This window comes from Lontra canadensis, unplaced genomic scaffold, assembly GCF_010015895.1.
Source record: "Lontra canadensis isolate GAN:19392208 unplaced genomic scaffold, GSC_riverotter_1.0 scaffold109, whole genome shotgun sequence".
NCBI lineage: Eukaryota > Metazoa > Chordata > Mammalia > Carnivora > Mustelidae > Lontra > Lontra canadensis.
This window is the reverse complement of record NW_022631103.1, coordinates 3404451-3548629: the sequence shown is the minus strand read 5'-3', so window position 1 is coordinate 3548629 and position 144179 is coordinate 3404451. Positions and strand designations below refer to the sequence as shown.

Sequence of the window (144179 nt, the reverse complement as noted above, 5' to 3'; positions counted from 1 at the left end):
CTCTCCCCACCCTCCCCTGCTCTCCAGGGCTGGACACAGACTTGCACATGGACTCACACTACAGTGTCACACACGTGTTGCAGCCGCAGCAGACCAACTGTGTCATTGCCCAGGGGACCAGGCCCAGAGAACACCTGCCTTCTCACAGAGGGAAGGCAAAACTGTGGGGGCTGATGGGAAAAACCTTTTCCAAACGGCATCAATAAAACACACACACACACATGCACATGCACGCACGCGCGCGCACACACACACACACACACATGCACACACACAGAAGACAATTGTTCATTAAAATTTTGTCCCTTACATATTTTTAGATCCTGTGTAGTATATACGCAGATGTATGCGTAGTGAGGGCTTACTTCACATCCTGGCTGCACAAGAGAGTTTGTAGAACGCTGTAATGGTCTGATTTTTTGTGCTCCTCTCCAAATTCATGTTGCAGCCCTAACCCATAGTGGGATGGTCTACGGAGGTCATGTCTTTGGAAGGTAACCGGGTTTAGATGAAGTCAAGAGGGTGGGATCCCCGTGATGGGATTAGTGCCCTTTAAGAGGAGGAAAACAGGTCTCTCTCCCTCCAGGCACGTGCAACAGAGCAAAGGCTGCATCTGCAAGCCAGGAAGCTGGCCATCTCCAGGAACAGGATCTGCCAGCCCCTTGCTCCTGGATTCCCCAGCCTCCAGAACTATAAGAAATAAGTGTCCTTTGTTTAAGCTACCCACTCAATGGTGTTTTGTTATAGTGGCTCAATCTGACTCAAACAGGTGTTAGATAAATAGACTGTTTCAGGGGCTTCCAAAATCTGTTGATCCAGAACATTTTCAGGGTAGAGATGAGAAACCACTACTTTTAATAAACTCCACAAGAGATTCGTATGGAGACAGCCTTGTTCTGATGTTTGGAACCCACTGCCCTAGAGAAAAGTGCCTGGGATTAAAAATCAGAAGACGTGGGCTTGAATTCTGCTCTGTAAATTATTGGGTATGGCATTTGGGGAAGCCATTTCATATCTCTGAGTTTCAGGATCTTGCTCTGTGAAATTGAGGATTTAAAACGTGCTTCAGAGCACAGCTGTGGGGCTCCCGTGCCCCGTGGATTTTATTTACATCGCTTTGCGATCTGTGAAAGGTCAAACTTTTCATTTGTTGAAGAGCTCTTCCTCATCATCTCTGACCATCTTCCTGGCGCAGCCCACACTTCTCCAGTGAGATCACATCCCTTTCCTCCGACTTCTGAGGAAGGACTAATAACAGTAATTCACTGAGCCTTTTGCTTTTCCAAAGTCCCGGGCTATCATTATTTAGATACACATCGTAACACACCCACAGCCTCCCTAGCCCATTTGCTGCTGGGGAAGAAACTGAGCTCAGGTAACAGCAGCAAAGCCAGAACAAGAAAGCTTGGTCTGACTTCCACAGGGATGACAAGGGCAGAGTCTCTGGAAAGTAACAGAGAAAAGCCATAACCAGACATTTGGGTAATTTCTAGGCAATTTCTTAACTGGCATTCACATGCTGGGTCTTTGAAAAACTTAACTATTGGGAGCAATGGCAAAATCCAGAAAATTGTGTTCCCTATCAGAGGTATAATGGAAAAAATAAAAAAGAACTCTCAAATCTAAGCAACATTTTTCTTTTTTTTTCTTTTTTTAAATAAAGATTTTATTTATTTATTTGACAGAGATCACAAGTAGGCAGGGAAGCAACAGAGAGAGAGGGGGAAGCAGGCTCCCTGCTGAGCAGAGAGCCCAATGTGGGGCTCGATCCCAGGACCCTGAGATCATGACCTGAGCCAAAGGCAGAGGCTTAACCCACTGAGCCACCCAGGCGCCCCTCTAAGCAACTTACTGTATGAATCCAGGAAAATCCTTTCATCCCCTTGTCTCTCAGGTACCTTATATGTAGAATAGGTGGTTGGACCAGATGAAAGTATAAATGAATGAATGAATGAATGAATGAACCCAGCTGTCTGTAAGACACCTGGGGAGTATATCTGTTTTTTTGTCTTAGGATGTGGCACCAACAAACCCCCAGTCACTCAAGCCAGATAGCTTGATTTGTTGATTCCTCTCAGTCTACTTTAATTTCCCCTACCCCATTATACTGACCTGATGCAACCCCTCATTATTTCTCACCTGGACCATTTCTCTAGCTCCATAACAGGTCTGTCTCCTTGCATTCACTAATCCACCCATCCAACCATCCAGCCAAGCATACATCCATCCAGACATATATCCATCCGTTGGTCTAAAAACATTGACTTTAGTATCTTCTATGTGCCAGGCATTGTTCTAGTGACTGGTGAAAAGAAAAAGTCCCAGCCTTCATTAGGCTGACACTGTAGTCAAGGCAAATAGTCAAAAGACGAGTTAACAAATACATATAAAATACCACTGACATAAAGGAAAGTGTTATCAAGAGAAATAAAATAGAGTGAGGGAACAGAGTATGGGAGGAGAGCTGTATTTTAATGAAGGGAGTCAGACAAGAACCCTCTGGGGCATAATTATATTGGTAGGAACTTAACGAATTGAGGGGGTAGGTTATATGAAGATCAGGCAGAAGGGAAAATGCATGCAAAGGTCCTGAGGTATAGACACACTTGGTGTGTCCTAGGAATTGCGAAAGACCAATGTGACTGGAATCGGGTAAAAAGGGGAGAGATGGTAGAAAATGGGCTTTAGGCATAAGCATGGGCCAGGATCATATGAAAATAAGAAAGAGCTTGAGAACGCCTGCATGACTTTTGGCCTAAACTACTGAGAAAACAGGGGTGTCATTTCCTGAGTGGGCAAGTGCTAGGAAGAATGGGGATGGGTAAAACTTCCAGAGTACGGTTTCCTGTACAGTTTCAGGATGCATATTTGATAACCAGGTACGCCTTTCAAGGATGGATGTTGGGTAAATAAGTCTAAACTCAGAGGAGAGGCGTGGGCTGGAAGGTGAATCTGGAGATAACGATGTTATTCAAGGCCAAGGGGCTAGAGAGCAGGCAGGGGAGACAGAAGAGATGGGATGATTGGCCATGGGAGGACCATAATAATTCAAGAACTGCAGGAGAGGAAACACCCAGAAAAGGAGACTGAGAAACAGCAGTCAGTGAGGTGGGAGGAACACCAGGAGAGGGTGGGGTGTGAGCTCCAAGAACAGAAAGAATTTTAAGAAAGTGTAAATGGTCACCGTGTCGAGTTCCACTCCTTTCAATAGAGGATTTAAATCAATTCACATTTTTTGGAATACTCAAGTATTTGCACGTCTTTCTTATGCCTTATTTTGTATTTCTATTTACTATGCTATTGTCTTTGCTTATTTATTTCTCTTCTGACAAAAGTTCAATTTGTAACTGGTTTGTAGGGGAGTCTCCAATTGCTGAGTATAAACATGAAATTGTTTTGATTTTTCCCCACTGTTGCTTCCAAGCTACACTATGTTGACTTCCCTCTCCCACCAGGCAGTGGCTCCCTTAATGCTATTTTGGCCAGATTACTTAATTTTCAACAACTTTTGACTAAAAGCACAGTCTAATTCTGTTTTTAAAAACTCAACTCTGCTTATTTAAAAACAAAGTTGTTCCAAAAGGCATGTCCTTCTGTTTTTAAATTTTTAAATGGAAATTATCAAACACATACAAAGCCAGAGAGATCCTATTCATTTTAAATCTCAGTCTGCTATCCGAGTCAATGCTCTCTGTCTCTAGAGGCTGGGTGGGGGGGACCCATGGTGGCCCGCTGTCCCTAGGCTCATTCCCAGACTCTCTTGTCAAGGCCTCTGGAGATGGGATCATGTAATCTGTCTCCTCCCCATGCTGCTGATGTCATGAATTCTGACTCTCTTCTTCCTCCAGTCTTTCCTGACCTCAAAAATCCCACAGTCCTTCCCTGCTACTGTTATCCCTGAGTTCATCCTCCGTAACTCCCAGAGACTTGGAACGGGGTGAGCACATCACACCAGCACCCACACTTACCTCCGGTTCTCTCTCCCACAGCCCTGCACCTAGGGGGGCTGTCTCCGTGGACATGCCTGTCCTCCTTACAGGAAACAGTGGGCTTTTGAGGGGCACGTATTGTCTCATTTCCTGAGCTCTAGCTCAATTCCTGGTACGTTGTAGATTCTAATAAAAGCTAAGTAAAAGGCCAATAGAATAAACATTGACTTGGGTCCTTCTCAAGAGAGGGTCAATAAATAACACTTCTGAACAATTTGAGAAATAAATCAAAAATAAAGACACAGATGAAATATCACCTTTAGTAGTGAGAGATCCTCTGTTGGACAACGTAGCTTCGCTTGAGTGCCAAATGAGTCAGCAAGGGACCTATGGCTTTAGGCAGATGCCCACCCAGATGAGGGGGCTCTAGGGGCAGCAGGGGGTGGGGAAGGAGAGTCACAGCAGTGTGTGCTCTCTGTGGGCAAACTTGCTCCAAGAAGGAGACTGGCAGAGCTGAACTCAGTATGCCTAGATATTCTCCCAAATTTACCAGGAGAGAAATCACCTGTCTCCCCCGAGGCAGAGAGTGAAAAAAAGGAGAGAGATCCAAAACATAGGGGGTACACACTCATTTGGTTCCTTGGCAGGAAGGAAGCAGCAGACAAGGAAGGTTCCCCGTGATCAACTACACGCATCAAACATGGCAGGGGACCCCGTCGCCCAGGTTAAAGTTTCCAATTCTCACAAAAGCAGTCGAGGTAGGTATCATGATCCCATTTTATAGGAGAGGAAGCCAAGGTTCATAAGGGCTTAGTCACTTATCCCAGATTACAAACCAAGGAAGTGGTAGAGCGAGAGTGGATTCAATTGTATGACTAATAATGGCTGAGATTTGTTTAGGTGCTTTGTTTAGGTGCTGGGCTGTGGGATATGGACATGGATACATTTAATCCTCACAACAATTCTATGAGGCAGATATTGGTTTTTGTTCTGTTTTGTAGATGAGGTAATTTAGACCAAGGTCACAGCTCAGGACGGAGATTCAAAGAACAGCCTGTCCTCCAAAGCCTCGGTTTGTCTCCAGACTGTCCTATTATCCCAGTCTCGGGCAAAACATGTAAGTAAATCAGGAACTTGCCCCAAATCACAGGACATAATGCCACTAAGACAAAAAGTTCATTTCTAAAACAGATGAGCTCTCCAGGGTCTGGGTTTAAATCTCACCGTTTGTTAGTCTCTTCCTCGTCTGCCACGGGGTAGTGATGCTACCCCATTGCAGAGGCAGGCAGACCCCAGACAGGCAAGTGTGCTCTGCCCAGGCACAGGGATAAGGATCGAGCACGTGAGCCCTCACTTCTCAGGCAGGAAGCAGGTTTATGGTTTATCTTCTCCTGCAGAGGGCTGGCTCCTCTCCGGGTGTCTGTTTTGACCCAGTGAGGCTGCTCTCCAGTGTATGCCCAAGGTCTCTCTCTTTGGGGGCAGCTCTGGGGTCCTGTGATAGAGAGCAAGGGACAAATCCTAGGCTGGGAGAAGGGCAGGGCAGGGCAATGGGGTAGCTGGACGTGGGGTCTAACTGCTTCCAGGAAGATGGGATAGCTCACTAAATCTTCTCAACAAAACTGAGAGGCAAGTGTGATCTCCGTTTCTCAGAAAAGTAAACTGAGGAAGTTAACATGGAACAAATGGGCGGGAGGAGGAACTGAGTGGCGGGGCAGGTGGAGAAAGAGCAGAGAGAGAAGCGGGGGAGATCACTTCCCCTCTCGCAGGTGGCGCGTTCCACACCAGCATGCCCAGTCTCCTGCCCCACTTGGGGAGAAGAGGTGAACTCTGGATGGGGGAGGTGTGGGCGCAAAGGTGGTATTATGATGCCCACTTATAAGGTAAGAAGCCGGAGGCCCTGCCTGAGGGCCACAGATGGTAGATGGTGGAGGAGAGCCTGGAATTCAGGCTGGCCTGACTCTCGCACTGATGGGGTCTCTCGTCCCCATCCATACCTTGCTTAAAGTGTTGTCAGGACCAGCAGCTTCAGTCTCACCTGGATTTTTTTTTTTTTTTTTTTTTTAAAGAAGGAATCTCAGGGCCAGCCCCAAGGCTCCTGGCCAAAATTTGCCTCTTAGCTAGATCCCCAAGTGATTCCAACATCCATTCACACTTGAGAAGTCCTGTCCTACACCACACACAGGTTTTCCTGAGGTTCCTTCTAAACCCCAGGTTCTCACTCTTCCATCGCAGGTGGGCACGTCCCCGTCACCTCTCTCTGTCTCTCTCTCTCACAGCCTTGGCTCCCAGACCCCCTGCAGCACACACAGCGTGCTCTGCTCTCTGCCAGGCACCTGGGATTCTTGGTTCCCATTCTCATCCGTCTCCGTGAGCTGGTGAGTGCTTCGGGGGACAGGAGTGCGGCATAGCATGTTGTCCACACAGCAAAAGCAGCTCCTTACCTCCTTACTCGTCTCCACTGCTATCTACAGACCTCATCTCATCCTGATCTTTGCAGCAACTGTCCAGAGTAGATATTATTATCAAAGTAAATTAAAGACTTGCCCAGGTTATCAGAGCTAGTTTAGTTCAGATGAAGGGCTCTTCAGTGCTCCTTTCTCTCTCTCCATGAAAAGAAAATCTTACTGCCAGTTTGGAGATACTGAAACACTGGCATAGTACGTATTGTTTATTTGTTTTTAAGATTTTATTTGCTTATTTGAGAGAGAGCAAGTGAGCGCACACGAGAGAACATGAGCACAGGGAGAGGCAGAGAGAGAAGGAGACGCAGGCTTCCCTATGTGGGGCTTAATCCCAGGATCCTGGGATCATGACCTGAGCCAAAGGCAGACACTTAACAGACTGAGCCACCCAGGCACCCCTAGTACGTATTGTTTTAAATGAGGATACTGGTTACTGCAAGAATCAGTCTTCTGGAATGCCTTCTGACCTGCACAAGTCACCCGTGCCACTGGGACAGTAGCCAGTCCTGAGGCGTGCTTTCCTCTGCTGGCCAATCACATCATTCCAGAAACCAGTAGCCTTAGCCTCCAGCCTCCGCTGTCACTCACTTGCAGTGAGACTTTGTGAAAACTGGCTCCGGTGTGAGAAGCACTTAGTTCAGTGCCACAAGCAAAGGAGACAGGAAGAGGCACTTCCAGTTGGTCCCTGGGTCTCAGTTTCCCCATCCAGGGAATGAAGGTGTTCTGCTAGAATCAGTTTTCAAACTGTGGTCCACAGAGCTTTGGGAATCAGGCTGGATCTATACCTGGTATGGGCTGAGACAGGAAATAGAAAGCAAAGGGATCCCTGGCTGCCCCTGGTTTCAGTCAGGACAGCTGACATTTATCTGTTTTACACACAAACTTTTTCAGGAGACATTCTATCAACATATATATTTTCTGGTCTAAAATAATTTTGAAAACCATTGTGCTGAAAACTGTCTGAGATTCCTTCTAGCTAGGACCAACTGTGATTCCAGGCCTGACTAGGATTTATTAAGGAGCACTAAGCAAATATTTATTGAGTACCATCCTGTCATTTGCTGAGTGACATGCCTGGATGGCTGCTTTACGATGTTCCTTTTGGTGGCTGTAGGGAAAGCGGACCATAAGGATAGGTGACAGACATGCCAAGATCCACTCAACCTTCTTTCTGTAGCAGCAGAGCTCGATTTTTAGCTGGACCCCTGGTTGCGCAGAACACACTCTGTTCCCAGCCGCTCGGGTAGCTGGGACAGTCAGCCGCTTGACTATATTCTGAACAATTCCATAAATGGAAGTGGGTATGATTTGTGTGCTATGCCGTTAAAAAAGAGGGGGTGTATGTGCCTTCCCCTTCTCCATTGCTTCCTCCCAACTGGACAGTATGCAGACAGGGTGGTGAGCAATGCTGGGTTACATGAGCCAGAAAATACCAGAACTTCTACTTACATTTATTGTAGCCTATCCTCGTAACTTATTTTTTGTATAAATATATATAATGAAAATGTATATAATATACATTCCACATTAGTATGACAATACTGGTAATAATAGCCACCTCGTAATGAGACCTACTGGAAACTGGACCCTGTTCTAAGTACTATGCATTAAACAGCTCATACAATTGTCCCAATGAGCGGGTGAGGTTGCTATTACTATCATAAAACTGATTTTGCAAAGGGGAAAACTGAAGCACAGAAATTATAAATACCATGTGCCTTGGCAGACACAGAGATGGCTGTATTTATGCCCCTCAAAAGGACAGCATGAGGGGCACCTGGGTGGCCTAGTGGTTTAAGCATAGGAATCTGGATTTCGGCTCAGGTCATGATCTTGGGGTGGTGAGATCCAGCTCCCAGCTCAGTGGGGTGTCTGCTTGAGATTCTCTTCCTCTGCCCCTTCCCCACTCACGTGTATTTTCATGAAAGAAAGAAAGAAAGAAAGAAAGAAAGAAAGAAAGAAAGAGAAAGAAAGGAAGGAAGGAAGGAAGGAAGGAAGGAAGGAAGGAAGGAAGGAAGGAAGGGAGGGAGGGAGGGAGGGAAGGAAGGAGAAAAAAAGTCCTCGGGGAGCGGACAGCCTCCGGTAGTTCATTCTTCCTCGCAGGCTTGTCCCTTCCCAATGCAGCCCCAGCCAGTGCCTGAGGAAGGCAATGACAGAACTGGCTCTGCCTCTCCACCCAAAGTGGGATTCATCTAAAGGACTCCCTCCTCCAGCACTCTCCTCTGGGCAAGCAGAGACTTTATCAAAGGGTAGTTCCAGCAGCTTCCTCTGTAGTTCTAGCAGCTTCCTCTGCCTAGTCATGCTCACTCCCTGCCCAAGGCTACTCCTTGGGAAGTTACTTACTCCTCCCTAAACCTCTTGGTCCTATCTGTGGCTCAGCCTCTGCTCCCCAGTATGCCCAACGGACACGGTGGCAGAGCTAGGACTGGATGCCCGGGCAATACAGATGACTCTTTGTGCACCCCCCATTATCCTATCCCTCCTTCTGTCTTTGCACTTACCATATGCAGTGACATTTTTGGTTTCTGAGTCTGGGAAGTGTGTGCATGTGTGTGTGCACATGCCAAAACATACATAACATAAAATTTGACATCTTAACCATTTTTGCAGCATACAATTCAATGGCTTTAATTATATTCACACCGCTGTGCAACTGTCCCCATGCTGTTTCCAGTACTTGTTCATCAGCCAAAACAGAAGCTCTGCGCCCCTTAAACAATAACCTGAGTCTGCTTTTTAGGCCCAAATATAAGCTGAGCTTCATCAAGACAGCGATTCTGTCTTACTCATCTCTATCCGCAACTCCTAATGGGGCCTGACATTTACTAGGCATCCAAGACATTGCTTCCTGAACTGAAGAATTAAAAGAGAAAATTTCTTCTGACATACCTGGAAAAATTTGGGAGAAGTGACATTTCACTGGATTCTTACAAGATGAATGAGATTTCAATAGTTGGGCAGGAGAGAAGGGCATCCCAGGCTGTGGGAACAGAAGGACAGGGTGACTACTGCTGGCGGCCACCCCAAAGTCAAAGTTCCCCTCTCAGAACTGCAGTTTTATTTAGGATAGCAAGGTGCACAGTTAAGAAATAATCATGCATTTCCTATCCTCTCTTTCAGATCCAGATGGCCATGTAACAGTTGTAGCCAATGAGATGTAAGCAAAAAAACAAATGGTGATTTTGGGGGAAGGTTCACATTCCTGAAATGGGTATTGCCACTTCCTCCTTGTTTTCTTCCTTCTACTTCTCGTCTGGAATGTGGGTGTAATGGCTGGAGCAATAGTAGCCGTCTTGCAACCTTGCAAAATTATGGAGTCCTTGGTCTTACCATTTTTGTGCCACTGAATTAACAACTCTAGATGTTTGTGTTTAATTCCTAACTGTAAAACTTGCTTGAGATTTTTTTTTTCTAAATGGCATTTAATATAAGTCTTTTAAAAAAAAATTATTTATTTATTTGACAGAGAGAGAGATCACAAGTAGGCAGAGAGGCAGGCAGAGAGAGAGGGGGAAGCAGGCTCCCCGCCGAGCAGAGAGCCCAATGCGGGGGCCCAACCCCAGGAACCTGAGATCATGACCTGAGCTGAAGGCAGAGGCCCAACCCACTGAGCCACCCAGGCGCCCCTAATATAAGTCTTAACTGATATGTTAGTCAGCAGTTTCAGAAGCACTGGTAAGCTTGGAAAATGAAACTAAGTACAACCCCAAGAGCCATGGATGGCTCTGACCAGCAGAAGGAATTCTGCCTTCTCTGCCTCATGGAACCGGCAGCCAAATGGGGAAGTGGCCTCTTCAGCGGCTCTCTGGCAGGATCAGGAAACCACACAAGTCAGCAAAAGCCACAGTCTAGAAGTGAAAATGACCAAGAAGCAGCCATAGTCAAGCAGTGTCTCAGATCTCCTGTGCACTTGCCAACAGAGCCCCAGAAGCAGGCAGGTGAGGCCACCTTGCCACTCTATCTTCTAAACCCTGCTTGAGAATACATGATTGATTGGACTAATTCATATTTAGAACTCGTACCACAAAGGAACCCTGGAAATGTGTTTTTTTGTTTTTGTTTTTGTTTTTGTTTTTAGCTTTCCAGTCTACACTTGCCAGGAGGTTGGAGTAGAGACTGAATGCCATGGATGACATGTACCATAGCCTGGAACAGATACGTTCTCCATCTTCCCCTGACCAAGTACTGCTCATCCTCCGGTTTTTGGGTTAGACTCCAACTGCTTGAGAAGGCATTACCCGACCCCCCAGTCTATTTAGATGGCCCACCTCATGTCCTTGCTGAAAATCCCCATATCATCCTGCAATTTTCCGTTACAAACCTCATATTCAATATACTCCCGCTCTTAGAGCGTGTCTTCCTTGCTAAGCTCCATGATAGCAGAGATGGGTCTCTCTTCCTCACCCCATGTCCTGGGTAGTTTGCCCAGTGGGTGCAACATTACAGTCTCTGTGTGAAATGAGTGAGCATGTTGCACAAGTAAATAAATGGATGCACAAATGTGAGCATAGAGGTAAGCATTTTGGAAGAGCATGTCATGAGGCAAATACTGACACTGGTCTGGTCCTCTGACACGGGAGGGGGTTTCCATCTCTGATTTGTTTTGCAGCAGTGGATGCACTGATAAGTGTAAAGGCTGGCAGACCTGAATATCGTCTGGAAAAACCTGTCACACTGTAAATAATTTTCATCAGCAGCCTTGAATGGAATGAGACTCGCCTAAGAGAAGGGGATTTCCTATTCACGTGTGTCTATCTCCAACACCAAACCCTGGTCCCCAGACAACTTGACGTTGAGGAGTCTGGAGAGGCATGAGATGCTCAGGAGCCTAAAAGATGCAAGAATGGGGTTTGTTAAGAGGTTGCCCACAGCCTGGTCCCCAGAACAGACTATCTCAGAGAAGGAACATTTTCCATATAGTTCTGGGACAGGAATGTTTTGAATAAAGGCTTTCTTCTTCAAGGATTTGACCTGACAACTTGTTCTCCTGTGTGGAAGCCTGGCCATAATATTGAAAAGTTCACTTCTCTTAAGAAAGAGCCTGAATGGTAGCTATGTGTTAGCACAGTAATGCTTAGGCTCTGGCACAAAATCAGTCTATCAGAAGCTCCTTCCCTCTAAATACAGGGACCAGTTACACAGGCTGGACAAAGGTCTTGAGTCAAATGAATGCAGGGCCCATTTTGGGATTCCCAGACCTGCTGTCTCTTGCTCCAAAAAGCTGATTACGATTGAAATTAGTAACAGCCCAGAGGCAGCAAAGCCTAGGGGAGAAACTGGGGCTGATCAAGGGAGAGCCACACTTTGGGGCTTGGTTTTGACATGTGTTATATGGAGTCACACTTCTCCCAAGATATACTAATATGGTAACAAAACTAAAGTTTGCAAGGTCAAGGTCACATAGAAAAGAGGTATTAATTAGAAACTTATAATATGTGTATATGCATATGTATACATATGTACATAAATATGGAATACAGGTATTTACAAAACATCAGTAGACCGTTGTCAGCATCATGTAAGATGTTCAGGACCCATTTGTGCCTCATTCTCACCTGGTCTCATTATTGATCCATTCATCCCCAATCCATCCCACCCACGAATCCTCCTGCCTTGCTTACAAATCTAGGAAACATTTAATTTTTTTTTTTCTTTCAGTGGTCCTCTTTGACTGGGATCACTGATTGATATCAACTGGTAACTAGGCTGGTCTGAGGGTCCTAGGATGTCATCACTTGCACCCTAGGGACAGCTGGGGGCTGAGCTCAGCTGGATGCCTCCCCCTTACTGGGTGGTCTCTCTACCGAGGAGCTGGACTTCTTCCAGCTCAGTCTGCTACCCTGCTAAAAGGGACCGAGAAATTGTGAAATAGAAGATGATTCCAAATGATTTGAAATGTTGTCTTCAGTACACATAAAGAGCATAAAGAAATAAGCATGCAACTTCTACTAATAGACACTTTGTTTCCCTTCATGCCCACTAAATGGAGGTGTCCATTTTTAAAATATCGGTTTGAAGATGTGCTGCTTTGTCATACAGCCCAGGGTGCCAGTGTCACTGGCTAGCCCGGTCCTGGGTGAGCTGTGGGGCCATCTTTCCTTCTCATCAGCCTTGCTTGGTCTAGGGCGCCATCACACACATCTCCAGGGTATCCCAGGAGCCTCCATTCTGAACTTCCTGCCACCAGTCTCGTCCTTGAGCAGTCTACTCATCCTCTGTATTGTTTTCCAGTGTGGTTTCTCTGAAACACAAATCTGCTCAGACCACTCTCTTGCCTAAAGTCAATATTGGGTTTTCATTTAACACATGGATCAAATCCAAAGTCTTCAGTATGGCTCACAAGCTTTTCCTCTCTTCCTGGGTCAAATCCCCCAGCTACCAGTGGAATGTAACCTCCAAGAGGGCAGGGATCTTGTCTTTCTTATTCATTGCTTTATCTAGGAGGCAATTCATAAATGTCTGTGAAAGGAAGGGAAGAAGGGAGGATGAGAAAGACAGCGGACGAAAGGAAGGAAAACCGGAAGTAAGTCCCTATAACACCCTGTGCTTCACCTATGGTAAAACCCACTTTTAGTTTCATGTCTGGCTTCCTCATGGATGGTCAAGTCCATGGGGGAAATAGATCTTATGCACTACTCCTAGCACAGCACCTGGAACAATGTAGGTGCTCAAAAACATTCCTAAAATAGGTGAATTAATTAATAATGTGGTAAGTGCTTAAGGCACGTACACAGAGGGCTGAAAGCCTGAAAGGAAGGCCAGTTGATTCTCTGGAGTTTGGGAGTGGAAATGGGAAGGGGACAGGGCAGGAACGAGTCCTTGGAGAGTGATGCCAATGGCTTCTGCTTGGGGGTCCGGGCTCACAGGAGTTCAAAGGACTGGTCCCCTTTAGGTCTATGGTCCTGGAAATTTAAATCCTTTGCTAGGTCCTGATATCCCTTTTGTGCATCCAGTTTTCTTATTTGGCACGGGTATCCAACCCTGCTAGTTTTTTTCCAAGAGAACAAGTCTTTTGAAGTGATGCGTGGACTGCCTTGTCTCAGCCTCCTGGAATGTGACCTCATTCCTTCCCCAGGTCAGTCCCCTCATTAAGCGGCCTGCCTGGTCCTGCTCCATCAGGCAGCCTGCCAGCCATGCACTTGGCAAAGGAGTGCCAATTCAGGGGCCAAGGCAACCTTGACTCTTTAAGAGCATGGGTTTGAGATTCAAAGAGATCAGATTTTGGATCCTGAATCCACCACTTACTAGCTGTGTGGTCTTGAGTGAGTTGCTGCCTTGACTTCCTCACCTGTAAAGTGGAGCTAATAATAGTGCCTAATTCAGAGCCTATTTGTGAGGATTAAATTAGATACTCCATAAGCCTACACCACAGAGAGCTCAATAAATGTTGCTTATTATTTTCCTGCTCAAGGATGACTCAAGACAATTTCTCTGGGATGGAGCAGGGGTGAAGGGAGAGAAGGGGAAGGGGAGGTAGCATGCATTGAATGCTTACGAGGTGCCAGGCACCAGTCTGGCGTGTCTGCAAGAGATATCTCCCCCACACCACAGGACAACCCTGTTGCTGTGTCTAACGTTCGTCCCATTTTCCAGTGGAAGGCATGCAGACTGTGGAGGAGACAAGCGGTTGGGACGCAGGTGCTAAGTGTGCACTTGCCACGTGAGTCTGGGTAAGGCCCTCCCCCTCTCCAGGCCTCGGTTCTCCACCAGTAGTGGTAGTTTCTATCTGATAGGCTTGCTGCGTATGTGCCTTAAGCACTTACCACATTATTAATTCATTCACTTATTTTAGGAATGATTTCGAGCAAAAGCACTGAGCAGGAAGGCAGGAGGGCAGGAGCCCGGGCGTCTGGTGTCCGGGCAGCTCTGTCTGCCATCTGATCTCTGGCAAGTCACTTCCCCAGCCTGGGCCTTTGTTTGTCCGTCGGTAAAATGCAGTGGCGGCAAACAGATGGTGGGGCCCCTCTATCTCAGACATGTGGCTGCGCTTGTGTCTGGAGTTTCCACCGTCAGAGATCCTCTAAAGTAGGGTAGGGACGGGCGGAAAGTGGCTGAGCTGGCAGAACCGGCCTCCTCTAGGGACAAGAGTCAGGGCTTTCCCAAGACCCGGGAGCCCAGAACACGGGGAGCTCTGGGATCGGCCCTGTCTCCGCCCTGTGCCTCTGTCCCGACCCAGAAACCAAGGCCTGTGGTCCCCATCCCAGCCCCTCCCAGCGGTCTCTGACCTGTGATGCTTGCTGCTTCAGACCTGAAGCTTCCCCGAACATAATTAGAGCTTTTGCCACTTCGCCCACTCAAGCCGGACGTGATGGGAAGGCCTCCGCAAGAGGGAGGCTCCAAGCACCTTGGCAACGTCGGCTTATTTGTAACAAACAGGGTGGCTGAGTTGGGCAGCCGTCACCTTGTTTCCTGTTGTGATTTAAGCCACCTGGGGTAAACCTGGCATTTGAAAAAGTCCTGGTTCGGGAAAGTCGAAAGTAGCACTTACTGAAAATGTACAGCGGGCCACAGGCTGCTCTAGTCTAAGGGTCTGCAAACTACGAGCCATGGGCCAAATCCCATTTTTGTGTGACTGCCTGTTTTTATGCGGTCGTGCGCTAAGAATGTATTTTACATTTTTAAATAATTCTCTTAGGATGCCACGATAGCTGTGAATTTTGCTCCTTACCCAACAAAGCTTAAATTACTGACTATCTCGCGACCTACAAAAAGCTTGCCGACCTCTGCTCAAAGTTCTTCACATAGATGAACTCCCAATCCTCACAATAACCTCACAAGTACGTTACTATTACCTCCGTTTTACAGATGAGAAAACAAGAGGCCTAGAGAAGTTAAGTGGTTTCCTGAAAATCAGTAGCTGATAAATGGCAGGATCAGGATTTGAACCCAAGTAACCGGCTCCTGAGCTCCTTAAAACCAAGCAGATGTTTTCATGAACTGACTTTGTGACCTCGAAGAAGTCATCGCTGTCTCCGCTGAGCGAGAAGTCACTGAACTGCATCAGAGATGCCAACTTGGGGGTGGGAGGGCTCTTGAGATAAATAGACTCCAGAGGCTCCCAGATGCCTCCCTTTGAAACCCGGTCAAGGTTCATGAGTTCCATGTAAATGTTCGTGAGTCCGCACAGTCGCATTTACTCGAGAGAATCCTAGTCACCCTCCCCCCACCCCTCAGCAATGGATTCCATGACTTGAACACCACAGAACTCCTGGGATAGCTTTCTTGGAAAGTCGTTTCTAGCTGTAACGTGCTTTGCTGTTTCCCATTTGGGCTGTCGGTCTTGTCCCTCAAGTGGTATCTTCTTCTTCCTTTTTTTTTTTTTTTAAATTTCTTTTCAGCGTAACAGAATTGTTTATGCACCACACCCAGTGCTCCATGCAATCCGTGCCCTCCATAATAGCCACCACCAGGCTCCCCCAACATCCCACCCCCACCCCTTCAAAACCCTCAGATTGTTTTTCAGAGTCCATAGTCTCTCATGGCTCATCTCCCCTTCCAATTTCCCCTAACTCCCTTTGCCTCTCCATCTCCCAATGTCCTCTGTGTTATTTCTTATGCTCCACAAATAAGTGAAACCATATGATAATTGACTCTCTCTGCTTGACTTATTTCACTCAGCATAATCTCTTCCAACAAGTGGTATCTTCTTAGGCTGTCTTTTCCTACCCAAATGGTCTTTATTTCAGTCATATTTTCTGTATATGTTACCTATTGGGTTGTGTTTTCCCCCAACCCTCACCCCCAAAGCTCTTCGTACTCATCACTGAGAAAAATGAGAAAAAACAAAACAAACAAACAAAAAAACAGACACACTTAAGAGCCAGTGAGGTTTTTCTGCTGATGTATTGTGTAAAGAGGTGAATAACCCACATGAGTGGGGAGGGCAGGAACTGTACTTTTTAACCCTTCATTGTAATTATCTGTTCAACAAATATGTACTGAGCCCTGACTAGATGGTTGTCGTTGCATGGGCTGTGAGCTGCTCAGGGCCAGGGGTCAGGTGCTATTGGCCCTGTAGCCCTGTGGCCAGGTCCAGGCCTGGCACAAGGCAGACCCTCTCTAAGCTTTTAAAATGAACAAGTCATGCCTGGTAGCTGGACAAATGGAGGGTGAAGTCAGGCCGGTGGGGAGAGGAGGCACACGGTGGCGAGCGGATTAGTTCTGCTGGCTCTCCCTTTCTTTCCAATCGACAACCTCCTGTGTTCATGGAGAAGTTTCAGAAGGCAGTCATCATTTTCCCATCGCCATGGTTTGAAAGGTTATAGCTGACGTTTCGCTGACAGAGCCAGGACTTCCCACGTGAATCCAAAGAAATGAGTCCCATCTCTTGCATCCCACAGAGGCCAGAGGAACAACGGGGGCTTCCTGGCCCTCTGTCTTGGACCCAGACATCCCCACATTGGAGAACAATGAAGCCTTCTTTCTCCCTCTTTCCCATTCTCCCCAGACTTCTGAACTTTCCTTCTCTCCCACTCCTTCTCGCCTCTACTTCCATCTAGTGACTCACAGCTACTGAGGGTAGGAGTCCAAGCCCCTCTGTATGGTTGGCTCCTTGGGCTGATGGGTCTGTAAACATCTAGAAATGAATAGCCTCAGAGGCTGGGAAGAGCAGAGGGCAAACCACAGCCCAGGAGAGGGTTGGGATGCTCGTGCCCCTGGAAGGGCAACACAGGAGCTGAGGAAAGCATCTGCTGCTGGGAAGTCTGGAAGGTTCTGACCTGCGCTGGAGCTGGATGAGCCATTACCCTGCACTTAACTGGGTTTTCTTTTTTTCCATCCACATGGTGTATATCATGCCTTGTCTGCTTCCCCGAAAGGGTGAGTTCAACCAAGATGTCAGGGAGCAAAACTGTAAGTTGTCCTACAAAATCAAAGCCGTACCTTTACTTGGCTTCAGTTGAGAGACTACTTTGATGTTCTGATTCAGCATCCGCAGAAGAAAAAGAAGTTGCGGCGTAGTTTGAACTTGTAGAGGAGTGAACTTGTAGGAAGGTGTGGTGGAGGTTAAAGCATTTGGGCTGGGGAGACGAACATGGTCTGTAGCAGCATGGTGTCAGAAAGAACAGAATCTCAGAGCCAGACAGAAATGAGTGTGAATTCCAGCTCTGCCATTTACTGGCCATACATTCCTGGGCAAGGGTCCTTCTGCATGGGTTTCTTTTTTGTAGGGTAAGAATAACAGAACCTACCTCGTTTGGATGATGTAAGGTAAAAGATAAGCCATGTTGAGCAGCGGGGCCATAACAGGCTCTCAGTAAATTGTAGATATTACAGATATTGCTCAGACAGGAACAGAGGGAACGAGTAGACAGGTAAGGGATGGTTTGGGTTACACCTACACTCCCAGGCAGAGAAGAGAAGCAGGACACCAGGAACAAACTCTCCTTCAGAGCTTCCAGGAGGATCCTCAGCTGGGATCTCCCCACACTGCCTCGTTCCATAACATCATGTGTTGAATGGGGTCACTGGTAGAAACAACACCACAGCCCAGAGTGTGAGATTGGCAGAGGAGGAAGGATGAGGACAAAGGGAGGTTTCACTAGAGAAAGGCAAGAAAAGAGGCAGGAAGGACTGAGGAGAGCCGGGGGACCAGAGATCTGGCTTCAGATCGATCCCTGAGGAGCCACTGAGGGGAAGGTGAACATCGCTTCCTTGGTGTTGCTCTAAGGATGGAAATTCAGAGAGTGTGAGAAGATTACAGAGGCCCAGAGTTTCCCTGAATATTATGAGGAGCGTTACAGAGCTGGTTGGGACTGGGCCAGACTGTCTGGTGGGGAGGACGGTTGTTTCAGCACCACAGCAGTGTGTAAGCCCCTGTTATGGGACTTGGAGACAGAACCCACTCTTTGTGGGAGACAGAGATCAATGACCTGTGATATCCTTTGGACCAGGACTGCCCGAAACAGGTAGGCTGGTCTAGAAGGGGTAACAGCACATTTGAGACCTGTCATCACTGTCCTCACCTTGAAAGGACTGGAAGCCCTCAGAAACAGCAGCACCTCCACACGCCCTCATGGGAGCCTCACACCTTGGCTGGCTCACTCTGGGAAAGGAAGCACCATGACTCACAAACATGGGGTTGGAGAAACGTGGCTGCCTCCGGAATGTTGTGACAAGGTTTCCCAATCTCTCCTCATTTGCTGCCAAATCTCTCCGGAAACAATGCGCCCAAGAGCCAGTGAGATTAACTACAAAGTAACTACACAGCTATTGAGTGTTTTATCGGCTTTTACCCTGAGTGTAAAACCCTTGGAAAAGAAGCCAGTTACCTCAGGGCAAAGAGCCCAGATGTGAGGGGAGGGAGCCAGTTAAGGTTTGCAACTCCTGAGGAGGAGACCGTGACAAGATCACAAAGGGAAGCTCATAGGTAGGAGATACTGAAATGAAACAATGACACACACTTTTCCGGTGACGCCCGCAGTCACTTTTCAAATCCTGATGGACTACAAAAGTCAAGCAGCGTCACAGATGTCACAGCACACCTCCCAAATAAACACAGTAAGGCCGCACCCAAATGGCCACACAACAGAGAAACTATTGTCTTTCCAGAAAAGTGAAAAGATCAGACATTCCATTCCTGAGGCCTCCCAGACCCAAACCACACCCAGTTTACCATTCTTACGTCTTCCTTCTACTCTTACTCATTCAAGACTCTTCATCAAGACACTAAACTGTGTCATAGAAAAGTGTAGATGCCCCTGTCACCAGAGCTGGCTTCAAGGCCCTCCTCCATTGAGTCCTAGGAGTGCGACCTTAAGCCTCAGCTTCCCCATCTGGCAAATGGGGACAAGAATAATTATTTTTGTAGAGATGCTGGAAGGATTTTAGGGAATTTATTTATAAAGTGCCTGGCACAAGGTTGGTGATCAAGAAATGGCAGTTCATATTAATAACAGACACTATGGAAATGGGAAAATAAGATAATTCGAAGCAAAACCAGAAATTTTACCTCAAATATTTTCCTAAAACTTAATTTGAGGGATTGACTTATTTAAAAAAAATTAATCAACATTTCAATAACAATAAACAAGAAAATATAGAGGGTGTACCTTATTTCCTGGCTCTTTTGAATTCTACTTGGCAATGCTTTTTTTTTTTTTAACATTTTTAAAGAAATGAAACATTAAAGCTAGAATCATGTACGCTTTATCTATTCTGTGGTCTACACCCCTGCTCCCCAAGCCCTGCGCTGACTTCCCATTCTTCCTATGGTTTCTTGGGGCCTCCTTCCTCCATCCTGAGCTAACAATCACCACAGCCCACTTCTCTGTCTGCATTTTCTGCATTCTGACTGAAGCATCACCTGCTTCCTCCAGTGCTCCAAGTTGTCTCTCAGAAGGAGGGGAAACCCTGACTGGCCTTCTGGAATTGCCCCTTGCCTCAGTGGCCGCTCCTGACAGAGAACAGAGCTGACTGTGGTCAGGCTAAAAAGAGGACTGAGCGGTCTTCCCAACCTGGCCCAGGCAGCTTTACAGACATTACACTGCAGAATCCCCACTATGTCACTCACAGGCAACATCATCTCTGTTCTATAAGAGTAAACCAAGCAGAAGGTGCTGCCCGTGGCCTGGCAGGGCAGAATGCAAATGCGGGCTGCTTCATCCCAGCAAGGCAGACAGCAAGGAACAGGTCCACTCCAATGTGGGAGGAACTGGTGGGTAATGGCATGAGTCATAGGGTTTCAGGTGTGGGATCACTGTTGTGCCCTATGCAAGCAGCTAGGTTTTTTGCTTTTCACAAAACCTGAACTTTCTAAAAAAAAATTGTATAACTAAGAGAAAGAAAGAAAAAGAAAATCTGAGGAACCTCAGATGAGACTCTACCTCTTGACCCCTTTGATTCTCTTCCACCTTTTTAATTTGTATGTACAGGTGGTGTCAGGAGACCCAAATTCTAGGCCTGACCTCACCACTTATAAGCTTGTGACCATGAGCCATTCCTTCTCTTGTCCTCCCAAGGCCTCTGTTTCCACATCTGTGAAATAGGGATAATGTCTTCCCTGCCCACTCCCCAAGGGTGCTGTAGGGCTTTCCGCAGATGATGAGCATAGAAATGCTAAAGCCTGATCTGCAACTAGATAATCTCCTTGTTCCTGCATCCTGGGGGTCAGAATGACAAGGGCTCAGGGGCAGCTCCCCTCCCTTACACACAGCCTCTGGGGCAGGTCTTCAGCAATCCCCACAATCACCAGCTTTCTGCGGGAACCTATAATGATCTCCAGGCATCCTCACGCCCCTGAGACAGTTGATAATAATAACTGAGATGAATTCTCCCTAGTGTATGCCATACACTGTGTTTTATATTTTATATTTTTTATCTTGAATCATTAAAAATAATTATAGATGGTAAGTATTTTTTTTATTAATCAAATACAGTTTTGTTTTTGTGTTTTGTTTTTATAAATCACACCCCAAAATAGAAAACTGATGAGCTGGTATTGGTCTTGCACAGAGGAAAGTCAGATCGTCAACACCAGCTTAGAAAACAGGGTGCAAGGGGCACGTGGGTGGCTCAGCAGGTTAAAGCCTCTGCCTTTGGCCCCGGTCATGATCCCAGGGTCCTGGGATCGAGCCCCACACCTCATGGGCTCTCTGCTCAGCAGGGAGCCTGCTTCCTCCTCTCTCTCTGCCCGCCTCTCTGCCTACTTGTGATCTCTGTCAAGTAAATAAATAAAATCTTTTTAAAAAAATGAAAAAGAAAACAGGGCACAAGAAGACATGAAGTTGAAGTTCAGTTAGGGAAGAACATGTTCATAATAACAAGGCGGGAAGTCATCCTTTTCACAGGTTTTGGGGAAATGTAGATATTATTACCCCCCCATTTTATAATTAAAAAAATTGAGGGGTGAAGTAACTTATTCAAAATCACACAGCCAGTGAATGACGTGAAGCCAGGATGGGAGCCTAAGTCTCACTAGAACCCGTTTGCCTTTAGCTGCACTGGACTGTGTTTCTCAGAATCCCTGTCAGCTCACAGACCAATCAGCCTGTATCCCAACCCCCTATGGCTACAGGCCGGTAAAATTTCGGGATCATGCATAAAAGCAAAAGTAACAGTTCAGCATTACTCAGTCCTCCTTGAAACTGGGTGTTTGGAGGTTGGGTTAGGGTAAGGATAGAGGTTCGTGGCAGGGGTCGGTGATGAGAATTGGACTTGCAGAGAACTGAAACGGCCACCATGAACACTCCTGGGAATGTGTATTGATCCTCTGACTTTTGCGGCACATCTCACTGTTAATTAACCCAATAAGCATCACTGATCCCCTAATAAATGCTGGTGCTGGGGCTCAGTAGTGCTCAGATATGGTTCCTGCCCCCCATAGACATTTCACAAACCTGAGCTCACGGAATGCCTTTGTTAAATACTTGAAAGTTAAAATTTAAAAAAAATAAATAAATACAAAGAGCTAAAGCTAACGCGTGATATTTTGCAGACCTTGTCAGGAAAGGGATGAAGCGAGAAGGGAGAATCAGAGCTGAGGCTGTGCTTAGTTAATAAACTCATAAGGGCACCCAGCTGGCTCAGTCAGTAGAGCATGTGACTCTTGATCTTGGGGTTAGGAGTTCAAGTCCCATACTGGGCATAGAGCCTACTTAGAAAAAATAATTAAGTATTTCCCAACGAACTCCCCAAAGAATCTATAAAAAAGAAAAACCAAAACAAAAAACTCATCATCATGTTTGTGTGTCTGTTGGGGAAAGCCTGGCTCACCACAGAAATTAAGAAAGAGAAGGGGGGGGTCACTCCGTCTTCCACAGAGGACATTGAGAATAGGCTCCCTTTATCACCATCCCCCAAACACTTACCATGGCTGAAAAAGGCCAAGGCTTGGAGACCTCATAACACTAGCCTAAATAGCTAAGCAGTCAAAGACACCTTTGTACATATTCCCCAGCCCTGAGAACCCTTCCCCATTAGTTTTCCTCCTGCCAGCCTGCGATGCATTGGAATATCAAACAGGTAGCTCTGCCATTTACAGAGGATTAGGGCTTCTTAGTCAGTAGCTGGAAAATTCAAAAGACAGGATATGTTTTTAACAAATAAAAATGCAACCTGACATTTTTACGGTGTCTTCCAGTTTATAAAACTTTGGTATCTACTGTCTCATCTATTTTAGATTTGATTGTCAGAATGCCTTATGAAATAGAGATATGCTATCATGTCCATTTTACAGATGAGCAGACAGAAGCCCAGAAAAGTTAGTTTTGCTGTTATGTTACAGGATTTAGGAAAGCACAGAGAAGGAGCACAGCCTTCAGTGCAATAGACAGGGCCTATCAGGGAAGGCTTCCTGGGGGCGATCCAAGAGCTCAGTAGAAAAAGCACAATAATGCACTAAATAAATGAGGGGGAGAATCCCAGTACATGATTTCACGAAGGCTTGAAAATGTGGAGAAGACAGGAGATACTGGCAGGAGCAAGATGAAGATGGTCATGGTGGTGGTGGGGACCAGGACAGCCGCTAACACCTGTCCATGTTTACTAAGCGCAGCTACTGTTAGAACAGACACTCTTCTAAGCTGTTTATCTACATTAATTCTCACACCTACCTAGTTAGTAGGTACTTTTATTATCCCCATTTAACAGATGAGGAAATTAAGGCACAGAGAAGCACCTTGCTCAAGGCCATACACCATCTTGTTTGCTAACTTAAAAAGTGTGAATTCTATTCCAAGAGCCACAAGCACCTCCCACTCGGCTCTCAGCAGAGATCAACACAGATTTGTGATTTAGAAAGCCTTCTCTGGGGGTGCCTGGGTGGTTCAGCGGGTTAAAGCCTCTACCTTCAGCTCAGGTCATGATCCCCAGGTCCTGGGATCCAGCCCTATGTCGGTCTCTCTGCTCAGCGGGGAGCCTGCTTCCTCCTCTCTCTGCCTGCCTCTCTGCCTACTTGTGATCTCTGACTGTCAAATAGATAAATAAATAAGCTTAAAAAGAAAGAAAGAAAGAAAGAGAGAAAGAAAGAAAGAGAGAGAGAAAGAAAGGAAGGAAGGAAGGAAGGAAGGAAGGAAGGAAGCCTTCTCTGACACAGGATGGACTGGGTGTTGGAGAGGGGGAAAGAAACTGGAATCTGACTAGGCTTTTGGTTCAAGGAGCTGAACAGAGACAGCTGGAGTAGAGAGCAGAGGAGCATTCCCAGAATGCCTGGTGCTTGTGGGGAAGAAATTGCCCTCACATGACTCTGCTTTCTCTACCTATAAAGGGAGAATGATATATTTCCACCTACCCGCCTCAGGAATTGCTCGAAAATTAATGGGATAGAGGCTAGGTGGCTTTCATGTGTTAAACAACACCCTTGTATTACTGCTGGTGTTCATTAAATGCTGAACATATAAAATGTGCTTTGAACGAAGGAGCCGGGAATAATTATAACTTGCTAATTATTGTTAATTTTACCACAGCTTTGAAACCCAGGACTTTCTCAATGATTCAAAAAAGAGATTGCACCCCGCCATCCCATTAAAGTAGCCACGAAGGGGCCGACCAGCCATTTCCCACAGGCCCAACCTTTTCTTCTTTGCAGTGGTTCAGCTACTTATCTGGGCACAGAAAAAGAAAAGCAACGACTTACTCTTTCAGAATCAACGTATACAAAGAATCCCTTGTAATCTTGCTTATTCTTTTGAAGAACTAGTTCCTTTTTGTTTCCCTACACTGAGTACATGTATGAATATTATGTTTCTGTGTATGTGTGTGGGGTGTGTGTGTGTGTGTGTGTGTGTGTAGAGGAAAACTGGGTTTAACAGAACTTCTGACACACTGGATCCCGGGACACCTGGGTTTTACTTATGATATGGTAACACTGCTCCCTTTCTTCCGACTCAGCACCACTCTGTTTCCATAAACACTGATTTAAGGTTTCACAATCACCAGGCAGAATACCAAAGACTCCTCCAAAGAATTTGAGGATATTGATGGCTGGGTGACTTTAAGTCTCAGCCTCAACTGCATCGCCTATAAAATGGGTCTGAAAGATTGTACATACCTGTCAGGACTGAGGCGAGGCTGAGATAATGCCTGTGAATTCTAAACTAACTGACGGCTACTGGGAGAAGTGGGCGGTAGGTTAGGGATAGAGGTTGGCAAAGGGAGGGGGTAGGGGACAAAAGGCTGGCGATCTCCCGCGCCTTACTTTTTAAAGAAATTCTTAAGAATTCTGTTCAGGAAAGCAGCCAGGCCACCCGCGGTCCTCCGGCTGGGGGCGGCTGGGATGGCTGCTCCTCCCCAGGTGAGCCCAGGGCGGGCCGGGGCGGGGCGGGGTTCCGCAGCCCGCAGGTGAGTATCGGTTTTCCTCTCCCGGGCTTTCGGTCTGGAGGAGGCGGGAGCAGCCTCCGCTCCTCCGATCCTATCGCGGGCGGCGCAGGGCGGGCTGTGCCTACCGTGGGACGGTGACGGGGCGGGGGGGGGGGGTTGGGGGCCGCGGGATGTGTCACCCAGATACCAGAGGGTGAGTCCGCCCAACCAGCCCGGCAGGTCCGGCGGAGTATAAGAGCGGAAGGGAGCGGCCAGCGGCAGAAGCCCGAGACTGTCCCAACGCGGAGCTGGAGCCCCACAGAGTCCCCAGCGCCTGGTCCGCCCGCGTCCCGTCTGCGCTCCGCGGCCCCACCATGGCCCGGGGTTCGGGCCTCGCGCTGCCGTCGCCCCCGCTGCCGCTGTTGCTGCTGCTCCTGGTGGCGGCGATCGGCCCCGCGGCCGCAAAGGACAACTGCACGTGCGCCACCAATAAGATGACCCTGTGCCGCGCGGACGGCCCCGGCGGCCGCTGCCAGTGCCGCGTGCTCGGTTTGGACTTCCCGGTGGACTGCTCCACGCTGACCTCCAAGTGCCTGCTGCTCAAGGCGCGCATGAGGGCCCCCAAGAGCGGCCGCGCACTCGTGCGGCCCAGCGAGCACGCGCTCTTGGACAACGACGGCCTGTACGACCCCGACTGCGACCACGAGGGCCGCTTCAAGGCCCGCCAGTGCAACCAGACGTCGGTGTGCTGGTGCGTGAACTCGGTGGGCGTGCGCCGCACCGACAAGGGCGACCTGAGCCTGCGCTGCGACGAGCTGGTGCGCACCCACCACATCCTCATCGACCTGCGCCACCGCCCGGCCGCCCGCGCCTTCAACCACTCGGACTTGGACGCCGAGCTGCGGCGGCTCTTCCGCGAGCGCTACCGGCTGCACCCCCGGTTCGTGGCGGCCGTGCACTACGAGCGGCCCACCATCCAGATCGAGCTGCGGCAGAACGCCACCGAGAAGGGCCCCGGCGACGTGGACATCGCGGACGCCGCCTACTACTTCGAGAGGGACGTCAAGGGCGAGTCGCTGTTCCCCGGCCCCGGCGGCCTCGACGTGCGTGTGCGCGGCGAGCCGCTGCTGGTGGAGCGCACGCTCATCTACTACCTGGACGAGAAGCCCCCCCAGTTCTCCATGAAGCGCCTCACGGCCGGCCTCATCGCCGTCATCGTGGTGGTCGTGGTGGCCCTCGTCGCCGGCGTGGCCGTCCTGGTGATCACCAACCGGAGGAAGTCGGGGAAGTACAGGAAGGTGGAGGTCAAGGAGCTGGGGGAGATGAGAAAGGAGCCGAGCTTGTAGGTCCGGGCAGGGGCAGGGGGTGGGGTGGGCCACCGGATTGCAGCCCGGCCCCATCCCGAAGAGAGCCGCTCGCCTTGACTCTTGGCCCAGAGGAGACCTTGCTCTTTCCAAATTCCTGCCTCTCCCCACCCCCATCGGGCTTAATCAGGGTCACCTCTCCTTCTGACTTCTGGCTTCAGAGGAGGCATTTCTAAAATTCCTTCCCTTTCGCTCCGACGAGAAACCTGACTCAAGAGTTCAGCGAAGTTCGGCGCAGGGTTACCCGTGAGAATCACCTGTTGGTATGACACTGCGGCCGGGTTTGCCATGGACGCGGAAGGTGTTGAAGGCTTGCAAGCGCTTCGATGCGGGGAGGGAGGACAGCGCTTTTTACTGTCTTGGGTTAAGTTATGTGGTTAGCTCCACCAGGATCCTGGCCTTGCCGGTGAGGAGAGGAGTTCGCCCACCGAGCCCGCCTAGCACCCGCTGTTGCCGTGGTTTGTACGACCAACCACATCTGCTTGTCACCGGGAAAGAAGCCTGTTTCAGCCGCCCGAACACATTTGAGATTCTTTGAGGGCGGACTGTGCCCTCGAAACCCAGAGTTTGTTCCTCAGCCTGCCCTTGGTATAGCTGGTATTAGTAATGTTTCTTTTGTAAAATGTTTGTACATATTTTGACTTTGATAATGCTGCTGTGATTTTTTTTAAAAAAACACGAATTTAATAAAATATGGAAAAGGCACAGACCAAAAGATGAAGTTTGTGAAAACTCGCTCCAGATTTCTATCATTTGGGTTTCCTCAGTTCCCAAGACTCAGATTTCTTATTTCAAATTCTAACACTTTTTTTTTTTTTTTTTTTTCTTGTAGGAGTAGGCATTTCATTTTGCCACTCTGGTGTTTTCTGAGATGCCTTAAACAGCTGGTATAAATACTGGTCTTTATAAGTAGGATTGTTTGGAAGCTTCCTCCAGAATGGGGGAGGGAGGGCGGGGGAGGCTAGAACTAGATGCTATTGTAGGGAAAGGGGACCAGCTTTTGGTTCTAAAGGCTCTCCAGTGGAGAAAAAAAGCATTACCTTTGTTTCAGGAACTGTATCTCCTTTGACTCCTAGCCCTACTTGGAAGTAGGGGTATTATTCCCATATAGCCCCTGGCGATTTACTTCATGTCAAAGTATCCTGGCTTGCCAGACAGGTTAAAGGACTTTCCCATTAGTTACAGCTAGTCTGTAGTGGGCCCTATGCCATGGCGTGTGTGTGTGGGGGGGGGGGGGAGCAAGCACCCAAGTTGTTTTCCTAAAATTTCACTAGTAATATGCTTTAAAAATTTTTACTTCCTATTAGCTGTAAAAATTGGCTGGCTGTCGTTCCCCGCCTCCTGGCTAAGATCAAGTGTAAAACCAGCAACCTATCTCCTTCATGCTCCTTTCCTCATTTTTACTCCTTCCCGTTCATGGATGTGGAGTGTGTTAGAAGGTCACTGTTGGGTAGTCTACAGGTAAACAAGTTTCAGCAATTACTGGGAAATTGGTGCAACAGTGGGTGTGCACAAAGGAGGGAGTGGTTGGTACACCTGAGGGCTAATGCAGGACTACTGTTTCCTCCTCTGGAACCCACCTCTTTCTCCTCCTCCTACTCCTACTCTGTGGTTTATGCCTACCCCTCAAAGACTGAAACACCAGGTAAGAACTGGGGAGGTGGCTTTCAGCTGTGGCCTTCCCAGCCTGGGGTGGATCCCTAAGTATATAAACACACACTCCCTTCAGCTGCCCCCACCCATCCCCCAAAGTCCCCTCTAGTTCAAATGGGGTTTAAGGAGGGGAGAGGGGAGATGTAGTCTGGCTTTCCCAAAGTGCATTCTGCCCCAGGCCAGAATGGGAGCTGTTAAGAGTATCAGACTTCACTCTCCTTCAGCTCCCCTGTGTTCCTGAAAGTGCCTTAGCTACATGGACCTTGGCCATCACCTCTAGCGCAGTCACTTATTTTACAGAAGGCACAGGCAAGTGATTGTTCCCATGGCACAGCTGGAACCAGACAGTCTCACATTCCCTAGTCCAGGATTCTTTTTCATGACCCCAGGCTGCTATTGTTTCAGGAGTCACTTCAAAAAACCAGCACTTGACTGCCTACAAAATAAACAGATTAAGGACCGAGTAGGCAGCTGAGCAGTGGGAAAAACCCTGAAAAAGCCTGTTTCTTCATAGAGCATCACTTCTGGTAATTTCTAAATTCCTGTGTTAATTCGGGACTGAGAGTCTTTGCACTTTATTACCCTTGATATTTCACAAAAGCACTTTTTACACTTACCTTCTTCGAGACATGGGCTTGCTGGAAATAACCCAAGTGATGACAACCCTGAGTCCAAATCCTGCTCCACTAGACAAATAAGTCACTTCCCTTTGTGCAGTTTCCCCATCCGTTGACTGACACCTACAGATCTCTCTCATCAGTGCAAAGTTTAAATGCAGTAACTGATAAGAGTGCATGGAATGATCTGGGCACTTAGAGGTCAGGGTAAGTTAAATTTCCTCCTCTCTTATAGATTGGATCCATTTCACATGTCAGAAAACTGAGGTCCAAAGAGATGGGGTAACCCAGGATCACACAACCTCCAGGTGCCAAAGCCAGGGTTTAGAACCTTGGTCTTTGGCTTCCTAGCCCAGGACACTATTCCATGCACCCATCAGGTCAAAACACCTTCCTTAGTCACTTCCTCCAAGGAAGAACCCTTCATACTCAGACCTCGCTCTATCCAGGGGTTTAGCCCACCTCTAGGGTTTCCCCTAGAATACCCATTCACTGCCTTGGGCACAGGCCTGGGACCTGCCTTGGGAGGAATGTGAGGAGCAGGTGTGGCTTTACCAAGCAGGTCACAGCTTGTCTTCTGAGCCTCATGGGAGGCCCATCTGATTTCCTTGTTTCGGTCACTGGGGCTTTCTTACTCTTGCTATTTCCTTAAATGGAGCAATTAAAAAAAAAAATCACATGATTTCTCCCTGCTCCCATATCTTTGGCTTCACTGTTTTCCAAATGGAATCACAGAATGTCACGGGTAGAAAAAAGATCATCGAGTCCATGACTCCACTTTGCCCATGAAGAAATGGAGGCCCAGAGGAGAGAATGGATTTACCTGAGTCAGGCAGAGAGTGGCAGCCTTACTCCAAACCGCCGATACCCTGATTTCTATCTTGTCTAATGTTTGTTCCGCTTGTCTCTCTAATTAGTCTTTTGCTTGTTTTTTTTTTTTCCCTTCATCACTTCTACTCTTAAATTGTGTTGTTTTTCTTTAGCTTTTTAATATCACTTAAATTCAAGGGAGAGATACTTTGTTTAAACGTAAAATATATGGGCTTTGAAGTTGCCTGGTCTTTCAGACTCTGGTTTTCTTACCTGTAAAATAGGTAGAGTCTTACCTACTATGCTTGATTTTAAAGATTACATTAGAAGAGAGGCGCTTGGCTGGCTCAGTCGATGGAACATGCAGGCCTTGATCATGGGGTCGTGAGTTCAAGCCCCGTGTTGGGAGTCGGGTCGACTTTACTTAAAATAAACAAATAAATAAAAATAAAAATAAGAAAAGATTACTATGGAAGATAGGAAAAAACTGAGTATTTTTAAAAAGATTTTATTTATTTATTTGACAGAGAGAGATCACAAGTAGGCAGAGAGGCAGGCAGAGAGAGGAGGAAGAAGGCTCCCTGCTGAGCAGAGAGCCCAGATGTGGGGCTCGATCCCAGGACCCTGGGATCATGACCTGAGCCGAAGGCAGAGGCTTTAACCCACTGAGCCACCCAGGCGCCCCAAAACTGAGTATTTTGTAAATGATCATTCTTGTTAGAATGACAGCAAAGCCATCAAGAATTTGGGGAAATAAATAAATAGTAATGGTTAGGTTCTCTCCAGCATTTTGTGAATAGCACTTTCACTACACTTTCTTTCTTTCTTTCTTTCTTTCTTTCTCTTTCTTTTCTGAGATTTATTTATTTATGTATTTGACAGACAGAGATCACAAGTAGGCAGAGAGGCAGGCACAGAGAGAGAGGGAAGCAGTCTCCCCGCCAAGCAGAGAGCCTGATGCAGGGCTCAATCCCAGGACTCTGGGAGTCATGACCTGAGCCGAAGGCAGAGGCTTTAACCTAATGAGCCACCCAGCCCACTGCATTTTCTTAAGGGAACATCTGTGTCCCTAGACTTCTGTTATTAGGGGGACTAGAGCAACCTGGGAAGGCACCTGTTTCAAAAGCAGAGGCATGGCCCACCTGGTTTGTATAAGATAGTTGTCCACACCAAGTGGGACACCTTCATTATGGTGTGAGAAATAGATGTCTTTGTTTTGAAATTATATTATTATTAGGTCTGTAATAGTCTTTTATTTTATGTTAGCATACTATTTTACTCTAACTAGTTTAAGTGTCTATATTATTATTCCTAAAACTGATGAAAAAATTAAGATGCTAAAGGTTAGCTTACTTGCCTCTGGCCACAGATCTAATAAGTCGTGCATCTGGGATTAGAACCCAGGCAAATTGACCCTCAAATCCATGTTCATAACCACTGCAGTACTGCCTCCTATAATTTGTAAATTTGCAAGCCAGACTATATTCGTTTTTACTCATTTATTATATTGGTCTGCATTCATTATTTTTCAATTCTCTAGGTCAGAAGTCCAATACAAATCTCACTAGGCCTAAAATCAAGAAGCCTGCAGGGCTGCGTTCCTTTCTGGGGGTGCCAAGGGAAATTTTATTTCCTGTTTTTATTCAGGTTGCTGGCAGAATTCACTTCCTTTTCTGTTGGGAATCCAAGATGTCTGCTTTCTTACTGGATGGATGCTAAGAGCTGTCCCGGGTTTGTAGCGCTTTCCTTAGCTCATAGTCCCATCCTTCATCTTTGAGGCCAGTGATAGGCAGCTGAGCCTTCGCAAGGCATCTTTCTGACCATGCTTCCCCTGTCTCTTCTCTTTCTGGCCACAGCTGGGCAAGGTTTCCCACTCACGAGGACTCGTGATCAGGCTGAGTCTACCCACAATGTGCAGAGCAAGGTTATCCCATCTCTAGGTCTCTCACCTTAATCAGATCTGCAAAGCCTTTCTGGCCATGTAATGTAACATAGTCACAAATTCTGGAGATTAGGAGTGGGCATCTTTGGTGATGGGGGGATTCTCTCTAGAAAATCCATGCTCTTAACCAACATACCATCCTGCCTCTGGAAAACTGTAAGGCAGGGGGTGATTTTTGTGTCTAGTTACAGAAGAGCTCCTTCTCCCATGGCCCTCTCCTCTGTCCCTTTTTGAACAAAGACTTTCCAAGGGGGAAAATGGATTCTTGGGGAAATTAATCCTGTAACCCACACTGGGTCATCCAACTAATAAGCTCTCAGGAAAGTGTGTTGACTTGAACAGATACCAGTTGATGGGGTGTTGGAACATAGGTGAGGTTCGGTGGAGTGGAGTCTGGAGACGATGACCAAGAAAGAATTCTTGACACATCTTTTGGTGCAAAATGGTGGTTTTATTAAAGCATGGGGACAGGACCTGTGGGAAGAAAGAGCTGCTGCGCTGGGGTTGTGAGGGGTGGCCGACTGTATACTATGGGGTTGGGGAGGTAAGGAAGAAGGAGGTTTTTGAAAGGATTTTCACAAGTTAAAGAGCACCTTTCACATGTTACAGAGGACCTACAAGATACCAGAGGCCTTGCTGTTGTCAGGTTAAGGTGATTTTTCCCTCTGGGAAGGCATCAACATTAAGACAGTTGGGAGCTTCCTGGGAGAATGTCACACATGTCCCACCCAGGAGTGGGGGGTGGGGGTAGGTTGTAGGGTGTCAGTGTGTGCTTTGTCCTCATCTAGCCTTCTGCTCCCTCATCGCCAATGGCTACTGTTTTTTAAGCACATAGGACATGCCAAACACTGCCTTACAAGCTTTATCCTCATTATCTCATTTATTTCACAACAACCTCATAACATGAAGTATGTTTTGCTGTTCTAGTTTTACTAATGAGGAAACTAAAGCAAAAATAAATGACTGGCCAGAAATCACATGGCTGGTAAGGAGGACAGCTGGAATGAAATCATCCAGGGCCACCCGCCTCGGAGTCTGTGCTTTTACCCCTACACTCTGTGACACTGCAGGGTAAAGATCCATGTCCCATGCTAAGTGGTGAAGACGCAAATGGGGAGGCCTATTCTCCGGGACCTAGACTGAATCCCTCAAAGGACTGCCCGGGAATTTAATGGATTTCTTTTACAACCGACAGAGAACCCTGGTGGGCATCTTTCCACCATCATTTCCCTCCTGAAAACATTCTCTTTCACAGCTAAATACCACCAGAAGGGGCGCCTGGGTGGCTCAGTGGGTTAAGCCGCTGCCTTCGGCTCGGGTCATGATCTCAGGGTCCTGGGATCGAGCCCCGCATCGGGCTCTCTGCTCAGCAGTGAGCCTGCTTCCTCCTCTCTCTCTGCCTGCCTCTCTGCCTGCTTGTGATCTCTCTCTGTCAAATAAATAAATAAATAAAAAATCTTAAAAAAAAAATTTTAAATACCACCAGAAGTTTCTTGATTGCATTTTTTTTTTTTAAATGACAACCTTCACGAAGGAATTGTTGGGAGGGTGGGAGTGGGTAAGGAGCTAGGGTACACTGAATGCAGGAGAGCTGTACCCCCAGGTACCACAGCCATAAGTCCTCAGTTTCAGGGGAAATTCTCAAGCCCACACTGTACAACAGGCCAAACCAAGATGGGTGAGAAGGGAAAGGAAAATGATCTAGAGTGGTCTGAACACGTTAACCAGGGTTTCAGAGCAGGCAGTTCGGCTTACCTCTGTATCATGTTATGTCTCCTTGGAAGGACAGGGACACGAATCCCTTGGCTAGTTCATTCTAACCCTCAGAAGACTTATGCACTCAGGGCTCCCACCCTGGATGTGATTCAGTTTCCTTAGTAGTGCCACGACCCTCAACTCCCTTGTTTGCCCCAAACAAGCCTATGTAGAATTCTGACCTAGTCTTAGCAGGAGTCACATCCATAAGGAACTGACACTAAATCTGAGAGGCAAGGTACAAGTAGATGTTATTTATGCACGAAGAGGAACATTTTGGTAAGGGAGAATGGCATGTGCAAAGGTCCTAAAGCTCAGGGATTGTGGTCTCTCCGAGGACCTGAGAGTAGACCAGCAAGACTAGAATAGAGATGATAAGGGGAAGGTGGTACTACATGAGGCTGGATAAGTGGACTGAGGACAGACCTTTCAAGCTTATTACATGTTTTGACCTTTTGTGGAAATTCATAAAAGGCATGCCTTTTTATGCAGACAAGCATAAAAAGGTATCCTTTCTAGTTGGACTTAATCCTGCCATGCAGGGTTTGGCATGGGGGCTCGTGAGGACCTTTATGTGAAGAAAAAGGGGCCCCTTCCTCCATAATGACACAGCCTCACACCCACACCAGACAAGAGAATAGAGAAATCATTGAAAAAGCATCCTATTTTTCAGGGGATGATGTAATTATATTGTGTTCCAAAACAATCACTGGCTGGAGTATGGAGAACAGACTAAAAAAGAGCAAGAAGAGGGGAAAGGAAACAGTAGAAGACCAGAAGAAGGATTTCAGGTAAGAGACAAAGGTAGTTTGGACTGAGAACAGGTGTATAGGATAGTGGTAGCAATGGAGATAAGTGGGTGTATGGGAGGGATACTTAGGATATAAAATCAATAAGACTTGGGGATAGATTCAGTATGGGGGTGGTAAGGAGGAAAGAGGTATCAAGAATGGCTCTTAGTGGGGCGCCTGTGTGGCTCAGTCGGTTAAGCCACTGCCTTCGGCTCGGGTCATGATCCCAGGGTCCTGGGATTGAGCCTCATATCAGGCGCTCTGCTCAGCAGGGGGCCTGCTTCCTTCTCTCTCTCTCTGCCTGCCTCTGCCTACTGGTGATTTCTGTCAAATAAATAAATAAATAATCTAAAAAAAAAAAAAAAGAATGGCTCTTAGGTTTCTGGCTTTCATGACTGGTTGGTGGTACCTTTCACTCCCTTTGGCAGAGAACATAGGAGTAAGAACATTTTGGTAAGATTGAAATGATCAGTATGGTTTTCAGACATGTTGGATTCATCCAGGAGTTGGAGATAGATATCTAGTGTTTTATGGGCTGGAGCTGGGAATTCGGGAGGCACTGGCATCTGGGTACTTCAAAAGTACATCTAGTACTTCAAAACCACGAACAGGGATATGATTGCCTAAGGAAAGGTAAAGGACTGACAAGGGAAGAGAACCTACACCGTGTTTCAAAAGGCTCCGGCACTCCAGGGGCAGAAAGAGGAGAAGAAATTGTAGAAGGAAACCAGAAAGGGTCGAACCTAGGGACAGAGACAGAAGGACAAGCCCAGATTGGTACCAGGAGACAAGACCAAGTCAGAAGTTGGGGGTCACCGACCAGATCGGGAGGAGAGCGTTGGCAGGAGCAAAGCCCCAGACTAAAAGAGACTGGATTGTCTGCCATTTATGATTGCTGTCTGCCCACTGCCTGCTATTTGGGGGCAAGCATCTGGGAACAAGGAGAGGGTTGGCATAGGTAGCTCAAGTGACCAATCTGTGATTGATGTGGGAAGGCAAGTGTCTGAGAGTGTCTGGTTGCAACCTCTGGCAAAGCTACTTGTCAGTGTGTGATCCTGGGTCCAATTACTTAAACTTTTCATGCCTCAGTTTCCTTACTTATCTAATGAGGACAATAGTATACCCACCTCCTCAAAGGGTTGGTGAGATAAGTAAATATGTTGGTATACATGTGTGCGTAGACCAGGGCCTGGCGCTCCTAAATGTCAGCTATTGCCAATAGCTACTTTACTATGTTACTACATTAAACTGAATACATAGTGTCCAGTGCAAGCCAATGAAGGAAGGGGCTGTTTCTTTTCTATTCACCTCTGCATTTTCAAACCAATCACAGTTCCTGGAACATAGCAGAGGCTCGATAATTAATGCTGATTAAATGGCTGGATAGATGAGGTGGATACAGGTGTCTCCGCAGATGGCTAGCTCTGGCCTGGGAGTTTAAACAGAGCCGAATGTGTCCCTGAGGTTAACCATTTAAGGAGGTAAATTTCATATGCTTCTACTCATAGCCCTTCACTCAAAATAATATTCAGAAGCAAAAGGAAGAGAAAGAAAGCCACTTAGAACTCCATGAAGGTTTTGTTAATGAAAAGCAATGTAGAACGCATTTAAGTAATTTATGAGTGGAACAAACACAAACCAATAAGCAAGGAAGATACAGCAGGAAATGATATGCAGAAAGTTAATAGCTTTATTCTATACAGAACCCAGACAAATTGATTAGAAAAACAATGCTCTAATTAAGGCCTTAGCTAGGTACCTTGGTGCAAATTAGAAAGGGCGCCCCCCTCTGGGCAGATAAATTAGAAAAAGGCACCCCATGTAGTTGGACCCAGTGCTGCAGTGCCGGCTTGCCACGTTCACAGGTGGCAGGTAGCTTTGTAAGAAGACAAATGTGCCCCATCCTCAGCTGAGGACAAGCTTCTGAGGTGGTCCTGATGTCAGTAGAAAATGGACAAAGGTCACAAATAGACAACTCCAGAAGAGGAGCTAGAAATGATAGTAAATACCTTTTTTTTTTTTTAAAGATTTATTTATTTATTTGACAGAGAGCTAGAGAGAGAGCACAAGTAGGCAGAGCAGCAGGCAGATAGAGAGGGAGAGGGAGAGAGAGAAGCAGGCTCTCCACTGAGCAGGGAGCCCGATATAGGGCTCGATCCCAGGACCCTGGGATCATGACCTGAACTGAAGGCAACCGCTTAACTGACTGAGCCAGCCAGGCACCATGTAAATATCTTTTTTTAAAGTTTTATTTATTTAAGTTATCTCTACACCCTACGTGGGGCTTGAACTCATGATCCCGAGATCATGCGTGGCATGCTCCTCCAACTGGGGCATCCAGATGCCCTGATAATAAACATTTTTTAAAAATGTGTCTGACGTCTCCAGTAATTATAGCCATTCAAAGCAAAGTGGGACAAAAATTCTCCTTGTGAAATTAGTACAACTGGTATTATTCAGTGCTGTTGGGGGCGTGGTGGTGTTCATTGGTATAAACTTTCTGGTAAACAAGTTGACAAACATCTACCAAGCACCTTAGAAGTGTTTATTGTCTTTGCTTTCCTAATTCCATGTCAAAGAACTCATGTTAAGGAAATAAAACAGTGATGCACACAAAGGTTCACATAGAACACGTGTTCCCTGCAGCAATTTTGTAATAGCAAAACCCTAAAAGGAACCTAAATATGCAACAACAGGGAGATGGTCCTACATGTCCACAGCTTCTTGAGGGCATGTTTCTGAATTCAGAATTTTTGGAATTTTATTTTATTTTATTTTTAAAGATTTTATTTATTTATTTGACAGGCAGAGAGGCAAGCAGAGAGAGGGGGATGCAGGCTCCCCGCTGAGCAGAGAGCCGGACCTGGGATCCCGATCCCAGGACCTCGGGATCATGACCTGAGCCAAAGACAGAGGCTTTAACCCACCGAGCCACCCAGGTGCCCCATTTTTGGAATTTTAGAAGGATAGTTTGGGGCATGTTACTTAGCTCCCTCAGGAGGGTCTGTGGCAGCATGTTCCACACGTCCAGGTGTCTGCCATGAAACTTATTTATAGTCACACTAATTGGTATAAATAAACCAGAAATAGTCCTAAGCCACTTCAGGTCAGTACCTGAACTTTCAAAACAGCTTTTGGTTTTCAGAGAAATTTGAACTTGTCGATAAGGGATCGTGGATCTGTGTAAGTTACAGTATAATTTTTGAAGACTTTCTAATATGGGGCCGGGGAAGAGTAACAAAATTATAGAATGATCCTACTCCATTTCATAAAAGAGAAACGGGAACACAGTTGTTACTTTGAATGCACCATTTGCTGTTTTCCATCTAAGCTGACCGTATCTGCTTTCTTTCCCCTCTTTTTCTCTTCTCCCTTTTCCTAAAATCTCCAAGTGGAAAGGTTTAATTTTTATCAGGGTAGGAATCAGTCTTTGCCCCACTCAGCTTTCTCTGAACTGCCTGCTGAGGGAGGCTGCAGAAAGGAAGCCCTCCTTGGCCACCTCCCTCCCATTTGGTGATGCTGAGAATGAGCCTTTGCATGGGCAGAGGGAGGGCCCTTGCTTGCAGGAGGAGCAAAAGAACCTAAATTGCTTTGTGTGAAGAAATGGGAGGGAATTTGGGGGGCAGAAGCTGGGGGATGGGGGAAAGGAAGGATCACTTAGCAGGGTGTTGGAGTCTCTGTTAGTTTCCTGGAGCTTCCAGGATCCAGCTCCCCAAATTTGGTGGCTTGAAATAACAGAAAACAATTTCTCACAGTCTGGAAGTTAGATGTTCAGAATCAAGGTGTCAGCAGAACCATGTACTCCCAGAAGGCTCTGGCGAAGCATCCTTTGCATTCTATAGTTTATGGAGCTTGGGAAGCAGTCCTCGGTCTTCCCTGGCCTATGGCAGCGTAATTTCGATCTCTGCCTTCTTCCAAAGGTGGTCCTTCCTCAGTGTGTGTCTGTGTCTAAATTTCTGTCTCCTTATAGGACAAGAGTCATTGGATTAAGACCCACGTTAATCTAGTAAAACCTCGTCTTAACATGACTGCAAAGACCCTATTTCCAAATAAGGTCACATTTACAAGTTTCAGGTGGATATGGATTTGTTGGGGCCGGTGGGTAGGGGGCTTATTGTTCAATTCAGTACAGACTGCTAGTGTGGGACTTGATGGAGATAGGAATTCTAATATTCCTTATTTATTTATTTATTTATTTATTTATTTATTTTTTGCAGAGAAGGAGGTTGGGGGAGGGGCAGAGTGAGAGGGAGAGAGAGAATGTTAGGCAGGTTCCACACCCAGCATGGAGCCCTATGCCAGCTGGATCTTATAACCCTGAGATCATGCATGACCTGAGTCAAAATCAAGATTGGATGCTTAACTGACTGAGCCACCCAGGCTCCCCCAGTACTCCATTTTTTTTTAAAAGGCTCTTTCTGCTGAATGAATGAATGATGTATATGGACCTGTAATGTGAATTTCCTCCTTGCCTTAACCCCCAAAATTTCAGTATAAGTTGGCCATGCAAGTGTGCCCTATGGGCAGTGTCATTTGTGTGGGAATCAAGGAAAAAGCATTTCTTTGTTTCTGTGAGATAAAAAGGGAACAACCATGAGAAGTGAAATCAGGAACCTCAAAGAGGCATAAGGTAAGAGTAGGAGAATTGCTGTGAGTGAGAGTTGGGATCTGAGCTGGTATCTGGTTATGGATGCACACAGAAATAAAATGAAGGATTCATTGATGGGGGAGAATAGGGCTTTCTGTTGTTTTGGACTATGCTTTTACATATTTCCCAAATTTTCCATAATGATTTTAATTTATTTTAATAATCAGGAAGGAAAATCCCAAAAATTATTTAAAAGAAGAGCAGTACATGGTGATGTATTATTTAGACTTTAATCCAGATCTCCAGAAAATGCTTAAAGACCTGGCAAGCTGGCTTCTTCCTTTATTTAGTCTAATCAGACCCCTAAATACTATTAAAGCAATAATTTTCATCCTTCATGAGTATAATTATTCAAATTATTCTCTTTGATCAGCGTGGGGAGTTTACAAAAATTATTATTATTATTTCATTAAGAAATTCTAAGTAAAAGCAATTACTAGCTTTTATACTATAAATTAATCAGCACATGTTTCAACTGTCTAGTAGCCACACAAAAACACTTGGTCGTCATTTATTTTACTATACTTCTGAAAAACAAATGAAGATTCAAAATTGTGAATGAGTAGACATTAGCCACTTACTATGTTGCATCACTATGCTAGAAACAGGAATAGAGCAATAAGCAATTTCTGCCCTCAAAGATCTTATATGTCAAAGCAGCAGTGGTGTTGGGATTGGAGGATCCATTAAACAGGTCATTGCAATAGTGTGGGGCAAGCGTTACTGATGTGGGAGACAGGGGCAAAATAAAAAATTACATTTCCTTCCTGCCTACAGCCTATTGACAAGACTCTGAAATAGGTAGAGTGAACTTCCTCCCACAGCTCAGCTGCCTTGATGTTCACACTTTGCTAAGGGCAAAAGGTAATCTTGGCTTAACATTATCCTGATCCTCCTCCCCACCCCAGGACCCTGTGAGTCTAGTTTCACATATAAAAATCCCTTTGGAAAGTTTCTTTATCTCTACCTTCCCCAAGATATATGTTAGCAATCATCCCCCAAGCATATGGCCCACTGATAAACATCTGAAGAGTCTCACGACTAAAGTTTTATTAGACAGTAAGAAATGACCTTTTCCCAACAATAGCTAGCTTTCTCAAGGTCCCTGGAAACCTTGCTTCCAAAATACCTTAGAAACTTAATCTATCTTTAATCCCCTCCCATCTTGAAAGGATATAATCGGCCATTCCTCATGACCCCAGTGCAGGTCTTTCTGCTCACAGGTCCTGTCCCTGTGCTTTAATAAAACCACCTTTTTGCTCCAAAGATGTCTCAAGAATTCTTTCTTGGCATCAGCTCCAAACCCTATTTCCTCATCATTACAATGAGGGAGTCCTGGGCTCTGACAACATCGGTCGGGGAGAACTGATGAAATCTGATAAGGAGGTGGGTATCAGCTTAGGGAAGATATGCTTCCGGAAGTTGAGAAGAAGAGGAAGAGGAAATGGACTGAGGATGAAACCAAGTGTGCAATACTTGAGTCTGTCAGTGAGGACTGTTTCCATTTCAGGTGTTAACAATTAAACTCAAACTAGTTTAGGCAGAAGAAATTTGTTAACTGGTAAGTGGAAAGTGAAAGGGAGATGTTGGCTTCAGGCATGGCTGGATCCAAGGGTTCAAACAATGTCAGTTTCTATTCCTCTCTTCATATCCTTTTTCTGTTTTCGGTTTGGTGTCGTCCTTTAGTCCAACTTTCTCCTCATCAGGGGCAAGATGGACACCAGCAGTTCCAGGCCCACATTCTCCTAATTTAAGGGCCACTGAAGAATGTTATCTCCTTTAACTTTCCTTTGGAAATAGAGTCATTGTAGATGTTAATTAAGCTAAGGATCTTGAGAGGAGATCATCCTGGACTTAGGGTAGGCCCCCCCCAACACAATGGCCAGTGTCCTTATTAAAAAGAGAGAACACCCAGAAAAACAGAGCTGATTGTGATATGAAGGCAGAGGCAGAGATTGGAGGGATACCTTTACCAGCCAAGGAGCTCACTTGTCCAGAAGCATGTTGGTGATTTTGTCCTGGCATTTGGAGTGAGTCCAACCTGGGCCTCAGAGCCAACACTTACAATCTCTTAGTAAGAGTGACATGAGCACAGAGTGCTCCTGGTGCACAGAAAAGTGGGGCAATTCACCAGGCTTGGTGCAGATGCAAGACTTCCCCACGTGGGTGATTTCTGCCCCACATTTTGAAGAATAAATCAGCCAGATGACAGTAGAAAGGGCATTCATAGCAGATGCCACTGGTGCCCACCCCTATTTCCTGGCATGTTGGTGCCTGGCCCATATTTGCACATGAGCGTCCAACTGGCAACTGCCAGCATCTGAATTCCTTTGCTTGAGGCTTTTTCTGGCCTCCCAGGAGCACATGAAGGAGGCTGGATGTGCTAGAGAATTAATCATCCCCAAGATAGCCCTCAACCAATGACTAGCTATAATTAGTGGATAAATAAACCAGTAACTTCGGCCTTCAGTTTGGGAACTCTGAGGTGTGTGTTACGTGGTCTTCCCACATTCATCAGAGGGATTCCCCTCCATCTGCCCCCATTGTAACTCGTTTGTTACTGCATCATTTACTGGCTTCCTTTCCTTGCCTGTCTCACTTCCCTACACCCCATGTGGTACTTCCTGGAATCACTTCCCATTGAATGACTTGCATTTGAATCCTTGTCTCAGGGTATCACTCTGAAAGAACACCAAATTAGACAGTATCTCATACAGAGAAAGTGGCTTGTTCAAGAGCCTGGGGACATAAGCGTGGAGATCTCATGACACCTTTAAAGTGATTGTCCAAATTATTTGAGAATCTGCTATCCTGGTCTCTTGGTCAACTGTCTGGACTCATATGAGGCTTAGAAATCAGTGTGTACCACGTTGTAATGACTCCTGTTTTATTTTGGGAATTGTTGGAGTTTAGAACCCCAGGGGATTGTTAATTTTCCCTGGATTCCTCAGACCTATGCCGTGTTGGGCACGTAGTGTGCATTCCATGAGTGATTTTGAATTAGTGAACTTGTTTATTTTATTTAAATTAGTGTATAAAAAAATTCCAGTGCCTAGTATGTAATGCATGTTCAATAAATGTTTATTGAACAGAATTAAAGGGCACTGCAAAGTCGGACTTTTTTTGAATAGGCATTGTGCCACCTAGTGGTGATTTTGAGAAGGGGCTTTGCAGGCACTAGTCTTGTGCTCCAGAATTTTGGGGACTTTGATTTTACTTACCGTTCAAGGAGTTATTTGTAACAACAAAATGACAGAAATAGCTTAAATGTTCACGGACAGGGGCATGATAAGTTAAATGATGCGATATTATCTTCATAGAACACCATGCCGTTATCAAAATGGATTAAGTTGATTTATATGCACGGACACCAAATTTTTCCAGGACCCGCTGTTCATGTGATAATCTGGAAAATAAACTGGAAATCACAGAAAATACATATAGTATAATGTCATCATGTTAAAACAAAAGGAAAATACTCTCTATATCTTTGGTTGTTTGAGAGGTGGGCTCAGCAACAGACTGGGTGGGGTGACAAGAAGGTTTTTCAGTCCCTTCCAGTTCTGAGATTCTATAATCCCATGAAGTCAAAGTTTATAGTTCCTTTAAAAAATATATTGCTTTGACCCATATAAAAAAAACTGTAAAACTTTATGGAGGGACATAAAAGAAGACCTGGCTAAATGAAGACACGTGTCAAGTGTCCTGGATTGATAAGAGTCAACCTTGCAGAAATAGAACATTCCTCAAAATTAATCCAAGTTTAAAAACAGCAATAACAAAATTAATATCCCAGGGCATTTTTGGTTGGGGAGGACTTGAAAAAGTCTTATAAAATTCATCCTGAAGTTCAAATGTATTAAGAAGAGTCAGAAAGTATTTGAAAATGAAATCTGTATTGTAAGGTTAGAACAGCATCATACACTAGAGCTAGAACAGAAAAAAAGGAAACAAAAGAGAAAACCCCAGAAGCAGAGAATTTAGTATATAACAAAGTGATGCTTCAGGTCAGTCAGGAAAAGATGGATTATTCAATAAACTGCTGGGACAGCAGTTGCCTTGGTGGTCCTTCCCACGGGCAAGACACCTGTACGTATCTTTTCTAGAAAAGTTTCACTAGCCTGATCATTCAGAAAATAGTTTAGATTGTATTTTTCTGTCTGACCTTGTAATGAAATAAATTCCTGCTAAATTAATGAAAGAAAAAAGAACAAAGTCATTAAATACGAGAAGAAAATATGGGCTTGAGATAGACTATAAATATAATCTTAAAGACAGAAACCATGATGAAAAGACAGATTTGTTTCTATCAGAATTTTTTAAAGTTTGCGTATCTGCGGATATAAATTAACAAAGCCGAAATACAAATACCAAGCAGGGGAAATGTTTATTACATAAAATACAGAAAATTCTTAAGTATATAAAGCGCTTTCACAAGACAATAAGATTAAAAGGAATGTTTGATAGACAAATGGGTAAGGATATTTGGTAAGGATACAAATGGATTAAAAAGGATATAAGAAGGATACAAAGAGATACATGCTTACAAATGGTAAGGATATTTGCCAAAGAAGAAATCCAAACAGCATATAAGCAGGAAAATGTTTACATCGTTGAAAAATCAAGGGAATGCACATTAAAAGGACAGTGAGGAACCTTTCATTCTATCAAAGTTTCAAATATCTAAAGTAATTTTAATCTTGCATTTCAAGAGAGTTGCATATCAGAGTGTTGACAGTGATTAATTATCTGTGGGTAGTGGGTTAAGGGCACTTTTCACTTGTTTGATTTTTCTTGGTATTAATAGTTTACTTTTATAATAAAGGAATAATAGTTTGTGCTGACTCTTAAAAGAGTGCTCCACTGAAATCTCTGGAGAACTCATTCCTGGGGAAGGAGCAAAGGACATGTCGAAGCAATGGGCTTCTTCTAGGACCTGGCTTGCAGTTGCTGACCCACATTGCATCATCTTGGCCCCAACTTCAGGACCTGAGGCCAGATGGCTGCTATTTGGACAAGTGGCATGAGACCAAGTCACGGAGACCACTCAGCAAGTGGGAGCCTAACAATCCAGGTAACAATTTATGAAAACAACACACTAGAACTTGGTGTGACTACTCTCTTCAAACCAAAAAAAAAAAAAAAAAAAAAGGAAAAAAATTAAAGGTATGCCTGATTCTTGATTGTGTTCTGTGGGAAGAAAGGCTGAGTTACCAGAAGAAAAAGTGAAATCATTCAAGCCTGTGGATGAAGAAAATGCTGAGCGAGTGTTTGTTGAAGTGGAACAGGCAAATGGAGATGCCGTAGTTGTCTTCACTGGGGTCATTTCAGAATCAGAACCGGTCTGTTCCAACATTTAGAACAGTCCTGCCTGGCCCATGTTCAAGAAAAATGAAAGTTCCCTTCAGTCAACGTATCACCGGGTCACTGCAGCCTATCAAGTGTGTGACCCTTATCAAATCCCATGGCCACCTTGCTTGGCTCTCAAAATGAATCGAGATCAGCAGAGAGTTACGTAGTCTATTGAGCTACTGTCTACAGCTGGTTTTAAACCAAGCTGAGCTTCACAATTCTTCAGTTACTCTCTCTTTAACTGAGGATTCAGCTTCTGGTACTTCCTCTGGGAAGTGTAGAAGAAAGTCTCTCTGTATCCAGGCAGCTTCTACCTCTGGAAAAAACTGAGTTACCCTGGGTTGGGTTCCCTGGAAACAGCCTCTGAGATAAGTCTGTGTGTGCAGAGTTGTTGGGGGTGCGATGGAGGGGTCCTCAGGGACAACACCCACAAGTGAGGGGCAGAGGACTGGGCAGAGGGAGAAATGGTGCTTCTCAGACAATCCTATGGAGAGTTCTGGAAGTGCGGTGACCTTGTAGTGTTGTCCTCAACTGAGGCACAGGGGCTAGGCCTTTGTATCCCCTAAATTAACCAGTCACTGGATGCATGCTGTTCCTGGGGAAAAAGCATATTTTGGATGAGGCAGATTATATCAGTCTTTGCCAAGGGAAGTCTCTAGGGAGGAAGGCCGCTGAATTGTCCTAGCAGACTGTTGAGGAAGAAAAGAAGGTCCCGAGAGAAGTGGGCCTGCTGGAAGGATTTCTTGTGGAGCCAGAAGACCAGACAGATGGGTATGCTCCATGGGAGATCTAAAGGAAAGACCATCCACAATGGCGATGGGAAATGCACTAGTGAGAGAAGTACCAGCATCACTAAGAAGTTCAGATGGGGTTCTTTTCTGCAGGCCAGGGATGATGGGAAGAGAAGCAGTCATAGGGCTGGGGTTGGTAATATCTTGGTCGGTAATGACAGCATCCTGGGGCCACAGAAGCCAGGTGGTGGCCTTCACCACCAGAAGCCTGGAGGCTGTAATTACCAGAAAAGCTGCCAAGTTAAGAGAGGCTTCGCAGGGAATCAGATCCTCAGGGGCTCTGAAGGTATTTAATAGTATAAGGTGGGCAGGGGAAAACTAGATGGGCAGCTAGCAGGGTGCTGCTTAATATCTATAACCAGAAGAAGGCAAGAATGGGGGAGCAGGAGTCTGAAGGTGGTTGCCCTAATAAAAAAGTCATGCTTCTTGCTCAGTTCTCAGATCTCAGTCAATCTTCAGACCAAAACCACAGAACCCATCAACTGAAGAGGTGGCTGGGTCTTTAGGAAGGACGCCGCAACACAGAAACAAATATCTACTATAATGATTACTCTATGGACTGTGACCATTTTCACGGCTAGCTGTATGTTGGGGAAAGAGAAACACCCAGAAATTTTGCAGGGTCTGAAAGGATCTCATTAGCCAGAAACCCAAAGTGTTATCATGGTCCCTCTGTAATTACGGGGGTCACGTGGTAAGCAGAGTCCTGGATGATATCCAGCTTTTGACGAGTCCATGGGAGCACAGACCCATCCACTGGTCTTTCCTCAGTCCCTGAGTGTATTATTGGGATGATATATTGAGAGCAAGCTCCACATTAGGTCCTTGGCCTTGAGTACTCATGTTGGGGAAGACCAAGGAAAGCCACTAAAACTGTCCCTTCCCTACCAAAGATGAGCTAATAAAGCAAAACCAATATTTTACCCAAGGGGATAGGAGGAGAATGGTAGAGATTAATGCCACCATTAAAGATCTAAAGGAGGGGTGCCTGGGTGGCTCAGTGGGTTAAAGCCTCTGCCTTCAGTGATCCCAGGGTCCTGGGATTGGGCCCTGCATTGGGCTCTCTGCTTGGCAGGGGCCCTGCTTCCCCCACCCCCCCGCCTGCCTCTCCGCCTACTTGTGATCTCTGTCTGTCAAATAAATAAATAAAATCTTAGAAAAAAAAATACCTAAAGTATACAGAGTAGTTGTCCTGTCATTTAATTTAATTTAATTTAATTTGTCATTTAATCTCCATTTAATTTGCCAGTCTGGCCGCTTCAGAAACCAGGAGAACAGTTTATTGACTGTGGACTTAAGCATGTAGTTGACCTGATGATAGTCACTGCGCCATCTTGGTGATCTGTCATAACACAGTCCAAAAGGATCTGAACCACCTGGACATCGCAGAGAGCCCCACCCCATCTGTTACACTGATAGCAGCGTGCTCCTCAGGCATGCTGAGCAGGAGATAGCTAGCACATTGCAACCCTTGGTCAGACACATGCCTTTCAGAAAAGCCCATGAAGATTCAGGGACCTGCCACTTCCGTTTTCAGGGAATCAGTGATCAGGGATCTGCCAGGATAGTTCCTTCAAAGTAAAAGCAAATTAGAAAACACAAATAAGCAAGGCTAAAGAAAATAGTGCCTATAATCTTTAAAACCTTATAATCCTCTAAAGGTGTCCTCAGTGTTTTAGGATGTTTTTCATCGTGCGCAGAATATCAATCTAACAAATACAGAATCATACCACTATCTGATACCGTGTTTATTTCCTTGTTCGTTTGCTCACTGCCTAGATCTCCTCACTGTGTATACAAGCTCCATGAAAGTCACGTCCTTCTCTTGTTCACTGCTGCACCCCTGGCACCTAGAACACACTTGGTGCTGGGTAAGTATTTTTTGGTGGCATAAACCAGACATACTAGACGCATTGTTTTGTAGCTAGTTATTTTCAACGAACTTCCAGCTGCTTCAGGTTGTACTTCATTTTTCTTAAAATGTGTCGTTCCGGAAGTCATGTGAAGTCACGTGAAGCAGAGAGCTCTCACTCCAGAGACTACTTTCATCATTGCAACTTCAAAACCAAGAAACCTTAGTCTTTCGGCAGCCCTCGAGTCTCTTTCCCTTTGGCCGGCCCTGCCGTAGACTCTTGAGCCGTCACAGCCTTGCCTGGATCATTCTTTAGAGGTCCCAAACCAGGTTCCAAGGACACGAGGGAAGACCTGACCGGCAAACAGCCTAGCCCGCAACCACGTCCCTCCTCCGGCCACGCGGGGGCGTCAGAGCGCCTCCCGGGGCTCCCGGTCAGTGGCCCGCTAGGGGGACTACTCTGCGGGTGTGGGCGGAGCAAAAGGCGCCCCGGCCCGGACAGGGGGCAGGAAGTGAGGAGGCGGGGCTTCTGCGATGGGGTAGGCGCTTGCGCAAAGGTCCGGTCGGCGGAGTCTTCGTTTTTCGCCACTGCTAGGGTCTGTCCTGGTGGGGACGCGTTTGCCCTTCTTTTACGAGTTGGGCCGGGCCCAGGGGGCGGGGGCAGAGTGGTCGAGCTGGGGTGGAAGGACTTCGAGGTGGAAGGACTTCGGAGCGGGGGCGGGATGAGGGGCGGGGCTCGTGAGCACCGAAGGGAAGGTTGGGGTGGCGGAGCCTGGGGGGCAGGGAAGAAGGGGCGTCTGGGCGGGAGTGGGGAGGGCCGGCGTCTGCGGTCGGGGGAGAGGGGCGAGTGGAAGAGAGGTACGGGAGAGTCCCTCCTCGGCCGTCTCTCCCCTCCCGGCGTGAAGTGCAGGGACCCCAGGATGCCCAGCCAGCCGGGGAAGTGCAAGTCGGCAGGTGGATGTGGTTTCCGGAAAGAGAACCCGGCCTCTCCCCTCAGCCTTTCCTTCTCTTCAGCGGCTGTCTGTCTGTCTGTCTGTTTAAAGTAGTATAATTAACGCAGCCCGGCGTGCCTCACACGGACGCCTTCCCCTGTGGAAAACCGCTTCTAGCCGCCTGAAGCAGCCCGGGAGGCAATCCCTCTCTTACCTCCTCCTTCTGAAAGCCGAGAGCATAAAAGTTTTCCTGCCTAAGCCCCGCCACGAAGAACGGAACATTTCCTGTCGAAACAGTGCCCCGGAGTTGTGATAATTCCTTCATGAAGTCGTCTACGGATGCTGCTCTTTACACTCTTTAAAGAATGTCACTTGCCTGCGTAAAGAGGAGCAACGGTGTTGTTGCGCTCTGCGGTCCTCAGTGAGAAACTTGAGTCCGGGGCGATGAGAATAGCTCATGGGGAACTCAGGGACTGACGGGCTCTAGTGACTGCAGCCAGTGCTGTGTAACCCTCGAGAAAGTGATGTGGGTCTCTCTCCATCCTCTCAGGCGTGGGGGCGAAGGGGTGCAGCCTGGCATTTGGAAGCTTAAGAACCAAGTCTGTTGCCTTCCAATTTATTGATTTTTTAAAAAGTCTTCCATCATGGGTGTACTTTGCTTGAATGATTATTTTAAAGTACACGTCCTATTTTTGCCAATCTGACAGCTGTTTCCATAGAAACCAGAGAAGAAATAGTCATTTTCAGCAGAGTTGTTAAAACTGTCTTCCAGGCTTCGGCTGCGAGTGCCAGTGAGTGCTGTCCTTGCTCGTTCGGAGATGGTACTTGAAGAATTAAGGATCTGAAATGTTCTTAGAGGCTAACAATCCAACTTGTGTGATTTTTCTCACATCATTAATTTAGTAATCTTAGAAGTTTGCCAGCTATGTTAGTTGACCAGCTACGGTTCTTTGAAGAGGAAGTGTCAACCCTGATTCTTTCTAAGGCTCTGTGTAGTCTAGTGTTGGCTCTTTGAAAACATATAAATAGATTTCTTCCCCAGTCCTTTACCCTTTCTTAAGGATAAACGAGGGATTGCAAAATATCAGGCACTATTTCTGTTCTAAATGACACTTGACTGTCAGTGAAACAGATGATAATGTTTCTAGTTATGTTCATGTAATGTTTGGGGCTTTTGCTTATACCTTCTGTGTCAAAATTTTTTAAAGATTTCACACAAGACATGAGAGATGAGAGGGAGTTTGCTTGCAGTAGTCACAGAGCTAAGCAGTGTCATAGATGTGCATAGAAATAGAGACGCGAGCTTTTCTGAAGGGTATAAGTAAATCAGTGGGTCTAGAGCTTAGGAATGGGGGAGGGAGAGCTGGGGTAAGATGCCTGGAGAAACAGTGGGAGGTGGTGTTATGAGCGGCTTGGTCTTCTATATAGAGGAGTTTATGGAAGCCCATGGAAACCACTGGAAATTACAAAAGTAGTTGCCTTTATTGGTTTTGGGGCTTATAAGAGTAACAGTACATCCTGTAAAAATTTAAACAGCACAGAAATACATGAGATGAAAATACTAAATCCTTTACATCCACCATTCTGCCACTCAAAATAACCATAATGAATAGTTTGCTGTGTTTTGCTTTAGATTTATTTATATCTATATATACTAGCATATTTCAGCATTGCTATTTTTGTAAGTTGGGCAGAGATTTTTGTTTGCTTTATTTTCTGTGGTATCTCAAAAATCCAGAATGGCATGTGGTATGGCATGTAGGAGGCACTCATTAAATATTTAATGAATGAATAACATCATTCAGAGATCAAAACCTGAATGGGGTCTAGTGTAGGTTTGTTGGGCCGAGGTGGTTAAAAACGTTTTTGTTTGTTTGTTTTTTAAGTTCTTTGCCAGCATTTTAAAACTGATAACTTTTTCACATTAAGCTTGAATTTCTGACTTTTCTTGAAAATACTGAACTGTGGTAACACTAAGCTCAAGTTCCTTTACACTTGTTGCATCTTCTTTAGATGGACATGAACCTGCATTTACTTAAGTATGACTTTGCCTGGACCCTACAGACTTGCGCTATTGAGTGCAGTAGCCACTCGTCACCTATGGCCATTTTGTTTCAAATGAACTAAAGTTGAGTTCATTAAGAATTCTGTTCCTCAGTCACACCAGCCACATTTTGAGTGCTCAGTAGCAATAGGTAGGAGCTACCATATTGAACAACGCAGATACATTTCTATCATTGCAGAAATTTCTGTCGTCCTGCGCTGGTTTACACATCTGAATTTGCCATTCCTGATCTACAGAATTTTTGCAAGTAGCATTTGTTGTTATTTTTAAGAATTTTTAAGATTTGTGTCTCTTTTTGCCATTACACAGATCTCCAATTTTTAAAAAATGGCTGGATAGTACTTAACAGTGTAGGACTTTATGTGAGTTGTGGGAGTAGGATTCTGTTGTCTGATTCGCATTTTAGAAAGATTGCTTAGCTCTAGTTTGGGGGGTGTGATGAGCTGGAGGGGTAGGAGTTGGTGGTTTAATAGGCAGAGAGAGTGGAGGGTATATAGTAATCCACAATTTAAGGCCACAGAGCCCAGGAAAGTGTAGATTGAGAGATTAAGGAGGAAGAATTGACATGACTGATTTCATGTGGATCTTTTGTATGGTAAAGTCACTGCAGAGATTACCCAGAACTGATTATCTGGAACTGATTCAGTGTTGAAAATTGGGAGTTTGGCTTTACAAAGTCTAGAAGGAACCCTTAGCTAATTCTAATAAGCAGCATGTATAATGTCAAAATGTTATCAGCTTGTATATGAAAGGTGTAACTTATACCGTGTAACTTCTTAAATCAGAGATCACTTATTTACAAGATACAGAAACTCTTTGAAGAGAGGGAATTGTTTTTGGAAGAAAATAAAAGCTCATGAAGCTCAGTTAAATTTAGAAGTACAGTGGGCTCTTGGGAGCAGGATGGTTTGAATCTTGCCCCACCCCCCCACCTTTTTTTCTTCCTGAGACTTCACGATCTTTTCCTTTCCTCACATTGATTCCATTATCCTTTCTGTTGATCTCTTTCTTTTGTAAAGGCTTTTGTTTGCAGTTCTTGCTTGCAAATTGCTTTGTGTTGCCATAGCACCAACTATAACTCAGTTTATACATGCCTTTACTCCTTTGCCTGATACTGCCTCACCAAAAGTCTTTTCTGTGTCACATATCCACTCCTGGTTCTGTGGCCAGTGGCAGGGGCCACTGGGAAAGGTTGAAAGTCCGGCCCTGTCCCTTAAGTTGAGGCTGTAGGATGCCATTATAAAGGGAGTGTGGTCGGGCAAGTGTCTGAAGCTTATTTCCTATAGTAAAGGATCTAAGAATGTGGGTTTGTGTTGTTTTTGCAGTTTGACTTCTAGCAGATTTTTAAACCTTAAGTATATTTTCCCATTTGAAACAATTTTTTTCTCCATCTTTCCATATGGCATAAAAAAGAAGAGTTGCCTTGAACTCTTCTGCTACTCATGGATTTCCGTTCTTTTTTAAAAATTCATTTAATGCGTGACACTTAATGAGGAACTATATCTTAATATCCCTTAATAGTCTTGTTTAGATACATTTTCCCCATCAACTCCATAACATCCATGAAGGCAGGGACTGGATTTTATGCTGCATCTGTAACTCACAAACTACCTAGCTGATGAAGAACCTTACTAGCTACTCAAATACTAATTTTGAAATGATTTTTAAGCCTCAGTTATTTTACTACATTCAGCCTCGTTCCAAAAAAAAAAAAAAAAAAACAAACCTGGAAAGTGTCTTGTTAATAACATCAGATTATTATGTATCAAGTCTGGACTCTGATTTAAAATGGATAGTGATACCAAAAGGTTTACTTGGAATTGATGTTTACTTAGCATGCCCTTTATTCAAATGATATGTTAATAATTCAAGGTTGGAATATATAAAGTATATACAAATTTTGAGTGACTTTCAAATAGCTTGATATATAGGTAATGTGGCTTATTAAAACTGATGTTCTGAAGCATCTTTCTAGATAATATTGTATTAGTCTAGTTTGAGTTAGATTTACATATTTTCCTCCAACCTTTATTGTGAAGATTTTGAAGCAGAAAAGTTGAAAAAAATTTTAATGAACACATCTATAAACATGACTTAGATACGATTGTTAATATTTTACTGCATTGGCTTTATGTCGCACGCACGTGTGTGTGTGTGTGAGTGTTTTCGTTATATAATTTGAAATGATGAATTTTATTCATCATAAAGAGCTACTTCAGTGAGTACTCAGTCAGGTATAAGATATTCACCTACATAACCACATCATTATCATCTAATAAGCAGTACTTACCTAAAATAACCTAAAAGCAAATCCATGTGTAAATTCCCCCAGAGTCCCAGTTATCTCCTAAAGCTGTTTTTTTTTCTTTCAAACTAACTTCTAATCAGAGTTCACACATTGCATTTTATTGTTGTCTCTTTTTAGTATCTTTTGAAAAATAGTTCAATTGATATGTAATTAATATAAAATAAATCGTACATATTTAAGCTTGTAGTATAGGTTTTGGCATGTGTGTAAAGCTGTGAAACTAACACCACAGTAAAAATAGTGAACATATTTGTTATCTCCAAAACTTTATAATCTCTTTCCTGATTTTTACCTTCCCATCCTTAGGCAATCATTGATCTCTTTGAAATATAAATTATTTTGCATTTTCTACAGTTTATATTATAGACCCGGAATCATAGAATATGCACTTTTTTGGAGGATGTAGGGTCTGGCTTCTATCACTTGATAGTATATAGAGATAAAATTGTTTTTGTATATTGCTTTTGTATCCTGCCCCCTAACTAAATTTATTATGATATCTTTGGATTCTTTCTTAAATTTATTTTATTTTTTTTAAAGATTTTATTTATTTATTTATTTGACAGAGATCAAAAGTAGGCAGATAGGCAGGCAGAGAGAGGAAGGGAAGCAGGCTCCCTGCTGAGCAGAGAGCCCAATGTGGGGCTGGATCCCAGGACCCTAGGATCATGACCTGAGCATCATTACCTGAGCCAAAGGCAGAGGCTTCAACCCACTGAGCCACCCAGGCGCCCCATCTTTGGATTTTAAAAATAGATGATCATGTTATGTAGGCATTAAGGCCATTTAGCTTATATGTTGCTTGTCTGTGTGCCATTTATTTAATTAGACATTTATTCATTCTATTGTGTTGACTAGGATCTCTAGTACAATATTGAATTTAAGTGGTAAGAGTGAGCATCCTTGACTCAGTACTGATCTTAGGAGGAAAGTATAGTCTTTCTCCAATAACTACGCTGTTGGTTATAGTTTTCTATAGGTGTTGTAGTTTACGGAGAGATTTTTTTTTGTTGTTGTTTTTTATCAGGGTTGGATGTGGAATTTTATCAAATGCTTTTTCTAGGGCACCCTGGTGGCTCAGTCAGTTGAGTGACTGCCTTCAGCTCAGGTCATGATCCTGGGGTCCTGGGGTCAAGTGCTGCATTGTGCTCCTTGCTCAGCGGGCAGCCTACTTCTCTCTCTGCTTGTGGCTCCCTCTGCTTGTGCTCTCTTGCTCTCTCCCTCTGACAAATAAATAAATAAAATCTTTAAAAAAATGCTTTTTCTTTATTGAGATGATCAGGTAGTGTTTCTTTTTCAATAAATAGGGTGGATTACATTGCTTTATGAATTTTTATTCAAACTTACATTCCTGGGACACATCTCAGCTGGTTATGAAGTAGTCTTTTTATATATTGTTGAATTCGATTTTCTAAAATGTTGTTTTGTATCTATGTTCATGAGAGATATTACTCTATAGTCTTGTAATTTTTTTCTGGCTTTAGTATCACAGTAATGCAGATTTTATGGAATAAAATATAAACTATTAATTTCTTTTCAATTTGCTGGAAGAGTTTAAATAGAATTTTTTTAATTCTTTCTTAAATGTTTGGTAGAATTGCCCAGTGAAGATATTTGGGCTGGGAGCTTTCTTTGCAGGAAGGTTTTTAACTACAAGTTCAATTTAAAAAAATAAATATAAGGCTTTTCAGATATATCCATTTCTTTCTGAATTAGCTTTGGTAGTTTGTGTTTGTCAGGGAATTGGTCCATTTTATCAAAGGTGTGAAATTTAATTTTTTCTCTTCCACTCGTTTTAAGAAATTTGATTAGGATATGTCTTTAAGTAAGTTTCCTTTGGTTTACTATGTGTTTGGCTTTTTAAATTTCTTAGATTTGTGGGTTTACAGTTTTCATGAAATTTGGAAAATGTTGGCCATTATTTTTCCAAGTTTTTCTTTTTCTCTTTCTTCCTTCCTTCCTTCCTTCCTTCCTTCCTCGCTTCCTCCCTCCCTCCCTCCTTTTTTCTATCTATCTATCTATCTACTACCAGCCTTCCCCTCTTTCCAGGGACTCCAGTTATACATATATTAGGCCACTTGACTTATCCTATATCTTCCTGATGCTCTGTGCCTATTTTTTCCCCCCTTGGTTTTTTATTTTGGTTTTCTTGGTCCCTATTGATATGTCAAGTTCACAAGTTTTTATTTCATTGTTACAATATCTAATCTGCTGTTAGTGTCATCCAGTGTAATTTTCATTGAAGGCATTGTACTTTTCTTGTCTCGATGTTCTTTGTAGGTCTTTTTAAAAAAACATATTCCATGTCTCTACATAACGTTCTCAGATTTTCCTTTAAGTTCCTAAACACATAGGATATAGTTGTAATAACTACTTTAATATCCTTAATCAATTAGTGCTGTCGCTCATGTTATTTGGGACTGAGTTTTTATTTTTCCTAATTATGGTTCACATATCCTGCATCTTGGCTGCTGGTAATTTTTAATTATGAATTTTACCTTATTAGTGGTAGATATTTTTATATTCTTTTAACTGTTTTTAAGCTTTTTTCCAGAATGTGGTTAAGTTCCTTAAAAACAGTTTGATCTTTTTTAGTCTTGCTTTTAATCTTGGTTGGGTATGGCTAGTGTTGCTTTTAATCTTGGTTGGGTACGCCAGAGTAGCTTTTAGCCTAGGACTAATTTTTCTCTAGTGGGGCAAAACTCTTCTGAGTACTCTACCCAATGGCCCGTGAATTCAGAGGTTTTCCACTTTGAAGGGTAGAAATAGGCACTCTTGTCTGCCTTCCTCGGGCCCTGAATATTGCTCCTCTAATCCTGTCAAGTGATTCTTTCTCATCTTTAGGGACTTTCTTCACATGAATGCCCTGTTTAGAACTCAATTGAGGGCACCAAGCAGATTTCCCTGCCAATCACCTCTGGAATTCTTTCTCTGCACAGTTGTGTCTTCTCTTGTACTCTGCTCTGCAGGGTCTCATTTCTGTGGCCTACGTGAACTCCCAACTTCATCTCTCCAATTTAGGAACATTGTTGGGCTGTGCTAGGTTTCCCCTGTCTACATAGTGGCCTGGAAATTCTCTAGGTAAGAAGCTGGGGCAACTGTAGGGCTCATCATATTTGTTTTCCATCTATCAGGGATCACTGGTCTTCATTGCCTGATGTCCAGTGTGTTGAAACCATTGTTTTATTTATTCTGTTTTTTCATTTGTTTTCAGTGGGAGGATAAGTCTAGTTCATCTTATTCCATCTTGACCCCAGTCAGTAGTATGAGGATTTTATTTGAAAGGATCAGATTGTATTTTAAAAAATACATTTTTAAACTTAGATTTTACTATTCCATTACATGCTTTTCCCTTTACTTACTGCCAGTTACTAAACCTACTGTTATTTTAATTCATTTCTTATTCCCCAATAATTTAACTGTTAAAATAAAAAGATTTCCCCCAGCTGAAACTAAAAAATGAAAAGGAGAAAAAAAATACAAATTTCTAAGGATGTGTTGTAGAGGGGAAAAAAAAAGTGAGTAAAAGCTGTTTGGTTTGTATTGCATGGGCGTGGTGGTAGAAACCCAAGGTAATTCAGTCTGAAATATGTCAGGAGAAGAACAATTGACACACCTATTTCTTAAGAGTTATGTTCCCAGTTTTGTAAATACATATTTTCCAGAGATATTTTTAACTTACTTGTGTGTGTGTGTGTGTTCCAGATAATCAAGGAGAAGAAAGATGAACTTAATCTATGGACTGCAATCTGCTACTAGAAACTGTGTTTTCTTCCGATTTCATTTGCTGGCCCACTGGAGAAAATGTAACACACGAGCTGTAACCTCACCAGACTGTCATCAAGTACAAATTAATCATATAGTTAATAAGTATCAGGGTCTGGGAGTAAATCAGTATGATAGGTTGACTTTTCTGCCTGAAAATTTTTCTTTCTCTAAGACCTTCAGTAATGAAAGACCAGGATGCCTCTTGAGCACGAGATGTAAGGAAATTGGGATGGTTACCCCAAAACGTACTGTGTGGAATGACTCTTTATCAAGACAACTACAGATAAAAGAAGTTACAGGAGTTCCTGCTCTTTCACTATTGCATCCTCTAAACTGTCTTCATGAAAGAGACATCAGGAGTTTTCACACTTCTCCTCAGTGTCAAGCTGCTCCGGTTCCTCTCTTGTTGATAATTCTCAAGCCAGTGCAGAAACTATTTGCAATCATTGTAGGCAGGTAAAAAAACTTAAAAAAAAAAACAACAACTTTTATATTACAATGTATTTATCAAACTGTACTTTTAATTAGATTTCCCACCCATATTTAGCTCAAAATTCAGTTTCTAAACAGATGGTTCTACCCAGTTTTGTTAAGTATGATTTAGTAATTTTGAAATGATTTACTGCATATTTTTTTTTATGATTTTATTTATTTATTTACTTGGGAGAGAGAGAGACAGACAGACAGACAGAAGGGGGAGAGGCAGAGGGAAAGGATGAGAATCCTAAGTAAACTTTGCGTTGAGCATGGAGCCTGAGATCTCTGAGCTTTACAGTCCTGAGATCATGACCTGAGCTGAAATCAAGAGTTGAATGCTTAACCAACTGAGCCACCCAGGTGCCCAAATTTACTGCATATTATAGTATAAAAATATGATCTTTAAAAAATTATCTTATATAGATGCTTTTTAAAAGATCTTATGTTTGTGATTATAAGAATGAGAAATGTTGGTTACAGCTTGTAATAAGAGCAGTACTTAGAAACATATGTGTTTAGTTTACAGAATCTGAGGCAGTGGGTCATGAAACTGAAGAACTTTACTTATTTAAGAATGGGCTCATTCCTAGCCAGGTTAATGCTTAACTAGCATTTATTTTTTCTCTTTTATTTTTCTAGGCAATATTTTTCTCTTCTATTTCCAACACATCTTTGTTATTTTCTCTTGGGTAGTCCTTCATAATAATTATGTTTTTACAGTTAATAGTACCTTATATTTAATTTAGACCTCCCCCATAAATAATCTTGTTTTGTCTTATTTGCCCCATTTATTAAAGAAAGGTAAAGTCAAACATTGTCTCCTCATAAAGCTTTCTGACATTTGATGATTGTGAAGGCCCTTCTAGCCCTCCTACTCCCATACTAACTAAATCAATTTTCTTTCTATCAGAAATTGAAAACTTCTATTCTCTTAATATATTGTGTTGCTTATGATTTGACATTGGCACCTAGAAAGAAATACAGCTGTGGTAGCTCTTGATGTAAGTAACGGCTGTCAGAGAAAACCAGAGCTAGACAATAGTTAAAGCAGTAAATACAGATTTTATGCGGGACTTTTGCAGTAGGGGAAGAGAGACCTAAGTATAGAACCAGAGTTAATTTTGAATACAGCATGGGCAAGAGGGAATTTATAGAGTTAATTTTGAATACAGCATGGGCAAGTGGGAATTTATAGCCAAGGAGCAGGGTGAGGTTTGGTGGATGGAAAATTGCTAAGACGAATCATTAGGAATAAGGGGGAATTCTCTATAACATCCCCCTACCAAGCTTCTTGCCGAAGACAGGTAAGGGTGATCAGATATCACTTGGGGGCTGGTGAATGATGATAAACCTAATCAGATACTGAGGGTGATCAGATATGGAGGATGGGGGATTCTGATTTAGCAGGACTCTTGCTGAAACTGGACAATGGAGAGAGAAATACAGAAGTCCAAAGGTGAGGCCTTGTTGAAAAAAGCCTGAGTAGATTCTGGTGGAAGAGAGAATCTTTGTCACAGCTCAGCCCAGGTTCTTAGGCCAATGGCTCTTTATTGTCCTTTTTAATCATTATTTTTAACTTTTTGTTTTTGTTACTATTATAACAACTTAACATTTTCTTTTAAGCTGTGTTTTCATAATTTTAAGCAAAAAATAATAAGTCTTATAAAGTTTAAGTTGGAAATGAGTCTGGCCTAAGTTTCTTCAGGTTGAAACACTTTGAGGCATTTTAGGTGTGTCACTTAATAAAATTAAGATAACTTGAAGTTATTTGATAAGATGAATTGTGTCAAGAGAATAATGTATTTATCTTAAATTTTTGTTATGATTTCACAGATGAACTTACGAGGGAAAATTTTGCCCCGGTGTTGGAAACATTGCTTATCAAAATGTCTGTGAACCCCAGTAAACAACAGAGAGTATTGTTGCCTGGTAGAAAGTAGACCTCCTCCTGTGTTAACCATACGGTCTCTCATTTCTTTATTTATAGTGTTTAAGCCCTTATTACTTATCCTTTGTCATGTTCTTGAGGGGATAGTGTACTTTTTTCTGGTGAGCAATACTTACATCTAAAATCAATCCTGAGGTAGTTTCCCTTATACCTTGCTGAAGTACTGGCAGATAGTACTAGTGCCAGAAGTCTCATGAGCAGTGGGGAGGATCATGGTTAAAGGAACAGGTTATTGTTACCATAATCTACTCAGATGTTTATGGGGGCAGTTCATCCCTACTCAGTGGTTAAGTGCTCAGATTCGGGGATCACATTGTCTTCCTTGCCTAGTTTTCCCTTATCACTTCTGCAACCTTGGGCAAGTTGCTTCACTTCTCTCTCTGTCTCAGTTTTCTCTTGTCTAATGGGGTTATTGTGAAGGTTAAATTAGATGACATATGTGTAACAATTTGAATAGTGATTTGCATGTGGTAAACAGTCAATAAAAGTTAATTAATGGAAGTTGTGTAAAATAGATACTCAGTGTTCACCTTTAAAATAACTGAAGAATAAAATGTGTGTAATGAACATTAGGATTTTTAACTATAGTTCTATATAACTGATTACTTGTTTATCATTTAACTAAGAATTTTATAAATTGAAAAAAACTCATCTATACAGAGAAATATATCAGAAAAATTCAAGTGTTTGAAGACATAAAATCCCAGCATAAGATTAAGTTTTGGATATATGCTGATACTCTTCTCAGGACTTTGAATTTTCCTTTTACTCTAGGGGCATAAGGAAATGGTGGCAGGCACTTCCTCCTAACAAGAAGGAACTATTTAAAGAAAGTTTAAGAAAGAATAAATGGAAGTTACTCCTATGTTTCAGTAGTTTTGGATTGCTCTTTGTAGTGTTTTATTTTACTCACCTGGAAGTGAGTCCTGTCACGGGAAGGAGGAAGCTACTATTATTGGGGAAAGAACATTTCAGACTTTTATCAGAACTGGAATATGAAGTAGTAAGTATTAAGAATTGTTTGTAATTAGATTGCTTAATATAATACTCAAAGCAGGAAAGTTTCTTCAGATGAAAGATGCACTACTTTTTAATGTTGATCTTTGATAGAAAATTAGCATTTTCCCAAAAGGCCCCCAACTTTTTGTACTTAGTATTCCTACTGCCTACGTTGCTTTTCTTCTCATTCACCCAGCTAACTCCTGCTCATCACATGTCACCCTAAATGTCACTTTCTCAGGAAAGCCTCCCTTGATTATCCAGGCTGGGTTACGTAGGTTGGCTACTTTAGGCTCTAGGGGGTATCCTTCATACAGACTAAATTATGAATGAGCACATTTGTATTTGTGTCCAGTGCTTGGCTCTATTGTGGTCCAGTCTCCTACTTTTGTTTTCTCTTTGCATACTGTACTGTTCCCTTAAATCACATATCATGAGGGTAACATAATAATTATTTGCATAATTATTTGTTTGCTGATCTGTCTCCTTTGTTAGCCTAAGCTCTGTGGGAACACAGACCCTGTCTGTTTCCTCATTTTTATCTTAAGTACTAGCACAGTGTACAAAGTAGTGCTTAGTATACTTGTATTTTAGATAAGTAGGTATGTAATAGAATTTTGTACCTTGAAAGTAATGTAGAATAGGATTTTTTTCTAAAATATCATTTCTGGCAATTTATTATATTTTTTGAATGCAAAATAAAGTTGGAATTCAGAAGCCTTAACTCCTTCGCAAGTATGAGGTAAGTTAAGCATTTTATACCACTAGAGAGTTTCTTGAGGACAGATCCTCTTTTTCCCAGTTCTTAGCACACATATATAGCATGTACTCAGTATTTTTTGAATTAAAGTCTCATAGTCTCACTTGACAGTTTTGGCATGGCTGAATCTTTGTGGCTTTTTATTTCAGTGAAGCTTCTGAGTTTGTTGGTGGAAGGTTACCATTAAAAAAGAAATAATGTTTTTTCACTAAAAAGGTTGTTCCTAGTAAAGATAAGATGCATCTCTTCTAGTAGAACTTAGAGGTGTTTCTTAGGATAGTCTTACCTGAAGCAAGTTTGAGGAAAATGTTCTGGAAAGATTGAGGCAGGCCTAGTGTTAAATTAGTATGTCTTCTACCATTCATATCACTTAGACGCTTTAAAAAATTATGTGTTCATATATATCCTTTTTTTCCTACAAATGTAATAACCTGCTTGATATAAAAATTGAAGCACATGTTCTTATAGAGATATTATAAAGTGCTGTTATTAGGTATAATTTTGCTTGTTTTGTCTACTTCAGAAGTATAATAGTATTTTTTGTTGTTTCAGTTTACAGTGGTGACTTGTGCTTTCTAAAAATGCTATTCTAAAGACTATTTAGATTCTAGTGCTATAAAAACATCTATTTTTAATACATCTCAGGGAAGGTTATAAACTTTTTGCTCCATATGTGAAAGAAGTTGTTACACATTTTGTGGAAATTAAAGTAATATTTTCAGAACACCTTTAATTTTCCTACACTTGAAAGGGTTTCTCATGAATATAGCTTCAGAAAAGTGTCTTCATATGGTGGCTACTCTTACTCAACATAGTGTAGAGAAAATGACATGCCTATTCTAAAATTTCAGAAATTTCCTTTGATTCTGTGTGAATAAACCTTTAAAATTAATGAAATGTCCTTTTTTTTAGTAGAAGTTTTTTTTTCATTAAGTATAGGCTGTTCTCTTCAGTAGGTTATGAAAGTAATTTTGTTTTATATTTCCTTACGTGAAATCTTTGTCCCCTAGGCAATGTTTTGTTTTCCAAAATATTTAGGAAAAGTAGAAATCATATTTAAGCATTTTATTTGTTTACAGGCTAATAGAAAAAAGTTTTATTTCAACCAATTTATATGAAAAATCTTAGTTATTTGAATTCATTCCATTTGTGAGAAATCACATTGTCTTTGCCTGAATAATTCAGATTTAAGGATCTGAGTGTTTAGTATATGTAGATTTTTACATAATTAAAAATTAAAATGTTCAACAATAAGTAGCCATATAACTTTTCGTGAAGCAGTATAAACATTTTGTAGTAGAGCTACAACTCTCTTAAGATAAAGATGACTTTTTAATCTTTCAGTGGATGGACGAATTTAAAAATGATATGCTCACTGAGAAGGATGCCCGATACCTAATGGTTAAGGAGGTGGTTAATCATTTGATTGAATGCAATAAAGATATTCCAGGGGTCTCTGAGATCAATTGGATTATTCATGTGGTTGATTCCCCAGATGTAAATGCCTTCGTGCTTCCAGTAAGTGAAAGTTCTCACACCTAATGTTTAATTGTTCAATTTAATGTCCTTGTTTTTTTAAGGTGTCCACTTGCTTACATTGTTTTCTTTATGGTGCAGAATGGACAAGTGTTTATCTTCACCGGGCTTTTAAATAGTGTGACTGATATCCATCAACTTTCCTTCCTTCTGGGCCATGAAATAGCACACGCAGTACTTGGGCATGCTGTAAGTACCTAGAATGAATATTCAGTTCTTACAATTCCGCTTTAAAGTTAGCAAGTTAAATCTTTTAAAACCGACTTTTCAGTTTTCTTTTTCTTTACAAGATAGAATTTTAATCTTTAGTAATTGACTTATTCTGTTACCTGAAAAAATATGATTGGGTAATTGTGAGAATTTTTATGGTCTTTAGTATTTGATACCTGAATAAATATGATTGGGTAATTGTGAGAATTTTTATGGTCTTTAGTATTCGATACCTGAATAATTAGTATTTCTCTTAAGTAGTATTGTTATCACCTGTCTCTTTTGCTAAAAAGTAATTATTCTCAACCTCTAATTACTTCAAATTAGATTTTAAACTTTCCATAATTATTAACATACTTGTAATCTGTTCAGAAAATTAACTATATGAAAGTGATATTACTATTTAAGTGGGTAAATCAGTTTTCTTACTTTTTTATTCATTCTCAGAGGATTGCTTGGAGCATCTCTGAAAATCTCTGGATTGATATGCCATATATAATTAATGCAGAGTAATAATAATGATATCTTGCCATTTTATAGTTTGCTGAGCTTTTAAATACATACCTTCTCAATTATAATTTTAATAACAGTCTCATTAAGTATGTACTTAATATCTCTATAATTCTGTATGAGGAAACTCATGTTTAAAAAGACTGTAAGTAACATGAGTAATGAGGCCAACTGACAGATTGGGATTTTAACCCAGTTCTTGTGTTTGTAAATCCAACACTGCTTCCTTTTACCATAGTTACCTGATTATTGGTAGAGCTTATTTAAATGGATCATAGAATTAAGGTTGATTTATATTCCTGTGAATCCACATCTGTTTGACTTGGTATGAGTCCAAAAAACCCAATATATTTATTTACTCATATATTTATTTTTATTCGTTAAAAATAAACGTGTCTCTTTTGTCCACATTAATTAGAAAGACATATATTTCCTAATTGAAAACAAGAAGATAAATAGTAAAAGAATCGTGAAATGCTATGTTGGAAATGCAAGTAACACTAATTTTAAGTGGAGATGATAATGTTACTAATCTCTCTAAAAGTCATCTCAAATTCTGTCTATTCCTTAAAGTATTAATAAATTGAGGTTGGCCACAGTTGTGTTTTTTTGAAGAACAAATAGTAATTATCTCCGTCATTTCTTTTGAGTTATGGAAAAATAGAAAAAACATTTTCCATGAACAGATATGTATAAGAATAAATCTAAACAATCAAAATAGATTGTCTTTCAAGAAAGGGCTTCATACCTCTCAATTAATATTGGTCATTTTTAGCATTTAAGAGATGTTCATATTCTGTGCCTTTACCTTTCTGGCCTCTAGTTCAGTGCCTCATTCAGCATATTGTTGTCATCTCGGTCAGGACAGGAATGCTAATTAGATAAGATACAAAAAGAAAATACCAGTCTTAAAAATTGAAAAAAGCTATTAATATTTTTTGTAGAGGTCTTACACATTATCAGCAGTGTATTTTCTCTTTTAGCAGTCTCCATTTTGATTTCATATAGCCTTTAATGTTTTCTTTCTTCTACAAATACATATTTAAAAAATTTTTTTAGTTTTCTAAAACTCTCTAATAGCAATTATATTCTTTAATAATTAATAACAAGGATGTTCTCTTCAGTAATGACTTTATCATTTGTAGTTTTATTCTTTTGTGCTAAAGTAATTCCATAATTGTTTTTCATGATACACCGTTCATATAATAAAGCAAAGAATGCTTTGTGAGGGTAGATTATATCATTAAGAGAAGTGTTCTAAGTGATTATGTTTAGTTGTCAGCCTTGTTTCATACATTCAAGTAATGATTCCTATACAGTCAATATCAGCATTACATTAACATTTATTAATCAGCTTTAGTAGGGAATGATAAACAATCCAGTGTGTTAAACTTGCATTTAGAAATTACTACTCAAAACAGCTATTTTAAGTAAAATTGGTTACTGTTCTAAATAAATATAAAACTTCATAGAACTCTGTTTCCTAGTGAGAAATACCAGAGTGATAAAATTGCAAACTTGCATAGATGAATCATACCTCATATATTAGGTCATAAAGTCCAAAAGACTTTTATTTGAAATAAATTTCCAATATTTTTCTGAATTTTCTGTGTTTTAACTATTTCATATGTTAGGTAGTATTTAGTCTGTTCAAAGGTATAAGCGTAATGAGCACATTTGGTTGCTTTAAAAGGTAACGAGTATATTAGAAACTAAAACTTCCTGGGTTTGTCCTTTTACTAATAGCTCTGTGAATTTTGGCAACTCTGTTAACTTTTCCCCATCTTAGTTTCTTTATAAAATAGGGTAATTTTACCTATTTCACAAGATTATTATGCTTGTTAATAAAAGAAGCATACATTCTTATATATCTATATAAGAATATACATTCATATCCATGAACTTGTCATTGTGTCTAAATGATCTTATGTGGCTCGGTAAATGAATGAATGAATGTACATACACATAAGCAAGTATGTAAGCAAGGGAGGGAATGAATTAATGCACATAGAAGAAGAAGAATATGCAATTTTAGTTGGTGAAGGTCAGTTAAAATGTAAATTATTTAATGTAATTACACTTGATGAACTAGAAAATACAGGTATATACTGTCTTTTTATTTTTTGGTGTATATTCTTAATTTATTAAAAGTAATTTTCATTATTTTGATTATTCTCAGGCAGAAAAGGCTAGCTTGGTTCATTTATTGGATTTCCTAGGTCTGATTTTTCTCACAATGATTTGGGCCATTTGCCCTCGAGATAGTTTGGCACTTTTGGGCCAGTGGATACAGTCTAAACTGCAGGAGGTAAGTGTGAGACAGTAAGTTGAATTTGTGATGGCCTGTGATGAGGATATTTTAAGTATTACTATAAAGTAACAGATACCAGAGATATACCAGAGATGTTTTGACATACCATGAAATACAGCTACTAAATTTTAGTGTCTAAGTTTTCTCATTTTTAGGAGATATTCTTCTTCTTCTTCTTCTTTTTTTTTTTTTTAAGATTGATTTATTCCAGAGAAAGAGCACACGCAGACATGCACACACACACACACACAGGCATCAGCAGGGTGAGGGGTCAGAAAGAAAGAGAGAGAGAGAGGCAGATTCCCCACAGAGTGTAGAGCCAGCGGGGTTCGACCTTACTACCCATGAAACCATGACCTATCGGAGATCAAGAGTCGGAGGCTTTAGCCAACTGAACCACCCAGGCGTCCCTTTAGGGGATATTCTTTTTTTTTTTTTTTTTTTTTAATTTTATTTTTTATAAACATATTTTTTTTTTAGGGGATATTCTTAATAATGAGCATTCCAATTAGAAGATACTATATCTCTTAAATGATGGGGGATAGATGTGTTACAAGGGCTTAGCAACTTTTGGCTAATACAATACTGTGTTTGTGTGTGTTGGGGGGTACATAATTATTGGTCTAAAGGAGAGAAAACCTGGTCACAAATCCTTTCCTTTCTTCTATCACTTTACCTTCAGACTTTTCAGTTTTGTCTCTCATAGTGACTGTGGTGTACTTACTATGACTCTCCCTTTCCCCAGATATTTGCATTCTGATGGGAAACTGTTAAAACATGTAAATTTTTATGGGCACAGTGTTGCTAAAGCTGCTTTACCACCCTTGTCTCCTTACTCCCAGTTAAATTAAAATTACCTGGAAAATACTGAAAGGATAATCTTTTTTTTTTTTTTAAAGATTTTATTTATTTATTTGACAGACAGAGATCACAAGTAGGCAGAGAGGCAGGCAGGGGGGTGGGGAAGCAGGCTCCCTGCTGAGCAGAGAGCCTGATGCGGGGCTCCATCCCAGGACCCTGAGACCATGACTTGAGCTGAAGGCAGAGGCTTAACCCACTGAGCCACCTAGGCGCCCCTGAAAGGATAATCTTATTAGGTGTTTGTTAACTTTTATTTTAGTACTTATGTATGTTGATAATCCTTGTAAAATTTATTGGGGTCCTCATTTTGTTCAGAACACTTCACTACTGAAAGTAGTTCTTGCAATCTTGATAATTGCTTTGTTAACTATGATTAATTATTTTATTTTACATCTTTTTTTCATATATTTTCTCTTGTCCTGGGAGGTTTGGTTATTCAGGAACAATCTGTTATTTGTTTATTTAATGATTTGTGGAGGACCCATCATTGTGCCATCTGGGTGTTGTTTAAATCTAATATGTAAAATGAGACAAAATGCTTTTGAAATTGGATAACTAAGTCTTGTATTCAGTGTTACTGTATCGTCTGGCTGCATGTCTATTGAAATAAAGGTTCTTAAAAGGAAAAAAGAATTGTAATTACTTAGGTTATAGGGTTTCATATTTAGAATTTTATTTCTTTTATTGATATGCTGGGAAGTCAAAGGAATTAATGTGGTTTTCCCCTCATTTATCAGTACATAGCTTTTTTCTGTAATGTACTCTGAAGATTTTGTCATAAGAAAGATAACTTGTAGCTGTTTCTCCCTTGAAATACTTCATGAATCGGGCTACTTCATATAATTCTTTAATAATTAAACTAAAAATAAAGTAGGGATTACTTCTTTTTGAGCTCTTTTTCCCTAAATCAAGACTCCCCCAGTAATTTTGGTGATGAGGAAAAGTTTCTCTAGAAAGCTTTGCTCCTTATGATTGGAGAGCCGGAGGGGATGTGGATAGTGAAGTCAAAAAGGAGGGGGAATTGCTGACATTCATTTGTCAGAGAAAAGAAGAAACAGGAGTCTTCACATAACCATTGGGGAGTCATATTTTTGTAATTTTAAAAGATTTAGGTATAATATAGTAGCCCACATAGAGTGCTACCAGGTAGGGTTTTAGAAGCTATTAGTGACAAGATTTATTGGTTACTTACCATATGTTAGGTACGAGGATAAACACTAGATTAATTATGTATGGGGTTAAGAACACTAGCTGTGAGCAGATGGACCTATATTTGAATTTAGGCTCTGTTAGACCTAAATTCTATAGAACCTAGGCAGATTACTTCACCAATTATAGGTCTCAGTTTCTTCATCTGTAAATTGGCATATTAATGGCTAATTCAGAGCACTATTGTGGGTTTAATGATGCATTTTGTTTTATTTTATTTTTATTTTTTTGAAGATTTTATTTATTTATTTGACAGACAGAGATCACAAGTAGGCGGAGAGGCAGGCAGAGAGAGGGCAGGAAGCAGGCTCCCTGCTGAGCAGAGAGCCCGATGTGGGGATCCATCCCAGTACCTTGGGATCATGACCTGAGCCCAAGGCAGAGGCTTTAACGCATTGAGCCACCCAGGCGCCCCTAATGATGCATTTTAAAGTAGGATCCCTCAATCTAAGCCCGTTGACATTTTGGACTAGATAATTCTTTGTTGTGGGGAATTGTCCCATGCATTGTGGGATGTTTAGTCTCTAAACATCTACTCTGAACATCCAACCTCTACCCACTAGATACCAGTAGTACTTTCACCCACATCTGCCCTCCCCCACAGTTGTGACAATCAAAAATGTCTCCAGGGGTGCCTGGGTGGTTCAGTTAAGTGTCTGACTCTTGATCCTTATTGGTTTAGGTCATGATCTCTCGGCACAGGTCATGATCTCAGGGTCATGAGATTGAGCCCCACATCAGGCTCGTGCTGAGTGTAGAGCCTGCTTAAGATTCTGTCTTTCCCTCTGTCCCTAAACCACTTGTGTGCACTCTCTCTCTCTTAAAAAAAAAAAAAAAAAAAAAAAAAAAGAAGTCTCCAAACATTTCCAAATGTCCCTGGGGGACAAAATCATATCCAGTTGAGAACCAGTGATTATAAAGCATTTAGTGTAGTACCCAGTACAAAGTAAGGACTCGTTAAATAGGCGCTGCTATTATTATTTTCTCAATTTATCCTGTCTGCAACCCTAGGAGGTTGGTGCTGTTGCTACTCCATTTTACATATGATGCTGCTGGGCCTAGAGAGGTTAAACAATTAGCCAGGGGTTCACAGTTAGTAAATGTCAGCATTTGGACTTGAGTGTAAGTTTCTGTCCTTTAAAGCCCATGTTTTTAACCAGTTATGCTATCAGTAGACTTGATGGACCCCTGCAGACTGCTCATTGAGAGTGATGACATGATACAATACAGTTAAGCAGCCTAAAAAAGACAGGATTGAGAAGGAAGAAAGACATATCTAGTAGTCCATGTACTATGGATTATATTGATTATATTATTTCTAGACATCACTGACATGTAGCTACCTCTGAAAAAGTGTTCCTCTATTGATAACTGTGTTCTCAAAAGACCTGCCTATTGATCCATCGCATACAAATTTTAGTACTTACTGAAAATTAGAATTTAACTGGAAAGCATTCACATAAATACAAGTAATTAGGAAAGTTAAAATTATGATATCTATTTGTATTTTTTTATTGAAGTTGAAAGAAAATTTCATTTCCCTAACTAATCAATACTTAGCAGAGAAAGATAGCATTAAGATAATTTATCAAAGAAAGAAAAGTCTGCTCTATGGTTAATTTTCTAACTGAAATAAATTCTCTAGTAGTGTCAGTGGTTATTATCTAGCTATATTTTTTCAGTTTTCTTTAAAAAATGTAAGATCTGGGGCACATGGATGACTCAGTCGATTAAGCATCTGCCTTTGGCTCAGGTCTTGATCCCAGGGTCCTGGGATCAAGTTCTGTGTCAAGCTCCCTGCTCATTGGGGAGTCTGCTTCTCCTTCTCCCTCTGTCTGCTGCTCTGCCTACTTGTGCTCTCTCTTTCTCTTCAAATAAATAAAACTAAAAAAAAAATATTTAAGACTGTAAGAACAAAATGATCAAAATATTAAAACTTACATTAATGAGCTTTCTTTAGGGGATCTTCTACACAGTAGGTAGAAATTATAATTGGGAAAATAGAAGTGTGGGTATCCACTGCTTTCTGAAAGTTCATGTTTTATCACTTTGGTTTTAGGCTTTTTTTTCATAAAAGTAAACATACTCTTTGGATTTTTTTTGGTTAGTGAAAACAGGTACTAATGTAGGTCTTTTGTAAAAGCAACGTAATGTGAGGCAAACTTTTGGAAAATGGGGGATACCTGTACAGTAATAACTCCTCCTACCCCATTATCCATGGGGTGTGGGGAGGGGAGTATATTCAAGACCCCTAGTGGATAGGCCTAAAGCCTCAGATAGTAGCAAATCCTATATATACTGTGTTTTTTCCTGTACATACATATCTGTGATAAAGTTTATAAGTTAAGCACAATAAAAGATTAACAACAGTAACTCATAATAAAATAGAACAATTATAACAACATACTATACAAAAGTTATGTGAGTGTGGCTTCTCTCAAAATATCTTATTGTACTGCATCAACTTCTTGAGATGATGTGAGATGTAAAATACCTATGTGACGGGATGAAGTGAGGTAAATGATGTAGGCGTTGTGGTGCATTACTAGGCTGCTAGAGACCTGACCGTGTGTCAGAAGGACCATCTGCTTCCAGACCATTGTTGACTGTGGGTAACTCAAACCATGGAAACTGAAGTTGTGGGTAAGGGGGATTGCTGTACTCCATGTGATACTGTAGAGTCTCCAGAAGTCTGTAGGCATAATTTTTTTTTTTAAAGATTTTATTTATTTATTTGACAGACAGAGATCACAGGTAGGCAGAGAGGCAGGCAGAGAGAGGAAGTGAAGCAGGCTCCCTGCTGAGCAGAGAGCCCAACGCGCGGGGCTCCATCCCAGGACCCTGGGATCACGACCTGAGCTGAAGGCAGAGGCTTTAACCCACTGAGCCACCCAGGCGCCCCTGTAGGCATAATTTTTTTAATATTCTTTTCATGTTTTAAAATATTAATCTGTGATGGAGGAAATAAAAGCTGCACTTTCTATTTTATATCATGGTATTCTTTAAATGTTAATCATGGGGAGCATAAAAACTTTATCCTAGATGCTCCATGAAATTAATTTCAAAAATTACATTTTGTTACTCCTTTTACTATGAAATAAATATCCTTAATGGAGCTTCTCTTTCTTATTTCTTCTTAGTATATGTTTGATAGACCGTACAGTAGAACATTAGAGGCTGAAGCTGACAAAATTGGACTACAGCTTGCTGCAAAGGTAAATGCTTGGTAGTTGAGAAAACACAGTGTCCTTCACACAGTAAAAGATAAATGTACATTGTCTTTATGAGCTGTGGCATGAGCAGAGAATGAGAGTTGGACCGTGTGAAATTTTTCATTAATACCTTTTTAAATTTGTGCATTCTAGAAACTGATATACTATCTTTGTTATACTTCTCTCCCTTTCTCGCCTAAGGGCTTTTCTGAGTAAAATAATGTATAACTGTTTTTCCCCACTCTGAGAAAGGTTTGTTTTATTGTAGCTATGATCCTAGATGAACCACCTGATTTTATAATTTAAATAAACAGAAGAACAGGCTTATTACTTTGTATCTTTGAGATTATTTTTGTTGCAGGAAATGACTGACCTCGGCTAGCCAGAGAGCAGCTCTGGGCCTTTACTATGATTTAAGTTGGCTTTTCCTCATGTCTCCTTTACAGGGCACTGGGTGCCTCCCTGCCATTTTTATCATCTGTGATAACTGAGTATTATTAGTAGAATTTAGTATTAGAAGTAAAACTGCATTTTTAGAAATAAGTAAAAAACCGTGCCACTTGGTACATTAAATTCAAATTGTACTTGATTCCTTATTGAGTTTCCAGTAGTTATTAAAAATCCTAGCTGTTAGAAATCACTATTATTTGAAGTTCTTATTATGAGTTTTATGGATTTAATTTCATAAATGAAGATATTATCCATCACAAAAGCAAAAGTAGTTATGTGAACGTTACATAATGAGAGTTGAGTAAATTATCTGACTGTATAGATTAAGAGGTTTCCAAATAGTGGGCCACAGATCAGCTGTAACAAGAGTTTCCTAATTTCAATGTACTGCAGTCTGTGAAATTTTCCTTTTAATATAAGTGTGTTTTGTGTTCTGGTTAAGAAATCTTTGCCTATTTCAATAAGTTGTTACTGTTTTATTTCCAAGAAGCTTATTATTTTATTACCTTTTAAAAATATAATATGTGGAAGAGGTCAGGATACTTTTTTCCCCATGTGGATATCTAATAGCCTCAGCACTGTTTATTGAAGAGTTATCTTTTCTCCACTATACTTCAATGTCTCTTTGTCATAAACATGGGAGGCTATAGAGAGGTTTATTTCTGGACTCCCTATTGTATTCTACTGGCCTGTTATCTGTCTTTGAGCCAATACCACATTGTCACTGTAGCTTTGTAGTAAGCTGTGATATCTGATAACTTCTGTCCTCCAGTGTGGTTCTGCAAGATTGACTTGGCTATTCTTGGTTCTCTTCCTTTCCATATAAATGTCAGAATCAGCTTATCAAATCACATGCCTATACAAAAACATGCTTGGGATTTTGATTGGAATTTTGTGAATTTGGGGACAGTTGACTACTGTCAATAATATTGAGTCTCCCAGCCCATGAGTGATCTATTTGTCCATTTATTTAGATATTCTTGTAATTTCAGTGTTGTTTCCAAATGGTTTATGTGTATGTGTGTGCATAGGACTTACAAATCCTTTGTTAAATGTACTAAGTGTTAGACACTTTTTGATGTTATCATAAAGTGTCATTTAAGAAATAAGCTTCCTCATATATAGAAGTGCATTTTGTGTTTTTGTAAATGAACTAGTATCCAACAACCTTGCTAAAGTCACTTAATTCTAATAGTGTGTAGATTCTTTTAGATTTTATATATACACATTTGTGTTACCTGTGAATAATGACAGCTTTAGTTCTTCCTTTCCAATCTATGTACTTTCTCTCTTTTATCATACTGCAATGGCCAGAAACTTCAATACAGTGTTGAGGGTGAGCAGTGAGCATTTTTGTTTCTTCATGACTTTAGGGGGAAAGCATTCAGTATTTCACCATTCTGGTGTTTGTTATAACTTTTTTTGTTTTTGTTTTTGTTTTAAATCTGACTTTTTACAAGAGTTGCCCTTCTATTCCTAATATGCTAAGAGTTTTTTTAAAATTATGAGTAACTGTTTAAGTTTATAAACTTCATTTTCTGTATTGATGAGTATATAGTTTTTCTCTAATCTGTTAATGTGACAAACTACATTGATTATTATTTTACACATTAGGACAACTTGTTATTTTGAAATTATTTTACACATTATGACAACTTGTTATTTTGAAATATAATTTTATCAGTTATATTATCCTTTCCACATATTACTGAAGTTGGTTTGCTATATAGCTTAGAATGTTTGTATCTATATTCATAAGATATACCAGCTTGGAATTTTCTTTTCTTGTAATATCCTGTCAAGTTTTGGTATCAAGATTATGCTGGCCTTATAAAATGAGTTGGGAAGTTTTTTTGTTTTTTTTTTCTTTTCTCCGGAAGTGTTTGTGTAATATTAGTGATATTTATTTTTAAATGTTTGGAGATTTCATGGGTAAAACCATATGGGCCTACAGATTTCTTTGTGGATGGTCTTCAGTTATGGATTCAGTCTTTCTAACAGATAAAGAACTAATTCACATTTTTCTGTTTCGTGTCAGGTTTAAAAAAAAAAAAAGATTTATTTTAGAGAGATTGAATGAGTGAGGGGAGGGGCAGAGGAAGAGAGAGGGAAAGAAGGAGACTTCATGCTGACCGCAGAGCCCAATGCGGGGCTGGATCTCATGACCCTGAGATCATGATCTGTGCTGAAATTAAGAGTTGGAGGCTTAACTGACTGAGCCACTCAGGTGCCCCAGTTTTGTGTCAGTTTTTATAAGTTTTGTTTTTCCAGAAATGTATGTTTTGTTTAAATTCTAAACATTACTGGTATAAAGTTTTTTAATATACATATATATTTGCGTTTTGTGTTGTTTTTTTAATTGAAGTATGTTGACACACAATATTACATTAGTTCCGTGTGTACAAAAAGGGGATTTGACAACTCCATATGTTATGCTCACCGTAAGTGTAGCTACCGTCTGTCACCATACAATGCTGTGACAGTACTGTTGACTGTATTCCTTATGCTGTACCTTTCATCCTGTGGCTTCTCATTCTGTAACCGGAAGCCTGTTTCTCTAGCTCCTTCATCTATTTTGCTGCCACTTCCTGCCCCTCTCCACTGGCAACCGTCAGTTTGTTACCTTTACTATATTTTTAATGTCTGAAGGATACTGCATTCTTCAGATTTATTTGGTTTATTTGTTGATTCAAAAATTAAGACAGTTTTAGTTAAGTAGTTACACATGTTGTGATTCCTTCCACTGCCAATCACCTTAGTTCTTCTAAAGTTTAAGTCATAATCTTCAAGGTAGCGCTTTTAAAAAAAAATTTTGTGGGGTGCCTGGGTGGCTCAGTTAGTTAAGCGTCCAGTCATTAACTGCAGCTCAGTTCATGATCTCAGGGTTGTGGGATCAAGCCCAGTGCAAGGCTTAGTGGGGAGTCTGCTTGTGATTCTCACTCCCTCTGCCCTTCCTCCCCGCTCATCCACTCTTTCTCCACCCCCCTCATTGTCTCTCTCAAAATAAATAAATGAATCTTTTCAAAGAAGTTCGCTCAGTCCACAGTTCTTTCAGTTTGACTTCTTGGATCTCCACTTGAATATGGACATGCTTCAGAACTTCACCAGCTGTAATATTTAGGATCCAGTTTCTTTAAGCAGTTTACTTTAGGGCCACGTTGAGGGTCTGAGTAGATGGATCTGCTTAGTTCTTAATTTCAGACACCCTCTAAACATGAATAAGTTCAAGCTGTATTCACTCCTATCACGCTCTAGAATAGTACAGATAATTGGGATATGCTAATACCTAAGATTAAAATAATTTGACAGTTCTTTGATGGTTTAACAGATCTGTCTTGTGGTTCTTTCCCATAGATAACACATGTTTCAGCTTGTATATTATCTGTAACTGTCTTGTAGCTCACTAATCCCACTTTCAGCTGTGTCTATTCTGCCATTAAACACATCTTTGACTTTTAAATTTTATTGTATTTTTTAAAAAATTTTAAAAAGATTTTTACTTATTTATTTGACAGAGAGAGAGATCACAATTAGTCAGAGAGGCAGGCAGAGAGAAAGAGGGGGAAGCAGGCTCCCTGCTGAGCAGAGAGCCCGATGCGGGGCTCGATCCTAGGACACTGGCTTAACCCCTGAACACAGAACTGTTGGCTCTGAATGATAATTTCATCCATTGTAGGTGATTCTCCCTTAGTCTGGAGGACTATTAGAATAGAGCAGATTATTTCAGTCAGTCAGAGCCTGAGCTGGGTCTTCATAAGTTTCAATTTACCTGTACTCACCTTCATTTATAAGCATATTGCTGTACAGGGAAGTCTGCTGAAGGCATGGAGTATTTACTAAGTTCTTCCTCTGTAGTGGTTTTTGAACTTCAGTTTTTGATTCACTAGCACCATGAGACTGTTGAAATCTCTATTCAGTTTTCATCAACTTTTTGTTTTAAAAAGTGCCCTGTGCAGCTTAAGAATTAATAAGATGCCTTGTTGAACTGGCATCCAGTGGTGTCTTTGCCCTCCTATCTTTCAAATCTTAGCTTCTCAAATTTGGCTGCCTTGTCAAGCCTGACTTGTAAGTTTTGGCTCTCTAGCCCTGCTGGATGGCTGAAAACTCTCCTTAGTCACCTCTTTCTACTTGGATTTCTTTTGAGTTCTACTTGTATTCTCAGCCTCTGGCTCTTCGTTGCTTAGAATTTAACAGATTTCACTGAAATCTTTTCTTTGAAAAAAGTTGATGGTATTTTGATAGGGATTGCATTAAATGTGTAGATTGCTCTTGGTAGCATAGACATTTTCACAATATTTGTTCTTCCAGTCCGTGAGCATGAAACATTTTTCCATTTCTTTGTGTCTTCCTCAATTTCTTTCATACTATATGCAACTAGACTGTCATTGAAAGTAGAAGGAGAGATAAAATCTTCAGGACAAACAAAAACTAAAAGAATTTGCAAACACCAAACCAGCCCTACAGGAAATATTGAAAGGGATCCTCTAAGCAAAGAGAGAACCTAAAAGTAACATAAACCAGAAAGGAACAGAGACAATATACAGTAACAGTCACCTTACAGGTAATACATGGCACTAAATTCATATCTTTCAATAGTTACCCTGAATGTAAATTAGGGCTAAATGCCCCAATCAAAAGACAGGGTATCAGAATGGATAAAAAAATAAGACCCATCAATATGCTGTCTGCAAGAAACTCAGAGACTTCTCCAGATTTAAAGTGAGGGCGTGGAAAACCATTTACCATGCTAATGGACATCAAAAGAAAGCTGGGGTGGCAATCCTTATATCAGACAAATTAGATTTTATAAAACAAAGACTATGATAAGAGATGAGGAAGGATACTGTATCATACTTAGAGGGTCTATCCAATAAGAAGATCTAACAATTTTAAATATCTATGCCCCTAGTATGGGAGCAGCCAATTATATAAGCCAATTAAAAACCAAATCAAAGAAACACATTGACAGTAATACAATAATAGTAGGGGACTTTCACACCCCCTCACTGAAGTAGATCATCTAAGCAAAAGATCAACAAGGAAATAAAGGCTTTAAATGACACACTGGACCGGTAGAGTTCACAGATAACATTCAGAACATTCCATCCCAAAGCAGCAGAATACACATTCTTCTCTAGTGCACATAGAACATTCTCCAGGACAGACCACATCCTGGATCACAAATCAGGTCTCAACTAGTACCAAAAGATTGGGATCATTCCTTGCATATTTTTGGACCACAGTGCTTTGAAAGTAGAACTAAATCACAAGAAGAAAGTTGGAAAGAACTCAAATATATGGAGGCCAAAGAACATCCTACTAAAGAATGAATGGGTCAACCAGGAAAGTAAAGGAGAATTTTAAAAATTCAGGGAAACAAATGAAAATGAAAACACAACTGTTCAAAATCTTTGGGGTGCAGCAAAGGCAGTCATAAGAGAAAAATAAATAGCAATACAAGCCTTTCTCAAGAAATAAGAACAGTCTCAAATGTAGTTGGCATCCTTATTCACATATCCTTATGTTCCTTGCACTTACATAGCAGTAGGTGGGATTGCTGGCACTCCTATGTTTGTTTTTAAAAGATGCTTCCTGTTATTACAGAATGTTATGGCAAATCTTAACCAATGACACATCACAATACCCTTTTTTAAAATACCTGCATCAGCACTGTTTTCAATATCTTTAATTTTTGTTAATTTGGACAAAAAATGGAATCTCATTGCTTTTAAATATTTGCATTCTCTTGCCTAGTAGTAAAGTTGAGATATTGTTTCATTTTTATTGACTATTTCTTCTTTTGAAGATGGCCTTTTTTTTCTTAATGTTTTTCTTGGTAGATTTTAAAAATGCATATTTTAGGTCCCACACTTGGATCAGTAGCAGGATGATAAAACCCTGAATCTGAATATGTTTAGGAACTTCCAAATGATTCTGCTCTCTAGGCAGGTTTGGAAATTACTACTTTGAGTGATCAAATGTCAATTTTATGTTTTTGGGTGACTTGGTAAGATAAATTTTCTGTGGTATTTAAGAAAGAAGAATGAAATTAGGGTAGCAAATATTGATATTCCTTCAATTATCTATAATATGCAAGCCATCTATTTTTTAAGAGTATATCTGGATAGATACAACTATGATATCATTTTCTAAAGCATATCTAAATAATTGTGTTGTGGATGAGGTGACCTTTGGCCAGTTGTGACATCATACTTGGTTCGAAGGAGAAAACAACATTGCTACATGTATTAAGTCATTGATCCATAGTGATACAAGCAATATCTTTGTTATGGAGCACTTAGGCTATAATGTTCTTTGTTAAAAAAAATATTAATTTGAGTGAGATAGAGCATGAGCACAAGTGGGGGTATGCAGAGGGAGAAGCAGGCTCCCCGCTGAGCAAAGAGCTGGATACAGGGCTTGATCCCAGGCTGCCAGGATCATGACCTGAGCCAAAGTCAGATACTTAACCCACTGAACCACCCAGGTGCCCCTGGAGCACTTAGGATATAAAAATGCTGTGTCTCAGTACAAGTATTTATTTCCTATCAAAAGGGAGGAACAGTATAAGAACATTAGATATTATATTAATACCAGCATTTATTCTGTGATATCACCTGTTTAGATGATAATGCCATTATTTGTCATTTAACACTATATTCTGATACCGTGCTTAGTATGTTACATGTATTGTCTGGCCTAATCCTTTTGTAACTCTGTGAACTAGTGATTAGTATCATTATCTTCATCTCACTGATAAAGGAACTGAAGCCCAGATAGAATAAGTTACCTTTTTATAGGTACAAAATGGTAAAACCATGATTCAAACCCAAGGGTGTATGATTTCAAAGTCTGTTGCTGCAGTTTTGTTTCTGATCTTATCCCTCTACCACAGTTATATTTCTCAAGATCAACTAGTCTCCATGTTGTCATATCCCATGCATGCTTTTCTATGTTTTCTTGTTCTTTCTCTTAGTAGCACTTGACACTATTAACACCACTCTCCTTTAAAAATATGTATATATTTGTGTGATTACACATTTCATGATAGTATAAAAAGTTGTTTAGTATTGTAAACTTGTAATGGGAAATAATAGCCCTTACCACACCTCTGCCTTATACTCTGGAAGTGAAAGTCCCCTTAACTTCTTTAGCTGTTTACCTCTCTCTGTATTTCCACATACTGTGTTTATTTTGTAATTTCTTGACTCGGTAGGTTTAAACAATTGATTTCTTGTTACAGAAGATTTAATCTTTTATAAACCTGATTAATGTTTTTGTGTGCTTATTTGCTATTTGTATTCCGTCTTGGTTAATTATCGTTCAGTTTTTTTTCTCCTCCATACTCTAATCAGATTGTCTGTTTTCTTATTATTGACTTTGGAGTATTTTTATGGATTCTGGATACAGTCATTTGTTGGATATGTGATTTGAAAATGGTTGTTCCTTGTCTGTGGCTCATCTTTCTTAACAAACTTGTATGTGTGTTGTGTTTTTTGGTTTTCTTTCTTTCTCTCTTTTTTTTTCAGAGCAAACATTTTAAATTTTGATGAAATCTAGGTTAAGGTACCCCCAATTGGCAGAAACTCTGCCAATTTCTGGGGCGAGCTTCTTTCTGATACCTTAACCCACAAATTCCAACTACTCCTTGCAGTCCTAAACTCTTATCTTCTAACTCCTTAGCTTAGCCAAACTTCCCATGTTCCGCTTGGGTTCTACCCCTTACGGTGTGGTCAGGAAACTGCCTCCAAACAGAGAGCAGATGCAAATCCAGGAATTGCAGTACGCAGTGTGTCTCTTTCTCTCAAGAATCACGGTCTAGTCTTACCTTTTGTCCAGTACCTGAAAATATTTGCCTCATGTAGTCTGTCCAGTTTTATGGTTATTTGTGGTCAGAGGACAAATCCAATACCAGTTAGTCTCATGAATGGAAGTGTGTACATCCCCAAATTTGTAACTCGTGATTGTCCATATCTTTTAAGAACTCACTAAGAAACTTTTCAGGAGCTCGTATATACCTAGGTATCCAAACCTAGGGATAGCAGACTCCACTGTAAGATAGATAGGGCAGTGAGCTAGTTCTCTCTTTGGGAACTTCCACATGGAATATATGTAGGCCCTGTCTGTGGCTGTTAAAGTGTCTTTGCAGAAGAATCCTGTAAAACTGGCTGCTGTTGTTTAAGGGTTGGAAAAGGAGAGGGAGGTGGGGTTATCTCATTCCTTGTGGAGACTCTTCTTTAATTCTCTACTTGGATCTTACACCTGAGCCCTTTTTTCTTGAGTATCATACAGAACCTTTCTGGAGTCCCCATGGTGTGGGGGTATCAGCTGCCAAAGAAGCAATGTAGTATAATGATAATGAGCAAGCTCAGGAACTTGACTGGCCAAGTCTGAGGATCTGCTTTGCCAGCTCTAGAGAACTAGCTATGTGATCCTGGGTGAGCTTTTTATCCTTTCTATACTTCAGTTCTCCCCATCTATAGGATAGGAATGATAATTGGATCTATATTATAGAATCAATACAATTAAAGTCCTAGGAGCACTAGTCTTCTAATCATTTATACTTAAATATATGCCTGTGTTTCAGCTATAGTCAAAAAATTAAAAACAAAAAAACAAAATATCTGCCTGTTATTTCCTCTTTCTATTTCATAAGTATCTCAAACCTAATATGTTCAATATATCCTTGATTTTCCCCTCACATCTACTTCTAGTCTTCCTTTCCCCAATAAATTAACAAACCACCTTCTATTCAGTCACTTTTGGAAAAAATCTGGAGTCCTCCTTAATGCTTCCTTCTTTTTTATCATTCATGTGCAATTTTTTTTACCAAGTGTCGGTAGTTATATCTATAAAATGTATCTCAATATGTTTCTGTCTCCACCATTGGCATTTTACCTGAACTTCTGTGCCAGCCTCATTACAGCTTTCATTGACTCCAGTCATATTTCCCTTCTCATAATAGTTAGGTCCAGTCAGCTAGGACATTTACTTTCTCAAGGTAAGACTTAAATGGACACTGGCCAGCATTTGCCATCAGATTTTTCGTGTTCTACTTTTGATTGGCACATTCTTTTTCATATTTGTTAATAAACCCTATTAGAAGACATCTTTGAGACTAAGGTGACACTTTTTACATTGATATGCATAGACCTTTTCTGACCTATTATGTTGATTTCTATTTATTGATTCAGTGTATATATCGTCTTCTAGGATGTAGGGATACACGATACCTTTATGGAGGGCAGAATTTGAGTAAAAAGCAGAGACATTAAATAAATGATTTTTATAGTTTAAAGTATTGTGACAGAGATACACAAGATCCCCTGAAAAAAGAGAGCAGAAATGTAACATTAGCTAGGGATGAGAACTTGGTCTAGAGATTAGACTGAGAAAAAGATATTTACAGAAGACATCTGAAAGCTAAGTAGTAGTTTTCCTGGTGAAGATGTTGATGGGGGTGTTTTTGGCATGGCAGACAGCATGTTCAAAGGCAAAAGTAATGAGTGCTTAGTCCAGGAGTTAAAAACTCGTTGTGCTAAAATGTAGAGTTCAAGAGCACCAGTGGCAAGAGATTTTATATCTTTATATCTTACCCAGCATAGAGGTTGGGACCTTGGACTCCGGAGTCAGACTGACCTGTGTCTGACCTCTTGTCTCTTTTCGTCATTGTGTGCAAATTACTTACCCTTTCTAAGTCTCTTTTCTAGTCTAAAAAATGGGAATAATGATACTACTACCTCAGAGGGTTATTTTATATGTTCTCCACTTGATTCTTAGATGTGGCTTGTATCCTCTTTTTAGACATTGATGCATGAGACTTTCTTGACTTCTTGCCATTTAATATTTAAATCGCAGAATGTAATTATCTTATTCCTAATTCTGTCCTTATTAGGCAACCTTGTCATTATAGCCTGGCTTCCTTGGTCCCATGCCTAAAAGGGAAAGAACATGATGAATTGAGGATGCAGGTGCCCTGTGCCCTTGGTAGTTTTGGCAGTAGTAGTTATTGCCACACATTAACAAGTTGATATTTTTTTTTTTGAGGACTTCTTTTTTTTTTTTGATTATGTTAGTCACCATATAGCATATCATTAGTTTTTGATGTAGTGTTCCGTGATTCATTGTTTTCTTTTTTTTTTTTAAAGATTTTATTTATTTATTTAACTGAGAAAAAGAGAGAGACAGAACACAAGCAAGGGGAGTGGGAGAGGGATAAGCAGGATTCCTACTGAGCAGGGAGCCCAACGATGTGGAGCTCCATCCCAGGACCCTGGGATCATGACCTGAACCGAAGGCAGATGCTTAACAACTGAGTCACCCAGGCACTCCTCCATGATTCACTGTGTGTGACCCCCAGTGCGCCATGCAATACGTGTCTCCCTTAATACCCATCAAGGGGGTAGCCATCTGCTGAAACCCCTCCCCTCTGAAACCCTCAGTTTGTTTCCTGGAGTCCATAGTCTCTTATGGTTCATCTCTTCCTTTGACTCCCCCTTCATTTTTCTCTTCCTTCTCCTAATGTCCTCCATACTATTCCTTACGTTCCACAAATAAATGAAACCATATGATAATTGACTTTCTCTGCTTGACTTTTTTCATTTAGTATAATACTCTTCAGTTCCATCCATGCTGATGCAAAAGTTGGGTATTCATCCTTTCTGGTGGCTCAGTAATATTCCATTGTATATATGGACCGTATCATCTTTATCCATTTGTCTCTTGAAGGGCATCTTGGCTCTTTCCACAGTTTGGCTATTGTGGACATTGCTGCTATGAACACTGGGGTACAGACGGCCCTTCTTTTCACTACATCTGTATCTTTGGGGTAAATGCCCAGTAGTGCAATTGCAGGGTCACAGGGTAGCTCTGTTTTTAAACAAGTTGATATTCTGCTTTTTTATCAATCTTGTGGACTTGGTTAATGGGAACTGTTCCTGTGAGATGGATCTATTGGTCATGTGCTGTCTCATTAGATTTATGAGATTTTAAGGCCATAAACGAGACAGAATATGGAAAATTCATTAAAATCAGGTTATTCAGGAGGTCTCTGAAAATAGGCAGCTTTCCTCCCTTAGAGTGCTCTCTAGTTGTGCTTTGTTATTAGGTTTGAGTTTATTTTGTATGTTTATATTTTTATGGTTTTAATTTTTCATTTATAAGACATTTAGTTTATCATTACATTAATTATCAGAAAGACTAATACAGGGTTGGTTAAAAACTGGTTGGGCTAAGGTGTGACCCAGAGAATCATAACTAGATGTACAGTTACCAGCTGACAATCAAACGAAGTATTTGATTTTATGTGTGTAGGTGTGTATTCATTTGTCACTGTAAAGATAATTCGACACTTTACAGTCATTTACATAAATGAGTGATCTCACCACAACTAAGTCATTTTTATTTTTTAGTATCTGTTTTTTAAATATGAAAAAGGAAACTAATTTTTTTTCCAGTGGTTTTAATGCAGGAGCCGCCTTTTAGTAGGGCACTCACTGTATGTGACTGTGATTATCACAGTGATTAGGTAGTGGAGATTACTGGTGTTTATTGGGGATGCGGGGGTGGGGATGGAGACAGAAATCTTGAATCTGCTATAATGGCCTGGAGAGCCCCCAAATTTGTTAAGTGTTGATATACAGAGATGCTGCCTGAAGGGTTCTTCAAGTAGCCTGAATAACTATGCAGATAGCACCATCTAGTGACAGAAATAGGTAATAGAATCTACTTTCGTCAAAAAAATAAAATAAAAATTCTAAAATTTCTGTAAATAATAGGTTAAAATCATAGACTTTTGGAACAGGAAAGAAAGTTGGAGATAATCTAATCCATCTTCTCCTTTTACAGATAAGGAAATTGGGGTCCAAAGAGGTGAAGTGGTTTCTCCTATAACATGCACTTAGTTAGAAAGAGCCTATGCCCAGGTCTCAGAGTTTTCCAAGTTGGTAATCTGAGCCTTTGTCATAGAACACTATTTTTGTGTTCTATTTGGGTTAATATCTTAGGTACTTTGCTTAGTTATTTAAGAATAAAAAACAGTAAATGGGGAGAACATCTCATTTACTAGGTGTGTTACAATGTAGATTTTCATAAAGCGTGAGCCTCATTGTATCACCTAGACAAATGAGACAAGGTTTTTTGTATTCATTTCATTTTTTTAGTTGCAATGATTTTAGCTCCAAATGTTGAATCTTAAGATAAAACTTTAGGATGGGGGGTAAAATATGTACATGGAAATTTATTAAAACTTTATTGTATTGATTGATAAACTGACACGTTGGCAATCAAAAGATGCAAAAAACTTTAAAATGAAATGAATTAACAAAATGATGCAAGTCTTCCTATTTCTCTTTGTTAGGGCATATAAAATGGTTTTGGTACGTCAAGGTTCTTTTGTTTTAATGAGAGGGATTGGCAGATACTGAGAATGGTTTACTTGAAACCATCTCAAGCCTATGTCACATTCAGTTGGAAAAGAGCAATTTTTAAGTATTGACTGTAAAATGTTGTTTATACAAGAAATGGGTTCCACTGTAAAGTGAGCTTTAGTGAGTAATGCCATCAGAGGTATTGGGACAGTGAATGTATGAAAGTGAGAGACGGGGGAACCAGTTTCCTGGCAGTTGGTGGTGACAGTGATGACAGTAGTGCTGATAACACTGATGATGATATTGACAACAAATGGCAGTAATGTAAACTAACATCTCTACGTGCAGGGCACGTGCATGTGTTTGCGTGTGTTAACTCTGTAATTTTCATAACAACCCTGTGAAGTATAGGTGTTATTATTATCCTCATCTTACAGATGAAACTCAGGGATAGAGAAACCAAGGAACCTGACAAAGGTCTCACAGATAGCAAGATTTTTCAACAAAGGTGCATTTGTTTATGAAGTGGAACTTTTCTACCGTTATCTTAATGCACCAGGAACAGTTTCGGTTTTCTGCCGCACAATCTCTAAGATCGCCATTTTTTAAAAATCTGTTTGGTCTTTTTTTTTTTTTTTTTAATTTTTTGATTAACATATATTATATTATTTGCCCCAGGAGTACAGGTATGTGAATCATCAGGTTTATGTTTGGTCTTTTTAAATGGTATCTTAAAATAGCCTCAGTGTGTTCTTCTACCTCTGGGAGTCAAACTACCCTTCTGCCATAGTCCTTTGTAGTATTATCTCAGATAACTATTTTATCAACCACTTGTCTGTGAAATACAGGAGAGGATGTCACAAGGACTGAGACAAGTGTAAACTGTTAATGGCTTTCCAAAAATTAATCTGAACTGCTAATGTCAGACTTTACCTCTTAGGGTTATTGCTGACAGGAGTTTTGTTGGAGAGTCTAGGTGCATAGAAAGCAAAATTCAGAGATGCTTTTATCATTACATTTTTAATGAAAATTTTGGCTACAGGTAGGATATACTGGGTCTGGATTTATTTATACATTTTTTTCCAGTGTTGTTTTGGCATTGGAAAATGTTCAAATAGAAGCATAGCTTTTCTACTATTGTACTCTTATGAATATCATATCCCACTGAGTTTCTAATTGAATAGTAGCAAATTCTTTTTCAATTAATATGTCCCTTAATGCATATTCATGCATGTTGATAATTAAACTTAATCCTTCTTCAGTTGTAAATTTGTGATATCATCACTTATGACTGAACCTAATATCCTATAATATTGGTTGCTCACCAGGGGAAAGTAAGAGTAGAAATGGTATCCACTGTGTTCTGGATCTGGACTGACTATTTTATAAAAGTTATCACATTTAATCCTACTGATCCCCTGCTCTCATTTCATTTTTATAGATGAATCTGAGACCCCTGGAGACTAAGTTATTGGCCCAAGGTCACAAACACTTCACTCATTTTACTTGTGTTTAAATCCTAACTCTGTCACTTACTAGTTATGTTATTTTCAACAAATTACTTGACCTTGTGGGTCTTGGTTTATTCTTATCTGTAAAATGAGTATAATAATAGTACTTAACTCAGAAGTTTGTTATGATGATTCAGTGAGTTAATATTTGTCATACGCTTAGAACAATACCTGGCATTTAGCTCCAGGTAAGTAATTATTAGTTAAATAAAATAAATGGTATTTTGAACCCAGTCTTTTTGTTTCTCCTTTTCCCATTGTCCCAGTATAATGCCTCAAAAAGTATTCCGGGACCTAAGTATTTCGCTGAGACAAATTTTCTTATATTTCCCTGGTTAACTCTGACAATAACTAGTTCTATTTTAAGAAGAAAACCCAGTCTAGAAATTATCCACTTTTTCTTAATGTACTTGCGGACACTTGGTAAACACAAGTTCCTTACTTTACTTTTTTAAAAAAGATTTTTTTAATTTATTTATTTTAGAGAGGGAGAAGAGAGCATGCAAGTAGAAGGAGGGGCAGAGGGAGAGAGAGAGAAAATCTCAAGTGGACTCCATGCCAAGCAGAGAGCCCAACACAGGGCTCAGTCACAGGACCCTGAGATAGTGACCTGAGCCAGAATCAAGAGTTGGATACTCAACCAACTGAGCCATCCAGGCACCCCTGTCATAATTTCTATTGAGGCAATGAGTTAGGCTTGTGATGAGCTGAATATTTATTTTCTAAATATTTCTATTTTGATCTATAATTGATCTATAATTTTGTTAAATAATTATAATTTTATCTTTTTTTTTTTTTTTTACTGTGGCAAGAATATTTAACGTGAGATCTATCATCTTAACAAATTTTTAACTTGTATAATAGAGTACTATTAACTGTAGGCACAGGGTGGTACAGCAGATCTTTAGAATTTATTCATCTTGTATAACTGAAACTTTCTGCCTTTTGAATAGCAACGTTGTATCTCCTATACCCAGCCCTGGCAGCCACCATCTACCCTCTGCTTATGTGAGTTTGAGTATTTTAAATGCCTCACATAAGTGGAATCATACTATATTTGTCCTTTTGTGAGTAGGTTTATTTCACTTAGCACAATATCCTCAAAGTTTACCCATGTTGCTGCATGTGGTAGGATTTCCTTCTTTTTAAAAACTGAATAATATTTTTTTGTATGTATATTCCACTTTTCTTTCTCCATTTTTCCACTGATGGACGTTTAGATTGTTTCCACATCTTTATTGTTATGCGTAACGCTGCAGTGAACATAAGAGTGCTGATATCCGTTTGAGATCCTGCTTTCAGTTCTTTTATATAAGTACCCATACGTGGGAATGTTGGATCATATAATAGTTCTATTTTTAATTTTTTGAGAAACGCACATGCTGTTTTCTGTAGTGGCTGTACTGTTTTACATTCCACTGACAGTGTACTAGGGTTCCACTTTTCTCTGTGTTCTCACTAACACTTACCCTTTTATTTGTTCATTTTTTAAATCAGCCATCCTGACACGTGTGTGTGGTGATCTCGCATTGTGGTTTTTGGTTTCCTTTCCCCTGACGGCTAGTGATGTTGAGGATTTCTAAATATACCTGTTGGTCATTTTTATGTTGTTTTTGGAGGACTATTTAAGTTTTTTGCCCAATTTTAATTGTCAATTTATTTTTTGGTTACTGTTATAGGAGTTTTTTGTATGAAGTGTTAACCCCTTATTAGTTGTATGGTCTGCAAATATTTTCTCCCATCCTGTAGGTTGCCTTTCACTCTGTTAATTATTTTCTTCATTGTGCAGAAGGTTTTTAGTTTGATGTAGTCCCATGTCAGTTTTTGCTTTTGTTGCTTGTGCTTTGGGTGTCATATCCAAGAAATCATTGCCAAGATCAATGTCATGAAGCTTTTCCCCCTATGTTTTCTTTGAGGAGTTTCACATGTTTCAAGTTCTATGTTTAAGGTTTTAATCCATCTTGATTTCATTTTTGTCTGTGGTGTAAAGTGAAGGTCCAGTTCCATTGTTCTATATGTGAATATCCAGTTTTCCCAACACCATTTAATGAAGAGACTATTTTTTGTCCATTGTATATTTTTGGCACTTTTGTCAAAGATCACTTGACTGGATTATTTCTGGGCTCTGTATTCTGTTCAGATGGTCTGTATATCTGTCTTTCTGTCAGTATAATTATGTTTTAATATGGATTATGTTTTAATTATTGCAGCTTTGTAACACATTTTGAAATTAGGAAGTATGATACCTTTACCTTTCTTCTTCTTTATTAAGATTATTTTGCCTTTTTGGGATCTTTGGTGGCTCTTTGTGAATTTTAGGATTAAAAAGAAAAAGATTTTATTTATTTATTTGAACTAGAGAGTGAGAGAGCATAATTGGGGCAAGAGGGAGAGGGAGAAGCAGGTTTCCTACTGAGCAGGGAGTTTGACGTGGGCTCAATCCCAGGACCCAAATATCCCTGGAGCCAAAGGCAGCCACTTGACTGGCTGAGCTACCTGGGAGGCCCTACAATTGTTTTTTCTATTCCTGTAAAAAATACTATTGGGATATTGATAGAAATTGTATTGAATCTGTAGGTTGCTCTGAGTACAATGGGGATTTTAACAACATTAAGTCTTCCCATCCATGGGCACAGGATATCTTTTTATTTATTTGTATGTTCTTTAATTTCATTGATCATTGTTTCATAGCTCGTAGTATATAAGTCTTGATCCTTTTAGTTATATTTACTCCTAACTAAGTATTTTATTGTTTTGATGCTAAGTGACATTATTGACTTAATATGCTTTTCAGTTTGTTTTTACGGTATAGAAACACAACTGAATTTTATGTTAGTTTTGTAACTTGAAATTTTGGTAAATTCATTTATTCCAGCAGTTTTCTTTTGCGGCATCTTTAGTGTTTTCTATGTACAAGATCATGCCATCTGCAAATTGAGATAATTTTACTTCTTTTTTTCTGATTTGTGTACTTTTTCTTCTTTTTCTTTTTGCATAATTGCTCTTACTATTTCTGATACTGTGTTGAATAGAAATGATGAGAGTGTTCTTGATCTTAGAGGAAAAATTTTGTTTTTCACCATTGATTATGTTGTTTGCTAGGGTTTTTTTCATATACGGTTTTTATTATATTAAAGTAATTGCCTTCTATTCCTAGTTTGTTGACTTTTTTTTTTTAATAAAAAGGTGTTGAAGTTTGTCAGGTGTTTTTTCTGCATCTGTTGAGATGATCATATAATTTCTATCCTTCATTTTGTTAATGTAGTGTATCGTATTACTTGATTTTTATAAGGCAAATCATCCTTGCATCCTAGAAGTAAATCTTACTCGGTCATAGTGTATGATTTGTTTTTTTCAGGCTAAATACAGCTTATTTTTAAAATGAAAAAAAATTAGCTGAAGTGTGGTCCACTTTAATTTCAGGCATACAACATAGTGTGATTCAATGATTGTATTCATTACACAATGTTCGTGTTAAGTGTTATTACAATCTGTCACCATCCAAAGTTATTACAATTTATTGACTATATTCCCTATGCTGTACTTTTCATCCTCAGGACTTATTTATTTTGTAACTATTCAGTTACCTATTCAGCTTTCTTTCCTACTCCTCCAACCCCTCCCCACTGGTAACCATCAGTTCTTTATATTTATGAGTCTGTTTCTGTTTTTTTGTTGTTGTTGTTTTTGTTCATTCATTTGTTTTGTAGATTCCATATTAAGTGAAATCATGTGTTTTGTATCTCTGTCTGACTTATTTCACTTAGCATAATACCCTCTAAGTCCATCCATGTTACCATGGAGGGCAAGATTTAATTATTTTTTATTTATGGTTGAGTAATATTCCACTGCATATATATGCCATATCTTCTTTATTGTGGACATTTAATTTGCTTCTGTATCTTGTCTATTGTGAATTGGTGTTTTCATTTTTTTTTTTTGAGTAAATCCCCAGAAGTGAAATTACTGAATCATATGTTATTTCTACCTTTATTTTTTGAGGAACCTTTATACTGTTTTTCATAGTAGTTATACCAGCTTACATTCCCACCAACAATGCATAAGGGTTTCCTTTTCTTCACATTTTTACCAACATGTGCTATTTCTTGTCTTTTTGATACTATCCATCTGTCTGGTGTGAGGTGGTATCTTATAGTGGCTTTGATTTGCATTTCCCTGATGATTAGTGATGTTGAGCATCTTTTTCATGTGTCTGTTGACCATTTTTATGTCTTTTTTGAAAAAATGTCTCTTCAGATCCTCTGCTTTTTTGTTAATTGGATTTTTTTTTTTTTGGTGTTGCATTGTATGAGTTCTTTATATACTTTGGATATTAACCCCTTATCAGTTACATTATTTGAAAAAACCTTCTCTATTCAGTAGGTTTCCTTTTCATCTTGTTGATGCTTTCCTTTACTGTGAAAAAGCTTTTCAGTTTGATGTCATCTCAGTAGTTTATTTTTGCCTCTGAGTTCCTTGGAGGAGACATAGCCAGAAAAATATTGCTAAGGCTGATGTTAAGGAGATTACTGCCTATGTTTTCTCGTAGGAGTTTTATGGTTTCAAGTCTTGTATTTAGGTCTTTAATCCATTTTCAGGTTATTTTTGTATGTTCCATAAGAAAGTGGTGCTTACACTTGCGTGTGGCCATCCAACATCATTTGTTGAAGAAACTAGACTGTCTTTTCCCCACTCTATATGTCCTATGTTGAGGGCATAGATATTTACAATTGTTACATTCTCTTATTGGATTTATCCCTTTGTTGTTATGTAATGCTCTTCATTACAGTCTCTTTTTAAAGTCTATTTTGTCTGATATAAGTATTGGTAACCCCTTTTTTCTTTTTTTTTCTTTCTTTTTTTTTTTTTTTTTTTGCTTACCTTTGCATGGAGTATCTTTTACATCCCTTTACTGTCAGTCTTTGTGTGTCTTTAGCCCTGGAGTGAGTCCCTTATAGGCAGCATATAGATGTATGCTTATTAGGTATATGTTTATTTTTATGAGTAAATTTTTTTTCTTCCATAATTTTCTTCTATTTGTGGCCTTTTATTTTCCATTTTAAAGAAGACTATTCAGCATTTTTTGTAAGGCCTCTTCAGTGGTGAAGAACTTTTGTTTGTCTGGGAAACTCTTTATCACTCCTTCATTTCTGAATGATAACCTCGCCAAGTAGAATATTCTTGGTTGTAGGTATTTTCTTTATAGCATTTTGAATATATAATACTCTATTGTTCTGGCTTAGTTCTTCTGAATAATCACTTTATAGCCTTATAGAGTTCTCCTTGTATGTAACTATTGGCTTTTCTTTTAAAGCTTTTAAGATTCTCACTTTATCTTTTAATTGTAATTATTACTTGTCTTGGTGGACCTCCTTGAGTTCACCTTGTTTGGGTCTCTGTTGGTTTCCTGTACCTGGATGTCTGTTTCCTTCCCTAGCTTAGGGAAGTTTTCAGCTATTATTTCTTCAAATAAGTTTTCTGCATCTTTCCTTCTCCTTTCTCTGGGACCCTTATAATGCAAATATTAGTATGATGTTTTCCCAGGGGTACCTTAACCTGTCCTCATTTTAAAACTTTTGATTTTAATGTTTAATTTTTTAATTATTTTTTTCAGATTTTTAAACTTACTTATTTGACAGAGAGAGATCACAAGTAGGCAGATGTAGGCAGAGAGAGAGGGGGAAACAGGCTCCCTGCTGAGCAGAGAGCCCGATGTGGGGCTCGATCCCAGAACCCTTAGATCATGACCTGAGCTGAAGGCAGAGGCTTTAACCCACTGAGCCACGCAGGTGCCCCTAATTTTTTAATTTTTAAATTTGAGTACAATTGAGCCACAAAGTTGTATTAGTTTTGGGTGTACAGCATACTGATTCAATATCTATATGTTATGCCTGCCCACCACAAGTGTAGCTACAATCTGTCATTATACACTGCTCTTACAGTAGCATTGACTGTATTTCACATGCTGTGCCTTTTATTCCTGTGACTTACTCATTCCATAATTGGAAGCTTATATCCCTCATTCTCCTTTACCCATGTTGTTTATTCCTCTACCTACTTCCCTCCAGCAACCATCAGTTTGTTCTCTGTATTTGCAGATCTGATTCTGCTTTTTGTTTATTTATTCATTTGTTTTAGATTCCACATTAAGTGAAATTATATGGTATTTGTCTTTCTTGGTCTGCCTTATTTTTACTTAGTGTAGTACCCTCTAGGCCTATCCAGGTTGTCACAGATAGCAAGATCTCATTCTTTTTATGGCTGTGTTATATTCCATTGTGTATATATACCATATCTTCTTTATCCATTCATCTGGCAGTGGACACTTGGAATGCTTTCATATCTTGTCTACTATAAATAATGCTGCAATAAACATAGGGTGCATATATCTTTAGAAATTAACGTTTTTTGTTTTCTTTGCATAAATACCCAGTAATGGAATTACTAGATAATATAGTATTTCTATTTTTCAATTTTGAGAAACTTTTATACTGTTTTCCACAGTGGCTGCACCAATTTGCATTCCCACCAGCTTTGTGTGAGGGTTGCTTTTACTCTACAATTTCACAAACACTTGTTATTTCTTGATTTTTTATTTTAGCCCTTCTTAAAAGTGTGTCGTGGTATCTTATTGTGCTTCCTTTTTGTAGTTCACTGATGATTAGTGATGTGGAGCAGTTTTTCATGTGTCTGCTGACCATTTTTATGTCTTCTTTGAATAAAGGTCTGTTTACATCCTCTGCCCATTTCTAAATTGGATTGTTGGGGGGTTTTTTGGTGTTGAGTTATGTAAGTTCTTTATATATTTTGGCTATTAACCGCTTATCAGGTGTATCATTTGTAAATATCTTCTTTCATTCAGTAGGTTGAGTTTTTGTTTTGTCGATGGTTTCCTTCTCTGTATAAAAGCGCTCTGTTTTAAGATAGTCCCAGCAGTTTATTTTTACTTTTGTTCCCTTGCCTTAGGAGACATATCTAGAAAAATATTGCTGTGGCCAATGTTAAGTCACTGCCTGTGTTCTCTTCTAGGATTGTTATGTTTTCAGGTCTCACACTTGGGTCTTTAATCCATTTTGAGTTTACTTTTGTGTATGGTATTAGAGAGTGGTCCAGTTTCATTCTTTTTTTTTTTTTTTAAGGATTTTATTTATTTATTTGACAGAGATCACAAGTAAGCAGAGAGGCAGGCAGAGAGAGAGAGGAGGAAGCAGGCTCCCCACTGAGCAGAGAACCCGATGTGGGGCTCAATCCCAGGACCCTGAGATCATGACCTGAGCCGAAGGCAGAGGCTTTAACCCACTGAGCCACCCAGGCGCCCCCAGTTTCATTCTTTTGCATCTTGTCATCCTGTTTTCTCAGCATCATTTATTGAAGAGACTGTATTTTCTCCATTGTATATTTTTTCCTCCTTTGTTACAGATTAATTAACCATATAAACATGGGTTTATTTCTGGGCTTTCTATTATTTTTCATTGATCTATGTGTCTATATTTGTGCCATATCTTCATTTTTTAATATTTTTTTTCTTTCCCCTGTTCAGCTTGGTTGCTTTCCATTATTCAGTCTTCTAGATCTCTGATGTGTTCTGTATCCTCTGATCTGCTTTTGATTCCCTCTGGTGTATTTTTCATTTCAGTTATTGTATGCTTCAGCTCTGATTGGCTCTTTATTTTTTTAATATTTAATATAAATATATCATATTTATTTATAAATATATTTATATTTATTATCTTTATCTTTATATTTTCTATTTCTTTATTGAAGTTCTCACTGAATTTATCCATTTTTCTCTTAAGTGTGGTGAATATTTTTATCACCATTACTTTGAACTGTATCATAAGATTACTTATTTCCATTCCGTGTAGCTCTTTTTCTGGGGTTTTGCTTTGTTTTTTTTTGTTTGGAACATACTCCTCTGTCTTTTCATTTTGTCTGACTCTCTGTGTTTGTTTCTTTGTATTAACTAGGTCTGATATGTCTCTTGGTCTTAAAAGTAGTAATGTTATGTGAAAGGTGTCATGTAGTGCCCAGTAGCTCAGTTCCTTTGGTTGCCAGAACCAGATGGTCCATGGGTGTCACCTGTGTGAGCTGAATGCAGTCTCCTGTTGTGGCTTGGTTGTGAGTGCTGAGGATGTCTTGGTGGCTGGAGCTGGCCTTTAGCCTGCCTGTTAACAGTGACTGGCTGAAACTACTGTGGGCACACCGGTGGATGTGGCTTGCCCCTGGTGCAGCTGGCTGAGGGTTGGCTGTTGTCACCATGGGCATGCTGGTGGATAAGTCCGGCCCTTAACCTAGCTTTCTGCTGTGATTGCTGTGGATGCATTTGGTGGGCAAGACTTATTGGCATAGCTGGCTGAGGAACCTAGCTGTAGATACTGTAGGCATGCTGGAGGGTAGCATTTGCTTCTACCCTCCCCTAGACAGGAGTCACTTTAGAGGAGCACTGCTCCTGGCCTGCTGCTTACCATGTGGCAGGGCAGGTGCTGCTTTGGAGTGGTGCCTGCTGGGATGGGTGTAGGGGAATGCTGCAGTGGGGCAAATGGTGATAGCAAGGTAATGGAGAGTGTCAGAACTGGCTCCTACAAGCATCCTGCTAGCTAGGCTAAAGGAAGGCAAGAAGAATGGAGCCTGTCATAACTTCTCTTCCTAGAGAAATCTGCAAATTCCTTCCTCTCTGGCATACGTCCTAAAATTAGACAATAAATCTTCATGTATAACAAAGACTTTTTAAATTCATGCTTCTGTGCTGGGTCTCTGACTGAATGATATAGTGCACTAGGCTTTTAAAGACAGAGACTTGTTTTCCTGTAGCCTTTTGGCTCCCTTATAGTTAAGTCTCATTGATTTTCTTTTTTTCTTCTTTCTTTCTTTCTTTCTTTTTTTTTTCACTTTTCCTCTGTATTTATTAGATGTACATGTAAGTTAAAAATCATATGTGTGTGTATATTTTATATAATAGGTTTTATGTAAGAAGTTATATATAACAAATTATACACACACACATACATACTGGGGAGTGACAGGAAGCATTAAACTTATATTTAGGAAATACAGTAGCTATTTTTTATAGTCTTGAAGAGTGAAGAAGGTAGTTTTTTGGTGTGTTAATAAATGCCTCTCCTGCAGTCCACACATTCTCATTTATTTTCAAAGCTAGATATTGTGGAGATTTGTCTTTTTGGTTCAGGTCCTTAGGCCTGGAAGTGCCCAGTGTTAGGCCTAAGACCCTTCCTCTTCCGTACTTGTTATTGTTTCTCCTCTTTACTGGTTGCTGTGCCAGAGGTTTGGTTCCCTACAGTGTCTGTGTCCCTCCTTCACTTCTTGTTGTGGCCTTCCTTTTATGATTTTGACTGTGAAAGATCTGTTCTGCCAGTCTTCAGGTCATTTTCACAGTGAGTTGCAATACCTGTAGTTGTCACCTTGATTAATCCATGGCAGGAGATAATCTTAGGATCTTCTACTCTGCCATTTTCCCCCACTCTCCCTGTTGTACAATTCTTTCAATGTGCTATTGGGTTTAGTTTGGTAGTATTTTGTTAAGGAGTTTTGAATCTGTGTTTATCAGGATATTGGGTGTATAGTTTTTTTAGTGTCTTTGGCTTTGGTATTGGGATAATGCTGACTTTGCAAAATGATCTTGGAAGTGTTCCCTCCTTGTCAACTCTTTTGTGTGAATTTGACAAGAATTGGTGTTAATTCTTCTTTTTTTAATTTTTTAAATTAAATTTTATTTTTTTCAGCATTCCAAAATTCATTGTTTATGCACCACACCCAGTGCTCCATGCAGTACGTGCCCTCCATAATACCACCACAAAAAGGCTCACCCAACCCCCCCACTCCAAAAACCTCAGTTCATTTCTCAGAGTCTACAGTCTCTCATGGTTTGTTTCCCCCTCGGATTTCCCCCAAATCACTTCTCCTCTCCATCTCCCATGGTCCTCCACGTTATTTCTTATGCTCCGCAAGTTAGTGAAACCATATGATAATTTACTCTGCTTGACTTATTTCACTTAGCATAATCTCTTCCAGTCCTGTCCATGTTGATACAAAAATTGGTTATTCATCCTTTCTGATGGAGGCATAATACTCCATTTTATATATGGACCATATCTTCTTTATCCATTTGTCTGTTGAAGGGCATCTTGGTTCTTTCTACAGTTTGGCGACTGTGGCCATTGCTGCTATGAGCACTGGGGTACAGATGGCCCTTCTTTTCACTACATCTGTATCTTTGGGGTAAATACCCAGTCAAAAACCTCCCAAAAAACAAGAGCCAGGACCTGACGGATTCCCTGGAGAATTCTACCAAACATTCAAAGAAGAAATAATGCCTGTTTTCCTGAAGCTGTTTCAAAAAATAGAAACAGAAGGAAAACTTCCAAACTCTTTTTATGAAGCCAGTATTACCCTTATTCCCAGACCAGGCAAAGACCCCACCAAAAAGGAGAATTTCAGACCAATATCCCTGATGAATACGGATGCCAAGATTCTCAACAAGATCCTAGCTAATAGGATCCAACAGTACATTAACAAGATTATCCACCATGACAAGATGGGATTTATCCATGGGATGCAAGGATGGCTTAACATTTGCAAATCAATCAGTATGATAGAAGAAATCAGTAAGAGAAGAGAGAAGAACCACGTGGTCCTCTCAGTTGATACAGAAAAAGCATTTGACAAGAAAAGCATCCGTTGCTGATTAAAACGATTCAAAGTATAGGGATAGAGGGAACATTCCTCAACTTCATAAAATCTGTCTATGAAAACCCCACAATGAATATCATCCTCAATGGGGAAAAACTGACAGCCTTCCCTTTGAGATCAGGAACACGACAGGGATGTCCACTCTAACTCTTCTTTAAATGTCTGGTAGAACTCATTTGTGAAACCATCTGGTTCTGGGCTTTTCTTTTTCAGTAGGTGTTTTACTCTTGATTCAATCTTCTTTCTTGTTTTAGATCTTGTCACATTTTTCTGTTTCTTCATGATTTGGTCTCAGTAAATTGTGTGTTTCTAGGGTTTGTCCATTTCTTCTAGATTTCCAATTTTGGGACATGTAACTATTTGTAGTTAAAAATACATAGTGATCCTTATGATCCTGTTTATTTCTCTGACTTTAGTTGTAATGTCTCCTCTTTAATTTCTGATTTTCTTTTTTCATTTTTTCTTAGTCTAGCTAAAGGTTTGTTAATTTAATTTCTCGTTTCAAAAGTCAGCTTTTACTAGTTCATTGATTTCTTTTCCTGTTGCTTTTCTATTTTCTATTTTGTTAATTTCTGCTATAATCTTCAACATTTCCTTCCTTCTGCTAACTTTATACTTACTTTGTTCTTTTTTATAGTTCCTTGAGGTGTAAAGCTGGGTTGTTTATTTGAGATCTTTTTTAAGGTAGACATTTATTGCTATAAACTTCCTAATAATGCTTTTGTTGCATTGTGTAAGTTTTCATATGTTATATTTTTGTTTTTGTTTGTCATAAAACATTTTGTAATTTACCTTTTCATTTCTAATTTTACCCGTTGGTTTTTTGGGAGTATGTTGTTTAATTTGCACATACTTGTAAATACTCAGTTTTCCTTCAGCTATTGGATTCTAGTTTCATTTCACTCTGACTGGAAAAGATAGGTGTTTTGTGACCTAACATGATCTGTCCTGAAGAATGTTCCATGTGTGCTTGAGAAAATGAGTATTCTCCTTATGTTGATTGGAATGTTTTGTAGATGTCTATTAGATCAATTTGACATGTAGTGTTAAAGTCTGCTGTTTCCATCTTGATTTTTCTGTCTGGAATTTCTGTGCATTATTTAAAGTAGAGCCTTATAGTCTCCCACTATTATATTGTTGTCTGTTTCTCCCTTCAGTTCTACCAATGTTTACTGTGATGTTGGTGCATATGTATTTGTAATTATTATATCTTCCCTGTTTATTGATCCTTTTATCATTGTATAATGTCCCTTTGCTTTTGTGACAGATTTTGTCTTAAATTGTGTTTTGTCTGATTTATGTATAGTCACCCCTGCTCTCTTTTGGTTACAAATTTGTATAGAATATTTTTTTTCTAGCCCTTCACTTTCAAACTATCTGTGTCCTTTAAATAAGTCTTGGTAGACTACATATAGTGGGATGTTATTTTTTCATTCTTTCAGAAACTCTTTGTCTTTTGAGTGAGGAGCATAATGCATTTACATTTAAAGAAATTGATAGGGAAAGAACTTACTGTTGCTATTTTAATTGTTTTCTCTTTGTCTTACAGTTCTTTAGTCCTTTCCTTCTGGTGCCATCACTGTATTTTGTTGATTTTTTTTGTATTGACATGCTTTGATTCCTTTTTCTTTTGTATATCTTATATGGGTACTTTCTTTGTGGTTACTATGGAACTTACAAAAATGTTTTGTAGTTATAATAGTCTATTTTAAGCCGATAATAATTTAACTTCAGTTATATACAAAAATTTAATAAATACAATAATTTATAAATACAATAATAAATAAATACAAAATTTCCTGTGACTTGTCTTTGAGTTCACTGATCCTTTCTGGATCTAAGTCTGCTGTTGAATTCTTAGAGTAGTAAATTTTTCAGTGCATTTATTTTGCATTTCTAAGATTTCTGTTTGGCATTTTTAAATATTTCTATCTCTGTTATTCTCACCTTTGTTTGTGTATTTCTTCTGACCTGGGTGACTATCTTTATGAGGGTTACTTTGACTCTCTTAGGTAAATTACATAGATGTTTCATTAGCATCACTTTCTGATGTTATTGATTTCACAGTTTACATATTTTTATATTGTATATTCACTAACATTCTTAGTTATTTTTAATACTACTGACTGAACTAGAATTAAAATAATTTATCTGCTACTATTACAATATTACAGTATTCTGTATTTGTCTATATATTTACCTTTACCAGTGAGTTTTATACTTTCAGTGCTTTTGTATTGCTGTTTATAGTTCTTTTCTTCATTTTGAAGAGTTCTCTTTAATGTTTCTTGTAAGGCAGTTCTAGTGGCAATGAAATCCCTCAGATTTTGTTTGAGAAAGTCTGTGTTCTTCATTCTTGAAGGACAGTTTTGGTTGGCAGTTTTTTTTTCAGCACTTTGAATAATGTCCCACTCCCATCTGGCCCTCAAAGAGTCTGCTGGGAAGACTTGTGGAGGTGCCCTTGTACATACTGATATACTTTTCTTTCTTTTTCTTTTCTTTTTTTCCCCCCCAAATTCTTTGTCTTTGACTTTTAAAAATTGCTTACAATGTGTCTATATAATTGATAACTTTGAGTTCATCTTTCACAGTTTGTCTCTGGGTTTCCTGGATCTGAATACCCTTTTCTTCCCCAGAAGTGGAAAATTTTCAGCTGTTATTTCTCTGAGTAAACTTTGTGCTCTTTTCTCTCTCTTTCCTTTTCTGGGACTTCCGTAATGCATATATTGGTCTACTGGTTGGTGTTCTATAAATGCTTAAGTTTCCTTCACTCTTTTATTTTTATTTATTTATTTTTTTTACTTTTCTGGATAATTTCCTGTGACTTGTCTTTGAGTTCACTGATCCTTTCTGGATCTAAGTCTGCTGTTGAATTCTTAGAGTAGTAAATTTTTCAGTGCATTTATTTTGCATTTCTAAGATTTCTGTTTGGCATTTTTAAATATTTCTATCTCTGTTATTCTCACCTTTGTTTGTGTATTTCTTCTGACCTGGGTGACTATCTTTATGAGGGTTACTTTGACTCTCTTAGGTAAATTACATAGATGTTTCATTAGCATCACTTTCTGAAGATTTAAGTTTTTCCTGTGGGATATATTTCCCTGGCTGTTCATTTTCCTTGACCCTGAGTTGGTATCTTTACATTAGAAAAAAAACAGCCAGCTTTTCCAGGCTTCACGAACTGGCCTTCCATAGGAGAGGATCCTAACCAATTAGCCCAGCCAGAGACTTTGTGGCCCTCTCAAACCTTTGCGCCAGTCCAACCCTATCTTTGTTCTTAGTGGAACCTAGACATCTCAGGTATGCCAGGTCCTTGGGGAGCCTGGGTGGCTCAGTGGGCTGAACTTCCAACTCTTGAATTTGGCTCAGGTCATTATTTCAGGGTGGTGAGATCAAGCCCTATACTGGGCTTTCTGCTGGGTGTGGAATCTGCTTAAGATTCTCTCTCTCTGCCCCTCATATAAATAAATAAAGTACACCAGATCCCATCATTACTCTGTGATAGGTGAATTGTAGGCATTTTCTCAGGCAACTCCCAGAAATGTTGGAACATTAAATATATGGTTCACTTTCTTTCCTCCCCAGGGAGGAGAAGCTCAGATCTGGGGAATTTTGCCACTCACTCTCTGTTGGAGGGAGGGGCTATTGCAGTTGTTTGTGTGCTAGTTGAGACTGCTATCCTTATTCTCACTGGCCTCCAGGCCAACCATGTGCTGCATTTCATCAGTGCTTTGAGACAAGACAGAAGCCAGTTCCTTGGGCAGCCCTGGAAAAGTTGGAATGTTGGATACATCATCCAATTCTTTCCCTCACTAGGGAGCAGCTAGTGTAGGGTAGGGATTATGGCAAGATGCTGTCCCAAATCTTCCTACTGGCTTTGATGTGTATGATTCACAGTTATCTAAGGTACAGGAGCATCTAAGCTAGTTTCTGGATCTCTCAGAAAGAGAATTTGTCTGTATATTGTTAAATCAGTGTGTTTGTGTTGGGAAGAAGGGTCCATTGCTTCTTATTCCCATATCTTACTGATATCCCATCACTTATTTTTCACAAACTAGGAAAATGTGAGTAAAATACCCCTTTTGAAAGCAAAGTTATCTCATATTAGTGGTTCTTTGAATTGGGTTTTGGAAATACAGACACACTTCAGTATCTTTATCTTACTATTAAAGCAGATATCATCAGTCCTTTTGGAATACTTTTAAGTTGGGAATATTTTTCAGTCTGTGGGGTAATTATTTTCTTCTATTTCTGAATATCAAATATTGCTTTAAAGATTGCCTTTGTGTTTTTTAAGAAGAGGGAGGTACTTTATTTTACTTTTGATTATCACTTTTATTTATTTTTGTTTCATTTTAGAGAGAGAGCATGCAAGTGGGGGGGGAGGGGGAGGGAGAGAGAGAATCTTAAGTGGGCTCTGTGTTAGTGTGGAGCCCAATGCAGGGTTTGATCTCATGACTCTGAGATCATGACCTGAGCCACAGTCAAGAGTTGAATGCTTAATGGACTGAGCCACCCATTGCCCCGGATTAACACTTTTAGTGTGAAAAAATTTTGGATATTATTTTGGTATGTGTAACAGAATACCTCATAGTAGATAATTCTTGGATTTGTAATGTCTCTTGAAATGTTTATCTTAGTTTTCAAAAATCTTAGTTTTCAGGGGTTCTTTTGTTTTGTTTTGTTTTGAGCTACTATATGGGCTGTGCTTTTTAAAATTTAGTAACTCTTTCAACTCATATTTTTATGAATTCTCTTAGAAGAATATCTTGCTTGCTTGTCTCATCTTGTATTTATATTATTATGAATATGTTGACCTGCTGTTGACATATTTCTGTGTGTGTTTAGAATTCAATATCAAATAACTACTTATGTGTGGACACACACACACACACACACACACAAGCTCACACATATGTTACATATGTATTTTACACATATATAGATATACATATATCTATATTTATTTTTATCTTAAATGGGTCACGTATTTATTTTTATCTTAAATATATATTCCTATTTATAAATATGTATACATATCTGTCTATATATGTACAATAAGGTAAAATACTTTGGATTCTTTTTAATTTAGAGTATTCAGAGGTCTTAAAGAATTATGTTGCAGTTCTGATGGTGGAGTAGGAAACACCAGGGATTTGTCTCCCCAGATAGACTAAAATTAAACCAACAGAGTCTGTCTGATTGTATCTATTTTGGAATTCTGGCATCTGTTTAAGGCTTGTACCTTCCAGGGGAATACTGGACAATGAGTTGTGCCTAAGTTTGGTCAGTTTCACCTCTTACAACATTACCTGCCACCTATCCTACCTGTGTCACATGGCAGTGCACAGGTTTCTGGAGCAGCATGTACACAGCTTGCCAGAGCCAGGGTAAGGAAAAGGTCCCTGTCCTTCAAGTATCGGTGATCTGTGCTCTGTTCACTGAATGTAGCTTTTGATCTTCAGGTGCATATAGGTGGGCAGCCATTGTTTTGTACCTCTCCTCATTTTAGCAGGCCCTGCACCTAAACATCTGGTAACATTACTCTCCCACCAACTCCCCACTTCATTTTTTTTCACTTTGTGGTGAGGGGAGCCAGATACTGAAGACTAGGACTTTTTAAAACAACTGCATATTTGGGGAAAGTTAGAAAATGACTGTGCATGCTCAGAAAAATCCCAAAGAGACATTATATTTATGTCCCAGGCTAACCCTAGGCACAGAGATAGCGGTAGGAAGAAGAAAAAGAAGGAAAAGAACAATAACAAAACAATAACAAAAATAGCAGACTCTGTTGGAGGGGTAGAATCTGATATCCAGAGTTACATTATTAGATTCAAATGTCCAGTGTTCACTAAAAAGGACAGACATGTAAGAAACTGGAAAGTATGGCCTATTCATAGAAAAAAAAAATTAAATTACAAGAAACTGTCCCTTAAGAATATCTAATGGCAGACATACTAGACAATGACTTTACAACAATTGTCTTAAAGATGCTTAAAGAACTAAAGGAAAGTGTAAGTCAAAAAAGTGATTATGAACAAAGTGAAAATATCAGTATACAGCTAGACGCCCCCCGCCAAAACACTAACAAGAAATTTTGGAGCTGATAAATACAACAAAAATATGGGCAGATTCAAAGGGAGATTTAACAGGCAGAAGAAAGAATCAGTGAACCTGAAGATAGGACAGTGGAAATTACCAAAGCTGAGGAACAGAAAAGATAGATTTAAGAGACCTGGGGGATGTGATCAAGAGGACCAACATATGCAGTGTGGGAGTCCCAGAAGGAGAAGAGAGAAGGGGCAGAGAGAATATTTCAAGAAATAATGGCTGTTAGATGTTCATCAATAGTTAAAGGCATAAAGAAGATGTGGTGTGTGTGTGTATATATATATATATATGTATATATATATATATATATAAGCAGCCATCAAAAAAAAAAATCTTGCCATTTGCAATGACGTGGATGGAACTGGAGGGTATTATGCTAAGTGAAATAAGTCAATCAGAGAAATAAAATTATCATATGATCTCTCTGATATGAGGAATTTGAGAGGCAGAGCAGGGGGGTTGGGCGGAAGGGAGGGAAAAAATGAAACAAGATGGGACCAGGGAGGGAAACAATCCATAAGAGACTCTTAATCTCAGGAAACAAACTGAGGTTGCTGGAAAGGAGGGAGGTGGGAGGGATAGGATGGCTGGGTGATGGACATTGGGGAGGGTATGTGATATGGTGAGTGTTGTGAATTGTGTAAGACTGTTGATTCCACAGAACTGTACCCTGAAACAAATAATACATTATATGTTAATTTAAAAAAAAAAGAAATAATGGCTGAAAACTTCCCAAATTTGATGAAATACATAAATATAAATGTCCAAGAAGCTCAGTGAGCTTCAAGAAAGATGAACCAGGGGTTATATGTTATAATCAAACTTTAAAAAGCCAAAGACATAGAGCAAATCCTGAAGTAGCAAGAGAGAAGTGAATCATCACATTTAAGGTATCTGCACTAAGATTATCAGCAGATTTCTCATCAGAAACTTTGTGGTCCAGAAGACAGTGTTTGTTATATCCAAAGTGCTATAAAAGAATAAAGCTGTCACTAAGAATCCTGTGTCCAGAAAAACTGTTTTTTAAAAGTGAGGGAGAAGTTAAGACATTGTCAGTTAAATGAAAGTTGAGGGAATTCATGACCACCAGAACTGCTCTGCAAAAGATGTTCAAGGGAGTCCCATAGGTAAGAAGAATGGATACAAGACAGTAACTCAAAGCTTTTTGGAGAAATAAATATCTTAGTAAAGGTAAATATGTGGACATTTTCAAAAGCTAGTATTATTATGACAGTTGTTTGTAACTATACTTTTTTGTTTTTGTACAATTTAAAAATGCCTTTGAATGTATACCTTTAAAGGAAATACCTTTAAAGAAAAAAAAAATTATTAGTATAAAAGCTAGTGTTGCTGTAAGTTTAGTTTGTAATTCCAAATCTTGTTTTCTATGTAATTTAATGCTTTTAAAATAATTACTTTATTGTTATTATTATTATTTTGTTTATATAATATATAAAGATGTAATTTTGTTACATTAGAGACTGAAGAGAATGGAGACAGAGCCGTGAAGGAGCAGAGTTTTTATGTTACTGAAGTTGAACTGGTATAAATTCTAAGTAGAGTGTTATAAACTTAGGTTGTTAAATGTAATCTCCATGGTAATTAAAGAGAAGATAGCTATAGAATATGCACACAAGGAAATGAGAAAGGAATTTAAATGTTTCACTACAAAAAATAAACTAAACAGAGAAGACGGTAATGTAGAAAATGAGGGCAGAAAGGATAGCGGACATACAGAAAACAATTAGCTCCATCATAGAAGTAAGTCCCTCTTTATCATTAATCACTTTAAATATAAATGGATTAACTTTCCAGTCAAGAGACAGAGATTGCTAGAATGGATAAAAATATGTGACTCGGGGTGCCTGGGTGGCTCAGTGGGTTAAAGCCTCTGCCTTCAGCTCAGGTCATGATCCCAGGGTTCTGGGATCGAGCCCCACATTGGGCTCTCTGCTCGGTGGGGAGCCTGCTTCCTCCTCTCTCTCTCTCTGCCTGCCTCTCTGCCTACTTGTGATCTCTATAAAATAAATAAAGTCTTAAAAAAAATACGTGATTCAACTATATGCTGTCTATAATAGACTAATCTGAGACCCAAGGACATAAGCAGGTTGAGCGTAATAGGATGGAAAAAGATACTCCATGCAAATAGTAACCAAAAGACAATAGGAGTGGCTATACTAATATCAGACAAAATAGACTTTTATTAAGAAAGATTATAAGAGATAAAGAATGGCATTAAATAGCAAAAAAGGTTTGAAACAACAAGAAGATATAACATTTACAAAAATTGATGTACCTAATTGCATACTACCAAAATACATGAAGCAAAAACTGACAGGACTGATGAAAGAAATAGATAGTTCTGTAATAATAGTTGGAGACTTTAGTGGATTTACCGAGAATAATGGATAGCACAACCAGATAGAATATAAAGAAATAAAGTACTTAATGCAGTAAACCAACTAGATCTAAGAGAACCTACAGAATTCTCTATTCCAAAGCAACAGAATGTACACATTCTTCTCAAGGGCATATGGGACATTTTCCAGGATAGGCCATATATTAGGTCACAAATTCTCATAGATTAAGGTATATACCATTCAGTGTATCTTCTCTGACCACAGTGGGATGAAGTTAGAAATAAGTAACAAAAATAAAACTGGAAAATTCACAAAACTGTGGATATATTTTTAAAATTTTTAAAAGATTTTTGTTTTTTTAAGTGATCTCTACACCTAATGTGGGGTTCAAACCTACAGCCCCAAGATCAAGGGTCTCATGCTCTTCTGACTGAGCCAGCTGTGTGTCCCATAACAGAATAATTTTAAATATCCAATGGATTGAAGAAGAAATAGAAGGAATTTAATAAAAGACCTTTAGAAATGAATGAAAATAAAAACAAGATACAGAAAGTTATGAGATGCAGTGAAATCAGTGCTGAGTATGAAATTTATAGCTATAAATGCTTACATTAAAAAACAAGAAAGATTTCAGATGTACAGCCTAACTTACAAATTAATGGATTAGAAAAAGAACTATACCCAAAGCTAATAAAATGAAGGAAATAGTAAAGATTAGAGCAGAGATAAATAGAGAACAGAAAAACCATTAGAATCATTAAGATCAAAATTTGTTCTTTTAAAAGATCAACAAAATTTCCAAAACTTGAGCTAGCTGAAAAAGGAAAAAGTAAAGAAAATTCAAATTACCTGAAATCAGAAATGAAAGTACAGAGATTACTTATGATTCTAAAGAAATAAAAGGATTATAAGAAGATACTATGAACAATTACATGCCAAACATTGGATAATATAGATGAAATGGACAATTTCCTAGAAATACAAAAACCTTACCAATACTAAATCGTGAAGAAATAGAAAATTTGAATAGACCCATGACTAATAACATGATTGAGTCAGTAATCAGAATCTAAGAATAAAGTCTGACAGCATCCCTGGTAGATTCTACCAACCATGTAAAGATGAACTAATACCAGTTCTCAAACTTTCCCAAAAGATTGAAGAGGAAGGAATACTTCCTAACTCATTCTTTGAAGTTAGCATCATCCTGATACAAAGACAAAGATACTCCAAGCAAACTATAGACCAGTATTCCTTAAAAACATTGATGTAGAAGTCCCCAACAAAATACTAGCAAACAAATTCAGTAGCATTCTAAAAGGATATGCACCATAACCAAGAGAGCTTTATTTCTAGAATGCAAGCATGGTTCAGCATATAAAACTTGATCAAGGTAATATGCCACATCTAACAAAAGGAAGGGAAAAAACCCCACATGATCATTTCAATTGATGTAAAAATTTTTTGAGAACATTTAACACCTTTCATGATTAAAAAACTCAACAAAATAAGAATGGAAGGAAATTACATCAACATAATAAAAGCCACATATGAAAGACTCACAACAAACATATTACTCAGTGGTAAAAGACTGGAAGCTTTTTGTATAAGTTCAGGGACAAGGCGAGGATGTCCACTTTCACTTCTGTTCAACATAATACTGGAAGTTTGTAGTTAGAGCAAGAAAAAGAAGTAAGAGTTATCCACATTGGAGAGGTAGCAGTAAAATTATCTTTGTTGGCAGATGATATGATCGTATATGTAGGAAACTGTAAAGACTGCAAAAAAGGCGGTTTGAACTTAGTTAATTCAGCAAAGTATCAGGATACAGTGTCAACACTCAAAAATTCATTTCTGTACATGAACAATGAACAATCTGAAAAGGAAATTATAAAAACAACTCCACTTACAATAACCTCAGCAAGAATAAAAGATTTAGGAATTAACCAAGGAGGTGAAAGACACACAGTGATAACTAAAAATTCATTGCTGAAACAAGACAAAGAAATAGGAAGATCCTATGTTCATTTACTGGAAAACTTAATATTTTAAAAATGTCAGTAGTGCCCAAAATAATCTATAGATTCCTTACAGTACTTGTCAAAATCCCAGAGCTTTTTTTTTTGCTTGCTTTTTGGTAGAAATGGGAACACTAAATCTAAAATTCATATGCAGTCTTAAAGGACCTGAGTAGCCAAAACAGTCTTGAAAAAGAATAAAACTGGAGGGCTCACACTTCAGATTTCAAAACTTGCTACACAGGTACAGTAATCAAAACTGTGCTATTGACATGAAAGACATGGACCAATGGAATAAAATAGCCCAGAAATTAGTTTTTGTCAAGGATGGAAACTGGGCAAAGGACAGTCTTTTCAATAAATAATGCTGGGAAACTGGATATCCAGAAAAAGAATGAAATTGGACCCTTACATAATACTGTATACAAAAAATAGTTGGTAATGGATCAGGAACCTAAGCGTAAAGCCTAAAATAGTAAGACTCCTAGAAAAAATATACAGGATCAAAACGTCACAGCATTGGATTTGATCATGATGCCTTGGATATGACACCAAAGACACAGGTAACAAAAGAAAAAATTAGGCAAATTGAACTTCATGAAAATTAAAAAAAAAAAAGTTTTTGCATCAAAAGACACCATCACAGTAAAAAGACAACCCGCAGACCGGGAGAAAACATTTGCTAATCATATATCTGATAAGCAATTAATATCCAGAATACAGAGGATTTTTAAAACCTAACCATAACAACAAAAGATCTGATTGCAAAATGGACGAAGAACTTGAGTAGACATGTCTCCAAAGAAGATACGTCAATGCCACGAAGCACAGAGAAAGATTCTCAACATCACTGATCATTAGATAATGCAAATCAAAACTATAATGAGATATTACCTCATACTCATTAGGGTGGCTACTGTCCTAAGAACAGAAATTAACAAATGTTGGTGAAAATGTGAAGAAATTGGAACTCTTGTGCATTGTTGGTGAGAATGTAAAATGGTAAGCCACTGTGAAAATGCTGTGGTAGTTTCACAAAAAAATTTAAATTCAACGACCATACGATCCAGCAGCTCCACTTCCGGATATATTCCTCAACATATTGAAAATGTCCTCAGAAAGGTATTTGTATACCCATGTTCATAGCAGCATTATCCACAGTAGCTAAAATGTGAAAGCAACCCAAGTGTCCCCTGACCAAAGAATGGATAAGCAAAATGTGGTATAGACATACAAGATACTGTTCAGTATTAAAAAGGAAGGAAATTCTGCAGTATGCTCTAATACTGGATGAACCTTGAGGACATGGAAGCTAAGTGAAGTAAGGCAGTCACAAGATGACAAATAGTGTATGATTTCATTTGTATGAGGTACTTAGAGTAGTTAGAATCATAAAGACAGAGTTTGTAATGGTAGTCATCCAGGATGGGGGTGAGAGGAGAAGGGGGAATTATTTAAGAGCTGTATACAAAATGAGCTATAAGGATGGTTCATGGTGGTGGCTGCACATCAGTGTGAGTGTATTTAATACCTGTGAACTGTACACTTAAAAAGGGTTAAGATGGCAAATTTTTTAATATATTTTACCACAATAAAAACAATTGTATTGTTTTAAACACTGAATAAAATCTACTTGGATTTCAAATTATTTTTTCTTTTCATTTTCCCAGCATTTGAAAATATTTTGATGGTGTTTGTTAAAAACAGAGTGTCATGGATGTTGAGTAGATCAGAGTGATATTGTGTATTTGCCTTTTTGTGTGTCACAATCTCACTGTTTTAAGGCCAAAAGCATATTAATGCTTTTTGATATCACATTTTACAGTACAGTATGAGTTTTTTCTTAATTGTCATAATCAAAAGTAAGCTAGTTGGGAAATATAATCACTTTAGCCAATCACTGCTTACAGAAAAAATTGGAAATGTCAATAAATTGAACAGGCTAATTATAATATTTATTGAATCACCATACATAGGATTTGGAAGTAATTATATTATAAAAGTAATATACTTCATATAATTCAGAAATAAAAGTCCTGTTCTTTCTCCGTCATCAAACACCCTACTTATACTCTTAGGGTAGCTACTACTATTAACAGTTTCTTAAATTGCCTTCCAGAATTGATCTTTGTATAGATAAGTATATGTGTATGAGTGTCTGATGGAATTATGCACAAATATACATGTATATCTTATTTGTTAAAAAAGATAAACTTTTATAAATATTTTGAATGACTTAAATATGTTCTTTAGCACACACACTGAGGAAAACTAGGAAAATTGATAGGCACATTAAAAATAAAACAAAAAATATAATTTCATTTCTTTAAGTTAAAGTCTTAATTATTCTAGCAGTATAGATTAAGAATAAAATTTCTATAATGCAGTTTAATAATAGATGAGATTTTAAATCCTTATTTTTATGAAAACAAAATATTAATTTGTGTGGAAGATTTTTGCCCTCAATACGTGTTCTTAATACCTGTCATATTGAAAATAGTTGGTTATCTCTGGGAGTGCGATTACTGTGAATATTGTACAGGAGTAGCTTTGGCTTCTCTAATACCATGTTGTATGAGTTTTTTTTTTTTTTAAAGCAATGAGCACATTCTACTTTTATTAAAATGCTAGAAATTTTTTTTTCATTGCAGTCATTTTTATTTTTTTGTTTCTTGCTACCTTTTCATTTGCTTTGTTTTATTTTGTTTTTATTTTTATTCCAGTTAACATACAGAGTTATATTTTTTCAGGTTATAATTTAGTGATTCAACAGTTCCATACAATACCCAGTGCTCATCATGATAAATGAACTCCTTAATCCCCACCACCTATTTCACCCTTCCCATCCTCCTCCTCCCCCCTAGTTATCATCAGTTTGTTCTCTGTAGTTAAGAGTCTGTTTCTCGCTTTGTCTTTCTCTTATTTTTTTACCTTTGTTTGTTTGTTTTGTTTCTTAAATTGCACATGAGTGAAATCACATGGTATTTGTCTTTCTCTGATTTGTTTTGCTGTCTAGCTCCATCTATGTCACTGCAAATGGCAAGATTCTTTTTGATGGCTCAGTAATATTCGTGTGTGTGTGTGTGTGTGTGTGTGTGTGTGTGTGTATGTGTGTATTATACCACATCTTCTTTATTCATTCGTTGATCACTAGACACTTGGGCTGCTTCCATATCTTGGCTCTTATAAGTAGTGCTGCTATAAATATAGGGGTCATATATCCATTTGAATTAGTGTTCTTCTATCTTTTGGGTAAGTACCCAGTAGTATGATTGCAGGATTGCAGGGTAGCTCTAATTTTAATTATTTGAAGAACCTCCATACTATTTTCCACAGTGGCTGCACCACGTTGCATTCCCATCAGCGGTGCACAAATGTTCCTTTTTCTCCAGATCCTTGCCATTACCTGTTGTTTCTTTTGTTTTTTATTTTGTCTGTTCTGACAGGTGTGAGGTGGTATCTCATTGTAGTTTTGATTTCCATTTCCCTGATGATGTGATGATGAACATCTTTTCGTGTGTCTGTTGGCCATTTGTGTGTGTTCTTTGATGAAATAAATCTCTGTTCATGTCTTCTACCCATTTTTAATTGGATTATTTATTTTTTGAATATTGAGTTTTATGAGTTCTTTTTCTATTTTGGGCACTAGCCCTTTATCAGATACATCATTTGCGAATAATGATAGAAAATATCTTTAAAACATAATGATATAAATTGTTAAAAGTGTTCTCATAACTAGGCTCATTTTTAAAAATTAATTCTGGTTTTAGGCTTGTGTGGATGTCAGAGCCAGTTCGGTGTTTTGGCAGCAGATGGAATTTGCAGATCGTCTCCAGGGCCATCCCAGGTTGCCAGAATGGTTATCCACACACCCTTCTCATGGAAATCGAGCTGAGCACTTGGATAGACTCATACCTCAGGTGAGCTAACACTGTATAAGGCAAGACATTGTTTTTACTGTGTCATTTATTTTTAATGTAGTTACTTTTTGTGCTTAGAAAGTTCTAGTCTAGCCTATCAGAAATTTTGATCACTATAATGATGGATTATCGGTTTTCATAGAATTTGACTAAAAAATAAAAGTCCTGCTTGTCCATAAGTCTTGGGAAATAAATTCCTGTTCAGTTTACTTTTCTTGATGGTGAAAGTTTAACCTTTTTAGAATCATACCTTTTAATTTTAACTGATTTGGCAAAAGTCTAAAACTCAAAGTATGTATTTTTCAACATATTGATCATAATTTAGTCTTGGTGATTTCAGTTTTGTTAAAAAGGTTGTTAAAAATACCAGTTAATGGGGCACCTGTGTGGCTGAGTGGGTTAAAGCCTCTGCTTTGTCTCAGGTCATGATCCCAGGGTCCTGGGATTGAGCCCCTGTATCGTATCGGCTCTCTGCTCAGCAAGGAGCCTGCTTCCTCCATGCTCTCTCTCTCTCTGCCTGCCTCTTTGCCTACTTGTGATCTCTGCCTGTCAAATAAATAAAATCTTTCCAAAAAAAAATACCAGTTAATGAACTGTGTTTGGCTCAATTAATTATTAATTTTGATAGGGATGCTGGAATTTGTTTTCTTAGAAAAAAATCTTTTTGTATTAGTTTGCTTTTTGGTTATTTGTTTATAAGAAATGTGCTGTGTGGTGTTCATTCTTTTTTGGTAGAATTCCTGAATGGATCAAGTTTGAAGCAGCTTTCTCACAAGTAGTTTTTACTGTCTTCTAAAAAATCTTTCGACTTAACATCATTCAAAATGTTTTCTGTAGTTACCACATCAGTACAAAATGGATGTCAGGCATCTCTAAGCCAGGCTACATCTCTCTTCTTGAATTAAATTTGCTGGTTGGTTATAAATGCAGAATATACTTTAAGAATTTAAGAATTGGTATTGGTTGGTCTGTTTGCTAAAGGATAAAAAGAGATCCAGGACTTTCAGTATGATTTCAAATTCAGTTAAGAAATACTGGGTTTCTTTTATAAGAAAGAAATGATGCTAGTAAGTATAGGGGATACAAACAGAAATAAGACATGATTCTTGATACTTTCATACTAAGATAAGATACAAATTGATTCTTAATACAACAGGGAATATGACTTACCATAAGAAAAGTAGAAATGTGGTGGTATGCAACTTGAAGGAATAATAACTGGCATCTAGTTTGGATTGGGAAGCAATCACAAGATTCATTCATTCATTTATGTGATCAATATTTGTTGATACTCCACAAATAAGTGAACCCATATGATAATTGACTCTCTCTGCTTGACTTATTTCACTCAGCATAATCTCTTCCAGTCCTGTCCATGTTGCTACAAAACTTGGGTATTCAGACTTTCCGATGGAGGCATAATACTCCATAGTGTATATGGACCACATCTTCCTTATCCATTCGTCTATTGAAGGGCATCTTGATTCTTTCCACAGTTTGGTGACCGTGGCCATTGCTGCTATAAACATTGGGGTACAGACGGCCCTTCTTTTCACTACATCTGTATCTTTGGGGTAAATACCCAGTAGTGCAATTGCAGGGTCATAGGGAAGCTCTATTTTTAATTTCTTGAGGAATCTCCACACTGTTCTCCAAAGTGGCTGCACCAATTTGCATTCCCACCAATAGTGTAAGAGGGTTCTCCTTTCTCCACATCCTCTCCAACACGTGTTGTTTCCTGTCTTGCTAATTTTGGCCATTCTAACTGGTGTAAGGTGGTATCTCAATGTGGTTTTAATTTGAATCTCCCTGATGGCTAGTGATGATGAACATTTTTTCATGTGTCTGATAGCCATTTGTATGTCTTCATTGGAGAAGTGTCTGTTCATATCTTCTGCCCATTTTTTGATATGATTGTCTGTTTTGTGTGTGTTGAGTTTGAGGAGTTCTTTATAGATCCTGGATATCAACCTTTTGTCTGTACTGTCATTTGCAAATATCTTCTCCCATTCCATGGGTTGCCTCTTTGTTTTGTTGACTGTTTCCTTTGCTGTGCAGAAGCTTTTGATCTTGATGAAGTCCCAAAAGTTCATTTTTGCTTTTGTTTCCTTTGCCTTTGGAGACATATCTTGAAAGAAGTTGCTATGGCTGTTATCGAAGAGGTTACTGCCTATGTTCTCCTCTAGGATTCTGATGGATTCCTGTCTCACGTTGAGGTCTTTTATCCATTTTGAGTTTATCTTTTTGTACAGTGTAAGAGAGTGGTCGAGTTTCATTCTTCTACGTATAACTGTCCAGTTTTCCCAGCACCATTTATTGAAGAAACTGTCTTTTTTCCTGTTTTGTCAAAGATTATTTGACCATAGAGTTGAGGTTCCATATCTGGGCTCTCTACTCTGTTCCACTGGTCTAAGTTTCTGTTTTAATTTTTTATTATTTTTTATTTTTTAAATTTTTTTCTTTTTTCTTTTTTTCTTTTTTTTATTTTTTATAAACATATAATGTATTTTTATCCCCAGGGGTACAGGTCTGTGAATCGCCAGGTTTACACACTTCACAGCACTCACCATAGCACATACCTCCCCAATGTCCATAACCCCACCTCCCTTCTCCCAACCCCCGCTCCCCCCGGCAACCCTCAGTTTGTTTTGTGAGATTAAGAGTCACTTATGGTTTACCTCCCTCCCAATCCCATCTTGTTTCATTTATTCTTCTCCTACCCCCTTAACCCCTCATGTTGCATCTCCACTTCCTCATATCAGGGAGATCATATGATAGTTGTCTTTCTCTGATTGACTTATTTCACTAAGCATGATACCCTCTAGTTCCATCCACGTTGTCGCAAATGGCAAGATTTCATTTCTTTTGATGGTTGCATAGTATTACATTGTGTATATATACCATATATTCTTTATCCATTCATCTGTTGATGGACATCTAGGTTCTTTCCATAGTTTGGCTATTGTAGACATTGCTGGTATAAACATTCGGGGGCACATGCCCCTTCGGATCACCACGTTTGTATCTTTAGGGTAAATACCCAGTAGTGCAATTGCTGGGTCATAGGGTAGTTCTATTTTCAACTTTTTGAGGAACCTCCATGCTGTTTTCCAGAGTGGTTGCACCAGCTTGCATTCCCACCAACAGTGTAGGAGGGTTCCCCTTTTCCGCATCCTCGCCAGCATCTGTCATTTCCTGACTAGTTAATTTTAGCCATTCTGACTGGTGTGAGGTGATATCTCATTGTGGTTTTGATTTGTATTTCCCTGATGCCGAGTGATGTGCAGCACTTTTTCTTGTGTCTGTTGGCCATCTGGATGTCTTCTTTGCAGAAATGTCTTTCATGTCTTCTGCCCATTTCTTGATTGGATTATTTGTTCTTTGGGTGTTGAGATTTCTAAGTTCTTTATAGATTTTGGACACTAGCCCTTTATCTGATAAGTCGTTTGCAAATATCTTCTCCCATTCTGTCAGTTGTCTTTTGGTTTTGTTAACTGTTTCCTTTGCTGTGCAAAAGCTTTTGATCTTGATGAAATCCCAATAGTTCATTTTTGCCCTTGCTTCCCTTGCCTTTGGCGATGTTCCTAGGAAGACGTTGCTGCGGCTGAGGTCGAAGAGGTTGCTGCCTGTGTTCTCCTCAAGGATTTGGATGGATTCCTTTCTCACATTGAGGTCCTTCATCCATTTTGAGTCTATTTTGGTGTGTGGTGTAAGGAAATGGTCCAATTTCATTTTTCTGCATGTGGCTGTCCAATTTTCCCAACACCATTTATTGAAGAGGCTGTCTTTTTTCCATTGGACATTCTTTCCTGCTTTGTTGAAGATGAGTTGACCATAGAGTTGAGGGTCTATTTCTGGGCTCTCTGTTCTGTTCCACTGATCTCTATGTGTCTGTTTTTGTGCCAGTACCATGCTGTCTTGATGATGACAGCTTTGTAATAGAGCTTGAAGTCCGGAATTGTGATGCCACGAACTTTGGCTTTCTTTTTCAATATTCCTTTGGCTGTTCAAGGTCTTTTCTGGTTCCATCCAAATTTTAGGGTTATTTGTTCCATTTCTTTGAAAAAAATGGGTGGAATTTTGATAGGGATTGCATTAAATGTGTAGATTGCTTTAGGTAGCATAGACATTTTCACAATATTTGTTCTTCCAATCCAGGAGCATGGAACATTTTTCCATTTCTTTGTGTCTTCCTCAGTTTCTTTGATGAGTACCTTATAGTTTTCTGAGTATAGATTCTTAGCCTCTTTGGTTAGGTTTATTCCTAGGTATCTTACAGTTTTGGGTGCAATTGTAAATGGGATTGACACCTTAATTTCTCTTTCTTCTGTCTTGTTGGTGGTGTAGAGAAATGCAGCTGATTTCTGTGCATTGATTTTATATCCTGACACTTTACTGAATTCCTGTACGAGTTCTAGCAGTTTTGGAGTGGAGTCTTTTGGGTTTTCCACATATAGTATCATATCATCTGCGAAGAGTGATAGTTTGACTTCTTCTTTGCCGATTTGGATGCCTTTAACTTCCTTTTGTTGTCTGATTGCTGAGGCGAGGACTTCTAGTACTATGCTGAATAGCAGTGGTGATAATGGACATCCCTGCTGTGTTCCTGACCTTAGCGGAAAAGCTTTCAGTTTTTCTCCATTGAGAATGATATTTGCAGTGGGTTTTTCATAGATGGCTTTGATAATATTGAGGTATGTGCCCTCTATCCCTACACTTTGAAGAGTTTTGATCAGGAAGGGATGCTGTACTTTGTCAAATGCTTTTTCAGCATCTATTGAGAGTATCATATGGTTCTTGTTCTTTCTTTTATTAATGTGTCGTATCACATTGATTGATTTGTGGATGTTGAACCAACCTTGCAGCCCTGGAATAAATCCCACTTGGTCGTGGTGAATAATCCTTTTAATGTACTGTTGAATCCTATTGGCTAGTATTTTGGTGAGAATTTTTGCATCTGTGTTCATCAAGGATATTGGTCTGTAGTTCTCTTTTTTGATGGGATCCTTGTCTGGTTTTGGGATCAAGGAGAAGCTGGCCTCATAAAATGAGTTTGGAAGTTTTCCTTCCATTTCTATTTTTTGGAACAGTTTCAGGAGAATAGGAATTAGTTCTTCAAATGTTTGGTAGAATTCCCCGGGAAGCCGTCTGGCCCTGGGCTTTTGTATTTGTTTGGAGATTTTTGATGACTGTTTCAATCTCCTTACTGGTTATGGGTCTGTTCAGGTTTTCTGTTTCTTCCTGGTCCAGTTGTGGTAGTTTATATGTCTCTAGGAATACATCCATTTCTTCCAGATTGTCAAATTTGTTGGCATAGAGTTGCTCATAGTATGTTCTTATAATTGTTTGTATTTCTTTGGTGTTGGTTGTGATCTCTCCTCTTTCCTTCATGATTTTATTTATTTGGGTCCTTTCTCTTTTCTTTTTGATAAGTCTGGCCAGGGGTTTATCAATCTTATTAATTCTCTCAAAGAACCAGCTCCTAGTTTCGTTGATTTGTTCTATTGTTTTTTTCGTTTCTATTTCATTGATTTCTGCTCTGATCTTTATGATTTCTCTTCTCCTGCTGGGTTTAGGCTTTCTTTCTTCTTCTTTCTCCAGCTCCTTTAGGTGTAGGGTTAGGTTGTGTATTTAGACCTTTCTTGTTTCTTGAGAAAGGCTTGTACCGCTATATATTGTCCTCTCGGGACAGCCTTTGCTATGTCCCCACAGATTTTGAACCATTGTGTTTTCATTATCATTTGTTTCCATGAATTTTTTCAATTCTTCTTTAATTTCCTGGTTGACCCATTCATTCTTTAGAAGGATGCTGTTTAGTCTCCATGTATTTGGGTTCTTTCCAAATTTCCTCCTGTGATTGAATTCTAGCTTCAGAGCATTGTGGTCTGAAAATATGCAGGGAATCATCCTAATCTTTTGATACCAGTTGAGACCTGATTTATGACCCAGGATGTGATCTGTTCTGGAGAATGTTTCATGTGCACTAGAGAAGAATGTGTATTCTGTTGCTTTGGGATGAAATGTTCTGAATATATCTGTGATGTCCATCTGGTCCAGTGTGTCATTTGAGGCCTTTATTTCCTTGCTGATCTTTTGCTTGGATGATCTGTCCATTTCAGTGAGGGGAGTGTTAAAGTCCCCGACTATTATTGTATTATTGTTGATGCGTTTCTTTGATTTTGTTATTGATTGGTATATATAGTTGGCTGCTCCCACGTTAGGGGCATAGATATTTAAAATTGTTAGATCTTCTTGTTGGACAGATCCCTTGAGTATGATATAGTGTCCTTCCTCATCTCTTATTATAGTCTTTGGCTTAAAATCTAATTGATCTGATATAAGGATTGCCACCCCAGGTTTCTTCTGATGTCCATTAGCATGGTAAATTGTTTTCCACCCCCTCACTTTACATTTGAAGGTGATTTTGGGTCTAAAATGAGTTTCTTATAGGCAACATATAGATGGGGTTTTGTTTTTTTATCCATTCTGATACCCTGTGTCTTTGGATTGGGGCATTTAGCCCATTAACATTCAGGGTAACTATTGAGAGATATGAATTTAGTGCCATTGTATTGCCTGTAAGGTGACTGTTACTGTATATTGTCTCTGTTCCTTTCTGATCTACTACTTTTAGGCTCTCTCTTTGCTTAGAGGACCCCTTTCAATATTTCCTGTAGAGCTGGTTTGGTGTTTGCAAATTCTTTCAGTTTTTGTTTGTCCTGGAAGCTTTTAATCTCTCCTTCTATTTTCAATGATAGCCTAGCTGGTTATAGTATTCTTGGCTGCATGTTTTTCTCGTTTAGTGCTCTGAATATATCATGCCAGCTCTTTCTGGCCTGCCAGGTCTCTGTGGATAAGTCTGCTGCCAATCTAATATTTTTACCATTGTATGTTACAGACTTCTTTTCCCGGGCTGCTTTCAGGATTTTCTCTTTGTCACTAAGACTTGTAAATTTTACTATTAGGTGACGGGGAGTGGAGCTATTCTTACTGATTTTGAGGGGGGTTCTCTGCACCTCCTGGATTTTGATGCTTGTTCCCTTTGCCATATTAGGGAAATTCTCTCCAATGATTCTCTCCAATATACCTTCTGCTCCCCTCTCTCTTTCTTCTTCTTCTGGAATCCCAATTATTCTAATGTTGTTTCATCTTATGGTGTCACTTATCTCTCGAATTCTCCCCTTGTGGTCCAGTAGCTGTTTGTTCCTCTTTTGCTCAGCTTCTTTCTTCCCTGTCATTTGGTCTTCTATATCACTAATTCTTTCTTCTGCCTCATTTATCCTAGCAGTAAGAGCCTCCATTTTTTATTGCGCCTCATTAATAGCTTTTTTTATTTCAACTTGGTTAGATTTTAGTTCTTTTATTTCTCCAGAAAGGGCTTTTATCTCTCCAGAGAGGGTTTCTCTAATATCTTCCATGCCTTTTTCGTGCCCGGCTAGAACCTTGAGAATCGTCATTCTGAACTCTAGATCTGACATATTACCAATGTCTGTATTGATTAGGTCCCTAGCCTTCGGTACTGCCTCTTGTTCTTTTTTTTTGTGGTGAATTTTTCTGCCTTGTCATTTTGTCCAGATAAGAGTATATGAAGGAGCAAGTAAAATACTAAAAGGGTGGCAAAGACCCCTGGAAAATATGCTTTAACCAAATCAGAAGAGATCCCAAATCATTGTGGGGGGGGAGGGAGAACGGGGATAAAAAGAGGTTCAGAAAGAAAAAAAAAAAAAAGAAACAATTAAAAAAAGAAAACGGATAAAGAAAAAATATAAAAAAGAAAAAATATATATATATTAGATAAACTAGTTAAAAAACGTTTAAAAAGGGTAAAAGTTAAGAAAAATTTAGCAGAAGAAGAGAAAAAAAATTGAAAAAGAAAAAAAAATTAAATTAACTGCAAGACTAAAGAATCATGGGGAGAAAGCCATGAGTTCCGTGCTTTGCTTTCTCCTCCTGTGGAATTCCGCTGCTCTTCTTGGTATTGAAACTGCACTCCTTGGTATGTGAACTTGGTCCTTCTTGTTGATCTTCTGGGGGAGGGACCTGTTGTAGTGATTCTCAAGTGTCTTTGCCCCAGGCGGAATTGCACCACCCTTACCAGGGGCCGGGCTGAGTAATCCACTTGGGTTTTCGGGAGCTTTTGTTCCCTGAGCGCTTTCTGTAGAGTTCTGGAGGACGGGAATGAAATGGCGGCCTACCAGTCTCCGGCTCAGAGGAGCCGAGAGCCCGGGGCCCCACTCCTCAGTGCGCCCTCAGAGAACAGCACCCAATTACTCCCGTCACCCTGGCCTCCGGCCGCGCTCCAAGCTGACTGAGCCTGCGACCAGTTCAAGGTAACCCCGAGCTGAGCGCTCACTCCTCGGCTCTGTCTCTGTAGCCAGCTTCCCCGTTCTAATACCTGCAAGCTCTGCGACACTCAGACACCCCTGATCCTTCTGTGACCCTGCAGGACCTGAGGCCACGCTGACCCCACGTGGGCTTCACCCCAGTTTAGCCTCTGGAGCGATGTCCCTCAGCAGAACAGACTTTTAAAAGTCCTGATTTTGTGCTCCATTGCTCCCCTGCTTGCCGGGAGCCGGCCCCTCCCCCCCGCAGTCTATCTTCCCATCGCTTTGGATTCACTTCTCCGCCAGTCCTACCTTCCAGAAAGTGGCTGGTTTTCTGTTTCTAGAATTGCTGTTCTTCTTCTCTTCGATCTCCCATTGGATTTGTAGGTGTTTGCAATCTTTAGATAGCTATCTAGCTGATCTCCTGCTACCTGAAGTAGTCTCAGCCTGCTACTTCTCCACCATCTTGACTCCTCTATGTGTCTGTTTTTATGCCAGTACCATGCTGTCTTGGTGATCACAGCTTTGTAGTAAAGCTTGAAATCAGGTAATGTGATGCTGCCAGTTTTATTTTTGTTTTTCAACATTTCCTTAGCAATTCAGGGTCTCTTCTGATTCCATACAAATTTTAGGATTATTTTCTCCAGCTCTTTGAAAAATACCAGTGGAATTTTGATCGGAATGGCATTAAAAGTATAGATTGCTCTAGGCAGTATAGACATTTTAACAAATAACATGGAGGACATGGGGAGATGGAGAGCAGAAGGGAGTTGAGGGAAATTGGAAGGGGAGGTGAACCATGAGAGACTATGGACTCTGAAAAACAACCTGCAGGTTTTGAAGGGGTAGGGGAACCAGGTGGTGGGTATTAGGGAGGGCACGGATTGCATAGAGCACTGGGTGTGGTGCAAAAACAAATGAATACTGGGGCACCTGGGTGGCTCAGTGGGTTAAAGCGTCTGCCTTCGGCTCAGGTCATGATTCCAGAGTCCTGGGATCGAGTCCCACATCTGGCTCTCTGCTCCGCAGGGAGCCTGCTTCCTCCTCTCTCTCTCTGCCTACCTGCGATCTCTCTCTGTCAGATAAATAAATAAAATCTTTAAAAACAAACAAACAAGAAACAATGAATACTGTTAACGCTGAAAAGAAATAAAAAATTTAAAAAAATATTTTTTGATACTCATCTCTAATCTGCTATTATGTGTTCTGTAGCGAGAGAGTGAGTGAGGACAAAACAAAACAGTCTTTGTTTTCTTGGAGCAAACATTTTCATTAGGTAGTTCAATAATAAACAAACATACAATATGTCCAGCGGTGATATGCATGAGGGGGAAATATAAGGCAGGTTAAAGGTAGTAAAGAGGGCTGGGAAGCAGAGAAGATTTACAAGTCTGTGTTCATGTGTCAAAGAGAGGGCCCCACTGAGTAAAACCTGGAAAATCCTTGCAGCAAATCCTGTGACTATATGGAGGGAGTCTCTTAGGCTGAGGAAGTAGCAAGTGTACGGGACCTAAAGTGAGAGTAAGTTTGGTGTGTTCAGGGAATAGCTAGGAAGACATGGCGGCTGAATGGAATAAGGGAGGTGGGGAAAATGGTTGAGATGTGGAGGGACAAGACCATGAAGGGTCTTTTAAACCATTGTAAGGACTTTCATTTCAAGTGACGAGGGAAGCTAGTAGAAGATTTTTGGCAGAGGAGTGAGTTGACCTGACTCATGTGTTTTATAGTGATCACTGGGGCTCCTGTGTGGAAAGTGGAATGTAATGGGGCAATGGTGGAATCAGGGAGACGATTTAGGAGGCTCTTGCAATAATCCTAGTAAGACATTATGGAGGCAGAAGAGAGTGAGAGAAGTGGTCACATTTTGGATATATTTTGAAAGGAATGATGACAGAATTTATTGACAGCTTGGGCATGCTTTGTATCTTGCATGAGCATTGGAGATGGCCAGACATGGGTTCTTAAGACCTTTCCTAAATATATTTCATTTATGCTCCTAATTCAGAGAAAAAAAAAATTTTAGAAAAATATAGATGTGAAGTTTACTTGATATAATAGATAGTAATCATTCATCTTAAAAGGGCAACGTAAGATTGGGATCATATGTGTTTCATTAGTAAGTGATGTGTACTGAAGCTCACTGGTTCTGAGAGTCTTCTCAGTGATACCCACGACCCAGGGACCTTTTACTGCCCTGGGAAGTTTTAGCCTATTTCTAAAGACATAATAATCACATGGTTTTCTTTTAGAATCCCCTTCCTTTGCATTTTTGCTCAGTGAAATTCTAAAAATACATGGCTTGCTTAAACTGAATAATGAATTCTAGCCAACTTTCATCTGAAGCTTGTAAATTCTGTAAAAAAATGTGCTTTAGCGAAGTCTTTAAAATAATAATGAATTGATTAGTGTGTATGAGGAAAAGTGGTTGGAGAAACAAATATGTTATTTGGGAACCAATGATGAAAAACACTGGGAGATTTTTTTTTTCTTCTAAAAATAAACTATCCTAGTTCAGAAACTTAATTTGAAAACCTCATATAATTTCTTATATTTCTCCCCCAAGTGATTAAATTCAATTTGAAAGTAATAAAACTCTACTACAATATTGGGAATAATTCAGCAGTTGAAGTGAAGCTGATAGTGCAAGAGTATACTGTTAATTAGAATACATGGTCATAATTCAGAGATTGGAATTCCCTACCATTGTAAGTCTAATTTCTATAATGAAACAAAGTGATTCCTCAGGCAATTTATAGAATTATGTGAGTCTATAGACTACTGCTAAGGACTACTTTTTTTGTTGTTGTAGTTAAGATTTATTTAAGGGATTTCTTTTGCTTTTGTATGTTTGTTTTTTTAACTTACGTGAGTACAGTGTTACATTCTACCTATAAAGGTCCTGTCCTTTGACATTCCTGACAGTATGCTTGAGTGATGTACGTCTCAAAGGTAGTTGGAAATACAGCACCAGAACACAGAAAAATCTAGGCAAGAGATGAGGATTTCAGAATCACCTGAAAAATGTGATAGTTGAAGCAGGGTAGATGAGTTCACTTAGGAAGTAAACAGAAAAAGATCCTGGACAGAGTTAACATTATAAAGTAGGTTACCTATTTGACTGGTAGGAAGAAGATTGAGCCTGTAATAAATCAGATTTATAGGAGGAGAAAGATCAAGAAAATCAGGAAAGTAAGATTCTTTGGTTCTATGAAAACACAAATGTTGATAATTTTTGATTTTTTAAAAATTAACTTATTGAAGATGGTATATTTTTTATTTCTTACTGGATTCCCTGAATATCATCAAAGAAATATATTATTTCCTACCATAGCATATCAAGATTGAAGATATTTTAAATCTATACTTTGTGCATTTGACAAATACTTATTGATTATTTGTTAATGCCAGACTATAGGTGTTACAAGTGTTGTGAGCAAAATACACAGAAATCCCTGCCCTCATGAAGCTATGCAGTAAAGGGAGACAGACAATAAATAACATTAATTAGTAATGTATAGACTAGATCACTGATATATTGTATACTAGTCAGTAATGAGTGTTAAGAGGAAAATAAAGAAAGAACAAATGTATTAGTCAGCTTGGGCTGCCATAGCAAAATACTAGAGACTGGGTGACTTAAGCAACAGAAATTTATTTCTTCACAGTTCTGAAGGGTCGAAGTCTAAGGTCAAGGTTCTGACTTAAGCAATAGCAATTAATTTTTTCAGAATTCTTAAGGCTGGAAGTCCAATAATTTCCTGGTAGATTCAGTTTCTGGTGAGGTCTTTCTGGCTTGCAGATGGCTGCCTTCTAGAGCATTGTGTCCTCACCTGGTGGAGAGAGTGAGTGTATTGGTGTCTCTTCTTTTTCTTGTAAGGGGATGTTAATCCCTCATGAAGGCTCCCGACCTCATCTAAACCTAGATTACCTCCCAAAACCCCATCTCTAAATAATCTCTAATAATCTCTAAATAATCACATTAGAGGTTAAGGCTTCAACATAAGAATCTGGGGTGGGGGGACAGCCAGTCTATAGTGGATAGGTAATATGTGAGCAGAGGTGGTCGAGGTCCTGGAATAGCTGTTTGAAATGGGGTTAGTCAGAGGAGGTTTCACTGAGAAGATGGTATTTAAAGGAAGAAATGAAATAAATGAAAGAATGAGCCATGTGGCTTCCTAGGCTAACACGCTTCCAGGCAGAAGAAATAGTAAGTACCAGGCTCTGAGGTAGGATTGAGCCTGGTGTATTTGAGGGACAGCAAGGAGACCAGAGTGGCTGGATGGGGTAAACAAGGGAAAGTGGAGAGGATGGATTTCGAAGCCAGTGTAAGGACTTTGGCTTTTGCTTACAGATGGGACACCAGTAGAAAGTTTTAAGCAGAGAACTAGAGGAGTAACAGGATTGACTTATGTTTGGAAAGAATGTGATAAATAGCTCCTACAAAGCACTAAAATCATATTGTTTTAAGTATTTTAATATAGTATGTCATTCAGAATATAGACTGATTTCCTTGTTTTGTTTTGCTTTTAAGATTTTATTTATTTATTTGACAGAGAGAGAGAGAGATCACAAGTAGGCAGAGAGGCAGGCAGAGGGAGAGGGGATAGCAGGCTTCCTACTGAGCAGAGAGCCCAATGTGGGGCTCCATCCCAGGACCCTGAGATCATGACCTGAGCTGAAGGCAGAGGCTTAACCCACTGAGCCACCCAGGTGCCCCTTGTTTTGCTTTTAAAAATCAAGAAAATGCCCCCAAGTTAGAAAAAAACTGTACCTTTGCTATTTTTTAATGTGTATTCTGCAATGAAGCATGTATAAATGCCTAGTTAAATATAATCCTGTAATCCACCAGCATTTAAAAATGATAAATATAGGGTTATAGTATTAATAATATTTATAGTTAATAAGATGATATGCTATAATTTTATTTACTTGAAATAATCAGTTAAATTTAGGAAACAAATATTCCACACATTTTGGTTACCATAACAACTTGGGTGAAAAATTGAAGAACAGATGTTAAATCAACCTGTTGATGTTTAATGGTTTGACAGTTTTAAAATTATACTTAACACTGTTCAGATTTTAAATTTATGTGTAACATAAGTTGTCCTTGAAAGAGATCCCTTATTTAACTTTCCTTCTATAAAGATTGTTATAAAATATGGATGAATAGATGTGAATAAAGGAAATGGTATGATAACGCAGGATAGAAATTTACTTGAAAGATTTATTGTACAATGGAAAGGATTCAGACTGAATTTTTTATTTTCTGTTTCTCTCACTGACTCTCTGCCATCTGGGGGAAGGATATGGAGAATGTTAGAATGTCTAGGAAAAACATTTAATTTGGCCTTACTTTTGTTTAGGGTTATGTTATAATAATTTTGAGTAGGATTTATTTTTTAATGACTCTTAGAACTTTCAATGTCAGCCTTATTTGTAAGCTGTTTTTTAAATCTTGGTGTTCACATTTACAGCATTCAGTTTTTATAGATACTGGCAGGCTGTAGATACATTCATTTTAATCTCATTTTATCTTGAATTCTTTAAACTTTCAGGAAGCTGGGGGTTGAGATCTTATAAATCATTCCCATGCATTTTTAATTGGACAAAGTAAATGCACAAATCATTAATATTATAAATCTCATGAGTAGAAAATATGAGTGTTTAACATTGAAGTGAAATGTCGTTGTTGGCCAGTGTACACAAACATACACTGTTCACCTTACAGAATTTCATTTTGTCTGACATGGAGAGTGTTGAGGAAAAGGCAAATATCATAGCAGCTACTGTAATTGAATTGGCCTCTGAATCATATAAAGCCAGGAAGCCTGACAGTAACATTGTCTAAAACCTTAAAAAAATATTATGGTTCATGGGATGTGTATCTACTTGAGGCTGAAGTGAATGGGCTATTAGAAAAAATTACTTTTAGGGGGAAAGAAAAGTATGATATTTTTAGAAAAATGTGTTAAAAAATGGAGGTGATTTGTTTTTCTTGAAATGACTTGGTTTCTACTTTCGAAGGAAGTTGTTGTTTTTTTTTTTTTTTAGATTTTATTTTATTTATTTATTTGACAGACAGAGATCACAAGTAGGCAGCAAGGCAGGCAGAGAGAGAGAGGAGAAAGCAGGCTCCCCACTGAGCAGAGAGCCTGATGCGGGGCTCGATCCCAGGACTCTGGGATCGTGACCTGAGCCGAAGGCAGAGGCTTTAACCCACTGAGCCACCCCGGTGCCCCCGAAGGAAGCTTTTAATCTAATTATGAAGCTTCTCTGGCCGCTAAGTTTTTTTCTCCTTTTTTCCTCTTTTTTTTTAAACATAATTATTGTGGCTTATTTTTTATGAAAAAGTAATTGCTGTTTTACTTGATATGTAGTACCTAGAAGAATCCTGATGTGTACCAGCAGTTTTTTCATAACTACTTCAGTTGTTATCAGGAATAAATATGGCCATTTCATAATATATTGCTCTTCTATGTCAGGAGTGGTTGATTATAAAATTTATTTGAAAATTTTTTCATATTTATCATTCTAGAGGAAGATTGACATGTGTCAAGGTGGCCTTAATTTTTAAATTTTTTGTATTTATTAAAATTTTTAGTTATTTAAATAATTAACTTTTTTTAGACCACTTCAAAAACAGATTCCAATTCCCATTGCAGTTTATGAAAGGAAATGAAATGAATTAGAGGGAAAACATTTTTAGAGGTAAAATCATGACTTACACAAATGTAAGACGAACAATATCTGAGATTTTCTTTAACTTATTATTACTGAGAGAGCCAGTAATATGTTAGAGCTGCTCTCCGGAAAATTTCAGAACCATAGGTACATAGACAATCAGGAATGCTGAACTGACTTTACAGACAGATGCAAAACTGATCTATTCATGAGGCAATGATCAATTGCATTCCACCAGACAGTTTGCCTACATTCCTACAGACATGTATTGTTTGCATTGTTATTAGTTTTCTACAGATTATGGAGTTGTAAAACAGCTCTAAGGCCTTGAAAGGCAGAGGTGACACTCAAGGATGCACTTGATAGGATATCCAGTGTTCTTTTTCGCCCACTTCAAAGTTTTTCACAATTTCTTCTGTTTTTATTTTCTATGGTCATCCATTTGCCTTTCAAGTAAAGACACTAAATCAAATCATCCTGTCAGGCTAATATATAAACAGAAGTTTTTGTTTTGTTGTTTGTAAGTAGCCACATAGCCATTATCCTTATTGTATTTCTTTTCTGTCTCTTAAAGTAACAAACTACTATTCTCATTCATTCATGTTAAATTTGTTTCTAATGAGATTTTGATTGATGTTATTGATGTTAAAATCCTAGGCTTTTTTTCTTTTTCTTTTTATTGTATATGCTTGCCTACAGAAATTAAGGGAGAGAGCTTGAAGTGGGGTATAGAGGGATTGGTTTCATTTTTTAGGATGTTGGGGAGAAAACATTTTTATATACCTTCAAAGGTTCTTCTGGCTGATCTAAATTAAATTGACATGAAATAGATTAACAGGAGAAAAACGGGTTTAATTTTGTAAATATAGGAACCCCGCATACTTGAGAGGTTCAAAGACAGGTATAGTGAAGTATATTTGCCATTGTGTGCTAAGGAATGGGATAAGGCCCTGTGGCTTCAGAGAGGTGGAGAGCAAGTCACAGGGCAATAAGAGGAAGAACAGATACTTGGTAAGGAGATGTTTGCCCTTTCATATAGATGGGTCACTGAGATAAAATTTATTTCTGGTAATAACTCTTATTCTGGGGAAGACACCCCCCCCCCCCCCAGTTAATATTTTCTAAAGGTAGTTAGGAGAGGAGCAAAATCTTCTCTTGAGGCCACAGGGTTTTATTGCCTTCAACTCAAAATAGTCCACATGCCAAAATGGCACATTTTTTAGGGAGACTTTTTCTGCACCCCTTCAAGGAAAAACATTTAAACCTTTGATGAGTTATTTTGAACTAAAGTTATAGATATAAAATCAAGAATGAGGGCACAAAAATGCAGAAATGACAAGGCAATGGAGGATAGGGAGGAAAAACATCTTTAAAACACATGTAAAGATAGAGAATAATTTGAATAATGTAATGAATCCCCATTTTCCACTCATATTCATTAGTATCAACCTTTTTGTACATTTGCTTCATTTGAATCTTCTCTTATTTGTTCCCATTCGTATTTTAATGTAAATGCAGGCAAGAGGGCTTTCTCCCCAGTAACTCCAATATGATGTATTTTAGAAAGTGTACCATTTTCATCCACAATTATACTATTATTCCTAAGAAAATTTACAGTAATCCCTTATTAAAAATTAATATCATATCCTGCCCATTTGCAGAGTTCTCTGTCTCAAAATATAATTTTCCCATTGGTTTATTCAAATCTTGATCTATCAAATCTATGTGTTGCATTTGCTTATTTTGTCCCTAGTCTCTTTGACTTCAGAAGAGTGCCCCCTCCCTTTTGTTTTGTTTTTAAACATGCCATTGACTTGAATAAATCTAGCCTCATATTCTAGATTTATGTGATTGCTTTTTTATGATATCGTATAAATTGTGTAAAAAAACAAAAATCAACTGAGTAAATTTAAAGACCAAATTGGTTTTATTCTGCAGTTCATGAATTGGGCAGCATCCTTCTAGCAATAGAAAGGAATTCCAAAAAATTGAATAAAATGGGAGATTTTTGTAAACAAAAAGGGGCTGGGACAGGGAAAGTGGATTTACCTCATCTTTCTTTGCGTGACTGAAGGGGCCTATCCAGCAGATTACTGCACTAAATGCTAACAGGGAAATTCCATATTTACTGGTTTAAGATTCCATTCTGGAAGTAGTTGAAACTGCAGTTAGGTTCTCTGTTAAGTCTTGGTTTGGTGATGTGGGGCTTACCCCAAGCGAGTCTGTTTTGGGCCTATTATCTCTCTCTCTTTTTTTTTTTTTTTTTTTTTAAACACTTGTTTCTCTGTATACCTGTAAGCGGAAGTTAAATTTTGGCAAGAATATTTTATAGGCAGTGCATCTGTGCTTCATATTGTTTCACATCAGGATTCTCTTGATCTGGCTGCTCCACATTTAGTGATGCTTTATTTGATCAGGGGTTTGGATGATGATGGCCTGATCCTTCCTTTGTCAACATGGTTCTCCCTCATCTGGCCAGCAAGTGATTGCAGGGTAAGGATTTAGCACTCCATAAATATCCAGTTTTTCAGCAGCCTGGGAAATTTTTTGTTTGTTTTTTTAATTTTTTTTAAAATTTTTTAATAAACATATAATGTATTTTTATCCCCAGGGGTACAGGTCTGTGCATTGCCAGGTTTACAAACTTCACAGCACTCACCATAGCACATAACCCTCCCCAATGTCCAGAACCCCACCCCCCACTCCCAACTCCCCTCCCCCCAGCAACCCTCAGTTTGTTTTGTGAGATTAAGAATCACTTATGTTTTGTCTCCCTTCCAGTACCATCTCCTTTCATTTATTCTTCTCCTACCCTCCTAACCCCCCCATGTTGCATCTCCACTTCCTCATATCAGGGAGATCATATGATAGTTGTCTTTCTCTGATTGACTTATTTCACTAAGCATGATACCCTCTAGTTCCATCCACGTTGTCGCAAATGGCAAGATTTCATTTCTTTTGATGGTTGCATAGTATTACATTGTGTATATATACCATATATTCTTTATCCATTCATCTGTTGATGGACATCTAGGTTCTTTCCATAGTTTGGCTATTGTAGACATTGCTGGTATAAACATTCGGGGGCACGTGCCCCTTCAGATCACCACGTTTGTATCTTTAGGGTAAATACCCAGTAGTGCAATTGCTGGGTCATAGGGTAGTTCTATTTTCAACTTTTTGAGGAACCTCCATGCTGTTTTCCAGAGTGGTTGCACCAGCTTGCATTCCCACCACCAGTGTAGGAGGGTTCCCCTTTCTCCACATCCTCGCCAGCATCTGTCATTTCCTGACTAGTTAATTTTAGCCATTCTGACTGGTGTGAGGTGATATCTCATTGTGGTTTTGATTTGTATTTCCCTGATGCCGAGTGATGTGCAGCACTTTTTCTTGTGTCTGTTGGCCATCTGGATGTCTTCTTTGCAGAAATGTCTGTTCATGTCTTCTGCCCATTTCTTGATTGGATTATTTGTTCTTTGGGTGTTGAGATTTCTAAGTTCTTTATAGATTTTGGACACTAGCCCTTTATCTGATAAGTCGTTTGCAAATATCTTCTCCCATTCTGTCAGTTGTCTTTTGGTTTTGTTAACTGTTTCCTTTGCTGTGCAAAAGCTTTTGATCTTGATGAAATCCCAATAGTTCATTTTTGCCCTTGCTTCCCCTGCCTTTGGCGATGTTCCTAGGAAGACGTTGCTGCGGCTGAGGTCGAAGAGGTTGCTGCCTGTGTTCTCCTCAAGGATTTGGATGGATTCCTTTCTCACATTGAGGTCCTTCATCCATTTTGAGTCTATTTTGGTGTGTGGTGTAAGGAAATGGTCCAATTTCATTTTTCTGCATGTGGCTGTCCAATTTTCCCAACACCATTTATTGAAGAGGCTGTCTTTTTTCCATTGGACATTCTTTCCTGCTTTGTCGAAGATGAGTTGACCATAGAGTTGAGGGTCTATTTCTGGGCTCTCTGTTCTGTTCCACTGATCTCTATGTGTCTGTTTTTGTGCCAGTACCATGCTGTCTTGATGATGACAGCTTTGTAATAGAGCTTGAAGTCCGGAATTGTGATGCCACGAACTTTGGCTTTCTTTTTCAATATTCCTTTGGCTGTTCAAGGTCTTTTCTGGTTCCATCCAAATTTTAGGGTTATTTGTTCCATTTCTTTGAAAAAAATGGGTGGAATTTTGATAGGGATTGCATTAAATGTGTAGATTGCTTTAGGTAGCATAGACATTTTCACAATATTTGTTCTTCCAATCCAGGAGCATGGAACATTTTTCCATTTCTTTGTGTCTTCCTCAGTTTCTTTGATGAGTACCTTATAGTTTTCTGAGTATAGATTCTTAGCCTCTTTGGTTAGGTTTATTCCTAGGTATCTTACAGTTTTGGGTGCAATTGTAAATGGGATTGACACCTTAATTTCTCTTTCTTCTGTCTTGTTGGTGGTGTAGAGAAATGCAGCTGATTTCTGTGCATTGATTTTATATCCTGACACTTTACTGAATTCCTGTACGAGTTCTAGCAGTTTTGGAGTGGAGTCTTTTGGGTTTTCCACATATAGTATCATATCATCTGCGAAGAGTGATAGTTTGACTTCTTCTTTGCCGATTTGGATGCCTTTAACTTCCTTTTGTTGTCTGATTGCTGAGGCGAGGACTTCTAGTACTATGCTGAATAGCAGTGGTGATAATGGACATCCCTGCTGTGTTCCTGACCTTAGCGGAAAAGCTTTCAGTTTTTCTCCATTGAGAATGATATTTGCAGTGGGTTTTTCATAGATGGCTTTGATAATATTGAGGTATGTGCCCTCTATCCCTACACTTTGAAGAGTTTTGATCAGGAAGGGATGCTGTACTTTGTCAAATGCTTTTTCAGCATCTATTGAGAGTATCATATGGTTCTTGTTCTTTCTTTTATTAATGTGTCGTATCACATTGATTGATTTGTGGATGTTGAACCAACCTTGCAGCCCTGGAATAAATCCCACTTGGTCGTGGTGAATAATCCTTTTAATGTACTGTTGAATCCTATTGGCTAGTATTTTGGTGAGAATTTTTGCATCTGTGTTCATCAAGGATATTGGTCTGTAGTTCTCTTTTTTGATGGGATCCTTGTCTGGTTTTGGGATCAAGGAGAAGCTGGCCTCATAAAATGAGTTTGGAAGTTTTCCTTCCATTTCTATTTTTTGGAACAGTTTCAGGAGAATAGGAATTAGTTCTTCAAATGTTTGGTAGAATTCCCCGGGAAGCCGTCTGGCCCTGGGCTTTTGTATTTGTTTGGAGATTTTTGATGACTGTTTCAATCTCCTTACTGGTTATGGGTCTGTTCAGGTTTTCTGTTTCTTCCTGGTCCAGTTGTGGTAGTTTATATGTCTCTAGGAATACATCCATTTCTTCCAGATTGTCAAATTTGTTGGCATAGAGTTGCTCATAGTATGTTCTTATAATTGTTTGTATTTCTTTGGTGTTGGTTGTGATCTCTCCTCTTTCCTTCATGATTTTATTTATTTGGGTCCTTTCTCTTTTCTTTTTGATAAGTCTGGCCAGGGGTTTATCAATCTTATTAATTCTCTCAAAGAACCAGCTCCTAGTTTCGTTGATTTGTTCTATTGTTTTTTTCGTTTCTATTTCATTGATTTCTGCTCTGATCTTTATGATTTCTCTTCTCCTGCTGGGTTTAGGCTTTCTTTCTTCTTCTTTCTCCAGCTCCTTTAGGTGTAGGGTTAGGTTGTGTATTTAGACCTTTCTTGTTTCTTGAGAAAGGCTTGTACCGCTATATATTGTCCTCTCGGGACAGCCTTTGCTATGTCCCCACAGATTTTGAACCATTGTGTTTTCATTATCATTTGTTTCCATGAATTTTTTCAATTCTTCTTTAATTTCCTGGTTGACCCATTCATTCTTTAGAAGGATGCTGTTTAGTCTCCATGTATTTGGGTTCTTTCCAAATTTCCTCCTGTGATTGAATTCTAGCTTCAGAGCATTGTGGTCTGAAAATATGCAGGGAATCATCCTAATCTTTTGATACCAGTTGAGACCTGATTTATGACCCAGGATGTGATCTGTTCTGGAGAATGTTTCATGTGCACTAGAGAAGAATGTGTATTCTGTTGCTTTGGGATGAAATGTTCTGAATATATCTGTGATGTCCATCTGGTCCAGTGTGTCATTTGAGGCCTTTATTTCCTTGCTGATCTTTTGCTTGGATGATCTGTCCATTTCAGTGAGGGGAGTGTTAAAGTCCCCGACTATTATTGTATTATTGTTGATGCGTTTCTTTGATTTTGTTATTGATTGGTATATATAGTTGGCTGCTCCCACGTTAGGGGCATAGATATTTAAAATTGTTAGATCTTCTTGTTGGACAGATCCCTTGAGTATGATATAGTGTCCTTCCTCATCTCTTATTATAGTCTTTGGCTTAAAATCTAATTGATCTGATATAAGGATTGCCACTCCTGCTTTCTTCTGATGTCCATTAGCATGGTAAATTGTTTTCCACCCCCTCACTTTACATTTGAAGGTGATTTTGGGTCTAAAATGAGTTTCTTATAGGCAACATATAGATGGGGTTTTGTTTTTTTATCCATTCTGATACCCTGTGTCTTTGGATTGGGGCATTTAGCCCATTAACATTCAGGGTAACTATTGAGAGATATGAATTTAGTGCCATTGTATTGCCTGTAAGGTGACTGTTACTGTATATTGTCTCTGTTCCTTTCTGATCTACTACTTTTAGGCTCTCTCTTTGCTTAGAGGACCCCTTTCAATATTTCCTGTAGAGCTGGTTTGGTGTTTGCAAATTCTTTCAGTTTTTGTTTGTCCTGGAAGCTTTTAATCTCTCCTTCTATTTTCAATGATAGCCTAGCTGGTTATAGTATTCTTGGCTGCATGTTTTTCTCGTTTAGTGCTCTGAATATATCATGCCAGCTCTTTCTGGCCTGCCAGGTCTCTGTGGATAAGTCTGCTGCCAATCTAATATTTTTACCATTGTATGTTACAGACTTCTTTTCCCGGGCTGCTTTCAGGATTTTCTCTTTGTCACTAAGACTTGTAAATTTTACTATTAGGTGACGGGGAGTGGAGCTATTCTTACTGATTTTGAGGGGGGTTCTCTGCACCTCCTGGATTTTGATGCTTGTTCCCTTTGCCATATTAGGGAAATTCTCTCCAATGATTCTCTCCAATATACCTTCTGCTCCCCTCTCTCTTTCTTCTTCTTCTGGAATCCCAATTATTCTAATGTTGTTTCATCTTATGGTGTCACTTATCTCTCGAATTCTCCCCTCGTGGTCCAGTAGCTGTTTGTTCCTCTTTTGCTCAGCTTCTTTCTTCCCTGTCATTTGGTCTTCTATATCACTAATTCTTTCTTCTGCCTCATTTATCCTAGCAGTAAGAGCCTCCATTTTTTATTGCGCCTCATTAATAGCTTTTTTTATTTCAACTTGGTTAGATTTTAGTTCTTTTATTTCTCCAGAAAGGGCTTTTTTTTTTTTAAGATTTTATTTATTCATTTGACAGACAGATATCACAAGTAGGCAGAGAGGCAGGCAGAGAGAGAGTGGGGGAAGCAGGCTCCCTGCTGAGCAGAGAGCCCGATGCGGGGCTTGATCCCAGGACCCTGGGATCATGACCTGAGCTGAAGGCAGAGGCTTTAACCCACTGAGCCACCCAGGCACCCCTCTCCAGAAAGGGCTTTTATCTCTCCAGAGAGGGTTTCTCTAATATCTTCCTTGCCTTTTTCGAGCCCGGCTAGAACCTTGAGTATCATCATTATGAACTCTAGAGCTGACATATTACCAATGTCTGTATTGATTAGGTCCCTAGCCTTCAGTACTGCCTCTTGTGTTTTTGTTTTGTTTTTTTTTTTTGTGGTGAGTTTTTCGGCCTTGTCATTTTGTCCAGATCAGAGTATATGAGGGAGCAAGTAAAATACTAAAAGGGTGGCAAAGACCCCTGGAAAATATGCTTTAACCAAATCAGAAGAGACCCCAAGTCATGGGGGGAGAAAGGGGATAAAAAGAATTTCAAAAAAAAAAAAAAATTAAAAAAAGAAAACAAATAAAGAAAAAAATATAAAAAGGAAAAAATATATATATATTAGATAAACTAGTTTAAGAAGTTAAAAAAGAAAAGGGTAAAGGTTAAAAAAAATTTAGCAGAAGAAAAAAAATTAAATTAAAAAAAAATTAAATTAACTGCAAGTATAACGAATCATGGGGAGAAAGCCATGAGTTCTGTGCTTTGCTTTTTCCTCCTCTGGAATTCTGCTGCTCTCCTTGGTATGTGAACTTGGTCTTGGCTGGATTTCTTGTTGATCTTTTTGTGGGGAGGGGCCTGTTGTAGTGATTCTCAAGTGTCTTTGCCTGAGGCGGAATTCCACCGACCTTACCAGGGGCCAGGCTGAGTAATCCACTCTGGTTTGCTTTTGGGAGCTTTTGTTCTCTGAATGCTTCCCGTAGAGTTCCAGAGGATGGGAATGAAAATGGCGGCCTCCCAGTCTCTGGCGCAGAGTAGCTGAGAGCTCGGGGCCCCACTCCTCACTGCACCCTCAGAGAAAAGCGCCCAGTCGCTCCCGTATCCCTGGCCTCCAGCCGCCCTCCGAGCTTATCCAGCCTGCGACTGGTTCAAGGTAACCCCAAGCTGAGAGCTCACTCCTTTGCTCTGTCTCTGTACCCAGCTTCCCCGGTCTAAAACTGTGAGGTCTGTGACACTCAGACACCCCTGATCCTTCTGTGACCCTGCGGGACCTGGGGCCACACTGGCCCTGTGTGGGCTTCACCCCTGTTTAGCCTCTGGAGCGATGTCCCTCAATGGAGCAGACTTTTGAACATCCTGATTTAGTGCTCCGTTGCTCTGCCACTTGCCTGGAGCCGGCCCTTCCCCTCGAGGTCTATCTTCTGGGAAGTTTTTTTGATTGACGGGAACTGTCTTGTCCTCTGACTCAAAAGGCTAATCTACGTGTGTGTCTTCAGGAGGAATCTATATAGAACAGTGAAGAAGGAACTCAGACCAGTCAAATGAAATCTTATGGAAAAAAAGATGTTACGGCCACGTTTTCTCCCATTCAAGAGTAGACTTAAGAGGTAGATGGAAGATATTTTTAAAAAATCAGAATGATGATGAGTACATAAGAGTTGAAAAGAAAAACGATCATAGGTATTGTATTTAAAAGACATTTTGTGTATGAGTGTCCGTAACTAATAACACCAGAAGGACCCTCTTCTAAACTAAATCTACAATAGCCACAACAAAAAGCCTCTGAAATGCCCATTTTCTTCCAATAAGATAAGCTTCAAAAAGTAGAGAAATGTAAAAAAACAAATCTCAGATATAATTTAAAAGCTTTCCTACATTGAAGAGTAGAGCCTAGGTGCCCCCTGAAGCTGGCATGAGAAGGCTGATTTAACTACACTGAAAGTGACAGAAGAAGAAAGAATGACTTTACAAATGTAAGATACATCCATTCTAGAAAATTGCTAAACTTGTGAATACAGCAGGCAAGCTGTAAAACTTTCAGTGGAGGCTGCGAAGAACAAAATTAATGCCCCGGAGCCAAGACTCATTGATGCTGGAGAGAAAGGAGCACAGCACAGCCAAATTAAAACACCCAAAGCTTAAAAAAAAGTCTGAAAAATGGAAGAACACCGAAAAGACATGAAATCAAGCTACATAGAACAATAGAAAGCAGCAGTACCTTCATTTGTGTCTTACTTTCTTTGGCTGTGGTTTCTATAACACATTTGATTTAGATAACATTTCTCAAGATGGGTTTTTAGAACCTCAGAGCATCATGCCCAAGATGCCCCGAAATGACAATGCCTAGATATTTCAATCTGCCAAGAGTTTAATCTTCATTGCAAAAATAGGATTTTGTAAGCTGCCAAGTGTAAAGAGAAAATATAAAGATGGATATGAGTAAGAATGATTTTAGATTTTACCTTTTACATTTTGGAGAAGTGTTAGAGTTTAGGGGAAAAGAAATAAAACGAAACAAAACAAAACAGTGGAAATAATACACTTTGGTATGCATCTAGCCAAACCCACTTTTCTTTCTTTTAAGATAGAAGATCCCTTACTTAATATATGGAACAGATAGAACAATATATTAGTGAAGTACTTAGTATCTGGAGTTCTCTTTCCAGAATTCATGGATGATCAAAAATTGGATCGAATTTATAGTTTAGTCCATTTATGTATGAATGTGATTCTAGTTTGCACCCTATTCTTAGAAAACCATAGATAAAGTAAGGAACTAATACAGAATTGAGTTGAAAGTATGATAAATAAGATTCAACTGACACAAAAAACTAAATGCTAGGAAAAAGATGTATTTTTTTCCCAAATGTACATACATCTTTCAGAAAAATATTGGTCATTAACTTGGACAAAAACATGTATACTTAATATAAAAATGTTATGGTTTTATTATCAGAATATTAAAAATTAACAAAAATTAAAATATGGGCAGCCACATGAAAATTGAAATTTTTATATGTATAAGACAAGAAAGAAATCCATAACAATATGAAGATGCCTTAAAATTTAAAAAAGATTCATAATGGTTTTACTTGTATTTTCATGGATTGCTGTCAAACCTATATGTAAAAAAAAAAAAAAAAAAACTTTACCAATTTAAATGTCTATATTAGAGAGAAAAGAGAAAGGAAATCAAGACACATAGTATGCCCCAGACAGGGAAAATAAAATTAAGCAGGAATAAACAAAATTATAATAGTTGATTGTTTCGGAAATTTTGTCAAAGTGAAATTATCAAATCAGTTAGTTAGAGTAAAAGGTAAATAGGATCAGGAGAAGAGCTACAATAATTTACATGCAGGAAAACCAAAATACTTGAGAGAATGTTATTTTTAGGTAGATGATGTTAATTAATGGTTCAGGTCAAAATCAGAAGTAATTAAAGTGTATGCATGCATGAGTGTGTGTATGTGAGAGAGAACTGCCAAAGTGGGTACAGCTAGAAGTAGAAATTGCAACTAGAATGTACCTCCTCAAATTAGTTTTTGAAGGAAGAGGAAAGGTGTAATTAAATCAAATAAATGAAAACAACTGTATCAGCAACCCAGAGTCATAACACATTAGCAAAGAAAAGAGCAACTAGCCCTGATGGGGATTTACTTTGGAGAATTTTTTGAAAGTTTAAAGAACAGTTATTCGATGAATAATTAACTCTAGCTTCAAAATATAGAAAGGGACATTGTTAATTATCTGATTCGTTCTATGAACATTTTGTTTTGACAAATTGATAAAAATACCACCTTTAACAGAATTTATAGACTGGGGTCATTAACCAGCAAACAGTACAGTACTAGGTAATAATAATTATTTACTTGGAGCAAGTAAATTATCCTCAGATACATGGGTAGCGTAATAAAAGCAGTGCTGTTAACACAGAGGAAGGAACTCAAGACTCATTTCTGATTCCTTCTCTATATCCTACCCACAAGAAGATCTTGTCTACTGTCCCTTCTCCATCACCATCATCCCTCACCTGAATTAACTGCGGTCATCTCATATTTTAATCTTCCTCTTAACGTTTTCACCTCATCCCCTAACAACAGCATGTTTGCAGTACAATAGCCAGAACCATCTTTTAAATGTCATTTCCCGGTGTAAAACCTTTTAGTGGCATCTCTCGAATTCAGGATAAAAATCCAAACTCCCCACCGTCTTTAAGTCAGGAAATTTGGCCACTGCTTCCTTCTTCAACTTTTTCCCATGTCTCTCTCCCCCAGGTTTTCCTTGACTGCAGATATTTCACACCTAGCCGCTTTCCTCCTCACCGCTCCTCTACTTGCTGACTTCTCTGCCTGAAATATTCTTCCCTCAGCTCTTGTTACACAAATGTCATCTCTCTTCAGAGGCTTTCCTTGATTCCTCCTATCTCAAATAGCCCTTCTTCCATGTAGTCATGCTCTAACACAGTTCATGGTTTTGTCTCTTCATGTATTTTAAGTACAATGATCTTGTTTGCTTGTTTATTGTCTGTCTCCTCCTCTAAGAATGTAAGGCCCTTGGCTCACTGCTGTCTCCCTAGTGCCTGTGACAGTTTCTGAGATGCTTAATGAATATTTGTTACATGATTGCATGATAGGTCATAAAGCAAGAGAAGTAAAATAATATTGGGTTAAAAATAGGAAAATTGGGCAATAAATGCAGTTGAGTAGCGGTTACATTCCCTCATAGAAATTTAGTGTGTAGCAAACTAATAGTTGATTATTGGAAAATGTTGCTCATAGGAAGTAGTATAAAAATAGCAGTGGTCGGGGCGCCTGGGTGGCTCAGTGGGTTAAAGCCTCTGCCTTCGGCTCAGGTCATGATCTCACCATCCTGGGATCGAGCCCCGCATCGGGCTCTCTGCTCAGTGGGGAGCCTGCTTCCTTCTCTCTCTCTGCCTGCTTCTCTGCCTGCTTGTGATCTCTGTCAAATAAATAAATAAAATCTTTAAAAAAAAAAATAGCAGTGGTCTTGGGAGCTACGGGTTTTAGTTCTGATCCACCCACCTAACTTTGAAGAAGTTACCTAATCTAACCTTTAGGTTTTTCACCTGCAAAATTGCGATAACAGCATTTCCTGGCTGTTTGATGTACATACGTGAGTGTTTGTGTGGGTAAGGTCCTGCCTCCTTCCCTCTTTCCTTCCTTCCCTGTCTTATGAGACATTTTAATGCTAAACATTCTACACTGGGCCAAGATTTCAAAAGTGCTTCATACTATTTTACCATTTGAGACAACATAAGTAAAATACCTGGCACGTAGTTGAAGGATCCTAGAAAGTGAACAGTGTATGTTCATTTCTTTCACTTCTAGTGGGAATCTGTAGGCTGGCCAGTTCCATATTTAACTCCAGTCTTCCTTGGGATTCTTAGAACTGTATGTTTTTTGCTCTTAGAGTACATTCTTGTTTTCCTAGACTCTCAATTCATAAGAGTGTTTTCCCTATGACATTTATCATAATGATTTATTCAAAGCTTGTGTTCTATAGGTGTTTCTTTAAAATTCAGCATGCATTTATTAAGTATCTGTTATGTGCAGTACGTAAAGTTAAATTGCAGAAAATAAAGGCAATGGGAAGGCATATTCTAGTTGTATAGTGTGAAAATATTGCTCACTTTTGAAGAGATATTTAATAGGTTCTTTTATTTATTTTTTTTGCCTGGTTAAAAAGTATCATTTATTTGTTAGCATCTTTTTTTAAAATTTAAATTCAATAACCAGCATATAGTACATCATTAGTTTTTGATGTAGTGTTCAGTGATTCATTAATTGCATATAACCCCCAGTGCTCATCATATCACGTGCTCTCATTAATACCCATCACCCAGTTACCCCAGCCCCCAGCCCATCTCCCTTTCCACAACCCTTAGTTGGTTTCTTAGAGTCAGGAGTCTCTCATGGTTTGTCTCCCTCTCTGATTTCTTCCCATTCAGTTTTCCCTCCCTTCCCATACAGTCCTCTGTACTGTTTCTTATATTCCACATATGAGTGAAACCATATGATAATTGTCTTTCTCTGATTGACTTATTTCATTTAGCATAATACCCTAATAAGTACATTTAATAAGATAGATTTGAATTTATAAAAATAAAAGATGTTGACACCCTGAAGTGTAATAAAATATGTGTGGAAAGGAAAGTAAATAAAATTACCAACATATGTGATAAAATCTTATATGCAAAATAGATGCTTTGATAGACGTGTGTATGGTCTATAATAGGATTTTGTTTTGATAGGTAGTTGAAGGAGAGAAACAATTCAAACGTGTAGAAATATTAAGAGAAAGCCTTTGTGAAGAATATATAAGAAGGGAGCATAGCTTAGACATCTCGTGGACATTTTTGAAGTAAAAGATTTACTTAAAAGTGTGGTGCAAAAAATAATTAGTGCACAAGCAAAAGCAGGCAGCGAGAGAGGAGGAAGCAGGGAGCCTGCTTCCTGCTGAGCAGAGAGTCCGATGTGGGGCTCCATCCCAGGATCCTGAGACCATGACCTGAGCTGAAGGCAGAGGCTTTAATCCACTGAGCCACCCAGGTGCTTCCTTTTTTTTAAATTAGACTATTTTTAGGAGCAGTTTTAGGTTCACAATAAAATTTCACAGAGGGTACAGGAGAAACATCTCATATACCCCTTGCCTCTGCTCAGTTTCCCCCACTATATCAAAGTCCTGCAGTAGAGTGGTGCATTTATTACAAAAGATGAACCAATGCCAACCCATCTCTATGACCCAAAGTCCCTAATTGATATTAGGTTCACTTTTGGTGTATATTCTTTAGGTGTTGACAAATACATAATGACTTGTATTCATCACTACAGTGTCACGCAGAGTAGTCTCATTGCCCTAAAAATACTCATTGCCCTTTTTCCTTGATTAGCCCTGACGACCATGGATCTTTTTAGTATCTCCCATAGTTTGCCTTTTCCAAAATGTTATGTATGTAGTAGGAATCATACACTATATAAATTTTTTAGATAGATTTTTTTTTTTTTTGCTTAAAAATACACATTTAAGTTTCCTGCATGTATTTTCTTGGCTTGATAGATCATTTCTTCTTTGCAGTCAGTAATATTCCATCGTCTAGATGTAACACAGATTATTCATCCATTCACCTACTGAAGGACATCTGGTTGCTCCAAGTTTGGGCAGTTAGGAGTAAAGCTGCACTAAACATTTGCCAAGCAATTTTTTGTTCCCTGCCAGTCACCACCTCTCTGGGGTTCAGTTTCCTCCATCTCTAAACTGTAGCTGATGATTTATAAGGGTTCGGAGGTTGGAAATGATACGGTTATCTAGATAACAGTCATGAAATCTATGTTATACTGATTATGAATAACTTAGGCCTGTATGCTGAAGACTTAAGTTGGTAAAGCCTTTCTGATAGAAAGCAGTCTGGTCCTATAGAAACTAAAGTTATACTCTGTTCAGATCATTCTATTTTGGAGGGTGTACTTCAAGTAAACCCAAATGGAAGTTACAACATTTTTTCTTTAAGCAAAGATTTTCAGAGTGTAGTTAATTTAAAAAAAAAAAGTGTTTAAAGATTTTAGTTCTTTGAGAGAGAGAGAAGGAGTGGTGGGGAGGGGCAGAAGGAGAAGCAGGCTCCCTACTGAGCAGAGAGCTCATGTGGGGCTTGATCCCAGGACCCTGAGATCATGACCTGAGCCAAAGGCAGATGCTTAACCCACTGAGCCACCCTGGTGTCCCTATAGGGCAATTTATTAAAGCCGAATAAGATAAAACAAAACAATGGAAACAATTCAAGTGCCCAGAAATGGGGAAATGCCGAGTAAATTGTGTGAGGGCAGGGATCATGACTATTTATTCAGACTAATGTGTGCCTAGCACCTCACTCAGTGTGGTGTTCTAAATATTGGCTGAATGTAAAAATACTGAAGAAAGAACTTAGGGGAGAGAGAAGATTCGATGGCATTCTGCTTTTCCCTTCATTTGCTGCTTCGCATCTCTCTTTGCTCCACTCAGCTGTACTAGCTGTTACCTGCTGGACTCCACCCTTGCCTCTTCAGTGACCCCAGTGAACGTCTTAGGTATGTGATGTAGCTGCCATCGCATAGCAGCTTCTCCTTGGAAAAGGACATCACCACGCCTGTGGAGAAGTTAAAACAGAGCAGCCTGTGTGTCCCCATTTTGCCAGGGCAGTCTCAGTCTGTGCCTGATGTCTCAGTGTAAAGCTTAGGAGCAGCTTCCACGCGCAAAGGTAGCTGGGTTCAGACAGTAGGGTGCCATTTAGCTAAGGCTCTTTCTGTTTACTTCAGTGCTAGAGTTGTGAAACATTTTCTTGATTTTCCAGTTCAGTTTACTTTAATGAACATTTTCTTTTCATGCTCAATGGATGATTGTGACATACAAAGAAAACCAGATAAGGCCCTGTCACCACAGAATTTTCCCTTAATGCTTTTCCCTTGATAGTTTATTTTGGTAACTCCTAGCCTCCTTCAGAATCAGGTGTTCCTACATCCAGGCTCCTTCTATCACCTCATCCTTTTAGAAGACATTTTTCTGGCTTGCCTCTGGCTGCATGCCTTCCTCTCCTGTGGAACTTAAAGGAATATTCCTAAGAACCTGTGCCCCTACCATGTGGCACTCTGGGTATTTAGGATAATGGAATTCCTTGCCCAAACACATTTGAGCCTACTTCTGGGGACTTGTGGATCTCTTCCCTTGGATACATGCACACAAGGCCCCTCTCAGTGCCCGCTAAGCCAGGGATGGGAGGAGACGGGAGTGGATGGCAGGTTAGGGACAGGAGGTTGGCAGGCTTGCTGCAACCTTACACATTGCAGAATTCAAGAATCTAATTTTTACCTGGCATTCAAGGTCATTTTGAATGTGTATTCCTCAAAGTAGGAGAATAGAACATACTTTTTGTAGTGGTTTATTAGCTTGACTTACCACTTTTAGATATTTAAACACATGGTATCTGAGCTTCCATTTACATTTCTTGACATGGACCCCACAAATATCGGGGGTAGGCCCACTCATGGTAAAACCTAAAATCCTTACCATGACACAAGACATCCTATATAATCTGCTCCTGCCCCTGCCCTGCTTGGCTCCAGCTGTGTTAGATTCCTCACTGCTCCAGAACAGTCTAGGTGTGCTTCTGTGTCAGGTCCTTGCACTCCCCGCTGCTGCTTCTTGGAATGTTCTTCTTCCAGATATCCATGTGACCTCATGTCTTTCAGGTCTCCCCGACTCCCCCTCTCCTTCCTGTGACCCCCTTCAAGCAGCACCCCCTCCCCACCACCATCATTACTTTATCAATGAGACCTCCCCAGGCTAATCTTTCCAGAATTTTATTATCCCCACAAACACTGACTGTCTCCTTCCCTGCTTTACTTACTTCCCTTAACATGCATCACTATAAAAAAGTTAGAAGTAATAAAAAATTAAACTAGGTCCCTTCCCTAAATATCTTTCTTTAACTCCTCCTTAGATATAAAATGTTTTTTCCTTAAAAATTTTCTATTTTAGAGGTGCCTGGGTGGTTCAATGGTAAAGCCTCTGCCTTCCGCTCAGGTCATGATCCCAGGATCCTGGGATTGAGCCCCCACATCGGGCTCTCTGCTCAGCGGGGAGTCTGCTTCCTCCTGTCCCTCTCTCTGCCTGCCTCTCTGCCTACTTGTGATCTCTCTCTGTCAAATAAATAAAATCTTTTAAAAAAATTTTTTCTATTTTAGTTTTTGTGTTTTAAAGTCATTTATGTAGCCACTTTAAAGGATAACCTAGATCTCCAAGTCTACTTTTTTAAAGCTGCAGTCCCCCTACTGTCATACCCTCAATTTTTTAAGGGTAACCATTATCAGCTCTCTTAAATGATTCTTTTAGTATTTCCCACCATATCTACATAACAAACATACTTCTATTGCTACTTCCTAACTTTTCAATTTTAGGCATTACCAATCTACTTTCTCCTGTAAAGGATGAGAACTAAGGTTTCCTTTATCATTGGCACACGCGCGCACACACACACACACACACACACACACACATGATCCAACTCTCCCTCTTCCCAGTATGAGTTGTGATTTGGGGTAGATCAAGATTCAGTGCTTTTCGAACTGTAAACACCAGTCATAGCTGAGCCATGTCGTAGATTATGATTACTTTTCCTCTAGCACTTTATTCTTCCTGGAATTAAAAATTACGATGGTTTTGATTTGCTTACTTTTCTGAGTTATTAGCATCAGGGCTCCCTCAGATTGCCCTAGTTATATGTGTCTTCTTTCAGTATGTTCCCACCTCTGTTTTTTTTTTTTTAATTTAATTTTATTTTTTCAGTGTTCCAAGATTCACCGGTTATGTACCACACCCAATGCTCCGTGTAGTTGTGCCCTCCATAATTCCCACTTCTGTATGCTATTGTTTTTGGTTGAGTCTTCAGATCTTTTTAAATCTGGATGTGTGTTCTCACAGGCCCCATTTGACTGAAATCATAGAGACACCTCTAAGAAGGCTTGCTTATAGGACTTTGGGCAGTCACTGCCCATAGAGTTGTTTGTTTCAAATACTTACTATGTGAACAAACAATGAAAATATAACTTTGTACCATAAATTTCTGTATGGTTCTCTTTCATATGTTATGATTAAGATACCTTTTATTCCAAAAATATAGAATGTATTTTTATATTTCATTGTTTTACAAAGAACATATTGTAAATTACTGGAATAATTTTAATAAATTTAAATTTATAAGTAAATTTAAATAAATATATATGTTTTGTATATATATTTTGTTTAAAATAAATAAATTTATTTTTATTTATTTTTTTAAAGATTATTTATTTATTTATTTGACAGAGATCACAAGTAGGCAGAGAGGCAGGCAGAGAGAGAGGAGGAAGCAGGCTCCCCGCTGAGCAGGGAGCCCGATGCGGGGCTTGATCCCAGGACCCTGGGATCATGACCCAAGCCGAAGGCAGAGGCCTTAACCCACTGAGCCACCCAGGTGCCCCAAAATAAATAAATTTAAATGAAGAATATTGTATTGTATTCTTTATTTATAGGCTCTTAAAATTAGAGAGATCTGTAATTGCCCACCACTTTCTGGACCAGACCCTCGATTACTCTTCAAACTCAGCATGAAGCATTTCTTGGAAGAATCAGAGAAAGAAGACCTAAAAGTCACTGCCGAGAAACAGAAAATGGATACTCTCACCATTCAACAACAGAAGCAAATACCCTTAACATATATAGTTGAGAAAAGAACTAGCAGTTGAATTAAAATTTATGAGACACGGGATATATGAAGAATGCAGCGGTCCTTACCATTTTTATGTTATTTTTTAAAAAATGATGTTTGAAATTTAAAAAATGTATATTCAGGGTCAAATCATGTGTATTACAAGTATTATCTAAATTCTTCTAGGTATTTTCATGAAATATTGATGTATTTTAATCTATTTTAAAGTATCTTCAATGAGCAAAGTGTCACAGAATAAATTTATATTACACATTTTACTCTGTCTCATAACGTGCTTTTCATTTGGAAGGCAGACCTCTAGTGGATGAGAAATCAGAATGTGCAATAATTCTTAATGTGGAGAGAGTTCCAGCTGAGCCTAAACTGGGGTTCAGAGTCTGGGTGCTTATGATGAACTGGGAAACTGACAATCTGAAGCATGTGTTTGCAGGAATTGATTTGCTCTGGGATAGGATTATGTGGAATAGGGGACCTTGGGATGGAGAATTTCCTGGTCCTCGCTTAGGGACTCTGAGGGGAAAAGGGCTACACAGGCAGAAGCTAAAGAAGCTGTTTTAGTGGGAGGCAAAAGTAGTGCTCGTCGTGGTCCAGGTGACAAATTGCAAAACAAAATGGTAAGGGAGAGTCACTTCCTTGCAGATCCAGTGTGCCGCTGATGTTCTGAGGTCCTAACAGAAAGTAGTGTCATCTTGGCTCCTTCACAATACTATGATTTGGGAATCTCGGGAGTTCGCAGGGAAGGCATCCACACTGTACTCACTGAGAGGACCATCCGGGGGGGCCAGAGAAGGTGCCGCCCCCAAGTGGACCTTCCTGGGCAGCAGACACCAGCCAAGGGCTGGAAGAAGATGGAACAGGGAGCACAAGGCACATCCCTGGTGATACTCAGAAGTTACTATATTATATTAGTCTGGAAATAAATTTCTAAAATGTACTATTTGTATAAAATTATTTGTACTTCCAAACTGGTGAAGTGTAGTGATGTTGCGGTTCTATTCCTGAGAGGGACATTTTTCTTGAAACACATTATATTACATAGTTTCTTAGAGAATTAAAGAGGAAAGAAACTATCTTTTATTGAGTGTCTTCCCTGAGCTGGGCCCATTTATTCCCAGACCCCATGAAGTAGGTTGTGGCAGTTTCCTTTTGCAGTGAGAAACAGGATTTTGGAGAGGTTACGTAGTACACCCAGTGCCTCTCAGCTAGAAAGAGCAAATCTAGATCTGTCTAACTGCACGTCTGTCCATCTCCACAACTCGCAGGTATCTAAAGCTGAGCTCCCAGAGGGAATAAGCACCATTTTCAGGTGTTAGCTTCCTCATGTATGGCTAGTACAGGTAAACATCTAATTATAAGATCAGGATCACTTACCTGTAGGATGGCTTTCCTTCTCTCAGACCCTTCTCTCAAAAATTGCACATGAAAAGCCTGGGTGCAGGTTAGGAGACTACAACCTCTCCCTCTGTCTATGAAAGCTGGCAATTTCCCATTTGGGATGTGTCCTGACACATTTCCTTAGACACGACATGTACCTGGTTGTTAAGAGAATTTCAGGGACTCTTTAAATTTTTCAGGCTTACTGAAGATTGCTGGTAAGGAATTTCTTGATCTGCACACAAGACAACACTTGTAAGAAGGAGATTCAGAAGAACTGTTCTCCTCGTTGTTGTTGTTCATACTCCTAGTGA

The 144179-nt window shown here is 39.6% G+C and overlaps 2 protein-coding genes across 5 annotated transcripts; both read left to right on the top strand.

The window, feature by feature from the left end:
- Positions 1-24860: 24860 nt before the first annotated feature.
- TACSTD2 (tumor associated calcium signal transducer 2) lies at positions 24861-26665 on the top strand. The gene has a single exon (XM_032839753.1). The coding sequence runs from the start codon at positions 25000-25002 to the stop codon at positions 25969-25971; it is 972 nt and encodes a 323-aa protein (XP_032695644.1). The 5' UTR covers positions 24861-24999; the 3' UTR covers positions 25972-26665.
- Positions 26666-46750: 20085 nt separating this feature from the next.
- On the top strand, positions 46751-142748 carry OMA1 (OMA1 zinc metallopeptidase). Of its 4 annotated transcripts, XM_032839722.1 has the most exons (10): positions 46751-46796; positions 55211-55729; positions 58473-58701; positions 60802-60975; positions 61075-61182; positions 63893-64021; positions 69235-69309; positions 82562-82632; positions 108605-108754; positions 142295-142495. In XM_032839722.1, the coding sequence occupies exons 2-10, from the start codon at positions 55230-55232 to the stop codon at positions 142371-142373; spliced, it is 1515 nt and encodes a 504-aa protein (XP_032695613.1). In that variant the 5' UTR covers positions 46751-46796; positions 55211-55229; the 3' UTR covers positions 142374-142495. The 4 variants fall into 4 exon arrangements, with proteins under 4 accessions (XP_032695613.1, XP_032695611.1, XP_032695614.1 ...); XM_032839720.1 differs by lacking the exon at positions 82562-82632 and having other exon boundaries at positions 142295-142748; XM_032839721.1 differs by lacking the exons at positions 46751-46796; positions 82562-82632 and adding an exon at positions 47768-47923 and having other exon boundaries at positions 142295-142748.
- Positions 142749-144179: the final 1431 nt, after the last annotated feature.

Excerpts from the sequence above, each read along its gene's own strand:
- TACSTD2 (XM_032839753.1), top strand. The coding sequence starts at position 25,000 with ATGGCCCGGGGTTCGGGCCTCGCGCTGCCGTCGCCCCCGCTGCCGCTG.
- OMA1 (XM_032839720.1), top strand. The coding sequence starts at position 55,230 with ATGAACTTAATCTATGGACTGCAATCTGCTACTAGAAACTGTGTTTTC. Across the intron at positions 55,730-58,472 it reads TTTGCAATCATTGTAGGCAG|GGGCATAAGGAAATGGTGGC; the intron begins GTAAAAAAACTT and ends CTTTTACTCTAG. Across the intron at positions 69,310-108,604 it reads GACTACAGCTTGCTGCAAAG|GCTTGTGTGGATGTCAGAGC; the intron begins GTAAATGCTTGG and ends TTCTGGTTTTAG.